The 108628-nt window shown below is 39.6% G+C and overlaps 2 protein-coding genes across 2 annotated transcripts; both read left to right on the top strand.

The window, feature by feature from the left end:
- Window positions 1–5909: 5909 nt before the first annotated feature.
- Window positions 5910–11782, top strand: LOC118617042 (translation initiation factor IF-2-like). The gene is made up of 2 exons (XM_036242532.1): window positions 5910–6032; window positions 11078–11782. The coding sequence occupies exons 1-2, from the start codon at window positions 5910–5912 to the stop codon at window positions 11780–11782; spliced, it is 828 nt and encodes a 275-aa protein (XP_036098425.1).
- An 11354-nt stretch (window positions 11783–23136) lies between these two features.
- LOC118617041 (phospholipid scramblase 2-like) lies at window positions 23137–81120 on the top strand. The gene is made up of 7 exons (XM_036242531.1): window positions 23137–23254; window positions 26054–26268; window positions 27400–27442; window positions 58142–58362; window positions 67681–67842; window positions 78343–78504; window positions 81049–81120. The coding sequence occupies exons 1-7, from the start codon at window positions 23137–23139 to the stop codon at window positions 81118–81120; spliced, it is 993 nt and encodes a 330-aa protein (XP_036098424.1).
- Window positions 81121–108628: the final 27508 nt, after the last annotated feature.

The following is a 108628-nucleotide window of genomic DNA, read 5'->3' as shown; positions in this document are numbered from 1 at the left end:
ACTCTCTCTCTAAAATCAATAAAAAAAAAACAATTTTTTAAATTAAAAATAAATAAATAAAAGGACCAAAGGAGGAACCTCTGTAATACTTGCAACAATACAGAGACATTTAAAAAGAAAGAAAGAAAAATAAAAGGACCAAAGAATGTGAAACAAAAAGGTAAATCCTACGAGGGTACTTACCGCCTTGCTCCATTTCCCACGCCTGCCTTCGAGGGGGGCCTCACCGCCCCTGAGATTCTTACCCTCGGGATGATGTGCTACATAGAGATGCGCTGTCGTGGGCTCACTCAGAACGGGCTCCCTTCACCTGTCTTTTTCACCAGGAAGAGAAAAAAGCACGTCTCGGCCATCGTTCTGCTCACCAAGTCCTGGATCTTGGCTCCTAAGTGCCCTCCTGGCCTGGAACGGGACTCCTGGAGAAATGGCTGTACTCAGCAATGAGCCAGGCACAAGTACAAGGCGCGTCTCAAATAGCGTATGGAAAAGCCAAGGAGGTGCTCCAGGAATAACCGTGGGACATCAACGGATGAAGAAACCAAACTGAAAGGGTTCCCACCAGCAAAATGCAGAAAATTTGAGACGTGAAATCTTTATAGGAAACAATCATTACCTCTGAAATAAATTAAGAGACCAGGTGTCCCCACAGATAGAGATGTGTAAGTTAAAAGTTTGATGAGTACAAACATACATAGCGTTTCAAATTCCATCCCACAATGTTCTTTTTTTTTTTTTTTTATCCTCACCCAAGGATACTTTTTTTGCATTTATCTTCAGATAGAGCAGAAGGGAGAGAGGGAGAAAGAGAGAGAGAGAAACACTGACATGAGAGAGAGACATCAACTGGCCGCCACCCACACAACCCCAATGGGGGCCGGGGACAAACTGCAACCCAGGTATGTGCCCTTAGCTAGAACCGAACCCAGGACTCTCTGGTCCATGGGTCGATGCTCCAACTACTGAGTCAAACTGGCCAGGGCCCCACAATGTCCTTTTAATTTTAAAGGGGGAAAGAGTAACTTTTACAGCAGAGCCTAGTGATCAAGTGATTGAAGTGATCATCAGTAAGGGACAAAGTGCAACTGAGTACCACCTGATAGGATGCAGTGAGACACAGCACCACAGGAGTCTTGACATGTCCCTTAGGCCAGTGCACCGTGAGGGGCTTTTGTTTTAGTGCTGACAAGCTGGCCCATCCTGGAGGCATGCCTTTGTCCAGAACTTGTGTTTATCTAGCCAGGACTTGGGCTCAGTTTGCAGTTTCTTGTTATAGTTACCCTCGCTGCACCCCAGGATTCAAACTCTTCAAACTCTTCTAGCCATTACTTGTGTGCAGTGTGGACTGAAACCCTCAGAGGGAATCTCTCTTGCAGCATCCCAGCTGTAAACCACTGTTTTTTTTTTTTTTTTTTTTTATCCTCACCCGAGGACACCTTTCCATTTTTTGTTCAGATAGAGCGGGAGGGAGAGAGAGGAAGAGAGAGAGAGAGAAACGTCGACATGAATGAAAGGGACACATCGAGTGGCTGCCACCCGCACGACCTGGAGGGCCAGGTCCAAACTGCAACCGAGGTGCATGCCCTTAGCGGGAACCAAACCCGGGTCTCTCTTGTCCGCAGGCGGACACTCTAACCACTGAGCCAAACCGGCCAGGGCTAATCCACTGTTCCTTTTACTCAGCACGCAGTAGCCTGGGGTGGAGAATGGGGTGGAGTTCTCCACGGTTCCGGGTGAGTATCATTCTTAAACACTGTAAATCTGCTGCGGCCACAGCCCAATTCAATGCAATCCTGAAGCCAGAGATTGGCGGGACTTTGCCAATTTCTCTCTTTAATCTGCTCATCACCAGACTGCTCTTCACAGACCGCCCAGCACCAGCTGGAAATCTGAGAGCATGTCTGCGGTGCTTCTATGAGGGGAGTCTATGGGTGATGGGGGGTGGGAGGAAGGTTGAGAGCATCCTTTCAGTCAAAAGGACCTCAACAGGTAGAGAAACCCAAACCTAATGATCCAGTTAGAAGCCTGCCAGAACGGAAAAGTTCAGAAAAGCAACGAGGCCATTTCTTCTAGGACCACTTGCCCTGAGTGGCTTGGCTGGGCCGAGACTGCACGGTTATGGAGCCTATTATCCTCGAACAGAAGTGCCTCCTCCTCCTACCCTTCCCACCCCACACCCCGAGGTCCCCTGGCCTGAGAGGGGTTTCAAGGGTGAGAAGCTTCATGCTGCTCTGGAAGGCCCTGAGGCCCGGGATACCAGGAGTGTAGGGGCATTCCTAGGGCCTCGGGGCCAGGTAGTGTAGGGGGTTGTGACCGTGAAAGTCGTGTCATTAGATGTCCCAGAATAAGGGGTGAGTATAGAGAGAAGATGCGGAGGTGGGGTGGGGGTTGTTTTGAATCTTCAGAAGAAAGTTCTGCATGGGTGGTTTGGCGCAGGTGTCCAGTGCTGGTCAGAGAGGCTCTGGGGTGGCTGGGGAGAGGGAGGACTAAGGTGGAGCAGCTGTCGGGAGAGAAAAGATACTCTAGGAAGAAGTGGTTAAAAGGACCAGAATGTCCTGTCGGTTCCTAGTAGTCCGCTGCTCTTTCCTGGGTAGGTTTATTAAGGTTGACTGGAGTTTGGACTCAAAAAGAGCTACTATAATTGCACAGTAAGTAAAAGGAAGTCAACAGGGAATTCCTGCCATTATTTAATGAAAAAAATAATTTTTAAGACGCTTCCAAGATGCAGTTACTCCTTTCAGAGTGTCCTGGTTGGGTGCTCAGAGACTGCCCTGCTCCCGTCCCGGCCCCTGCCCCTGCCCCTGCCCCTGCCCCTGCCCCACCGCCATGCCCGGGCCTCCTGGCTGCCTGAGGGCAGCACCCTGCACCTGACCCTGTCCCTTCGCAGGAAGAGTCCCGCCCTGTCCCTTAATGTCCTCAGTTCATACCTGGCCACGACAGCAGCATATACCTGGATATTCCATGTGGGAATTAAATGTTCTACGTAGGTCGAGGCACCTGAGAAGGTTCCCGCGGTAGAGCAAGGGCAGGACCTGGAAACAGCTGCAGGCTGGTAGTAATCACAGGCTTTCAAGCTGGAGAAGTGCTCGTGCGCCTACAGACAGTTGTGGATAAACTGAATTTCTGTATTGTGGCTTTAAATGGCATGCAGAGCCCTGGCAGGTTTGGCTCAGCAGTTATTGCGTCGGCCTGCGGTCCGGAGAGACCCGGGTTCGGTTCCCGCTAAGGGCACGTACCTCGGTTGCAGTTTGTCCCCGGCCCTGATTGGTCGTGCGGGTGGCAGCCACTCGATGTGTCCCTTTCACGGCGATGTTTCTCTCTCTCTCTCTCCCTCCCCAATCTATCTGAACAAAAAATGGAAAAAAAAAGTCCTCAGGTGAGGACAAAAAAAATAAATAAATAAATGGCATGTTGAGTTGCCCTGGCCAGTGCTCAGTGGTTAGAGTGTCAGCCGACAGACCAAAGAGTTGCAGGTTCGATTCTGGTCAAGGCCACCTACATGGTTGTGGTTTGTCCCCGGACCTGATCAGGCTCATGTAAGAGGCAACCAATCGATGTGTCTCTCTCACATCGATGTTTCTCTCCTTTTCTCTGTCTCCCTCCCTCCCACTTTATCTGATAAATGGAAAAATATCCTCAGGTGAAGATTAAAAATAATAGTAAAATAAATAAATGGCATATAAAAATTCATTCTGAACACACAGATGAAGGCTGCTTCTCCTCCTGGAAGAGAGGGGCTGTCCTCACACAAGATACCAAACTGGGGCCCATTCTCACCTCAGAGGACAAGGGAACCCCATCTGGGCACAGAGGCCCTGACTTCCTTTCTCAGTCTCCTGGTCCCTAACTGTGGAAAACCATGAAGAAAGGGGGCGAGAATCAGGGGCGCGAGACCAGGCGAAACAGTATCACCTGGACAACACCAGGTGGAAGTACAAGCTCTGGATTCACAAGCAGGATGGCCACAAGATGACACCAGCCGTCAACTGGCCACAGACCTCCGAACTTACCTCTCTCCACACAGTACACGCAAGTTAAACTGTAACTGATTTTAGTGATAAATGGTAGAAAAACATCCCATCTTTGCCAACAGACAGCTTATAAATTCACCGAAGTTGGAAACCCACTAGGTTTGGAAAACAGATGCATTCATTTCTGCAGTGGGTTCTGACTTTTCAACATACTGGGGTGGTTGCATCTGGCAATGACAGGAAACATTATCTTATTTCTTCCTGCAGAAAGTTGCTTTTGAGAATTGGTTGTGAGACACAGTTTACTTTTAATCAAACGTTGCCAACAGATGGCAGCCATCTGGAACTGTTCCAGAGAAAGGCCCTATTAGATGAAGTTCACAGTGCAGGTTGGATCCTGGTCTACTGTGAACCTCCTAAACACAGTTCTGTTAAGTCTTCCTGCCAGAATCCTCTCCCCGTCGCTGCTATTCATAGTAGCAGAGGATTTACTTGCACAATTCATTTAGTTTACAAATCTATTTTGGGGTGTGTGCGTGTGTGTGTGTGTGTGTAAAGAACATAGATTCACTCAAATAATTCAGATACATTTATTTGTGGCAGTTGTTCTCTGGAGAAACTGAATAGTCAAAGAAAAAAAAATAAACCTCCAGATTTGGGGGCACGTGGAAGAAAGAAAAATGCAGCTTCTCACCCGTGCACCACAGTGAGGTAAACCAGCCAATAAGGCCTGCTGTGGGGGGGCCTGTCATGAAGGAGCTGGGCTCACTCAGAACAGACACTTGAGGAAGGCCTCAGGCAAGAGAGTCAAACAAACCAAAAAAAACCCTAAACTTGGGGAAAAGGACATTACTGATAGCAGAAGAAAAAGAAAAAAAAAAGCAGAAGAAAAACAGCCCATAATGACAACCTCAGAGACATAAAAAACAGTCTACAAAATAAGACTAGGAAAAGATAATGACATTTGGGGAGGGTAAGAGTTGAACACAGGATAATATATTTTCAATTAAGTTAAGATAGCAAACATAAAATTAGCTATTCTTTTAGAATTTTAAGCAAACAAAAATGCAGGTATGAGAGGGGAGGGATGCATGGGGAAAGTGAAAATGAAAGAGAAAGATGAGTCAGAATGCCGTTCAGGGGAGGAACACAGGTTTACCTTGGCCACTAAAAAGGGACGTACCTGCTACCTGAACTGGACTCACTGAAACACAGGCACTGCGGTCTAGAGGAAAGTAACCTGGGTGGTGATGTTTATCCAAGAAGGGGGAGGGGGGAGGGTTACTGTAGCATGTCTCCTGAGTCTACGTATCTGCGTTCCATTTCACGCTTCATGAGTACTCTTTTTTTAAACAAATTGCTCCATCTCTGTATGAACTTCTATGTAGACAATCGGTGCAAGTCCTCAAAATATTATTTTGCAAAGCATGGATCAACTCTAACTATATTAGGGGTTAATGCTCTTATGTTGAGGTCTCTCTATATCCCAATTCACGGAGCCAGTTCTATGGTTATTCAAGGCCTCATTTCTTCTCTAAAGCATGGATTCTGAATGTCCACAAACGAATTCCAAATTGGTCTCTCCATATATGAAGCCACATATTAATATTAAAGATAGCAGCGCTTCCATTAGCCTGGTGTGATGATGTAAAGCAAAGCCCCACCCAACTAAAAGGGAAACTTTCATTTGGTTGTTATATCATGGAGTAACCCAACAAAAAGAGTTTGTGTTCTATTATACAAGTGTTATGGTTGTTAGTGCTGCCAGAAGGACCCCCAGATGTCTATGGCCTCATGTGGAAGACTGGAGCATTTGTGGCTGGTGATGTAACTAGAAAATGTAAATGCCCCACTAAGCCTTTTTTCTCAAAACAGAAAACTGCGCCCTATTCCACAGGAACCTGGGGCACCCGGCTGGCAGGGCGTTGGCCACTGCTCGCCATGAGGCCCCGCTACGCCCACTCTGCCTTCGGGCGACGGGGCTTTCGGGGTTCTGCCAACAGCAGTTGGCCTAAACCAGAAAACAGAGACGACAGCAATAAAAAGGATTTTAAAAAAGAAATGGTTATAATAAGATCCTCAGTGATAAAATGCTTTTGACTAAAAATGACCTTCAACGGCTTAAAAACCCAGAATCACAAGAGCTACAGTTATGGTATGAAATTAAAAATGCATGAACTCCCCCATGCAGAAGAGGACAGGACCTTGTTTGTTTTGAGTGTGTAATCAGGTGAAGAATGAAAAGTAGCATCCTTGGCGAGTCCACAGCCAGCAGCCAGCCTTTAAGAACAAGCCATCTGGACCTTGTGAGTATCCACGGTCAAGCCTCAGCTTATCGATGTCGCCGGGCTCTTTCCACAGTTCAGTTCTTCCGTTCCCAAGACCTGTCCTCACATGGTCTCCTGACGGCTGTCAAAGTCTGCACATCACTGCCATATACAAGGGAGGAGGCATGCATGCATACTTGAATGTATGTGTATGTGTGTGTGTACACACACATACATGTTACATGGGAGCTTGCCAGCAGAGCCAATTCTTAGGCCCCAACCAGACCTACTATTGAGTCACTAACCCTGGAGGTGGGCCCTGAACATTGGGTCTTAAAAGATTCAGATGCACATGAAAATTTGAAGATCACTAGTTTACTATGTAAAAGCAGATACTGAGTTTGCGATACACAGCGAATAGTTTATACCACACGTAGATGTCTTCTACTTAAAGGTGGTACTCTTCTTTATAGACCATAATAGGAAGTAAGAAGACTTCAACGAGTTTGAGAAAATGAAAAGCAGCAGCAGACGTGGTCAATGATTTTCAGACAGAGGAAATCACAGCCTACAGTGTGTAAAGATGTACGAATAAGGACATCCAGTTTACCTCCACAGATCCCCTCAGAGATGAGGACTTAGTGATGCCAAATAAAGAAAGGATAGAACATTTCTAGTTTTATTCAGAAAATTACAAGTAACTATAAAGAATGCATGAAGGTCTATATTCTGAGAGCTATTCACCTACCCTCATTCGCTGCCTGAATAGAGAAAATGTTGCAATGCTGTGTATTACACTACGCGAGGGATGGAAGATTTCTTCTGTGTAAAACTGAACAGAAACGTCTCAAGATTTAAAATCACAATATTCAATCCGACCGGTGTGGCTCAGTGGTTGAGCGTCGACCCTGCACCAAGAGGTCACTGGTTCAACTCCCGGTCAGCGCACATGCCCAGGTTGTGGGCCCGATCCCCAGTGGGGGGCGTGCAGGAGGCGGCCAATTAATGTTCTCTCTCATCGATGTTTCTCTCTCTCTCTCTCTCTCCCTTCCTCTCTCTCTAAAAATAAATAAAGTAAAAATAAATAAATAAATAAAAACACAACAGTCGTTGGGGGAGTAGAGGTGGAAAAGAATTTTACATGGAAGCTACTGGACCGCTGCGGTTCTCCTACCCTTTCTGCAGGAGAAGTTCGACAGCCAGGGAGCAGAACCCGGGCAGAAGCTTCTGTGAGCACTGGACACCTTGGGCATCTACTTTGACTACTGCACAAAATGTTGTGAACTGAACATCTGTGCCCCCCAAATTTTATATGTTAAAGCCCTCAGCCCCAATGTGATGGTATTTGGAGAGGGGCCTTTGGGAGGTATTTAGATTTCGAGGCGGTAGTGAGGGTGATGAGGAGCTTAGAATCCCCGTAAGAAGTGGAAGGGGGACAAACGTTAGTTCTCTCTGCCAAGTGAGGACACAGTGAGAAGAGGACCCTTTACCAGGAGATAGATCTGCCAACACCTTGATCCTAAACTTCCCGGTCACCAGAACAGTAGGAAAAAATGTGTTGTTTAATCCACCCAGTCTGGGAGATTTGTTATAGCAGCACAAGTTGAAGACAAAAGAAAAATAAATGTCAGGGTCCATCCAGAAGAAAAAGCTAATACCACATCCCCATTAAAATCGGGGATCCTAAAAAGTTATCACGTCATACAATGAAAAAGAAGTAAACTCCACCATGCAGAAGGTAAAAGCACGGGAAAAACTTGCTCCTATTGATGTGCTGCAGGATGAGAGAGACTCGCTATGTCTTTCTATACATGTGTGTATATATATACAAGTTCCCCCTGCTATCCGAGAGGAGAGTGTGCCTACGGAATTTTCTGGAAGACAAAAGAGCACAAAGGAAAGGATCAGGACACAGCTCAGTGAGGGTGCATAAACGAAATGGAGCTAAAACGCAGGCGCTCACAGAGTTCAGAGCCGCGGCGGCTGGCTGCTGGGGCGCTGAGTGCTGTTCCTGGGGAACAAACCTGATGTCACCCTTGCTGCTCCAGGGGCACTCTGCCTCTATGAGGACAAAACAGACGGCCCTGGCCGGCTTGGTCAGTGCTGAGGGCGTCGGCCCTCGGACCAGAGAGTCACAGGTTAGGTTCTGCGAAGGGCACGTACCTCGGTTGCAGTTTGTCCCCGGCCCTGGGTGGGGTTGTGTGGGTGGCAGCCAGTCGATGTGTCCATCTCACGTCGATGTTTCTCTCTCTCTCTCTCTCTCTCTCTCTCCCGCCCACCCTATCTGAAGATAAATGCAAAAATGTCCTTGGTGAGGATTAAAAAAAATTAAAATTAAAAAATAAAGGCAAAACAAATGCTAAATTCTAACTTTTTGCTTTTGTTATGTAAAAGCAAAAATCCTCTTTGGATTTCTTTTGATTAGCGAAACCAGGTACTAATGTAGGTCTTTTGTAAAACTGAAATGGTGAAAGAAAACTTTCAAAAAGCAAATCTTACCACTATACCTCAAAAAACATATATATGCAAATATACATTTATATAACTATATATAAAAATATGTATGTATATATATATATAAATGAATTAAGCATTAATTTCAGACAAAATGGACAATGTAGGAAAGGCATTACTAGAAGAAAAAAGAAACACTTTATAATAATAAAGGTTCAATACACCTGAAAGATAAAACTTTTAAGTTCCACATGATCATATAATCTCAAATATATGTAGGAAAAATCTAAGTAAGAAGAAATAAATAAATCCATAATTACAGTTGAGGTTTTAATATCCCTCTGAACAAGCAAACAAAATAAAATAATTGTGCAAGTAGCACACTGAGCCAGTAGAAAAAACACTGGCCCACAGCTGAAGATCACATCTGTTTTTCAAGTAACTGTAAAATATGTATGAAAATCGGCTGTTCACCAGAGGGCCCTGATGCAAGTCTCAAAATATTCCAAAGTGTTGGAACCACTCATAGCATGTGCTTGGACCACAATACAATTACAAATAATAAAAATATAAGTAGACAATTTTCATCTCCTTGGCAATTAAACAGGTGTCGAAGAATAAATCATAATGAACTCCCTGAGGTACGTGGCATTTTAAAATAACATGCGAAGCCCAAAAGTCAAAAGGGATAAACACAATAAAAGGTAATTAAAAATGAAAATGTGTGTATCATGGAAGCAACTTTAAATAAGTTACAATCCAGAGACACACTGGGCGAAAGAATTGTGCCTTATTTAAGAGAAGAGAAATTCAACTCCACAACATGGTCAGGTACACCAACAAATCAGCACGAGGAAAGAAATGAACATCCCACAAAAAAATGGGTATTGAATCTCAGATAAGTCATAGAATAAAATGGTAAATAATCATAATCACATTAAAAAGTACTCAACCCTATTAATAATTATTAATTATAAACAAAAATATAAATAAGATAATTGTTGCTAAAGAGTAGCAATTAATTTACAATTAATATGACATTGGAGAATGTGGAAAACAAGCATTCTCGTACTTTATCAGAAGAAGAATAGAATTTTTTTTATAGTTTGCACAAAAAGATATGTGCAAAGATGATAACTACAGTGTAATTTATAATAGCAAAAACCTAAAAATAAATAACACCTGGATTATTAGATAAGTGATACAGTTCTGTATTAAAGGTCTGGAGAGTTCCAAAATCCACCACCAGAAACAGTTTGTATAAAATATTCCTACCTACGTTAAAAAAAAAAAAAAAAGGCACTGTATAGATGTGTATATACATATTTGTATTGTTAAAATGTTTTTATAAATAGAAACCAGTCTTAAAATTCCCCGAGCAGCCAAAACAGGTTTAGTCATACAAATAAAACTTGATTTAGTTTACTCTGCAAGACTAACTTGACCTGGGTTATTTCTTGCTTATGTCTCTGGAAATCATAAGCAAACGAACTGTTCCCAATCTTGATATGAGCTAACCACTGGAAATTCTGGTATAACTTATCACTGCAAAGAATAAACGGTCACTGTGTTCTCACTGCATAAGCTGCTTGTTAACGTACTCTTGAACCTCATTTCCTATTTTGGTTTTAGTGTCTGCACAATACACTTTTACTGATTACAACTTCAATGAATCATGGATTTATTTCTGTTACTTCTAAACTTTTGACGGAGTCACATTTACTGACTGCTTGTTCTGTGGCAGGAACCATTCTGAAAACTTCGCATATGTAATCTTCCTCAGTCCTCATAAAAATCCTGTGAGGTGGTTGCCCTCACTACACCTGCAGAAATTGTTAGGTAGCTTTCACAAGGTCTCAGAGATGAGAGGGATGATGAGAAGGATGAAAGTGGATGAGAAATCTTCTGCTCTCTTTAACCACAGTTAACAGTGTAAAGGTGAGAATAATGGGGAGGAAGAGAATATATAGGCTTTATTATTTGGAGGATCCTGTGTTGCTTTTGAAAAAAAGGAGGGAGGGAGGGAGGGAAGGAAGGAAGGAAGGAAGGAAGGAAGGAAGGAAGGAAGGAATGAAGGAGGAAGGAAGGAAGGAAGGAAGGAAGGAAGGAAAGGAGGGAAGGGAGGGGGGGAAGGGAGGGGGGAAAGGGAGGGGGGAAAGGGGAGGAAGGGGGGAAGGGAGGAAGGGGGGGAAGGGGGGAAGGGGGGAAAGAGGGAATAGAGGAAGGGGAAAGGGGGAAGGGGAAGAGGTAGGGGGAGGGGGAGAGAAGAAGAGAAAAGGAAAAGAAAGATCAATGAACAATTCGATTTCACAAGTATGTATAGAAAGCTAAATATTCCACGCACGTGGTCGCTTTGTCTCTGAAACAAGCTAAGCCGTCCTCCGACAGAGAAAACGGAAGAGAACAGCAGCAAGAGAGGAAGGAGACCCGAAAGAACACAAGCTGGACCCGCCACCCTGGTGCTCGGAACCGCAGCTTCAGGCTTCGAAAGGGGCAGGGTCGGGAGGTCGGCCTCGGTGGAGGAAGCGCCCACAGCCCGGCGCCCTCGGAGGCAGCCCCGGGTTCTCCCGCGCAGTCCCGCGGGTGGGGACGCCGGGCCTGGCTGCCCTGAGCGCACCACCGGGGGTTCCTGCTCCCGGGCCCACAGCGCGAAGCGGGGGGCGACACCTCCGTGCGCCCGGGCGGTCCCCGCAGCGGTCCCGTCCTGCAGCCACGCGGGCCGGCCGAGGACCGCCGTCGGCACCCGGAGGCCCGACTCCCACCCCCCGCCCCGGACGCCCCGAAGCGCCGCAGACGGGGGCGCAGCGGCGGGAGCTGGGGCGGCTGCTGGGGGCGGGGCGAGGGCGGGGCATCGCGTTGCGTGGGGCGGTGGGCGGGGGCCCAACGGCCGCGGGGGGCCACCCGGAGGTGGGGCCGGGAGATCCCGCAGGCCAGGGCCCGGGTGAGCAGGGTCCCCGCCTCAGAGCGCCCAGCAGGGGACTAGCGGGTCTTCACAGCCCGGGAGCACCGGGCCTGGGCATCGGCCACTCCTGGGGGGATCTGGGAACGAGAACCGGAGCCTGCCAGCTGCCTGCAGCGGTGAACCCGCCCTAGGAGTACGGGTGGGACTCTGCCCGGCTCGCTGCAGCTTCGCCTTGGAAGGACAGGGCCTTAGTGTCAGTGTCAGGCCATTTGGGCTCCCCCTCTTCTCCCTGGAACTTGTGTAACAGCGGAGGTTCCTCTTGATACCATCCTGCAGGTGGGACAGCGAGAGGAGTTTCAACACTGAACTAGCACAGGGCTGTGGGTAAAATACGTGGACTTCTGCCCTTGGGTAGAAAGGTGGTATTTGAAATATCTAGATCGTAGGACATTGAACAGCCTTCAGATTTGGAAGGGAGCTGTGCTTTCTGACCGAAAGGAATGAAAGGATACTGAACACACCTTGTAGAATCCACAAGCACCAGCTCAGTGCCTCCTCTGGACTGGCCACACAGACCGCTCCTTTATTTTAATGAGACGCGCTCCCTGGGCCTTAGGACTTCCACCTATGCAGTTACCTCTGTCTACAATGCCTCGCCCCACCCACCCTTCAAACACACACACACACACTTCCTTCAGCTCTGGGATCTGTCTTCCTTAACACCCCCTCTCCACCATCTAACCCAGTGACCCCACAACTCTTTATTGTAGCACCATTATATTTATCTGTAACACTTCGGGTACTTGTAATATTACATTTAATTTTGTTCATTTTCCACCATCCCCATTTTGTTCTCCAGCTTGGTATAGGGTGTGGCAGGCTAATAATTTTGAAATGGAGAGAAGAGAAGGGATTTCTTCTGGGGAACAACAGAGTTGAGTTAAACATATGGAGAGAATAGTTTACTTTTATTTACCGCTTATGATGACACCGTAGGAAGAGTTAGTAAAGAGCAGTCAAGGCAGGAGAGGGCCTGAAAAGGGGTTAGGACTAGTGTCAGTGTATGAGTCCAAGATAAGTCACGCAGGGAACAGATCTTTGTCTTCTTTGTGTTAATTGTAATTAGCAGGCATATAGGGGTTGGTTTTAAAGTGGAGTGACAGGAAAACTAGTCTTTCCCAATACAGTAAAGGCGAGGACAAGATCAAGGTACTGGAAGGCAGAAGTACCGAGTACAATGCTTTGTTTAGTTATTTGTTTGTGTTCTGCAGAAATAAGCAACACAAAGTTCCCATTGGCTTGTCATGGTGCTACAGCTCCTACAACAACTGAGCAGGTTTTCTAGCTAAAAGCATGGAAGGATGCACAGAACAGGGGTCAGGTCCACCCTGTTTAGGCTGGGCAGAACACATCCACAGGACCCGGGACTTTCGGAGATTTTTGCAGTAAATCTGATAGCTAACCTTTCTCCTTCTCATGCCTGGATCCAGTCCTGAGGCTGGTGCTATATCACATCCTCTCCTTAGGTTGCGTAAGTTGTGAAGGTTCTAATTTTTAACTTGGTTGTGAGATGGGTCTTATGCTCACATTGTTTCTTCATGGCTTTTTGCCTCCTTGGGCCTTCTACACCCAGGATTTTATTTTATTTTATTTTATTTTATTTTATTTTATTTTATTTTATTTTATTTTATTATCCTCACCCGAGGACATTTTTCCATTTTTTGTTCAGGTAGAGTGGGAGGGAGAGAGAGGAACAGAGAGACAGAGAGAAACATCGATGTGAAAGGAACACATCGAGCGGCTGCCACCCGCACGACTGACCAGAGCCCGAGACAAACTGCAACCGAGGCACATGCCCTTAGCAGGAACCGAACCCGGGTCTCTCAGGACCGTAGGCCAATGCTCTAACCGCTGAGCCAAACCGGCCAGGGCTACGCCCAGGATTTTAGAAATGGTTCACCATCTGCGTTGAGAACCAGCTTCTAGAGACCTACTCAAAAACAGAGCAATGAGAATGGGCCAAGCCAAAAGGACTTAATTGGACAGATATGGATAGATAAGATGAACAAAGAGAAATATTCCATGAGTGTGACTATATAGTTTCAGAGTCTCTTGTTTCAGCCGTCATATTTGACCAAGACCGTTGTGGATAGTGTATTAACAGCAGATCTTCTTTTTCAGAAGTCTAAATCATGGATGGCCAAAGTAAGTAATTTGCTTTGTTTACTGTCTTCCCAGTTTGTTAATTCTGTTAAGAGGTTGTCGTAATATGTTATTTAGTCTCTGAAAGGATATAATTTGCTTTGTGTTGCTTGTGTTCCAGAACTGATGCCTAGTTCAGTATTGAGAACATGTGCACAAGTATACACTGCAGCTGCATTTCTTTTTTAAAAATAAACGATAAAAATTTCAGAGACACCTAAGAAGTGCCAGGCTTATTGGGAAATATATAATTTATACTATATTTCATCCAGATTGGTTTTTCCTTTACTAGTGCATTTTATATACAAAAAGATTACTCAAATCATAGTAATTAACAAATAAGAAATTTAATGTGTCAGGTAATGGTAGTACAATTCTCAGATCTCCTGATATGTATTTCATAACATAAGTAAGTGTATGGGTTTAAGTAAATACCAATCATTATTCTCTAGATTTTTTTCTATCAAGGAAATTCTAAATAAGTTGAATATTCATCAAGCATCTAATATTAGACCTCTTTTTTAAAATTTAACGTTCTAAAGAGAAAAACAATACATACTAGGAAAAAAATATCAGGGAAAAAATCCTGAGAAGAACAGTGTTAAAGAACTGACGTAACCTCACAATAAGATGTACTTACACAACTACAGCAATCAAGACAATGTGCTATTGGAGAAAGAAAGGATGGATAAGTTAAAGGAACAAAAGAGAGAGCCTATAACCAGATACTATAAATATTGTCAACTGACCTTTGACGAAGGAGCAAAGGTAATACGGAGCAGAGATAGTCTTTTCAAAAGTGGTGATGGAACAACTAGACATCCACATGCAAAAATAAATAAATAAATCTAGATGCAGACTTTACACCCTTCACAGTAATTAATTCAAAATTAATTACAGACCTAAATGTGAAATATGAAACTAAAACTCTTAGAGATGGCATAGAAGAAAGTCTAGATCAGAAATTTTCATCTCATGACACACATAAATGAATTACTAAAATTCTACAGCACACCAAAAAATATATTTTTTGCTGATCTGACCAAAAAATAGGTATAATTTTGATTCATTCTTGATTTATTCACACTAGATGGCTATTTTTGTGTTGCTTGCTGTCATAGTTTTTTGTTGCTAATCCTCACCCGAGGATATTTTTCTTAAAATCTTTATTGTTGAAACTATTACAGATGTTCCCTCTGTTTTCCTCCATTAATCCCCTCCTCCCCACACCTACCCGCTCCTGCCTTCCCTACACTATTGTTTGTGTCCCTTGCTTATACATATATTAATATAAGTTCTCTGGTTTATCTCTTCCCAACCCCCTATCCTCCTTCCCTCTGAAGTTTGTCAGTCTGTTTCCAACTTCCATGTTTATTTTGATTGTGAGCTTATTCTGTTCATTATATTACATAAACAAGTGAGATCATGTGGTACTCGTCTTTTTCTGACTGGCTTACTTCACTTAGCATAACACTATCCATGTCCCTCCATGTCATCTCAAAGGGTAAGAGATCTTTCTTTCTTACAGCTGCATAGTATTCCATTGTGTGAATGTAACATAACTTTTTTATCTGTTCATCTAATGATGGACATTTGGGCTATTTCCAGATCTTAGCTATTGTAAATAGCACTGCTATGAACACAGGGGTACATATATTCTTTATGATTGATGTTTCAGGCTTCTTAGGATATATTCCTAGAAGTGAGATCACTGGGTCAAATGGCAGATCAATTTTTTAATTTTTTGAGGAAACACTATATTGTTTTCCGTAGTGGCTGCACCAGTCTGCATTCCCACCAGCAGTGTACTAGAGTCCCCTTTTCTCCACACCCTCGCCAACACTTGTTTGATGACTTGTTGATGGTAGCCCTTCTGACAGGTGTGAGGTGATGCCTCATAGTTGTTTTAATTTGCATCTCTCTTATTTTTAGTGATGTTGAGCATTTTTTCATATGTCTCTTGGCCATTTGGATGTCCTGTTTGGAGAAGTATTTATTCAGGTCCCCTGCCAATTTTTCAATTGGATTGTCTTCCTTTTGTTGAGTTGTATGAGTACTCTAATATATTTTAAAAATTAACCCCTTATGATTGGCAGATACGTTCTCTCATACAGTCAGCTCCTTTTCCATTATGATGCTGATTTTGTTTATTCGTTTGTTTGTTTTTGCTGTGCAGAAGACTTTTAGTTTGATGAATCCCATGTATTAACATTTTTCCTTTGTTTCTTTTGCCCTAAGCAATATATTGGTGAAATTCTACTACAAATGATTTCAGAGATTTTGCTGCCTACATTTTCTTCTAGAATTTTTACGGTTTCATGAATTATATTTAATTCTTTAATCTATTTTTCTATTTTGAGTTTATTGGTGTGTATGGTGTAAGTTGGTAGTCTAGTTTCATTTTTTTTTTTTTTCATGTACCTGTTCAATTTTCCCCACATCATTATTTAAGAGACTGACTTTCCTCCATTGTATGCTTTTGCCTCCATTGTCAAATTGAGCATAATATCTTGGGTTGATTTCTGGGTTCTCTGTTCTGTTCCATTGATCTATGTGCCTGTTCTTGGGCCAATAGCAGGGCTGTTTTGATTACAGTGGCTTTGTAGTGTAACCTGATTTCTGGAATTGTGATCCCTCCAACTTTGTTGTTCTTTTTCAAGATTTCTGTGGCTATTCAGGGTCTTTTTTAATTCCATATAAACTTTCTAGATTTTGGAAATATGTCCTTGATATTTTAATAGGGTTTGCATTGAATTTATAGATTGCTTTGGGTAGTATGAACATTTTAATGATGTTGGTTCTTCCAATTCATGAATATGGTATATGCTTCCACTTTTTAATATCTCCCTCTATTTCTTTTTTCAATTGTCATGTAGTTTTCTGAGAACAGGTCTTTTTCCTCTTTGGTTAAGTTTATTCCTAGATATATTAATTTTTTGTTGCAATGGTAAATGAGTAGTTTTTTTTCTTTTTTTTCTTTTTGAGTGTTCATTATTGGTGTATAAGAAAGCCATCAATTTCTGGATGTTAATTTTGTATCCTGGTACTTTACCAAATTCATTTATTAAATCTAATAGTTTTTTTTTTTTTAATGGTGTCTTTAGTGTTTTCTATGTACAATATCATGTCATCTGCAAATAATGAGGTTCACTTCCTCCTTTCCAATTTGAATGCCTTTTACTTTTTCATCTTGTCTGTTTCCTGTGGTTAAGACTTCCAGTAGTATGTTGAATAAGAGTGATGAAAATGGACATCTCTATCTTGTTCCTGATCTTAAGGGAAATGCTTTTAGTTTTTGTCCATTGAGTATGATGTTGGTTATAGGTTTGTCATATATGGCCTTTATTGTGTTGAGATATGATCACTCCATTCCAGTTTAGCTGCGCATTGTTATTAGAAATTGGTGCTTGATTTTGTCAAATGCTTTTTCAGCAACTATTGATATGATTGTATGATTTTTATCCTTCATTTTTTTATGCGGTATATCACATTTATTGATTTTTGAATATTGTACCAGCAGTGCATCCCTGGGATAAATCACACTTGTTCATGGTGAATAATTTTTTTAATATATTGCTGAATCTGATTTGCTAATAATTTGTTGAGGATTTTGGCAACTGTGCTCATCAGAAATATTGGCCTGTAATTTTTCTTCTTTGTTATGTCTTTATCTGGTTTTGGAATTAGGATTATGCTGGCCTCATAAAAAGAACTTGGAAGTTTTGTGTGTTAGTTCCTCTTTGAATGTTCGGTAAAACTCCCCTGTGATCCCATCTGGACTAGGGCTTTTGTTGCTGAAAGTTTATCGATTACTGCTTTAATTGTCCTAGTTGTTTTTGGTCTGTTCATGTTTTCTGACTTTCATCATTGAGATTTGGAAAGCTGAATGATTTTAGAAATTTTCCAATTCACCCAGTTTGTCCAATTATGAATTATGAATATAATTATTCATAGTATTTTCTTACAATACTTTGTATTTCTGCAGTGTCTGTTGTTATTTCACTTCTTTCATTTCAGATTTTATTTATTTGTTTTCTCTCTGTTTCTTGGTGAGTCTGGCTAATGGTTTATCAATCTTATTTATCTTTTCAAAAAAACTGCTCTTAGTTTTATTGGTCTTTCATTTTGTTTTTTCACTCTCCATGTTATTTATTTCTATTCTGGTCTTTATTATTTTCTTCATTCTATTTACACTGGGTTTTTCTCTTTCTAATTCTTGAAGTTGTAGGGTTGGATAGTTTATTAAAAATTTTTCTTGTTTCTTGAGGTAGGCCTATAATGTTGTGAACGTCCCTCTTAGGACTGCTTTTGCTGTGTTCCATAGATTTTATGTTGTATGTTTATTTTCATTAGTTTCCACAAAGTTTTTTTTTTTTTTTAATTCTGCCTTGATCTCATTGGTAACCCATTAATTTTTTAATAACATACTGTTTAGCCACCATCTATTTGAATGCTTTTGAGTGTTTTTATTGTAATTGATTTCTAGTTTCTTGCCATTGTGATCTGAGAAGATGCTTGATATGATTTCTTGAACCTGTAGAGACTTAGTCTGTGTCCTAACATGTGGTCTACCTTCAAGAATGTCCCTTGTGAATTTGGGTTTCTTTGTTGTTGTTTTGTTTTTGTTTTTGTTGTTGTTGTTGTTGTTGGTGGTGGTGGTGGTGTTTATTTTAGAGGGAGGGGAAAGAGATAGAAACATCAATGAGAGAGAAAATCAGTTGGTTGCCTCCTGCATGCCTCTCCACTGGGGATTCGGCCCACAAGCTGGGCATGTACCTTGACTGGGAATCGAACCAGTGACCTCTTGGTGCATGGTTTGACATTCAACCAGTGAGCCACACCAGCCAGGCCCCTTGTGCATTTGAAAAGAATGTATATTCTGCAGTTTTGTTGTGAGATGCTTTGTAGATATCAATTAAATCCATCTGATCTAGTGCATTATTTAGTTTCTCTGTTTCTTTGTTAATTTTTTGTCTAGCAGGTCTATCCAGTGATTTCAGTAGGGTTTTAAAGTCTCCTATTATTAATGTATTGCTATTGATCTCCCTTGAAATCCTCCACAAATTTTTAATATATTTTGTTTCTCCTATATTGGGTGCATTTATATTTAACAGGGTTATATCCTTTTGTTGGATTAATACTTTTAATATTATGTGCTGCCATTTGTATCTTGTTATGGCTTTCATTTTGAAGCTGTTTTATCAGATATGAATATTGTTGCTCCAGATTTTTTGTTTTGCTTTGTTTCCATTTGCATGGAAAACTTTTTTTCATTCCTTCAGTTTTATCCTATATGAGTCTTTTGTTCTGAGATGGGTCTCTTGTAGACAGCATATATATGTGCCCTGTTTTTTAATCCATTCAACTACCCTGTGTCTTTTGATTGGAGCCTTTAATACATTTACATTTAAGGTTGTTATTGATAGGTACTATTTTTTTATCTTTGTTGTTGAATGTATTACAGATGTTCCTCATTTTTCCCCCATTGACCCCCCTCCTCCCCACTCCCTCCCCTCTCCCGCCTTTTCCCACACTGTTATCTGTGTCCATTGGTTATGTATATAAATTCTTTGGTTTATTTCTACACACCCTGCAACCTCTTTCCCTTTAAGGTTTCTCAGTCTAGCAACAAATTAGTATTTCTTAATCCCTTCACCTTTTTCACCTATCTTCCCACCCCCCACCCATCTGGCAACCAACAAAATGTTCTCTGTATCTATGAGAATGTTTCCGTTCTGCCTGTTCATTTTGTTTGTAGATTCAATTGTCGATAGATATGTATGTACTCACTGCTGTTTTGTTTATTCATATATTTTATCTTTTTCTTCAAAAAGACCCTTCATCATTTCATTTAAAAATGGTTTGGTGGTGCCCTGGCCGGTTTGGCTCAGCGGTTAGAGCGTCGGCCTGCGGTCCAGAGAGATCCGGGTTCGGTTCCCGCTAGGGGCACGTACTTCGGTTGCAGTTTGTCCCCGGCCCTGGTTGGTCGTGCGGGTGGCAGCCACTCGATGTGTCCCTTTCACATCAATGTTTCTCTCTCTCTCTTCCTCTCTCTCCCTCCCACTCTATCTGTACAAAAGAAAAAAATGGAAAAATGTCCTCAGGTGAGAATTAAAAAAAAAAAAAAAAAAAAATGGTTTGGTGGTGATGAACTCCTTTAGCTTTTCCTTGTCTGGGAAACTCTTTATATGGCCATTGATTCTAAATGATAGCTTTGCAGGATAGAGTAATCTTGGTTGTAGGTTCTTGCTTTTCATCACTTTGAATATTTCTAGCCACTCCCTTCTGGCCTGCAAAGTTTCTTTTGAGAAATCAGCTGACAGCCTAATGGGAACTCCCGTGTAGGTAACTAACTGCCTTTCTCTTGCTGCTTTTAAGATTCTCTCTTTGTCTTTAACCTTTGCAATGTTGATGATGATGTGTCTTGGTGTGGGCCTCTTGGGGTTCATCTTGTTTGGGACTCTCTGTGCTTCCTGGATTTGTATATCTGTTTCCTTCACAAAGTCAGGGAAGCTCTCTGCCATTATTGTTTCAAATAGGTTTTTGATTTCTTGTTCTCTCTCTTCTCCTTCTGGCACCCCCAAGATGCAAATGTTTGAAGTTGTCTCAGAGGCTCCTTACACTATTCTCATTTTTTGGATTCTTTTTTCTTTTGCTGTCCTGATTGGGTGTTTTTTTGCTCCCTTATATTCCAAATTGATGGTTTACTTCTTCGCTTTACCTACTCTACTATTGAATCTTTGTAAATTATTCTTTATTTCAGTTAGTTCCTCCTTCATTTCTGACTGGCCCTTTTTTATGCTCTTGAGGCCCTCACTAAGTTTGCTGAGGTTCTCACTAAGTTCATTTAGCATCCTTATAAGCAGTATTTTGAACTCAGCATCTGTTAGGTTGCTTATCTCCATTTCGCTTAGTTCTTTTCTTGGGGTTTTGTTCTGTTCTTTCATTTGGGACCTGTTTTTTTGTCTCCTCATTTTGGCCGCCTCCCTGTGTTTGTTTCTCTGTATTACTTAATGAGAGGTATGGGGCTTGCTGAGACCAGATGTTGCTTGTGTGAAAGAATTTAGGAAAACCTGAGGCAGGATCCAAGACAGGCCAATCCTATGGTTAAGCAACTGGCAACAGCTTAGGTGGGCCTGAAAGTTTGGTGTGGCAGGGCAACCAGTGTGAGCCAGGTTGCTGGAGTCCCAGATATGGTGGGTGTCTACCGCCCCAGGGAAGGGCTCACCAAAGGAACAAAGGCCTCTGAAAGCACATTTGTCCTGGAGAAAGCCCCTCTCCAGCCCTCACTCTAATGCCAAGCAGCTCAGTTCTTCCCTGTATGTCTCTGGTGTCCTTCGAGCTGCCTCCCCTCCAACCTTAGAGGGAGTGAGTCAGATAAGTCTGTGCACAGGCCCTTTAAGAGGAGCTTCCTGGGGCTCCAGCTGATTCAGCATCCCTGAACCTCAGTTCCCACTGTTTTTTCCAGCCAAAAATTATAGGGACTTCTCTTCCTGGCACTGGAACCATGATTGGGGCACCTGGTGTGGGATGGTTACCCCTCAGTCCTCAGGGAGGACCTTCATAGCTGAGCTATCCTCCTGACTTTTATCTGCTATAGGTGGGTGTGGGACCAGCCCCTCTACCTTCGCCCCTCCTACCAGTCTCAATATGGCTGCTTCTTTAATTCTGTAGTTGTAGGACTTCCATTCAGCTTGATTTCCCACGATTTTGAATAATGGTTGTTCTGTAGTTTAGTTGTAACTTTGATGTGGTTGTGGGAGGACGCGCTACGGTGTTTACCTACTAGCCATCTTGACCAGAAGTCAATAGGTATTTATTTATTGCCATTTTAATTCATTATGCCTGTGTTTCTCTCTATTTCTTTTTATTGTTATAGCAGTCCCTTTAACGTTTCTTGCAATTCTGGTTTGTGGTGATAAATTCATTTTCAGTCTGGGAAGCTCTCTGTTTCTCCTTCTATTTTGAATGATAGTCTTGCTGGAGAAAGTAGTCTTGGTTTCAGACCCTTGCTTTTCATTCCCTTCTGGCCTATAGTGTTTCTGTTGAGAAATCTTCTGAGCATTATGGGAGCTCCTTTGCAGATAACCTGTTTGTTTGCTGTTTTTGCTGCCTTTAATGTTCTCTCTCTGTCTTTAATTTTTGGCATTTTAATTATGATGTGTGTTGGTGTGGGCCTCTTTGGTTTTTTCTTGCTTGGGTCACTGCACTTCCTGAACTTGTATGCCTTTTTCCTTCACCAAGTTAGAGAAGTTTTTTGCCATTATTTCATCAAACAGGTTCTCTAAGTCTTCCTCACTGTTTTCTTCTGATACTCCTATGATGCAGATGTTGTTATGTTCATGTTGTCCCACAACTCTCTTAAACTGTTCTTTTTGGTTCTCTGATTGATTGATTTTTTTTTCTACCCTGTCTTCTAATTCACTGATTTGATCCTTGGTTTTCTCTAATCTGATGTTTATTCTTTCCAGTATATTCTTTATTTCTGCTGTGTCGTTCTTGGTTTCTGATTGGTTGTTTTTCATTGTTTCTATATCTTTTCTTATGCTGTTAAGCATCCTTATAATCATTACCATGAACTCTATATCTGATAGCTTGCTTATTTCCATTTCATTTAGCCCTTCTTTTGGAGAACTCTTGTTCTTTAATTTGGGGTTTATCTTTGTTTCACCATTTTGTCTGCCTGTTTGGGTTTGTTTCTATGTATGAGGTTGATCTTTTACAACTCCCAGTCTGGATGAGGTGATTTTACACTGTAGTTGACCTGTGAGACCCAATGGCACTGTCTTCCTGATCACCAGACCTGGATGATCTAATAAGCTACCTTGTGTGCTTTGTGTAGGCTCTCCTGTTGTGATGGAGTCTTGATTGCTATTGACCCATTTGTGTATGGGCTTGACCCTCTGGCTGGCTGACAGTGATGCTCAACCTCCAACAAAATAAGCAGGCTGCTGTTCAGTTGCTTATCACTTGAAGCACAATTCACCTCAGGATTTGGAGCCTTCCAAAATCTCTCTGTGGATATCAACAATCCACAGTATGTGGCTTCCTATGCTGGATGTGTATGAACCAGACCAAGGTGAACACCAGTGTCTGGCTTTACTCTCCTGAGGCAGAGTGTATTCGCAAGACAGACAAAAATTCAAAGCACCCAGAGATCTGAATTTGCCTGAAGGCTGGCAGTTAACCTCCGTCATTTAATGGGCTTAGGCTATAGTCCTTCACTAGATGTTAACTCCACCCAGAGAAATTCTAACGGATGGGACGATTGCTTTTCCCTGGGCTAAAGATGATTTGATGGGATTACTCTACCTGGGAACAATGGCTTCTGCAGCTCAGGAGAATGACTCAGCACAGGGTTTCTGGTGTCTGCCTTCCTAGCTTGCTCCCCAAGGCCCTGAATCCCATACTCTCCTCATACAGCTCTAGTCCAATCAGCCCTCCCTCTGCCAGATCCCAAGGTGAGTGGCTGTATAAAAATTAAGTACACTGGCCCTTCAAGAGGGTGTCCATGCTTGCAGCCATCTCTCCCTGCTGGTCAGAATCTCTGGTGCCTTACGCAACCAGGTGTTATATGGGCACCATTCCCAGTTCTGACACTCTGGGCTGTGGCCCCAGCTTAGGGTTCAGACACCAGATTTCTCAGGGGGAACCCACTGCAGCTGAGATATCCCTCAGGAACTCCAGAGGCTGCCTGTGGGAGCCCAGCCAGCCCTCTTTTGCCTCTGCAACTCCTACCAGACTCAATGTGGGCTCCTCTTTACATCCTTGGTTGTAGGGGTTTTCTTCATCTGGTCTTCAGCTGGTTATTCCAACTCTTTTTTCCTATATTTTAGTTGTAATTTGTTTGGTCCTGGGAGAAGGTCAGTGTAGCTTCCATTCAATCTGCCACCATTTTTTTCTCCACTCCTTTCTTTACTGACATTGATTTCTAGTTATCCTCTCCCTTAGGATGGTTCCCTCTTTCTCAAAAATACCAAATTCGTCTCTAAAACAGGGATTTTTTTATTTAGTTTTCCTTCCTCACCAGATTGTCACACAAAACTTTTTCCTTCTCATCTTTTGGTCCTCAACTTCAACTTTACCTATTTAAAAGTAACTAGTTGATACTTTTCCCTCTCCCCATGCATTTTCTCCATCATTTCAATCTGAAATCTTTTATACAAATTTTATTTTCTGTCTCCTGGAAGTTGCCTATAAGCCCTGTGAGAGGAGGTTGCTTTTTGATAGCTATTTAAAAGTAACCAGTTGATACTTTTCCCTCTCTCCATGCATATAAACTAGAATCTTCTGATTTTAGTTTATAGGTGATCTGTAAATATTTGCTCATTGTAGAAGGAGTGAATTATAAAAGCTGTGGTATTTAAAAGTCATCAGCATCAGTGCCCTGGCTCAGTGACGTTGTTGGTTGGAACATCAGTTCACACACGAAAAGGTTACGGGTTTGATTCCCAGTCAGGGTACATACCTAGGTTGCAGGACGATCTCTGGTCAGGGCACATAAGGGACTCAAGAACTCATATCAATATTTCTCTCTCTCTGCCCATTTTTCTCTAAAATCAATAAACATATCTTCAAGTGTGGAGAAAAAATGCAACCTTTCTTTAAAAAAAAACAACAAAAAACAAACATTAGTATGAAATTTAAACTCTCTTCTTTTTTGGTGGTTAATCCTCACCCAAGGACACTTTTCCTTTTTTTTTTTTTTAGATAGACTGGAAGGGAGAGGGAGAGAGAGAGAGGGAAGCATCAGTGTGTTTCGCAAGACCCGACTGGAAGTGAGAGAGGGAGAGAGAGACAGAGGGAAGCATCAGTGTGCCCTGCAAGACCCGACTGGAGCAGAGGATCGAGCTGGCAACCCAGATATGTGCCCTTGACCCGGAACCAAACCTGCGACCCTTTGGTCCTTGGGCCAAACCTCTAACCACTGTGCCAAACTGGCCAGGGCTTAAAACTCTCTTCTTATTCTTACTTTTTAATAGTGTATGCATTTGTCATCAGTGTTCTAATAAGAGTATTTACAAAGTGCATATTTTAAGTCAGATTTGGTATAGCCTTTACTTTCAAAATATTGTGGAGCATGGTACTTTAAAATTATATTCTATTGCTATGGAATTATTATATTGTGCACTATACATATAAGTTTATGAAGCTTCATGATAGTCAAAATTCACGTGGAATATATAGTATACACTTGTGAAATTCATGTGGAATATAGAGTATACACAGTATACACTATGCTTATTAAGTACTTGAGACAGTTTTGCTTGTTATAATTTACCTACCTTGGTTCTCAAACTGTATTTTCAGAGAGCTAAGGGTGCTAAATTGTGAAATTAAATTTTTAATCTTAATATCATAGTGGATTTTTTTTTCTTTTGGAGGGTCTCAGGAATGGACTACCTGCAAATGTTAACCTAGACAAGTATGTGGACAGTAGAAGATGGAGTGACATGCCTTCATCTCCATGCCAGGGTTTCTGAACGGTGGCACTATAATATAGGGTGCTCCCCCAAAATGTATACACAACATTGAATAATTATGAAACCAGTGTTTATTAAAATACATTTCATTTTCAAAATGTAATAGAATCTATATACACCCTGAATACATTTAGATGGGGACACGCTGTATTTTGGGATAGATGTTTCTTTCCTCCAGGATTATATTTTGGGCATTTTAGGATATTTAGCAGCATTTCTGATCAGTATTACCTTCCCCTTCCACTGTGACAACCAAACACATATCCATATTTTGCCAAATATCTCCTGAGGAGGCACAACAGGCCCCACTCCTGTACATATAAGAGATGCTATTTGTAAGGATTCCAAAATATTTTTTACAGGCTGTTTTGGCCCTGAAAACATTGGTTCTAAATTTCTTTTGTGGGCCCTCTTCCCAACGCCATCTCTCTTTTCCATGAAGAAATTCCAGAATATTTATGTCAGTGACTCTAGATCATATTTAATTTTTTTAATTTTCCTTAAGTTTCTAATATTTATATCTAAATTTTTAACAATATTGGTTAGGCTGTAGGTTGACTTGACTCACATTCCACCACCCTCAGAATAGAAGTGTGTGTGGACCACATATACTTAATAGAAACATTATTGAAAGACAAAAACACAAACCTTAAGCTTTGTCAAAACAGTATTCTTGAGCTGAAATTTTAATCTGTAGATAACTGGGGCAATTCTAAATGTATTGCTGCTTCTATTTTTCTGTCCAAATACAAACTGTATTACTTGTTCCTATTTCAGGACCTCTGGGAAATGGTGACCTACCTGGCTCCCCACGTGCCTATGAGGCTGACCCCTCGGTCTCACCACCTGGCTGTCCAGGTGCCGATCCAGTGGGCTTTCCGGTCCGGCTCCAGCCAGTGCGTCATCAGCCAGGTTTATCTGAAGCGGTACCAGAGATGCCAGAACCAGCACCTACATCAGACTGTCCACCAGGGCTGGAATGTTTAAACCAGGTGATTTCAAACACTTAAAGCAGTCATAAAAAATCAAAACGGTGCTTCCATTTTACTTATTAACAAATGACTAATTCACAAAAGTCTGAAATGGTAAAACAACATATTTTTGCTAACAAATGATTTCTTCTACGTCAGGTTTACTTTGAAAGCAAATTACAAATGGCTAGAAGTTGTGTTTTCTATGATCTTGAATATAATCTGTGATAATGGCGAATAGCAAACATTTATTAAGCACCATTTTCCAGGCTTTGTTTCTAAGTATAACACAAGTATTAGCTCATTTCATCCTTTTAGAAATTCTATGATATGTACGTGCTACAATTACTACCATTTTACAGAAGAAGAAACTGAGGTCCAGAGAAGTTACATAAAATGCTCAGCATCAAGATGCCAAGGAAGTAGGAACGGCTTTTTACTTTGGAACCTTGGTTCTGTCTCCTGGGCTTCTTAATTCCAACACTAAATAATTTCCCAGGAGTAGGAAATAAACAGCAAATAAAGCTTAGCTTCAATAAGTGGTACCAAAAAAAGAGTTAAAATTTTTGTATAATATGACTCTTTTTTTTTATTGTAATTAATAAAATGATATTTTTATGATGCTTTTGTTCTTTGTAAAACCCAATTTTATAAATACTATTGTCAACTGATAGTTGTTAGTACCAGTTCAGTGCCTACAGGGATCCCCTATTTAGGGTCAGTGAAGAGGGAAACTAATCAATGCAAACAACTCAGCTGAAAGGCAGCACGGCCTTGGAACAGCATGGGTGTGAGGCACCCCAAGGGTGAGGCCTCTCTGCAGCTGGACAGCTGTGCCCAGCCCCAGTCCACTCGGGTCCAGTGCACTCCACTTGTTTTCTCTGTTACACCTGCCCTGTCTGCTCCCTTCTGGTCTGGTGAAACATCTTTGGTGTTGCATCTCCGGCCAGGGAACCTGTTTTCAGTGTTGGGTGGCAACACAATAGAGAGCCCAGATGAATAGTGAACACATTCAAGATCCTTTTTAAATGTAAATAATACTGAGAATATTGACAAAATTTATATTCACGTGCATTTTAAAAAATATAAAAATGACTTAATTTGGTTAACTTAAATAATATATACTTATAGCTGAATTTTTTACTATAATAGATGGATGAGATAAGGATTCATCAGCAAATTGATCTTCTGGAAGGTATGTATTTATCCTGTTATCATATTTCTATAGAGAGAAGACTTTTATGCAGATAAAGGCACATCAACAACCACAAATATAACAACTTTTGCAGATGCATTGTTTAAGCCTCATTATTTATAAATGTCTCTCTTCCTGATAGTAAAATAAAGATTATCATCAGCTTTTTTCTAGAAATTAGGAGTCAAGTGGTAAAATACTATTTCTGTGGGCATCTTCCCTCATGATACTGAATCTAATTTAGAAGAATAGCCAAACCTTATCTTTGTTCCCCCTTCACTCTAGAAATCACCTTAGTTAAATCACTTTAGTGATTCTATTACTTTATCTGACTTGTATCACTGTAGCTATTTTATCCCCAGCTTGTGATAACCTTGATAGTGACACAGAACCACATGCGATAGTTCATATCACCTTAGTCCATTTCCAAAGCAAGTGAACTTTGTTAGTGGTGGGGTATGTTTTGGAAAATCATATTCCTTTCCACAGTTTCTCTTGGAAGTTTAGATGAGCCCTGTAAAACCTTGTTCCACAGACTGAGTTACCAGCTCAGATTACGCAACACTACAATGTTGGACTGTGCTGACCAGCAGGTCCAGTGGCCTAGCTTCCTAGAACAGCACTCCTCATCATTGTGCATGGCACTTTTGACTCTACAAGATGTTTCCGGTGCTCACCAAGTCTAAAAATAAACTTAGAAGCCACTGGATGTTTCAGGACCACCGGCAGAGAAAAAGGAACCGGGTAGTTTCATTGACTATACTGTCTTCCTTCTAAATATAAGAAGTTGCAAATAAAGTGCTAAGTTTTAGAATATACCTACCTGTTGAATCCATCTTCATCTCTCTGCACAGTTATTTTCTATTTATAGATTTAGAATATGAATTGTACTAGCAGAGTAATGGATTTGATTAAAATATACAATTACCACCTATTGCACTTAAACTACTTATAATGGTCCAGTTCAAGATGGTGATGGCAGCAGGCTTCTAAACACATCTCCTCCCATGGACAATGAATCTACAGCTACATACAGAACAATTTGCTCTGCGAGAAATCCGGAAACTAGCTGTGTGACTCCTACACACTGGACCAATGAGAGAAAACTTATATTGAAAGAGATCGGAATGGCTGTATCGCTATATCATCATAAGCTCCACCTCTGGCAAAATGACTCACAAGGAGGGAACTCAGAACTCCCAGCTTCTCCCTGAGGAGCAAAGGTTTGAATGTCATGTATGGTGCCCCAACTTTTAAGATTTCTGCCTGCAGGATGGGCTGCCAAAACATCCAGCTTTGAAAGCCAAGAGGGCATGTGTTCATGACTCACAATGCTATCAAAAACTCAAAGACAGTTAGTAAAGGCCTCATGTGACTTACATGGCTAAACCCCCAGAGTCCAGCACAGAAGCTACAGATTTACACAGGCCAGTCTGTTATCAGCAATATGGGGAGACCTCAGTGCTTGTCTTCTTGAAGAAAAGATTTTGATCAAGGACAAAATGTAGAAAACAAGCAAAAATTTATTGACTGCAGCAAAAACATACTCAGGACAATGAAACAAGGAAGGGCATAGCCAAGAAGAAGCGATGGGAGAGCCTAGACTGAGCTGCTTTGGTCCGTGGAGAAGTCAGAGAAAAGGAGGCCTTAGAGATAGGCTCAGGGGGTTAGCCTGGGATGAGCTGCTGCTGCCCATTGCTCTCCTGGTTGCAGCCTTGTGGGGTCCCTCGGAGTTTAAGAGATATGTGCTTGTGGGGGAAGGGGAGGTGGAAGAGAATGGCATGGGTGTGCTCCCTGAAGGGAGTGTGCCCAGGAGAGCCTAGGCTGAGTTGCTTTGGCTCACTGGGAAGTCAGAGGAAAGGGGGGCTTGAGGACAGTTTCAGGGGTGATAGCCTGGGATAAGCTGCTGCTGCCCATTTCTCCCCTGGTTGTAAGTCTCGCGAGGTCCCTTAGAATTTAGGAGATGCATGCCTGTGGGGGGAGAAAGTGGGGAGCTCAGGTGTACTCCTGGGAAGGAGAGTGTGCTGGGTCTTTATTTTGAGGGGTTTTAAAGGCTGGGTATTTAGGAGAGGTCTTAGGGGAGGATCAATAGAATATTCATCAGCTTTATGCTGATGTACCCAAGTGAGATTTATTCCCTTAATTTGTCTACCCTTGGGAGTGGTTGGCCAATGGCACTAATTGGATTTCTGTTATCTGTCTCCCTGAATGGGGTGATTTAAGCTATTTATTTACCGTCTGGTTGGAGAGGAGAAGTAGAAACCATTTGCTCTTAAGTGTCCTTGGTTTGGGGAAGGTAGGGTTTACTAGGTGGCTGCACACTGCTGTTTAACTATCTGTCTCAGTTTCCATATTCTCCTTGTCCTGGAATTTTTCTAGCTTCTTACTATTCTATAACAAGTCTTTCTCTGAAGGCAGCATATTTGCCTTAAAAAAGCATTTTTTTTATTGTTGAAAGTATTACAGATGTCCCCCTTTTTTCCCCATTGAAAGCATATATTTTTAAATTTGGGGGCACAGGCTTCTAATTTAACACATATCTAGGGGCCAACTACAATACTCTCCAGAGATCAGAGAGGCCAACAGAAGCCAACTTTATGCTCTCCCTCTGTCTCACCACAGGTCACTGGTGTCCCCCAAAAGGAGCTTGTGGCTGCCATTCAGGAGACACATTCATTGATAGCCTGGCTCTGATAGCCAGCAGGCTTGTGTTCATGGATTCAAAGAGAAGGTGGCATGCAAAGAAATAGTTCTTAACTGCCCATCCCTCCCTACAGTTCAAATAGAAGAGAAATGCTCATTGCCCAGTCTTCCCCTAAAAGAAGTATGTTTGCAGACTTTAAAAGTTGTTACTTGAGCCCTGGCTGGTCTGTTTTAGTGGTTAGAGCATCGGCCTGTGGACCAAAGTGTTGTAGGTTCGATCCCCTGCCCCAGTCAGGGTCATGCAGGAGGCAACCAGTTAATGTGTCTCTCTCACACAGATGTTTATCTCTCTCTCTCTCTCTCTCTCTCTCTCTCTCTCTCTCTCTCCCCCTCCTTCCCTTACATTCTATCTAAAAATTCAATGAAAAAATATTCTTGAGTGAGAATTAACCAAAATATAAATAAATGAATAACAGTTGTAACCTTAAAGTCTGTCTTCCAATCAGCCTGCATCTAGGCATTGACTGAGATCCTACTCTTTGGGAGACTCAAAGGTTTTGGCACTCTCTGAACTACTAGGAGCCACTAATAATAAGAAGACTGCTTGGACAATCACAAAGATCTGAGAGACAATTAAGAGCTAGGGCAGAGTTGAATGGGAGGTTTTGTCTACTACAAAACATACTTCTTTAACACTGGGAGAGGTGGCTGTTTTATCTAATTCATAGAAACCAACACAGAGAGGCAAGGAAAATGAAAACAAAAGGATTCTATTTTTTCAAAAAAGATAAAAACTCAGAAAAGACCTTAATGGAACAGAGATGAGTGACTTACCTGATAAAGAGTTCAAAAGAAGGGTCGTAAAGATACTCATTGAGACCAGGAGAACTATGCATGAACAAAGTGAACATTTAAACAAGGGATAGAAAGTAAAAGACAGTGTCAAACACAAATAACTGAAGAATATAGGAACTTACTGAACATTTCAATAGAGGGATTCAACGTCAGAAAAAATGAAGCAGAAAAACAAAAAAGAATTTTAAGACAGGGTGGTGGAATTTATCCAATCATAAGAGCATAAAAAAAATGAAGTTAACATAAGGTCTTATGGGATAACATCAAGTGGATCATGTTGGTTAGCAAACTGGCCCCTTACTCAGAGGGCAAGGAGAGGCTGAAGAAGCAGGAGACAACAGGTTGGGAGGTGGCAGGTTTAATAAACAAGAGATCTTGCTTAGGAGATTTGTCTTTGTTCCCAAAAGATGAGTAGATCTCCTCATTTTTTGCCACACTCTTAAAAATTTATATAGAGATCTTAACTCAGTTCAGTCATGTATACCATCCAAATGGTCTCAACCATTTGCTCATAAGTACCTTATGCTCTCAAGGTTATGTCCTTGAAATAGCTCCCACCATGGGAACAGTAGGTAGAGCTTACATTTCAAGGACAGAGTAGGGGCAAGGAACTCTTACAATCTGGGTCTATCTTGTTAGACAACCAGCAGTCTGACTTTTAATTACCTCCACCAACAGATCAACATTTGCATTATAGGGATCTGAGAAAGAGAAGAGGAAGATAAAGAGTCAGAAATTGTATCTGAAGAATAATGGCTAAAAGCTTCCATAACATGGAGAAAGACACAATACATCTAGATCTAAGACGCAGAGAATTTCAGGAAGATCAATTCAAAGAGACCCACACCAAGGCACATTATAATTAAATTGCCAAAAATTAAAGACAAGGAGAGGATCTAAAAAGCAGCAAAAGAAAAACAATTGTTGCCTACAAGGGACCTCCCATATAATCATGAGCATATTTTTCAGCAGAAACTTTGCAGCCCGAAAGGGGGTGAGATGATATATTTAGAGTTCTGAAAGAAAAAGAAACAGCCAACCAAAAATATTCCACAGGGCAAAGGTATCTTTCATAAATGAGAGATAAGTGGTTTTCCATACAAGCAAAAGCTGAAAAAGTTTATCACCACTACACCAGTCTCACAAGAAATGAAAGGACTCTAATTAGCAACAGGAAAACACACAACAGTATCAATCTAACTGACAAAGGTAAATATATAGTTAAATTAGGAACAATCTAAAGTTGCAATGGTGGTAAGTTAATCCCTTCTAAATGTAGTATGAAGGTTAAAACAACAGAAAAAGTAATAAAAAAAATAACTACACCACAATGATTTGTCAATGGATATAGAAGGTTAAAAGATGTAAATTTTGATATTGAAAGCACAAAACATGTTTGAGGAGAAAGAAAAATATAGATCTCTAGAATGTATTCAAACTTATTTTCAACTTAAAACAGACTGTTGTGAGTATAAGATGTTTTATGTAAGCCTTATGGTGACAAAAAAGCTGAAACATATAGTAGATGTACAAAACAAAAAGAAAGGAATGTAGGTATGCCATTAAGGACAATTAGCAAAGCACAAAAAAAGAGACAAAGAGAAATTACAAAACAGCCATGAAAAAAAAATAACAGGAGTAAAACCCTACGCATCAAGAGTTACTTAAATTTAAATACTAAATACCTCCCCCAAAATAAACCTAGAGTGGCTAAACGGATAAAAAACAAGGTGCAAATGTATGCTGCCCAGAAGAGACTCACTGCAGCTTTAACAACTGAAAGTTAGAGGTATGAAAAAATATGTATTCTAAGCAAACAGAAACCAAAGAAAGCTGGGATAGCTATACTTATATCAGGCAAAATAGAATTTAAGGCAAAGACCATACTAAGAGACAAGGTAATGATATAATGATGAAGGAATCAATCAATAAAGAGGATATAATATTTGCAAATATTTGTGCACCCAACATAGGAGCTCCTAAATAAATAAAAGAAACATTGACAGACAAAAAGAAAGAAAGATACATATTCAATAATTGTAGGAGACTTTAATTTTCATCAATAGATAGAAACTCCCGAGAAAATCAAGAAGGAAATGGACTTAAATTACACTTTAGATAAGATGAACTTAAAAGGCAGTTAAAGAACATTTCATTCAAAACAAACACAATACACATTCTTCTCAAACATATGGAACATTCTCGAGGAAACATCATATGTTATGAAAAAAAAATAGGTCATAATAAATTTCAAATAAGGACAACGAATTGGTAATCAAAAACCTCTCAACAAACAAAAGTCCAGAACCAGATCACTTCACTTGTATATTATGCCAAACATGTAAAGATGAATGAATGGGATTTGTGAAAAAGTTGGTGGCGGGCAGGACCGGAGGGAGGGTGAGTTCATGAGAGAGTGAGCTAGTGTGTGAGAGAGTGTGAGCAGACATAAAGGTGGACGACCAAACTCGTGCAGTGCAGAGAGGTGGAGCAGAAGGTGCTTGTTCTGTGGGCTGGAGCAGCCTGCTACCATGGCAAGCAGCTCTTAAGGGCTCTTCTCCTTGTGCCAGGGGAAGGCCCACCATTTTGGAAGATCCCAGGTCTTCCCTGGGAGAAGGAAGTGGGAGTGGCTAGGGCCCAGCAACCTGAGCCCACGAGTGCACCTGGCACCATCAGACCAGTGGACACCCTGTGTCAACACAGACCAGTGCATAGTAGTGGAGCTGTCAAGGTGCTGGATGCAGAAACCACAAATGGCCGGGAGCCCAGCACCACCCACCACACTAGCAGCCCAATCAGAGTCGAGATATACCCCCAGCAACAGAGGCTGGGGAGCAGACATCCATCCCCAGGCAACAGAAGCACAGACCAGCAGCAAAGAACCATCCCCAAAAACTATAGCAAAGGCTGAGCAGGAGCTGAGCCCCACGGGGCAGCAGCACTCTCCAGCCACCAGCAGCAGAACCTGGGGCTCCACTGGGGCCTGTGCAACATAATGACCCACAAGAGCAGTGGGAAGCCGGGGATCTAGAGAGAACTGTGTGACCCAGTGGACCACAAGAGCAGTGCAGAGCCAGGGCCCCAGATGGGCCTGTGTGACCCAGCCACCCAAGGTGAAGGCAGGGGGTGCAGCTCCAGCAGGGCCTGACATATACAGCTACAGGTGGCATCAGCTACCAGTGTGAAACACAGCGTTAGAGGGGCCCACACAATTCAGCAGCAGCACCTACCAGGACACGCCATACCAGACCCCAGTAGTCAATCCTTTAGGATCCACAGCAGGCAAGAGGCGACACGCAACAGAATAGGGAGGCACAATAGCCTTATTTGATATACAGTGAGCTGCCTACACATCCAAACATCCCTCACTGGGACTTGAGTTATTAGATGGCTAAAATGAGGAGACAAAGAAACAACACACAAAGAAAAGAAAAAGAGGAATCACTAGGAAAAGAACTACAAAAAATAAAAGAAAGCAACCTGTCAGATAAAGAATTCAAAGAAATGATTTTAAGGGTGCTCAAACAATTTTGTGAGAACTACAAGCAACTTAATAAGAATTATGAAGAGCTCACTGGGACCTACTTCAGCTTAAAAAAAGAGGTAGAAGCTATCCATAAAAATCAAGAGGAAATATAGAATAATATAGCTGTTATGAAAAATATCTTAGAAGGGTTCATTAGTAGATGAGAAGAAGCTAAAGACCAAATTAGCGACTTAGAAGACAAGGTAGAGAAAAACACCCAAATACAGCAGCAAATTAAAAAAAGTTTAAAAAGCAGGAGGAGAGTTTAAGGGAGCTGTGGGACAAAACAAAATGTAACAACATTTGCATTATAGGGATACCAGAAGGAGAAGAATCAGAGAAAGGAACAGAGAACCTGTTTGAAGAAATAATGACAGAAAACGCTCCTAAACTGGTGAAGGAAAAAGTCACACAAGTCCAGGAAACACAGAGAGTTCCAAGCAAGATGAACCCCAGAAAACCCACAGCTAGAGACATCATAATATAAATGGCAAACATTAAAGACAAAGAAAAAATCTTAAAGGAAGCAAGAGAGAGACAGAAAGTTACCTACACGGGAGCTCCCATTAGACTGTAAGCTGATTTATCAATAAAAATGCTGCAGGCCAGAAGGGAGTGGCAGGAAGTGTACAAAGTAATGATAGGCAAGGGTCTGAATCCAAGACTACTCTATCCAGCAAGGCTATCATTCAAAACTGAAGGAGAAGTAAAGAGGTTCATGGATAATAAAAAGCTAAAGGAATTTACCACCACCAAACCAGCACTGCAAGAAATGCTGAAGGGACTGTTGTAAGAAGAAGAATAAACAGGGGGGGAGAGAAAGAGAGAGGGGAACACAGGCAAAAATTAAAATGGCAACCAATAACTATCTATCAATAATAACCTTAAATGTAAATGCTTAAATGCTGCAATCAAAAGACATAGGGCTGATTGAATAAAAAAACACAACCCATATATATGCTGTCTACAAAATACCCACTTCACAACAAAAGACTCACACAGGATGAAAATAAAAGGATTGAAAAAAATTTTCCAAGCAAATGGAAATGGAAAAAAAGCTGGTGTAGCAATACTCATATCTGAAAAGATAGACTTCAAAACAAGGGCCATAATAAGAGACAGAGAAAGTCACTATATAATATTAAAAGGATAAGTCCAACAAGAGGATATAACACTGCTAAACATATACACACCAAATATGGGAGCACCAAAATATATTAAAAAACTTCTAGAGAACTTCAAGGGAGAGATCAATAGCAATACGATCATAGTGGGAGACTTTAACATGCCACTGACACCACTGGATAGATCTTTTAAATTAACAAGACAGAGAGTCCTTACCAGACAAACTAGATCAGTTGGACTTCATTTTTTTTCCCAGAGCATTTCACCACAACACTGCAAAATATACATTCTTCTCAAGTGCACGTGGGACATTCTCAAAGATAGACCACATGTTAGGACACAAAGCAAGTCTCTACAAATTCAAGAAGATTGAAATCATATCAAGCATCTTCTCAGATCACAGTGGCATGAAACTAGAACTCAATTACAATAAAAACACACAAAAACATTAAAACTCTTGGAGGCTAAATAGCATGTTATTAAACAAAGAATGGGTTACTAACAAGATCAAGGAAAAAATTAAAAACTTCATGAAAACGAACACACAACCAAATAAAATCTGTGGAATGCTTTCTCTAAAGCAATTCTGAGAGGGAAGTTCATAGCACTACAGGCCTACCTCAAGAAACAAGAAAAATTTCTAATTGAATTTCTAACCCTACAATTTAAAGAATTAGAAGGTAAACAAAAAGAAACACCCAGAGCTAGTAGGAGGAAGGAAATAGTAAAGGTCAGAACAGAAATAAATGACATAGAGACCAAAAAAAAAAAAAAAAAATTAATTCAAAAGATCAATGAAACAAAAAGCTGGTTTTTTTAAAAGATAAACAAGGTTGATGGACCTTTAGACAGACTCACCAAAAATCAAAAAGAGAGAAACCAAATAAACAAAATCAGAAACAAAAGAGAAGTAACAACTGACACCACAGAAATACAAAGGATCATCAAAACATACTATGCCAATTTTATGCCAAGAAGTTGAACATCTAGGAGATATGGACAAATTTCTAGAAACACACACCCTCCTAAAACTGAACCAGGAAGAGATAGAAAACTTGAACAGATCAATAACAACTAAGGAAATTGAAGATGTAATTAAGAAACTCCCAGCAAACAAAAGCCCAGGCCCAGATGGCTTCATGGGGGAGTTTTACTGAACATTCAAAGATCTAATACCCATTCTCCTCAAACTATTCCAAAAAATCCAAGAAGATGGAACACTTCCCAACTCATTGTATGGGGCCAGCATAATCCTAATTCCAAAACTGGATAAAGACCCTACAAAGAAAGAAAACTACAGTCCAATATTCCTGATGAACACAGATGCCAAAATCCTTAACAAAATATTAGCAAGTTGGATTTGTAATACATCAAAAAAATTATTCATCATGACCAAGTGGATTCATCCCAGGGATTCAGGTATGGTACAGTATTCACAAATCAATAAATGTGTTATACCACATAAACAAAATAAAAGATAAAAACCATATGATCATATCAATAGATGCTGAAAAAGCATTCAACAAAATCCAGCACCCATTTCTGATAAAAATGATCAGCAATGTGGCAATAGAGGGATCATATCTCAACATAATAAAAGCCATATATGAAAAACCTACAGCCAACATTATACTCAATGGGTAAAAACTAAAAGCATTCCCCTTAAGAATGGGAACAAAACCAAATGCCCACTTTCACCACTCTTATTCAACATAGTACTGGAAGTCTTAGCCACAGCAATCAAACATGAAGAAAAAATAAAAGGGATCCAAAATGAAAAGAAGGAAGTGAAATTGTCATTATTTGCAGATGACATGATATTGTGCATAGAAAACCCTAAAGACTCCATCAAAAATCTACTAGAGTTAATGAATGAATTTGCAAAGTAGCAGGATACAAAATTAATGTCAAGAAAGCAATGGCATTCTTATACACCAATGATGAACTCACAGAAAGAGAAAATAAAAATACAATACCATTTGGCATCACAGCAAAAAAAAAAATTAAGATACCTGGTATTAACTTAACCTGTTGCATTCAAAATGATCACAGACGCGAAGAAAGCATCAACAGGCAAGATGTATTTAAAATGAAAGGAGGGCTACAGCTCTCTCTCTGGCATATGACATTGATCTCATGCTCACAATGGCTTTTATTACAATGTTTAATAATTACATTTGCAATTAAGTATGTGAGTAACTACATGAGCACAAACAATACTTAGCAAATGGAGATTATCTTTATGTTAATATCTAACCTTTATCTACATGCCCACAAGCAGTGCTTGGCAACAATGGCTAACTCTATGTTAATATCTAACTCTAACTATATGCACACAAATAATGCTAATCAAGCATTGACTAGTTCAAATGCTGTTATCTAATCTTTAAGTTTTATGGTTTGTTTACTCTATAGTGGAACCACAATGGGCCTCATAAACCTTTGAGACAGTTTCAAGAATTTGTTTCAGAACTGCTTGCAGTTCTTTAATCTGCATGTCTAGCTTGTAAGATCACACATAAAACTCCTCCTTGGCTCTCCTCTAGTTCTTAAGAATTCATCATAACCAAAGAAGTAAAGGGCCTATTCACAGAAAACTACAGGTCATTGAAAAAAGAAATAGAGGAAGATATAAAAAAGTGGAAGCATATGCCTTGTTCATGGGTTGGAAAAATTAACATCATTAAAATGTCCATATTACCCAAAGCAATTATAGATTCAATGCAATCCCCATCAAAATACCAATGACATATTTCACAGAACTAGGTCAAACATTTCAAAAGTTTATGTGGAACCAAAAAAGACCCCAAATAGCCACAGAAATCTTGAAAATGAACTACAGCCCTGGCCGGTTTGGCTCAGTGGTTAGAGCATTGGCCTGCGGTCTGGAGAGACCCAGGTTTGATTCCCGCTAAGGACATGTACCTCGGTTGCAGTTTGTCCCCAGCCCTGGTTGGTCATGTGGGTGGAAGCCACTCGATGTGTCCCTTTCACGTCGATGTTTCTCTCTCTCTCTCTCTTCCTCTCTCTCCCTCCCACTCTATCTGTACAAAAAATGGAAAAATGTCCTCCGGTGAGGATAAAAAAAAAAAGAGAGAACTACAAAGTAGGAGGGATCACATTACCAAATTTCAGGTTATACTACAAAGCTACTGTAATCAAAACAGTCTGGTACTGGTACAAGAACAAACAGATAGATCAATGGAACAGAACAGAGAACCCAGAAATTGACCCAAGACACAATGCTCAATTAATATTTGACAAAGGTGGCAAGGGCATACAGTGGAGTCAAGACAGTCTCTTCAACAAATGGTGTTGGGAAAATTGGACAGCTACTTGTGAAAAAAGAAAGCTAGACCACCAACTTACACCATACACAGGAATAAACTCAAAATGGATAAAAGACTTAAATGTAACTTGTGAATCCATAAAAATTCTAGAAGAAAATGTGGGCAACAAAATTTCAGACATCATATGCAGCACAATTTTCACTGATACCACACCTAAGGCGAAAGAAACAAAGAAAAAAAAGAATACATGGATTACATCAAACTAAAAAGCTGCTGCACAGCAAAAGAAAAAATCATCAAAATGAAAGGGGATCCCATCACATGGAGACCATAATTGCCAATGATGCATTAGATAAGGGATTAATTTCCAAAATATATAGAATACTCATACAACTCAACAAAAGGAAGACAAAAAACCCAATTTAAAAAATGGGCAGAGGACCTAAATAGACACCTCACCAAAGAGAACATACAAATGGCTAAGAGACATATGAAAAAATGCTCAACATCACTAATCATCAGAGATGCAAATTAAAACAACTATGAGGTATCATTTCAAACCTGTCAGAATGGCCAGCATCAACAAATCATCAAACAAGTGCTGGCGAGGGTGTGGAGAAAAAGGGACTCTAGTACACTGCTGGTGGGAATGCAGACTGGTGCAGCCACTATGGAAAACACTATGGTGATACCTCAAAAAGTTAAAAATTGAACTTCCATTTGAACCAGTGATTCCACTTCTAGGAATATACCCCAAGAAGCCTGAAATACCAATTAGAAAGTATATATGTACCCCTATGTTCATAGTACTATTGCAGCACTATTTACAATAGCTAAGATCTGGAAACAACCCAAGTGTCCGTCAGTAGATGAGTGGATTAAAAAGCATGGTACATATACACAATGGAATACTATGCAGCTGTAAGAAAGAAAGATCTCTTATCTTTTGAGATGACACGGAGGGACCTGGAGAGTATTATGCTAAGCAAAACAAGCCAAGCAGAGAAAGACAAATATCACATGATCTCACTTATTTATAGAATGCAATGAACTAAACAAAGTGTTGTTCAAAATTGACCCAGAGGCATAGAGGTAGAATACAGACTGACAAACTTCAGAAGAGGGGATGTTGAGGGGGAAGAGATAAAGCACAGAACTTATATGCATGTAGGCATAACCAATGGACATAGACAGAAAAACTGAGGATGGGGCAGGGGGGATGGGGAGGAGGGTTTCAATAGGGGAAACAGGAGAAACATCTATAACAAAAACAAATTAATAAAAATAATTTTTAAAAAGATGAATGAATGCCCATCTTTCTCAAAGTATTCTAAAAATAAAAGAGAACACTTTGAATCTCATTTAATGAGGCCAGCATTCCTTTAATACTGAAATCAGAAAAAGATTCTCCAAGAAAATAAACAGTATAATATCCCTGAAAAGTATAGGTATAAAAATCCTCAATATGCCCTTGCCTGTTTTTCTCAGTGGTTAGAGCATTGGCCCATGGACCAGAGAGACCCCAGTTCAATTCCTGATAAGGGCACATACCTTGGTTGCAGTTTGTCTCCAGCCCCAGTTGGGGTTGTGTGGGTGGCAGCCAGTCGATGTATCTCTCTCACATTGATGTTCTTCTCTCTCTCTTCCTCCCTCTCTCTTCCACTCTTTCTGAAGATGAATGCCAAAATGTCCTTGGGTGAGGATTTAAAAAAAAAAAATCCTCAATATAAGCAAATGAATTTTGACAATACATTAAAAGAATCATACACTGTGATTTAGTGGGATTTATTCCAGGGATGCAGGGATGTTTCAACATCTGCAAATTAATTCATGACCAATAACATGAAGGATAACAATCATTTTATCACAATAGGTGCAAAGAAATATTTTACAAAATTTAACATCCGTTCATAATAAACAACTTCAACAAACTGGGTATAGAGGGAATGTACCTCAACATAATAAAAACTTGTCATTATTGACAAGCCCACAGTTAACATCATACTCAATGATGAAAAACTGAAAGCTTTTTGTATTTTTATGATTAGGAATAAGACAAGTATGCACATTAGTCACTTTTATTTAACATTTTACTGAAGTCCAAGCTAGAGCAATTAGGCAAGAAAAATAAAAGGTATTTAAATAAAAAAGATAGAAGTAAAAATCTATTGGTAGATGACATGGTATTATATAGAAAGCCTTAAAGACTCCTCCAATAAACTATTAGAACTAATAAACAAATTCAGTATAGTTGCAAGTTACAAAATAAATATATAAAAAATCAGTTGTGTTCTTATACATTAATGATGAACTATCAGAAAGAGAAGTTAAGAAAACAATCCCCCTCACACTGCCCCTCCTCCCCACCAGGTGGCTTAGTTCATTGGAGCATCATTCTTTACACGAAACGTTTGTGGGCTGGATTCCAGGACAGGGCACATACCTCGGTTGTGCGTTTGATATCCTGTCAGGGCATGTGTGGGAGGCATCCGATCGATGTTTTTCTCTCACATCAATGTTTCTCTCTCTTCCTTCCTCTCTCTCTAAATAAATAAATAAATAAATAAAAACATATCATTGGATGAGGATTTAAAAAAAAGAAAGAAAGAAAGAAAACAACCCCATTTATAATTGCCTCAACAAGAATAAAATACCTAGCAATTAATTTAACCAAGAAGGAGGAAGACCTATACAATGAAAACTGTAAGACATTGATAAAATAAATTGAAGAAAACACACAGACACACACACACACAAGGAAAAATTTTCTCATGGTTGGACAAATTAATATTGTTCAATATCGTTGAATGTCTAAACAAAGCAATTTACAGATTTAATGCAATCCTTATCAAAATTATAATGGTAGTTTTCACTGAAAGAGAAGTTCTAAAATTGTGTGGAACCACAAAGGTAGCAGTAGCCAAAACAATTTTGAGAAAGAAGAACAAAGCTGGCAGCCTCACACGTTCTGATATTAAACTATATTACAAAGCTAGAGTAACCTAAGCAGTATGGTATTGACATAACAACGGACACATATATTAATGAAACAGAATAGAGAGCCCAGAAATAAACACATACAGATATAATTCATTTTATTTATGATAAAGAGCAAGAATATACAATTGAAAAGGATAAGTTTCTTCAATAAAAGGTATTAGGAAAACTGGATTATCACATACAAAAGAATAAAACCGGACCACTGTCTTACACCACACACAAAAATTTATTTAAAATACATTAAATAGCCATGGCCAGTTTGGCTCAGCAGTTAGAGCGTCAGCCTGCAGTCTGGAGAGACCCGGGTTTGGTTACTGCTAAGGGTACGTACTTCGGTTGCAGTTTGTCCCCGGCCCTGTTTGGGTTGTGCGGGTGGCAACCACTCGACGTGTCCCTTTCACATCGATGTTTCTCTCTCTCTCTCTCTCTGCCCCTCCCACTCTATCTGAACAAAATATCAAAAAATGTCCTCGGGTGAGAATAAATAAATAAATAAATATAAAATACATTAAATAGCCCAGTCGGTGTGGCTTAGTGGTTGAGCATCAACCCATGCACCAAGAGGTCACTGGATGATTACTGGTCAGGGCACAAGCCCAGATTGTGGACCTGATTCCCAGTGGGGGGTATGCAGGAGGCAGCCAGTCGATATTCTTTCTTAACCATGTTTCTATCTCTCCTTCTCGCTTCCTCTCTCTCTAAAATCAATAAAGGAAAAAAATACATTAAATATTTGAATATATGACCTGAAACCATAAAACTCTCAGAAGAAAACATAGGGAGTAAATTCCTAGCCTTTAAAACCCCTCAGAACAAAGTTCCCAGTGTGCTCCTTCCCCGAGGAGCAAGGCTGCATCATCCCACCCCCATTTTTCCCCCACAGGCATACATCTCCAAACTCTAAGGAACCCCAGGGTGCTTGAAACCAGGGCAGCTGCAGTTCATCCCAGGCCACCCTCTTGGCCCTGTCTTCAAGGCCCTCTTTTCTCTGACTTCTTAGTGAGCCAAAGCAGACCAGCCAAGGCTCATTTCCCAGCCCTTTCTTGTATCGCTGTCCCCAGCTCTAATAAACATCTTATGAAAATTTTTAAAAAGGGCAAGAAAAATAAGCGTTGGCAAAGATATGGAAAAAGAGAACCCTTGTACACTGTTGGTAGGAATGTAAACGAGAACACTCACTATGGAAAACAGTATGAAGATTTCTCAAAAAATTAATAGACTACCTATGATCCAGCAATGCAGCTCTTGGTATTTAAACAAAGGAAACAAAATCACTATCTTAATTGGGTATCTGCACCCCCATGATCATTGCAGCTTGTTTCCAGTGACCAAGACACAGAAAGCCAATGTAAGTGTCCATGAACAGATTTAGAAATGAAGGAAATCCTACCATTTGTAACAACATGGATGGACCTTGACAGCATTATACTAAGTAAAATAAGACAGACATATAATGGAAATAATGTATGCTATCACATATATGCGTGGAATTTAATAATACCAAACTCATAGATACAAAGAACAGATTGATAGTTGCCAGCGATGGGAGTAGGGATGGGGTAGTAGGTTAGCAAAGTAAATGAAGGTGCTTAATAGATACAAACTTCCAGTAATAAGATAAATAAGTTCTGTGAATGTGATTACAATACTGTATTATATATTTGAAATTTGTGAAGTGAGTACATCGTAAGTGTTCTCATCAAAGAAAATGTTTATCTATGGATGGTGATGAATGTTAACTAAACTTATTGTGGTGATCACTTCACAATACATACATGTATTGAATCATTGTGTTCTACACCAAAAAAATAATGCAATGTTATATGCCAATCATATCTCAATAAAATACAGTAAAAAAGTATCAACTTCAAAAAATTACTTATTATTGAATGTCAACTGTAACTTAAAAATGTTTTAAATGAATACATTTTAAAAATTACTTATAGTGTACATTATTAGATATTTGTAATATCCTTGCTTTTGTTTAGTTTTCAAAACTAAATTTTATCTGGAAAGGGTCTCTTTGATGTTTGATCATTTGTATTGTGAATTTTTAAGAGTCATATTCTAAGGCATTATAAAACCCAAAAGACCAGGTATAATATATTTATACAGTATTCCAATTATAATTTTTAGAATTAAAAACTTTATATTTGTAAAATATATACATCTTTATCATGAAATATAATTTAAGTATCAAATTTATTACTTAATTCTTCAGTTTTTAAAAAAGGGTGTCTTTAGCACTTTTACTTTAATCTCTACATGAAAGTCTATATTATATTTTAGCATTATGACTAGTAGAAAGTGAAGTTAAAATTTAATAGACCATAAAGACTCTAGAGGTAATGTCACAGGAATGGTGGCATGAGAGGTCCCCTTGGTATCTCCTGTTAAAGTCGCAACCATTTGAACAGCTATAATTCAACTCGTGTGCAAGATGGGCGCATTGAAACATCTGCAGACAGGAAAGCAGGAGCAAACAGGGTAGGTGGGGAGGAAGACGAACCGCGACGGGCCACAGACATAGCCCTGCAGTCCAGTGTTCACAGCTGGAGCTCACCGCAGGGCTCACCAGTGAGGGGAGAGGTTCAGGGTGCCACTGGCGCTCCCTTCAGCTGGGAGGATCAAAAAGATTCAGTGAGCATTCCAGCAGGAGTGAGCATTCCAGCAGGAGTGAGCAGCAGGAGCTGCAGCTGAGCTCAGTGACCAGGACACAGATGAAGCACAGGGGTGCAGCCACAGCTGTTGGGCCAGCATCAAACAAATCCACGGAGCCTGGTCACCTCACTTCACCCTCCCAGTTTGCCTCCACGTACTCCCAGAGCTAGCCACAGGCCCCAGAAGAAGCTGGAGCAGTGAGGTTTGGGTTGCAGAGCACACTATCTGCAAAACTGAGAACTAGGATTACAGAAACAATTTTTCTCTGAGTGACAGGTACACTCTGCAGCTAATCCAGGGGTCAGGTGGAGACACAGAAAGGATACTGCAGAGGTCTGCCAATCAGTACTACTGGGAGAGCAAAGTGACAAAGATAGCAGCCAAATTTCCCCTCTCCCCACCCCCAAACATCCCAAACATTGTAGCTGCACTGCCAGCTGTGGCAGTACCTGGATGCAGGCTACAGCACCGGGGTTTTACAAATTTGGAACCCATGACCCACCACATTCTCCAGAGCGGTTGGCCACCTGAGACCAAGATCACTAGAACACAAGGGAGATGCCACGTCTCTCCCCACTCCCAGGGATCTGAGAAGCCTGAGCCAAGCTAAAGAGCTAAAAACCTTGTGCTTCTGCTCCACCTACTGGGAAACAATAGAAAGGCTTTTTAGCAGTCTACTGGAGAAACACCACTCCTACATAGATGCCTGCACAGAGAAGGAACCCATCAAATACCGTGAATAACCAAGGTAGTCACACAGCTCAAAAAGGAAATGAAAAATCTCCAGAAAGCAAACCTGAACACATGGAAATATATGAGGTAAATGATAAGAATTCAAGATTGCAGATCTGAAAAAACTCAAATACAAGAAAAATCTGGCAGTTTAACAAACTCAGAAGTAAACTTGAAGAATAAAACAAGTACTTTACCAAAGAGATTGAAACTTATAGAACACTTAATTTCCTCAATGCAGAAAGGCCTTCTCCAAGGCACATTGTATTAAATTTGTCAAAAAAATAGTAACAAAGAAAGAATTCTCAAGATAGCCAGGGAAAAAGAAGTAGCCTACAGAGGAAAGCCCATTTGATAATCATAGGACTTCTCAGCAGAAACCCTACAACCTAGAAGGAAGTGGAACCAAATATTTAAACTATTGAAAGAGAAAAATTACTGGACAAAAATAATATATTCAGCCAAGTTATCCTTTAGATATGAAAAAGAGAAATAATGACTTTCTTGACATACTGAAGCTGAGAGAATTTACCACCGGAAAACCTCCGTTGTTCTAACTGAAACAAACAAAAGGTCACAAAACTACAAGTACGGTCACCAACAAACTCACAGTATAAACAGGGATAATTTGTGACAGCAAAAATGGAGAAGTGGAGGAGGTAAATGTCCTTCACATTGATGATTCTCTCTCTCTCTCTCTCTCTCTCTAAAAATCATTAAAATCATATCCTTGGGTGAGTTTATTCTTGTGTATGGTGTAAGTTGGTGGTTTAGCTTCATTGCTCGTCAGCTTTTAAAGACAGAAGCCACATCCCCTTTTGGTTCCCGCTCAGGGAACCAGTAAAATAGAGGTTGCAAAAGCAGTTATTACAGAAACCAAGATAAGCACTAGTCACTGGGCTTATGGTTTTTAGTTCCTGTTACTCAGAAACCATCAGGATGAGTTTATGCAAAATACATCCTGTTACAAAGGTCAACCATAACCTTAGGCAAAGTTCCTTTACTTCTAGGGGTGGTCAACCTATTCTAGTACAATATGAGGAAGGTCCATTGCCGATAAAACTGGAGTCGCCTAGTCGCCTTAGTTAAGGGGCCTAGCTCAAAATGAATAAGATATTTTATAATGAAAAAGAGGACACAACATCAAGAAGACATAACACCTCTATACATGTACCCCATCAGGGAGCACCAAAATATGCAAAGCACCTACTAACAGAACTAAAGGGAGAAACTGCCAAAAGCACAGTCACAGTATGGGACCTAAATACTCCATGGACAGCTCTAGACAGATCATACAAACAGAAAATCAGTAAAGAAATATTGGCCTTAAGTGACACATTAAACCAAACAGACATAATTAATATTTGCAGAGCCTTTCATCCCAGAACATCAGATTATACATTATTCTCCAATGTACATGGAACATTCTCAAAGATGGACCATATGTTAGGACACAAAACTACCTTCAACAAATTCGAGAAGATTAAAATCATACTAAGCATATTCTCTGACCACAATGCTTTGAAATTAGAAATCAACTATAAAAAGTAAAGAAACACACACATATGTGAAGACCAAACAACATACTACTAAAATGATAGGATTAAAGAAGAAATAGAAGGTGAGATGAAAAGACATGTAGAGACAAATGAGGATGACAATATGACATATCAAAATTTGGGGGATGCAGTGAAAGCAGTAATAACAGGGAAGTTTATATTATTATAGACCTATCACAAGAAATAAGAAAAAAAACTCAAGTAAACATACTAACATTACATATTTTTAATTGTTTTTTTCCATCACCATTTATCCCCTCTATGCCCTCTTCCACATCCACCCCTAATGTTACATCCTAAGGAATTATAAAAAGAAGAATAAAAACAGCCCAAAATCAGCAGAAGAAAGTAACTAATAAAAATTAAAGCAGATTAGCCCTGGCTGGTTTGGCTCAGTGGTTAGAGCATCGGCCTGCGGTCCTGAGAGACCCGGGTTCGGTTCCCGCTGAGGGCATGTACCTCTGTTGCAGTTTGTCCCCGGCCCTGGTCGGTCGTGCGGGTGGCAGCCACTCGATGTGTTCCTTTCACATCGATGTTTCTCTCTCTCTCTGTTCCTCTCTCTCCCTCCCACTCTACCTGAACAAAAAATGGAAAAATGTCCTCGGGTGAGGATAAAAAATAAATAAATAAATAAATAAATAAATAAAAACTAGAGCAGATTAGATTGAAATAAAGAACAAAATACTACAAAAATTAGTACAACAAAAATTTGGTTCTTTGAAAAGACATAAAATTGACAAACGCTTGGCTAGACTCACTTAGGAAAAAAGAAGACATATAAACAAAATCAGAAATGAAAAAGAAGTTACCACAGACATTACAGAAATAAAAATAGTCATACTAGAAAACTATTAAAGAATATATACCACCAAATTCAATAACCTAGAAGAAATGGATAAGTTCCTAGAAATAAATAACCTTCCTACACTAAATCATGAAAAATTAGAAAAGCTAAATAGACTAATCAACAGTGAGGAAACTGAAACAATCATTAAAAACCACCCAAAACATTAAAGTCCAAGACCAGATGTCTTCAGTATTGAATTCTACAAAAGATTCAAAAAAGGTTTTATGCTTATCCTTCTCACACTCTTTCAAAAAATTGAGGAAGAAACAATACTTCCTAACACATTTTATGAAGACAATATAATCTTGATACCAAAACCTGGCACCGATAACACAAAAATAAGAAAACTACAAGCCAATATTTTTGATGAATACAAATGCAAAAATCCTAAACAAAATTCTAGCAAATCAAATACAATATTATGTTAAAAAAATAATACACCAAGATGAAGTGGGGATCAATCCAGGGCACAACGATAGTTCAACATATGCAAATCAAACAATGTAATAGACAACATCAACAAAACGAATAATAAAAAAACATATGATCTTATCAAGAAGCAGAAAAAGCACTTGATAAGATACAATGTCCATTTATGATTAAAACACTCCAAAAATGGGTATTGAAGGAAAGTACCTCAGCATAATAAAGGCCATATATGACAAATGCTCAACTAATATTATACTCAATGGTGGAAAATGCTTTTTCTCTAAGATCAGGAACAGACAAGGATGACCACTCTCACCACTGTTGTTCAACATAGTACTGGAAGTCTCAGCCAGAGCAATCAGGCAAGAGAAACAAAATAAAAGGGATGTAAATAGGGAAAAAAAGAAGTAAAGTGTCACTTTTTGCAGATGACATGATTCTTTATATAGAAAACCCTAAAGACTCCACCAAAATCTATGAAAAACAATAAACAAATACTACAGTAAATCTACGGGATACAAAATTCATTTATGAAAATCAATTATACTACATTCCTATATACTAACAATGAAATTTCAGAAAAACAAACCAATTCCTGACTTCCAGTCAAGATGGCGGGGTAGGTAAACGCCATCTCACCTCCTCCCTCAACTCCATCAAAATTACAACTAAACTACAGAACGACCATCATTCAAAACCGCTTGACATCAAGCTGAGTGGAAGTCCTACAACTATGACATTAAAGAAGCAGCCATCTGGAGACTGGTAGGAGGGGTGGAGGCAGACGGGCTGGTCTCACACCCATGTGTGGTGGATAAAAATCAGGAGGGACACCTCAGCTTTGAAGGTCCACTCTGAAAAGTGAGGGGTCCCCATCCCACACCAGGTCCCCAGCTCAGGGTCCCAGTGCCAGGAAGAGAATCCCCATCACTTCTGGCTGTAAAACCAGCAGGAACTGAGGCAGAGGGAGGCTGCAGCTGCAGGAGCCCCAGGCAGCTCCTCTTAAAGGGCCCACACACAGACTTACTTGGACCCACTCTTTCTGAACTCCAGCATTATGGAGGCAGCTTGAAAATCACCAGAGATACAGAAAAGAATTGAATTGTTTAGCACTGGGGTGAGAACTGGAGGGGCAGCTTTCTCCTGGACACACTTGCTATGAAAGGCCATTGTTCCTTTGGTGAGCCCTTCCCTGGGGTAGCTGATGACTGCCATATCTGGGACTCTAGCAACCTGGTTCACACAATTTGTCCCACCCTGGTGATTCCTTGAGGCCCTGCCCCACTCAACCTTCAGGCCCACCCAAACTGATTCAAGTGGCTTTACCATGGAATTGGCCTGTCTTGGATCCTGCTTCAGATTTTCCTAACATCCCTCAAACAGGCAGCATCTGGTCTCAGAGAGCCCCATACCTCTCATTAAGTGGCCCCAGGCCTGGCACTGGAAGCATCCAGCCTTCGTTCACAACTTGGCTTTTCTTGGGCATGTCCAAGCCCAGCACAAAAAGCAGAAATCTGTAGATAACTCTGTAGCTTATGCCAGGTGGCCCCAGGTAAAACACAGGCAGAGGTTGACCTTGTCCCAGAGCCAGCACACCCAGTGGACAGCTTTAGACCACATCAAAGCACCGTCACCTAACCACCTTCACAAGTGAAACACTCAAGGAATGGGCTCAGTGGGTACCAGAGCCCTAATGAAGTAAGTCTTGCTCTGTGTGTTGGGCCTCTACACTGCTGATCCTCCAAGGGTGTCAGAAGCCAGTGGTCAGTGGGCACAGCCAGTTCTTGCAGATGATAAGCCTGAGTAAATCACTCCCATTGATGTGCCAATAGCAATCAAGACTCAATTACAACAGAAGGGTGTACAGTCCGCACTAGGGCTGTACCTCAAGGGCCCAGCTGGGGTGATCAGGGAGGCTGTGCCACTGGACCCTACAGGACACCCAAAGCAATAGACCACCCTATGAAGCCTAGGAGACATAGTAACTCTACCTAACATATAGAAACAATCACAGGGAAGCAGCCAAAATGAGGAGACAAAGAAACATGTTCCAAATGAAAGAACAGAACAAAAGAACTAAACAATGGAGATAAGCAATCAATCAAATGCCGAGTTCAAAACACTGCTTATAAGGTTACTCAAGGAACTTAGTGAGACATTCCAGGAACTTAGTGAGACGTTCCAGGAACTTAAGGAGACCTCCAAGGAACTTAGTGAGAACATCAACATCAAAAAGGACCAATCAGAAATAAAGGCTACACTAACTGAAATAAAGAATAATTTATAGGGAATCAATAGTAGAATAGGTAAAGCCAAGAAGCAAACCATTGATTTGGACTATAAAGAAGCAAAAAACACCCAATCAAAACAGCAAAAAGAAAAAAAAAAAAAGAATCCAAACAAATAAGGACAGTGTAAGGAGCCTCTGGGACAACTTTAAGTGTGCCAACATTTACATCATAGGGGTGCCAGAAGGAGAAGAGAGAGGGAACAAGAAATTGAAAACTATTTGAAACAATAATGACAGAAAACTTCTCTAACTTGGTGAAGGAAACAGACATACAAATCCAGGAAGCACAGAGAGTTCCAAACAAGATGAACCCAAAGAGGTCCACACCAAGACACATCATCATCAAAATGCCAAAGGTTAAAGACAAAGAGAGAATCTTAAAAGCAGCAAGAGAAAAGCAGTCCATTACCTACAAAGGAGCTCCCATAAGACTGTCAGCTGATTTCTCAAAGGAAATTTTGCAGGCCAGAAAGAAATGGCAAGAGATATTCAAGGTGATGAAAAGTAATGACCTACAATCAAGATTACCCTATTCTGCAAAGCTATCATTTGGAATCAGTGGCCTTATGAAGAGTTTCCCAGACAAGAAAAAGCTAAAGGAGTTTATCACCACCAAACCAGTATTATATAAAATGATGAAGGAGAAAAAGAACAAAAATATGAACAATAAAATGGCACTTAATACATACACTTCTGTCAACAATTAAATCTACCAAAAAAAAAAAATTAGCAAGCAGAACAGAAACAGACTCGAGGATACAGAGAACTTTTTGTTGCTTTCCAGATGAGAGGCAGCTGGAGGGATGGGTGACAAAGATGAAGGAATTAAGAAGTACAAATTGGCTGTTAGATTGATGGACCTCAAAAGGAAGAGGAGAGGAAGGCAGGGAAGAGATAAAACAAAGAACTTCTATGCGTATATGCATAACCAATGGACACAAACAATAGTGTGGGGAAGGCAGGAGTGGAGTGGGATTGGGGAGGAGGGGGTCAATTGGAGGATTAAAGTGGGGGGAGACATCTGTAATATATTCAACAATAAAGATGAGTAAAAAAATATTTCTAGAACCAAGTAGGATTTATCTCAGGGATACAAGAATGGTACAATATTCACAAATCAATAAATGTGATACACCACATAAACAAAATGAAGGATAAAAACCATATGATCATATCAATAGATACTGAAAAAGCATCTATTACCAGCACCCATTTTTTATAAAAATTCTCAGCAAAGTGGGAATAGAGGGACCATATCTCAAAATAATAAAAGCCATATATGACAGAGCTACAGCCAACATCATACTCAATGGGCGAAAACTAAAAACATTTCCCTTAAAAACAAGAACAAGATAGGAATGTCTGCTTTTGCCACTCTTATTCAACAAAGTACTGGAAGACTTAGCCACAGTAATCAGACAAAAAGAAATAATAAAAGGCATCCAAATTAGAAAGGAAGAAGTGAAACTAATGCAAACTGGTGCAGCCACTATGGAAAACACTATGGTGTTACCTTAAAAAATTAAAAATTGAACTGCCATTTGACCCAGTGATCCCACTTCTAGGAATATACCTGAAGAAGCCTGAAACACCAACCAGAAAGAATATATGTACCCCCATGTTGACAGCAGCACTATTTACAATAGCTAAGATCTAAAAACAGCCCAAGTGTCCATCAGTAGACAAATGGATAAAAAAGCTGTGGTACATATACACAATGGAGTACTATGCAGCTGTAAGAAAGAAAGATCTCTTATCCTTTGAGACGACATGGAGGGACCTGGAAAGTATAATCCTAAGCAAAACAAGCCAAGCAGAGAAAGACAAATATCACATGATCTCACTTATTTGTGGAATATAATGAACATAACAGTCTGAGGAATAGGGTAGACCCAGAGACGTGGAAGTAGGGTACAGACTGACAACCCTCAGAAGAAGGGATGATGGGGGTGGAAAGAGATAAACCACAGAACTTATATGCATGTATGCATAAAAAATGGACACAGACAACCAAGTTGGGGATGGGATGGGGGGCATGGGGAGAAGGGTGTCAATGGGGGAAAAAAGGAGAAACATCTGTAACAAAAATAAATTAATAAAAAAGAGAGAAAGATGATATGATATTGTACATAGAAATCCCTAGAAACTTCACCAAAAATCTGTGCGATTTAATAAATGAATTTGGCAAAATTAGCATCCAGAAATTGATGTCATTTTTATATACCAATAATGAACACTCAGAAAGAGAAACTAAAAAGCAATTCCATTTACCATTGCAACAAAAAACTTAAGATACCTAGGAATAAACTTAACCAAGGAAGTAAAAGACCTGTTCTCAGAAAACTACAGGACATTGAAGAAAGAAATAGAAGACATTAAAAATTGGAATCTTATACCCTGTTCATAGATTAAAAGAATCAACATCATTAAAATGTCCATACCACCCAAAGCAATATATAGATTCAATGAAATCCCTATTAAAATAGCAATGGCATTCTTCACAGAGCTAGAATAAAAACTCCAAAAGTTTATATGCAACCAAAAAGACCTCAAATAGCCACAGCAAACTTGAAAGAAGAACCATGTTGGAGAAATCACAATACTGGAAATCAGGTTATACTACAAGACCACTGTAACCAAAACAGCCAGGTACTGGCACAAGATCAGGCATATATATCAAGGGAACAGAACAGAGAATCCAGAAATCAACCCAAGATGGTGTGCTCTATTAATATTTGACAAAGGTGGCAAGAGCATAAAATGCGCCCTTGCTGGTTTGGCTCAGAGGTTAGAGCATCAGCCTGTGATCCAGAGAGACCCAGGTTCGGGTCCTGCTAAGGGCACGTACTTTGGCTGCAGTTTGTCCCTGGCCCTGGTTGGTCGTGCGGGTGGCAGCTACTCGATGTGTCCCTTTCACATTGATGTTTCTCTCTCTCTCTCCCTCCCATTCTATCTGAACAAAAAATGGAAAAATGTCCTCGGGTGAGGATAAAAAAAAAAAAGAAAAGAGCATACAATGCAGTAAACAGTCTTTTCAATAAATAGTGTTGGGAAAATTGGACTGATACATGCAAAGAAATGAATCTAGACCACCAACGTATACCATATACAATAATAAACTCAAAATGAATAAAATACTTAAATATAAGTCATGAAACCATAAAAATCCTAGAAGAAAATGTGGGCAGCAAAATTGCAGGCATAACACGAAGTAGAAATTGCACCAATACATTACCTAACACAAGAGAAACATAGGGGGGAATTAATAAATGTGACTAAATCAACTTAAAAAGCTTCTGCAAGGCAAAATAAAACAACATCAAAATAAAAAGAGAACTCACTTTCTAGGAGAACATATTTGCCAATGGTACATTGGATAAGGGGTTAATATCCAAAATATATGGAGTACTCATACAATTCAACAAAAGGAAGACAAACAATTCCGTTACAAACAGGACATATAAATGGCCAGGAGACATATGAAAAATGATCAGCATCTCTAATTATCAGATGCAAAATAAAATGACTGTGAGATATCACCTCACACCTGCCAGAAAGGCTACCATTAAAAAAATCATCAAACAACAGGTGTTGGCGAGGGTGTGGAGAAAAGGGGACCCTAGTACACTGCTGGTGGGAATGTAGACTGGTGCAGCCACTGTGGAAAACAATATAGTGTTTTCTCAAAAAATCAAAAATGGAACTATCATTTGACCCTGTGATCCCACTTCTAGGAATATATCCTAAGAAGCCTGAGACACCAATCAGGAAGAATATATGTACCCCCATGTTCATAGCAGCACTATTTACAATAGTTATGATCTGGAGACAGCTCAAGTGTCCATTAGTAGATGAGTGAATAAAAAAGCTGTGGTACATTTATACAATGGAATACTATGCAGCTATAAAAAGAAAGATCTCTTACCCGTTGAGACAGCATGGAGGGACCTGGAGAGTATTATGCTAAGCAAAAAAAGTCAGTCAGAGATAGGCAAGTCTCACATGAGCTCACTTATTTGTAAAGTATAATTAATAAAATAAGCTGATGAATAAAATAGATTCAGAGACATGGAAGTGGGAAATAGGCTGACAAACCTCAGAGGGAAAAGGCTGTGGGGGAGGCAAGAGATAAACCAAAAAACTGACATGCATATATGCATAACACGTGGACACAGACAACAGTGTGGTGAAGAGAGGATGCAGGAGTGAGGAAGAGGGCGTCAATGGAGGGGAAAACGGAGGGAAATCTGTAACACTTTGAACAATAAAAATAAATTTTAAAAAGGATATGAAAACTATAAAGTATTATTAAAAGACATTGAAAAAGACAAAATTAAATGGAGAGATACTCCGTGTTCATGGATTGGAAGAATGAACATAGTTACAATGGCCATATTGCTCAAAGCAATATACAAATTGAATGCAATCCCCATCAAAATGCCAATGACATTTTTTTTTAAGTTTTTTTTTTTCACTCGAGGACATTTTCCCATTTTTTTATTCTGATAGAGTGGGAGGGAGAGAGAGGAAGAGAGAGAGAAACATCGATGGGAAAAGGACACATTGAGTGGCTGCCACCCGCACAACCCAACCAGGGCCAGGGACAAACTGCAACCAAAATACATGCCCTCAGCGGGGACCAAACCCGGGTCTCTCTGGACCCCAGGCTGACACTCTAACCTCAAACCAACCAGGGGGCCAAACCAACCAGGGTGCCAATGACATTTTTTAAAGAAATAGAATAAAAAAACAATCATCAGATTTGTGTGGAATCACAAAAGAACCCAAAGAGTCAAAGCGATCTGAGAAAAGAGAATGAAGCCAGAGGAATCACACTTCCTGGCTTCAAATTCTACAACAAAATGATAATTAAAACAGCATGGTATTGGCAGAAAAACAGACACACAGACCAATAGAACAGAATTCAGAGTCCCATCCCAAACCCAACATGTACATAGGCAAATAATTTTTGACAAAGGAGCCAAAAATACACAATGGAGAAAAGAAAGCCTCTTCAGAAAATGGTGCAGGTAGAATTGGAAAGCCACCTGCCAAAGAATGAAACTTGACTACAATCTGTCCATATATACAAAAATTTGCTCAATATAAAGACCTAAATATAAGATGTAAAACAATAAATTACATAGAAGAACACATCGGTGCAAAACTTATGGATCTTCTTAGAGAAGATTTTATGAATTTGACACCAAAGGCAAGGGGAGTAAAAGCAAAAAAAAAAAAAAAAAAAATGGGACTGCATCATATTATAAAGCTTCTGTACAGTAATCTTCCAACACAAGAAAAAGACAACCAACCAAATGAAAGATAATTCTGCAAACAATAGCTCCAACAAGGAGTTAATCTCCAAAATATATAGAGAGCTTATACTACTCAATATCAAAAAACAATACAATTTAAAAATGGGCAGAGGACCTTCACAGACACTTGTCCCAAGAAGACATATAAACAGCCAACAGATATATGAAAAGATGTTCAACTTCACTAACTACTAGGGAAATGTAAATCAAAATGACAATGAGATACTACCTCTCACCTCTTGGAAATGCTGTTATCAACAAGAAAAGTAATAACAACTGTTGGAGAGGTTGGAGAGAAAAATGAACCCTCATCCTCTCCTGGGTGGGAATGCAAAGTGGTACCGCACTATGGAAAAACAGTATGGAGGTTCCTCAAAAAACTAAGAACAGAGTTATCACATGACCCAGCAATGCTCTTCTGTGTATCTACCAAAAAATTTTGCAAACATTTATTCTCAAAGTCATATGTATCCCTGTGTTCATTGCAGGATTATTCACAGTGGCCAAGACATGGCAACAACCAAAGTGTCCTGTGATAGAGGATTAAATAAAGAAGATGTGGTACTCAGTGGAATACTGCTCAGTCACAAGACAAGATGAAATACTATTAGTGACAACATGGATGGACCTTGAAAATATCATGCAAAGTGAAAGAAGTCAGGCAGAAAAAATTGAAGAACCATATGACTTTGCTCATGTGGGATATAAAACAAATGAGCAAACAAGAAAAGCAAACAAACAAAAGCTCATAGGTGGGTGGTAGAGGGTAAAGTGGGTCAAATACATGGCGACGGAAGATGATTTGACTTTGGGTGGTGGGCACACAGTGCAATATGAAGATGATGTATCATAGAAATGTACCCTTGAAACCTGTATAGTCTTATTAACCAAGGTAACCCCAATAAATTTAATAAAAATAAACAGCATGTAAAAAATCCCCTAAAGAGGGGGTGGTGGTAGGGGAGAGATAAACCACAGAACTTATATGCATGTATGCATGAACAGTGGACATGGACAACAAACTGGGGAAAGGGCAGGGTGGGGGGGAATCAGTCGGGGGAAAAGGAGAAACATCTGTAACAAAAATTAATTAATAAAAAAAAATTAATAGACCTTAAAGATATAACCACAAACTTCTTTGTTGTTTTTATTTATCTTTTTAAGTAACTACAAAGAAATGTAGAGATTGGGTAAGCTCACTGATCTCATTTTACAGATAAGAAGGGAATTTTTGAGATTTAGCTAACTTAGTAAAACAGGTAGTAGATCGATCCCATTTCATAAACCAGTGTTTTGTGTGTGTTTTCATTATACATCTGACTGGCAGGTGTTGAGATCAAGGATGGTTCTTATAAAGGCATAGTCCAGGGCCTGTGTGAGTCAGAGCAAAGTCACTTAAGGGTGGTCATGGTGCTAGACATTGTGCAGGACATCTCTATCTGAATGAAAGTCCATCTACAGATATTAGAGATATTAGATTTGTCTCCAGATGTTTCTTTAAATCACTAGCTAGCTATTTGGATGGCTTGCGACATTTTTTGGCCCAAGGTAAAGTGAGCTCTTCACAAGTGGACCTAGGGTTGCTCCTTCCCGGCTCTAAGCAAGGACTAGTTTCCAATGTGTGGTTCAGCCTGGGAACAGTTTGGTAAGACACCCAGTGGGTGTCAGTATTCAGCATCCCTCTTTTTCCCCAGTGAAGACTTAGCCCCCTCTAAAGTGCACAGTTCCCTTAGGGTGCCAGTGGTCTAGATGTTCTGAGATGAGGCCTTGGTCCCCAAGCACCTTTCCCCCTTGTCTAATACCACCTCGCCCTCAGAACAGCTGCTGCTGAATAAAACAGGGGCGCCCTGGGCCCATGTGACGCTCTGATCCCTGTCACTCTCTCCCTGTTCACATGTGTGCATTGAGAGTAAACGCCTTCATTGCCTTCTCTTCCACGGTGCAAAAAAGTAAGCCATGAATATGGTGGAAAACAAAACCCCAGGCCAATTTGTTTGCTGTCCTGTTTCAGAGCATAAATATAGCGCTCATCCTCTGTTCCCTCCCTAACTGAACATGTGCAAACTGTACCGAGCAGTGGACACGTTCTGCACACTAGCACGGCTGTGACCATCGGCGCCCTGCCCAGCCCTCTGCAGCTGTGTCCCTTCCTGACACACGTCTGCAGAGCTCGGGACCTGGGAGGATGGGGGTTTCCTTTCCCCGACGCACATCGGACACGTCATTGTGTGCACCTTCATACCCCTCCTGCTTCTCTTTCTTTGCCTTTTTTCTCTGCCTAGATAATTTCTAAACCTTTCCTTTTTGTTTTCCCTATGTGACAGGAAGTGTCATCTAAAGTAATATCTGAAAATATATTTTCTAAAGATTTAGATTCTTTTTTAAATATGATGGTGATTAAGATTTCCTCTTCTTTGTTTTCAGTCTTCCTAAATATCGAAATGAACAACAAATATGAAATTAAGAACAGCCTTGGACAGAAGATTTACCTTGTCATGGAGGATAATAATTTCTGTACCCGAAATTGCTGTGGGTCTAAAAGGCCATTCACCATGAGGATTCTTGATCTTATGGACCAAGAGGTCATAACTCTGGAGAGACCACTGAGGTGTAACTGCTTTTGCTTGTCCTGCTGCCTTCAGGAGGTCAGTGAGCAATTACCCAGGTAATTTGTGAAGTAGTTCAACAAGAATTTTCATCCTTTCTTTGAATCTATATAATTAAATGTGATTATTTTTTAAATGGGTGCATGATCTATTTTTTTATGCTTGACAGTCATTTGGACAGGAAGGATGTCAGGTGAAAAACCCACTTAGCCCCTGGCCCTGAGGAGTTTGTCTCATGGGATGAGCATCCGCTCACAGTCCGACTTCAGGGAGAGCTGAGAAGATAAGGCACCTGGGTCAAGTCCCTCACTTGAAATGACCATGAGAGGCCTGGATAAGACCAGAGGAAGGCACCACAGAGAATATTCTAGAAACAATTCTAGGAGCAAGTAGAGAGAAGAATGCAGAGAAGAACAGTATGTTCATCTCAAAGTTTGGGACAAGCTACTATGAAAGAAACCTAAGAAAGACCTCTTTTAAGAAATCTCAACTCCTGTGTTTAAGTTTCCCATTTTTAAAAAGTAATATATTTGAGTCTCCTGTAATAGGGATATACTAGTTGTGGGTACATTCACCTGTATGAAAACCAGGTACCTATCGTGTATTACTTGTCAGCTCACTGAGATGGAACGTGGATCTCAGGGGAACACCAGGGCCCAGACAGTTTACAGGAAAATCGGCCCTTGCTTGTCTCCCACTGGCCTGAGACCAGCCCTGCCTGGCCAATCATTCAGCAAGGGGCTGTGAGACCAGGAAGCAGACAGGGAGGCACAGGCACATGGTACCTGAGGTCAAAGTCTGCGTTCATTTTCAGAAGATGAGTGAAGCTATTCCTACTGAATTACTTTGTGTTTTGTGTAATTTAGATTAAGTATAACAGTGTCTATCCAGAGGAGTATCTGAGGAAACATTGAGAGTTTGATGGATGTGCTCTAAATGGAAAGAGCACATTAACAAACATGATCCTACTGGTCTTAGAAAACGGGCTAGGAAGATGTCACTTACAATGAGCACCACGGGGTACTCTCTAGGTCTCCCAGCTAATAGCAGAGCCAAGATTCCAGGCCCCACCCAGTTCCTTTCCGCTATAGAACCATCACCACTCATACTTGAAAATCACACCAGTGATCAGGATCCTGTGCACACATCTCAACCACTATTTAAAAGGAGTCTGAGAAAAGAGTTCCTTCATAATTCAGACATGTTTCATAAGGATGGAAATTTAAAAATGTGCAAGGTCAGCGGAGCGTTGCTGAGAGGGGAGTCCGCGCATGCAGAGGGCCAGAGCTTGTGACTCGTCCCTTCCACTTTGCAGCGAGTGAATCTGATACCAGTCAGTTAACTCTCTGTTCTTCAGCTACTTTTTTTATAAATAGAGATAATAGGACCAACCTTGTATGTTTTTATTGTCAGTTAATATTGCACAGAACAGTATCTGTACTTAGAAGTGGGCAATGTGCTAGATAAACATTTTTTCAAAAGATGTTTTACAAATGGCCCATAGATATATGAAAAGGTGTTCAACATAATTAATCATTAGGAAAATTATAATCAAAACCAAAATGAGATATCACATTATACCTGTTTAAATGGCTGTTATCCAAAACCATACAACATAATTTGTCAAGGGTGTGGAGAAAGGGGAACAATCATACACTGTTGGTGGGAATATAAATTGTTACAGCCATTATGGAAAACAGCATATGATCCAGGAATCCCACTTGTAGGTATGTATGCAAAGGAAATGAGATCAGATTTTCAAAAGATATCTACATTCCTATGTTAATTGCAGATTTATTTACAATAACCAAAATATGGAAACAATCTAAGTATTGGTTGATGGATAAATGGATAGAAAAATATCATATAAATATAGATAAAGATATATAGACATATATATATAGACATATATACACAATGGGGTATTATGCACTCAAGTAAAAGAAGAAAACCCTGCCATTGAGACAATGTGGATGCACCTAGAGAGCACTCTGGTGAGTGAAATAGGTCAGACAAGAACAGACAAATGCAATAAGGTATTACTTACATTTGGAATTTTTTTTAAAAATCTTACTAATAGAAACAGAGATCTGAATAATGGTTGCCAGGGACTGGGGAGGAGAGGATAGGGAAACGTTGGTCAAACTGCAGCAACTTTTAATTATAAGATGAATAAGTTCTGAAGATCAAATGTACAGCATGGTGACTATAGTCAGTACTACAATGCGGGCTGCTTGAAATTTGCTGAGAGTAGATCTCAAGCATCACTGCACGAGGTGACAGACGTGTGAACTCACTTGATTGTGGTGATCCTTTCACAGTGGATGTGCACATCAAATCATCACACTGGGAAAGGTAACTGAGGAAAGAGGGCGGTGGGCAGGACCAGAGGGAGGGTGTGAGTGTGTGAGAGAGTGAATTAGTGTGTGAGAGAGTGTGAGTGGACGTGAAGGTGGATGACCAAACCCGAGCAGTGCAGAGACGCAGAGCAGACGGTCCCTGTGCTGTGGATGGAGCAGCCGGCTACCGTGGTAAGCGGCTCTCCAGGGCGCTTCTCCCTACACCGCAGGGAGGTCCCACCATTTTGAAAGATCCAGGTCTTCCCTGGGAGGAGGCAGTGGGAGTGGCTAGGGCCCAGCAACCTGAGCCCACTAGTGACCTGGCACCATCGGACAAGTGGACACTCTGTGTCAACACAGACCAGTGCACAGTAATGGAGCTTCCAAGGTGCTGGTTGCAGAAGCCACAGACAGCCAGGGGCCCAGCACCATCCCCTACAGTAGCAGCCCGATCAAAGTCAAGATATACCCCCAGCAATAGAGGCTGGGGAGCAGACATCCATCTCCAGGCAACAGAAGCACAGACCAGCAGCTGAGACCCATTTTCAAAAACTACAGCAAAGGCTGAGCAGGAGATGAACCCCACAAGGCAGCAGCACTCCTCAGCCACCAGCTGCGGGGCCTGGGGCTCCACAGAGTCCTGTGCGACCCAGCATCCCACAAGACTGGTGGGAAGCCTGGGCCTGAGAGGGACCAGTGCAATCCAGCTGCCTGTGGAACCTGCAGGGTGCTGGGGCACCAGAAAGTCCTGTGTGACCCAGCAGCCCACAAGATCAGTGGGAAGACAAGGCCTGAAAGGGACTAGTGCAATCCAGCTGCAAACCCACAGGACCTGCAGGGTGCAAGGGCACCAGAGAGGCCTGTGCAACCCAGCAGCCCACAAGATAAGCATACAGCCAGGTCTCCAAAGAGACTGTAATCCAGTTACCTGCAGGACCTGCGGGGTGCTGAGGCAGCAGAGAGGCCTGTGCGACCGAGATACCCACAAGATGGGAATAGAGCCTGACTTCCAAAGGGACTGTGCAATCCAGCTGCCCATGGTATGGGCAGAAAGTGTGGCTCCAACAGGGCCTGAGCTATACAGCTACAGGTGACACCAGCTACCAGCTGGGAACACAGCTCCAGAGGGGCCCACGTGATCCAGCAGCAGCACCTACCAGGACACACCAATACCAGCCCACAGTACTTAACCCTCCAGGATCCACAGCAGGCAAGAGGTGACATGCAACAGAACAGTCTGGGAGGCACAGCAGCATTATTTGATATACATTGAGTTGCATACATATCCACACATCCCTCAACAGGTCTAGAGCCACCAGACGGCTAAAATGGGAAGACAAAGAAACAACACTCAAAGGAAAGAAAAAGAGGAATCACCAGAAAAGGAACTACGGGAAATGGAAGACAGCAACTTGTTAGATAAAGAATTCAAAGCAATGATTTTAAGGGTACTCAAACAATTTGATGAGAACTACAAGTAATTTAATAAGAATTATAAAGAGCTCACTGAGAACTACTTCAGCTTAAAAAAAGAGGAAGAAGCTATGCATAAATCAAGAGGAAATAAAGAATGACATAGCTGTTATGAAAAATACCTTGGAAGGGTTCAATAGTAGATTAGAAGAAGCTGAAGACCGAATCAGCAATTTAGAAGACAAGGTAGAGAAAAACACTCAAATAAAGCAGCAAATAGAAAAAAAAAATTAAAAAGCAGGAGGAAAGTTTAAGGGAGCTTTTGGACAATACAAAACATAACAACATTTGCATTATAGGGGTACCAGAAGGAGAAGAATCAGAAAAAGGAATAGAGAACCAGTTTGAAGAAATAATAACAGAAAACTTTTCTAAACTGGTGAAGGAAAAAGTCACACAAGTCCAGGAAACACAGAGAGTTCCAAGCAAGATGAACCCCAGAAGACCCACAGCTCGACACATCATAATAAAAACGGCAAACATTAAAGACAAAGAAAGAATCTTAAAGGAAGAAAGAGAGAGACAGAAATTTACCTACAACGGAGCTCCCATTAGACTGTAAGCTGATTTCTCAAAAACGCTGCAGCCCAGAAGGGAGTGGCAGGAAGTATACAAAATAATGAAAGGCAAGCGTCTGAATCCACGAACTACTCTGTCCAGCAAGGCTATCATTCAAAAGTGAAGAAGAAATAAAGACCTTCACAAATTTAAAAAAAAAAAGCTAAAGGAATTTACCACCACCAAACGAGCACTGCAAGAAATGCTGAAGGGACTGTTGTAAGAAGAAGAAAGAGAGAGAGAGAGAGAGAGAGAGAGAGAAACACAGGCAAAAAAAAAAAAAAAAAAATGTCAACTAATAATTATCTATCAATAATAACCTTAAATGTAAATGGCTCAAATGCACCAATAAAAAGACATAGGGTAGTTGATTGGATAAGAAAACACCACCCATATATATGCTGTCTACAAGAGACACGCCTCACAACAAATGACTCACACAGGTTGAAAGTGAAGCAATGGAAAAAATTTTCCAAGCAAATGGAAATGAAAAAAAGTTGGTGTAGCAATTCTTATATCTGACAAGATAGACTTCAAAACAAGGGCCATAATAAGAGACAAAGAAGGTCACTACATAATATTAAATAGAGCAATCCAACAAGAGAATATAACTCTGGTAAACATATATGCACCAAATACTGTAACACCAAAATATATTTAAAAAATTCTGGAGGATTTTAAGGGAGAGAACAATAGCAAAACAATCATAGTGGGTGACTTTAACATGCCACTGACACCACTGGATAGATCTTTTAGACAAAAAATTAACAAGGACATAAAGTCCTTACAAGACAAACTAGATCACTTGGACTTAATTGATATTTACAGAATATTTTACCCCAAGTCTGCAGAATATACATTCTTCTCAAGTGCACATGGGTCATTCTCAAAGATAGACCACATGTTAGGACACAAGGCAAGTCTCTACAAATTCAAGAAAATTGAAATCATATCAAGCATCTTCTCAGATCACAGTGGCATAAAAATTGAACTCAATTACAATAAAAACACACAAAAACATTAAAACACTTGGAGGCTAAATAGCATGTTATTAAACAATGAATGGGTTACTAATGAGATCAAGGAAAAAATTAAAAACTTCCTGGAAACCAATGAAAACCAACACAACAACACAATATGTATGAGACACAACGAAAGCAGTCCTGAGAGGAAAGTTCATAGCACTACAGGCCTACCTCAAGACACAAGAAAAATTCCTAATTGAATTTCTAACCCTACAACCTAAAGAACTAGAAAGAAAAATAAAAGAAAATCGCAGGGCTAGTAGGAGGAAGGAAATAGTAAAGGTCAGAGCAGAAATAAATGTCATAGAGACTAAAGAAAACAATTCAAAAGATCAATGAAACAAAAAGCTGGTTCTTTGAAAAGATAAACAAGATTGATGGCCCTTTAGCCAGACTCACCAAGAAACAAAAAGAGAGAAACCAAATAAACAAAATCAGAAATGAAAGAGGAGAAGTAACAACTGACACCACAGAAATGCAAAGGATCATCAAAACATGCTATGAACACTTATATTCCAACAAATTGGATAACATAGTAAAAATGGGAAAATTTCCAGAAGCACACAGCCTCCCAAAACTGAACCAGGAAGAGATAGAAAACTTGAACAGACCAATAATAACGAAGGAAATTGAAGATGTAATCAAGAAACTCCCAGCAAACAAAAGCTCAGGCTAAGATGGCTTCACGGGGGAGTTTTACCTAACATTCAAATCTAAAACCCATTCTCCTCAAACTATTGCAAAAAATCCAAGAAGATGGAACACTTCCAAACTCATTTTATGAAGCCAACATAATCTTAATTCTAAAACCGGATAAAGACACTACAAAGAAAGAAAACTACAGGCCAATATTCCTGATGAACACAGATGCCAAAATACTTAACAAAATATTAGCAAATCAGATCCAACAATACATCAAATAAATTATTCATCATGACCAAGTGGGTTTCTTCCCAGGCATGCAAGGATGGTACAATATTCGCAAATCAATAAATGTGATGCACCACATAAACAAAAGGAAAGATAAAAACCATATAATTATATCAATAGATGCTGAAAAAGCATCAGACAAAATCCAGCATCCATTTCTGATAAAAAACACTCAGCAATGTGGCAATGGAGGGATCATATCTCAACATAATAAAGGCCATATATGAAAAACCTACAGCCAACATCATACTCAATGGGTAAAAACCAAAAGCATTCCCCTAAAGAATGGAAACAAGACAAGGATGCCTACTTTCACCACTCTTATTTAACATAGTACTGGAAGTCTAAGCCACAGCCATTAGACATGAAGAAAAAATAAAGGGGATCCAAATTGGAAAGGAGGAAGTGAAACTCATTATTTGCAGATGACATGATATTGTACATAGAAAACCCTAAAGATTCCATCAAAAATCTCCTAGACTTAATAAATGAATTTGGCAATGTAGCAGAATACAAAATTAATGTCAAGAAATCGACAGCATTCTTATACACCAATGATGAAATCACAGAAAGAAAAACTAAAAAGTCAATCCCATTTACCATCACAGCAAAAAATAAATTAAGATACCTAGGAATAAACTTAACCAAAGAAATAAAGATTCACAGAAAACTGCAGATCATTGAAAAAATAAATAGAGGAAGATATAAAAAAGTGGAAGCACATAACTTGTTCATGAATTGGAATAATTAACATCATTTAAATGTCAATACTACCCAAAGCAATCTATAGATTCAATGCAATTCCCATCAAAATTCCAATGACATACTTCACAGAATTAGAACAAATACTTCAAAGGCTCATATGGAACCAAAAAAGACCCCGAATATACACAGCAACCTAAGAGGAAGGACAAAGCTGGAAGGATCACATTACCAGATTTCAGATTATACTACAAAGCCACTTTAATCAAAACAGCATGGTACAGGCACAAGAACAGGCATATACATCAATGGAACAGAATAGAGAACCCAGAAATAGACCCAAGACAATATTCTCAGTTAATATTTGACAAAGGTGGCAAGAACATACAGTGGAGTCAAGACAGTTTCTTCATTAAATGGTGTTGGAAAAATTGGACAGGTACCTGCAAAAAAATGAAGCTAAAACACCAACTTACACCATACTGATAGTAAACTCAAAATGGATAAAAGACTTAAATGTAACTTGTGAATCCATAAAAATTCTAGAAGAAACTGTAGGCAACAAAATCTCAGACATTATACACAGCAGAATTTTCACTGATACAACACCTAAGGCAAGAGAAACAAAGGAAAAAATGAGCACATAGGACTACATCAAACTAAAAAGCTTCTGCACAACAAAAGTAACAGCCATCAAAATGGAAAGGGATTCCACTATACGGGAGACCATAGTCACCAATGATGCATCGAATAAGGGGTTAATTTCCAATTTATATAGAACGCTCATACAACTCAACAAAAGGAAGACAAAGAACCCAATTAAAAACAGGCAGAGGACCTAAATTGACACCTCTCCAAAAAGGGCATACAAATGGCCAAGGGACATATGAAGAAATGCTCAACATCACTAATCATCAGAGAGATGCAAATTAAAACAACTATAAGGTACCACCTCACACCTGTCAGAATGGCCGCCATCAACATATCATCAAAAACAAGTGTTGGCAAGGGTGTGGAGAAAAGGAGACTCTAGTACACTGCTGGTAGGAATGCAGACCGGTGCAGCCACTGTGGAAAACAATATGGTGTTACCTCAAAAAGTTAGAAATTGAACTTCCATTTGACCCAGTGATCCCATTTCTAGGAATATATGCTAAGAAACCTGAAACAACAATCAGAACGAATATATGTATCCTTATGTTCATACCAACACTATTTACAATAGCTAAGATCTGGAAACAACCCAAGTGTCCATCGGTAGATGAGTGGATTAAAAAGCTGTGGTACATGTACACAATGGAGTACTATGCAGCTGTAAGAAAGAAAGATCTCTTATCCGTTGAGATGGCATGGAAGGACCTGGAGAGTATTATGCTAAGCAAAACAAGTCAAGCAGAGAAAGACAAATATCACATGATCTTATTTATTTGTGGAATATAATGAATTAAACAAACTGCTGCCATGGCTGGTTTGGCTCATCAGTTAGATCGTTGGCCTGTGGTCCAGAGAGACCTGGGTTTGGTTTCCGCTAAGGGCATGTACATTAGTTGCAGTTTGTCCCTGGCCCTGGATGGGTCGTGCAGGTGGCAGCCACTCAATGTGTCCCTTTCACATCAATGTTTTTCTCTCTCTCTTCCTCTCTCTCCCTCCTGCTCTATCTGAATAAAAAATGGAAAAATGTCCTCAGGTGAGGATTAAAAAAAAAAAATTGAAGAAAAAAAACAAAAATCTGCTGAACAAAATTAACCCAGAGACGTGAAGGTAGGGTACAGACTGACAAGCCTCAGAGGAAGGGACGATTGTTTGTAGGGGAAGAGATAAACCACAGAACTTACATGCTTGTATGCATGACCAATGAACATAGACAACAAAGCTGGGCATGAGGTCTGGGGGAAGGGGAGGAGGGTGTTAATGGGGGGACAATGAGAAACATCTGTAATAAAAACAAATTAATAAATAAAAAAACCCAGAAGGGTAATTGCTTTCAGGTAGGTATGCTTCCCAAGAAAACACAAAATAAATTAACTAGTATTTGTATTATATGTTTTCTTCCAAAAGTACTGTGGGCTTTAGGATTTCTTTCTGTTTCCGTTATCAAAGTAATTTTATGGAAAAATAAAAAATGCTTGACATAAAAAAATCATCACATTGTACACTTCAAATATATTACAATTACACTTGTAAATTATATCTCAAAAAAGCTGGAATATTTCCCATTAATTAAAAAGCACTCAGTAAATGAGGACTCTCATTAGACATTAAAGTAACAATGACTATGACGATGAGGCTGACAATGGTTATGTATTACATATGTACTTTTGCTTTTGCAGATAAAAGTTTGCGCTCCTCCTGGTACACCAATAGGTTATGTTACTCAAACCAAGCACCTATATCTGCCTACATTTACAATTCAAAACGAGAACAAAAAGGATATACTAAAAATTATTGGTCCATTTCTTTCATGCAAATGTTGTGGAGATATTAATTTTGAGGTAAGAGATGTGACAATTTTTATAGAATTTGTTTTCCAAATATAAGAAAAATGTGATTTTGTAAGATGCTACAAATATATTAAATAAATATGTGTATCCTAATATCTCAAGAGGGAGACAATGTGCTTATATATGTAACTTTGGTCAGAAAGGAAGTTACTAATCTCATTGGGCTACCGTGTATATTATACTAAATAGAAAAAAGAAAAGCAGAGCTTGCAGTCAAATAAATATAAGCAAAACAATTAATATGTAAACTTGATGCTGGTGTGGCTCAGTGGTTGAGCGTTGTCTCATGCACCAAGAGGTTGCTGGTTCAATTCCTGGTCAGGGCACATGCCCAGGTTGTGGGCCCGATCCCCAGTGGGGGGCCTGCAGGAGGCGGCCAATCGATGTTCACTCTCATCGATGTTTCTCTCTCTCTCTCTCCCTCTCCCTTCCTCTCTCTCTAAAGTCAATAAAGGAAAACAAAATTTTAACGTGGTAGTTTTTTACGACATGAAACAGTTTCATTACAGCAGTTTTCCAACAGATGGTCTAACCTTAAACTCAAATAATTTAGTGGCAAATGTTTAAAAACAATAACATTTTATAAGGTACTCTTGATATAATAATATTATGATTCTCTTAGAAATGATAAAATCTGTTAAACTGGTTCCACACTTCCATAGAAGGAGCAAACTCTCCTACAACTGAGCGGGGCTGTCCCCTTATAATAGGACATGGAACTCCGCCCCTTTCCAGTTTCCTCAGGTCTCCCACCGCCCCCTTCATTTCTTTATATTACCTGACTTCCTTAGCTATAGGATTTTCCTTTCCTTCTTCAGACCCTGGTTATATAAAGATGAAGTATTTTCTTCATGAACTTAATAGACTCATGACAGAGACAGACAATTCTAAGAAAACACATAAATGCAGAGTATTTATAAAGGCTATTTTATTTTATCCTCACCTGAGGACTTTTTTGCATTTATCTTCAGATAGAGCGGGAGGGAGAAAGAGAGGAAGAGAGAGAGAGAAACATTGACATGAGAGAGACACATCGACTGGTTGCCACCGACACAACCCCAACCAGGGCCGGGATAAACTGCAACCGAGGTACGTGCCCTTAGCGGACACCGAACCCGGGACTCTCCGGTCTGTGGGCCGATGCTCTAACCACTGAGCAAAACTGGCCAGGGCTAAAAGGGCTCTTTTAGAGGAATATGTATAATGTGTATGTTTGTGTATGGGTGTATAGAATATGTATGTATAAGAACTTTATATATAGGTATATATAATCATAGTTCCTCACGCAGGGTATGGCATATTTATCAAGGATTCAGAAGAGTGGAGGGATAATTATTCATTCAGGGAATAATATTAACAGTTTAGCTGGCATGTATTTATTTGGAAGAAAAAGGCAAAAACTAACAAATTAAAAAAATATATTATATTTAATGTTAAGGGATTTAGATTTTATCCAGCAAACCTCTCAATATAATCTTTATATGCAATAAATTAACTATTCTTCTATACATCTATAAAGATGCTAATTAGGTACCATATTTCAGAGTATTGAGAAATGGTGATTTCAATCAATGTTTTTATATCAGACAAAATTGATATTTTGTTTCTTTTTAACTTCATTTTCATTGTTGACACTATTATGGATGTCTTCATTTCCCCTTCTTTGCCTACCTCTACCCAGCCCCTACACAGGTGATTTTTTTAGGGAGTCAGAGGCCAGTGGTCAGTGAGCACAGCCAGTCCTTGCAAATATCAGCCTGAGTAAGTCCCTCCCATTGACGTGCCAACAACAATCAAGACACAATTACAACAGAAGGGTGTACAGTCCACACTAGGGGTGCACCTTGAAAGCCCAGCTGGAGTAATCAGGGAGGCTGTGCCACTAGATCCCACAGGACACCGACAAAAATAGGCCACCCTACAAAGCCTAGGAGACATAGCAGCTCTACCTAATACATAGAAACAATCACAGGAAAGCAGCCAAAATGAAGAGACAAAGAAACATGTCCCAAATGAAAAAAAGAACAAAACTCCAGGAAAAGAATTAAACAAAATGGAGATAAGCAATCAATCAGATGCAGAGTTCAAAACACAGGTTATACGGTTGCTCAAGGAACTTGGTGAGACATTCAAGGAACTTAGTAAGACCTACAAGAAACTTAGTGAAAACATCAACAACATAAAAAAGGACCAGTCAGAAATGAAGGATGCACTAATTGAAATAAAGAATAATTTACAGGGAATCAATAGAAGAGTAGGTAAAGCCAAGAAGCAAACCATCGATTTGGAATACAAGGAAGCAAAAAACACCCAATCAGAACAGCAAAAAGAAAAAAGAATCCAAACAAATGAGGATAGTGTAAGGAGCCTCTGGGACTGTTCAAGCATGCCTATATTCATATCATAGAGGTGCCAGAAGGAGAAGAAAGAGAACAAGAAATAAAAAACCTATTTGAAACAATAATGACAGAAAACTTGCCTAACTTGGTGAAGGAAACAGACATACAAGTCTAGGAAGCACAGAGAGTTCCAAACAAGATGAACCCCAAGAAGCCCACACCAAGATGCATCATCATCAAAACGCCAAAGGTTAAATACAGAGAGAGAATCTTAAAAGCTGCAAGAGAAAAGCAGTTTGTTTTCTACAAAGGAGCTTCCATAAGACTGTCAGTTGATATCTCAAAAGAAAATTTGCAGGCCACAAAGGAGTGGCAAGAGATATTCAAGGTGATGAAAAGCAACGACCTACAACCAAGATTACTCTACCTGCAAAGCTATTATTTAGAATCAATGGACACATCAAGAGTTTCCCAGATAAGAAAAAACTAAAATAGTTTCACCACCAAACCAGTATTATGTGAAATGTTGAAGGATCTTCTTGAAGAAGAAGAACAAAAATATGAACAATAAAATGGCAATTAATACATATCTATCAACAATTGAATCTGCAAACAAAATGAGCAAGCAGAACAGAAACAGATGCATAGATACTGAGAACTTTTTATTGCTTGCCAGATGAGTGTGGCTGGGGGGATGGGTGAAAAAGATGAAGGAATTAAGAAGTACAAAGTGGTTGTTAGACTAATGGACCTCAAAGGGAAGGGTGGAGGGAGGGCAGGATGAGATAAACTAAAGAACTTCTATGCACATATGCATAAACAATGGACACCAACCATAGTGTGGGGAAGGCTGGAGGGGTCGGGATTGGGGAGGAGGGGTCAATGGGAAGAAAAAGGGGGGCATCTGCAATACCTTCAACAATAAAGATGAGTTTTAAAAAGAGATAAATGACATAATGTTGCTGACTTGATGCCATGGACTCTCAGATTCAGAAAGTACAAGGGGTTCTGGGTGAGAAAAAAAATCAACACCTAAATATAGCTTAGGTAAATTAGAAACTTCAAATTAAAAAGAAAATCTGAAATATACAAGTGGGGGGGTTCTGATTATGATAGTGGCATAAGTAATCATGGGACCTGAATCCTCCCACAACCATATCAAAATTACAACTAAACTAGAGAAAAGCCATTATTCTGAACCACCTGAAATCTAGCTGAACAGATGTCCTACAACTAAAGATATAAAGAAGAAGCCACATTGAGACTGCAGAGAATTAGAACAGACTGGTGTCACACCCATGTGTGGTGAATAAAAATCTGGAGGAATACCTCGAAAGTAGAGGTCCCCCTGAGGACCTGAGCCCAGGGTTCCAGTGCCAGGAAGAGAAGTCCCCATAACTTCTGGCTGTGAAAACCTTTGGGGATTGTGACTAAGTGAGATGGAGGTCCTTTGGAGTCCCAGATGTTTCTCTTAAAGAGCCCACATACAGACTTAATCAGAGTGAGCTCCAGTGCTGGGGAACCAGGGACATATGGTGAGGAACTGAGTTTTCTTGCATAAGGATGAGAACTGCAGGGGCAGCTTTCTCCCAGACACAGTGTTAACAGAGGCCATTGTTCCTTTTCTGAACTCTACCCACACGAAGCCAGCAGGCAGGTACCATATCTGACTCCATCAACCTGGATAACATTGTTTACCCTACTCTGATGATTTTCTGAGACCCCATCTAACTCAATTTGTGGGCCTAACCCAAGTCATTTCCAGTAGGTTTTCCATACAAATAGCCTGTCTTGGCTAATGCTTTGGACTTTACTAAAATCTCTCAAACAAGGAGCACCTGCCCTCAGCATGCCCTGTACCTCTCACTAAGTGGCCCTAGGCCTGATATTAGCAGCAGCCAGGCTTGGTTCACATAATGGCCTTTCCTGGACACCTCCAGGCCCAACACAAGTGGCAGCCATCTGCAGATCACTTTGTAGCTCATTTCCGGTGGTCCTGGGCAAGGCAAAGATAGTGACTGAACTTGGCCTGCGCCTCCTGGGAAGCTTCAGAATGGATACACCCAGTGGACAACTTCAGACCACTTTGAAACACCGCAGAAACAATTCCATAAGTGACACACTCAAGGGACAGACTCAGCAGGCACTGGAGCCCCGCAAATTAAGTTCAGCTCTGTGAGGTGGGTCTTTGCACAACTGATCCTCCATTTTGATCACAGCCAGTCCTTGAAGCTGATTGGCCTGGGGATAAATTCTTCCCACTGATGTGCAAACAGCAATCAAGGCTCAAACACAACAAAAGGCTATACACAACCACATGGGGGCACACATGGAGTGCCCAACTTAAGTTATCAGGGAGGCTCTGCTACTAGACCTTACAGAACACCTGCTCCATAAGACCACTCAGCGAAGCCCAGGAGACATAGCAGCTCTACCTAATACATAGAAACAAACACAAGAAGGCAGGGAAAATGAAGATACAAAGAAATATGCCTCAACTGAAAGAACATAACAAAATTCCAGAAAAAGAACCAAAATTGGAAATAGCAATCTATGAAATGCAGAGTTCAAAAACATAGGTTATAAGGATGCTCAATGAACTTAGGAGAAGAGTAGATGAACTTAGTGAGAATGTCAACAAAGATAAGAAAATAGAGACAGAAAACATAAAAAAGAACCAGTCAGAAATGAAGAATGCACTGGCTGAGAGGAAGAACACATTACAGAGAATCAACAGAGGAGTAGATGAAGCAGAGGATAAAATTAAAAATTTGGAAGATAAGGAAGCAGAAAACCACCAATCAGAAGAGCAAAAATAAAAAAAGAATCCATAAAATGAGGATAGTATAAGGATCCTCTGGGGCAGGTTCAAGTATACCAACATTCATATCATAGGGGTGCCAGAAGGAGAAGGGAGAGAGCAAGGAATTGAAAACCTATGTGAAAAACAATTATAGAAAAGTTCCCTAACCTGATGGAGAAAACAGACATACAAGCCCAGGAAACACAGAAAGTCCAAACAACATGCACCCAAAGAGACCTACACCAAGACACGTCACAATTAAAATGCCAAAGGTTAAAGACAAACAGAAGATCTTAAAAGTATCGAGAAAAGCCCTGGCTGGTTTGTCTCAGCAGTCAGAGCACCAGCCTGTGGACTAAAGCATGTTGGGTTCAATTCCTGGTCAAGGACATGTACTTTGGTTGCAGGTTTGACCCCTGAGCCTCGTCAGAGTCATGCAGGAAGAACCAAGCAATGTGTCTCCTCACATCTTTCTCTCTATTTTTCCTATCCTCTCTCCCTTCCACTCTATCTAAAAATCAATGAAAAAATATCCTCAGGTGAGGATTAACAAACAAAAACAATATCAAGCGAAAAGCAGTTAGTTACCTACAAGGAAACTCCCATAAGACTGTCAGTTGATTTCTTAACAGAAACTTTGCAGTCTAGAAGGGAATGGCAAGAAACATTCAAAGTGATGAAAAACAAGAACTAAAATTACTCTAACCAGCAAAGCTGTCATTTAGAATTGATGGACAGATAAAGAGCTTTGCAGAGAAGAAAAAGTTAAAGTTGATCACCATAAAACTGTGCTGAAATGTCAATAACCCCACAATTGGTAAATTATTGTGCTGCTCCATAATAGATTGAGAAAGTCATTGTGACCCCTCTAGTTGAACCTGTTTAGTCAAAATAACCTCAGTAAATTGGAATGCTCCCTGAAGCAAGAAATTGTTGAGAGCCAGCTTCGTGTCTGACAGAGTCCACAGAGCCTGGAGGTCTTGAGTCAGAGACTTGACCTTCCCCACAATCTCAAGGAATTAGGCTCACATTGTGTCTGTGCAGCTCGTAGCTAATAGTGACCCAATGTACCTTGAAATACCTGAAATACCTGGGTGCGCCCGGGTGTTCCTGGTTGTGCCTGGGTATTCTTGGGTGTGCCTGGGTGTTCTTGGGTGCGCCTGGGTGTTCCTGGGTGTGCCTGGGTGTTCCTGGGTGCGTCTGGGTGTCCTGGGTGTGCCTGTGTGTCCTGGGTGTTCCTGGGTGCTCCTGTTATCCGTAAGGCAAACTAATTCTATACAGCATTGCTGTAGCCCTGGGCATTATATCAAGAAGATCCTCTTTTCTGTAAGGTATAAAAGGCATGTAATAAAGCATATCAGGGCTGATTCCAAAGACTCTGTCACAGGGGTGTTCAGAATTAGATGCCGGCAGGCTAATAAACGCCTCTTATTTGGCTTCAATTCTCTAGTGGTCTTTCTTTGACTCTGTCGCAACACAACATTTGAAAGCCCCAGGGCTGGTCTCCAAGAACTCGGGATCAGTCGCCAGCCAGCTTTGCTCTCTATTTGGTTTTAGTTTGGCTCTGGTGGTTTCTCGGTTCTCTCGTGCCACAACAAAACCAGCACTACAAGAAATGTTAAAGGGTCTTCTTGAAGAAGAAAAAGAAGAAGAAAGAGGAGGAGGAAGTGGAGGAGGAGGGGAGGAAGTATTAAAATATGAATAATGAAATGGCAATTAATACATATCTATTAACAATTACTTTAAATGCAAATAGATTAAATGCTCCAATCAAAAGACATACAGTGGCTGAATGGATAACAAAACAAGACTTTGACATATGCTGTCTACAAGAGACTTGCTTCAGATTGAAAGATAAACACAGACTGGAAGTAAAGGGATGGAGAAAGATATTTTATGAAAATGGAAATAAACAAACAAAAGCTCTTGTAGCAGTAGTTGCACCAGATAAAACAGATCTATAAAACAAAATAAATGAACAAATAGAACATAAACAAACTCATAGATACAGAGAACAATTTCATGGTTGCCAAATGGGAGAGGATTGGGGGTATGGGTGAAAAAGATGAAGGGATTAAGAGGTACAAATTGATAATTACAGAATGTCTCAGGAATATAAAGTACAGCATAGGGAATATAGTCAATAATATTGTAATATTTATGTATGGTGTCAGATGGGTACTAGATTTATTAGGGTGATCACAGTAAATTATTTAATGTCTAATCACTGGCTTGTACCCCTGAAATTAATATAATATTGTATGTCAACTGTTATTAAAAGAAATTATAAAAAGAGGAATAAGACTTGCCAATGTGGACAGCAGTTCTAGTTACAATAGCCAAAAATAGAAACAATTCAATTGTCCATCGAGGAATGAATAAACAAAATGTAGAGTCTTAATAAAATAAAATATGCAAGTGGGAAGGGAAAATTAATGTGTAATTTTCTTACCATTAAGGATTTTGAGCATTTCACTCTCGGTCAGCGGTTTCTCAACCTGTGGGTCACAACTCCTTTGGGGGTCGAATGACCCTTTCACAGGGGGTCGCCTAAGACCATCGGAAAACACATATTTCCAGATGGCGGTTCATAACAGTAGCAAAATCACAGTTATGAAGTAGCAGCGAAAATAATTTGATGGTTAGGAGTCACCACAACATGAGGAACCGTATTAAAGGGTCGCGGTATTAGGGAGGTTGAGAACCTGTGGGTGTATGGGCTACTTGTTTTTCCTCTTTTTGCATTGTCTATTAATATCCATTTATCTACTGGGTTATTTATATTTTTCTTGTCAATTTATAAAAATAATTTGTGTATTATAGACAATCCTGCATCTATCTTCTGATTTACATTTTTCACAAATCTAATCTAATATTTTTTAAAATCTTATATGGTAAAGTATATTTATTTTCATTGCTTCTGCTTGTCTTAATTATGAAGGTCCTCTCAAAACCTTTTATTTTATCTATTCTTTTTATTTTTATAATTAAAATTTTAACTCACCAGGAAATTTATTAGTATAGGGTAGGAACAAACTTTATTTCCTTTCAATAGCTGGATAGTTTGTCATCAGAATTTATTAAGTAAACTATTCTCCCCTTGCTAAGTTGAAATACTAGGCTTGCCATACATTCAGTTCCACAAGTAATGGGATGTAGTCCTAAATTCTCTCCTCTGTTGCACTTACTGACCTAACTATCTGTTTTTACAGCAGTGCCTTCTGACATGATTATGGTGACTTAACGATGTGTCCTCTGTCACAGCAAAATGATCACACATTCTTCTTTATCATATTTTCTTAGTATTATCTTGTTTCCTTTCATATGAGCATCAGGATGACTTCATTCATTTTTTCAGAAGTCAGAATTGAATGGGAATTGTGTTAAATATATTATTTTTAAAATTAACATATTTATGATACTAAATCTGTGCCATCCCAGAGTGTATGTATTCTAATTCCTTTTTATCTGATTGTATTCTTCATAAGACCATATAGGTTCATCATACAGAACTTCTGCCTTTTTTGTTAAATTTAATCCTAAGTAGTGTGTAGCCATTATTACCAATAAGGAGGAATACTTAGATTTTTAGGGGTTTATTACTATATTAATAAAAGCTATTTATTTCTCTTTACCTTTTATCTAGTCATATAACAGTATTCTAGTACTAAATTTAGGTATTTGTGCTTCATTTTCTTGGTTTTTCTAGGTATAAAGACACAGAGCAAATGAAATTACAGGCACTCTTGCAATGTTTGAAATTTATTTTTGTTACAAATGTTTCTCCTTTTACCCTATTGACACCCTCCTCCCTGCTCCCACCCCCCCCCTTCACAGAATTGTTCTCTATGTCCATTGTTTATGCATGTCTGCATATAAGTTCTTGATACTTAACTATTTAATAGGAAGAATAGCACAGTGGTCAGGAGTTCAGATTTTGGAGATAGAATGCCTGAGTCTGAAACCCATCTTCACAATGTCTCATCTGTGTGATATTGGACAAAATACTTCACCTTTCTTTGTTTCAATTTCTTCTTGTGCAAATTTTTTTGCATATAATAGTAAATATTTTGCAAGATTATTATGAGCATTAAATTACCTATCAATCATAAAGTCTTTGTACGTTATGCATAGGCTAAAGGTCATATAAATGCTTAATTAATAAATAAAATAACATTTATTTTCAGCAACCATTGATACAAGCATTGTTTTGAATTGCATCAATTTTCTAGTGTTTCGTACTTTATTACAGTATATTGCTCTGATACTTACCTAAGTGCATATGTTATTGTCCCATTTGGGTGTGTGTTTTTTGTTTTTTTTTAATCCTCACTCAAGTATACTTTTTTCCATTTTTATCTTCAGATAGAGTGGGAGAGAGATAGAGAGAGAGATTGACATGAGAGGGACACACTGACCGGTTGCCTCTCGCACCACCCCGACCAGGGCCGGGGACCCAACCGCAACCGAGGTACGTGCCCTTAACAGGAATTGAACCTGTGACTCTTTGGTCCGAGGGCTGATGTTCTAACTGCTGAGCCAAACCAGCCAGGGTCTATTTGGGTATTTTTGCATTATATTTGCATTATAGGTGAGTCTGCCGTTTTTAAAATATCTTTAACAATTATTGGTGTTAGGTGTATGTATTTATAAATTTAACTCAAATATAATACACTATACTGGTATCCACACTTCTGATACAAAATGTGTGGGGAGGGGGCTGGTTCCCATACCAAGCAATTTTCCAACTTCCTGGACACCAACTGGGTGTCCCATAGCTCAATTTAATTTTGACATTAACTTCTGCTCTGAGCTGGTGCAGACCCCACAGGCTAGGGGCTCAGTCCCCCTGACTGCCCCCACTTCAGATGCTAATCACAAGTCCTAGACATCCTGCACTTCTGAATGACTGCTACAAATCTGGGGTTCCTACACCCCCTCCTCTGTGCTTGTCTTATAGCAGATGTGGCGCATGGGGGTTAGTTTGCTACCTTACTGATGGCTTCTAGAAATTTCATCAAAGAAACATTTCATGTTTGTATTTTTTTCTGCTTAAATTGTGTTTTAGATCAGTTAAAATGATTAAGTACTGTCTGTCTTACTATGAAACACAAAATCTTAAATATTTCAAAAAAAACTGTTTTCGTGTAAGTTGGATACAGCAAAGAAATTTTTTCATGCATCTATAAATAGATACAGGAATTTATATGTATCCAATGAGTGATAAAATGTTCATAGTTACATATTGCATGTAAGTTTAATAACATACTTGTTTCACTTTATTCCAAATTTGAAAGGTGATTTATTATTTTCTGGAGTTCTTTAAGACTTTTTTTTTTTCCAACTTAGATCCAATCTCTTGATAAAGAAAATGTAGTTGGCAAGATTTCCAAGCTGTGGACCAGTCTGGTGAGAGAGCTCCTCACAGATTACTCGGACTTCACCGTCCAGTTCCCTGCCGACCTGGACGCGAAGATGAAGGCGGTGACCCTGGGCGCGTGCTTCCTCATCGTGAGTCTGAGGCTCCTGGCCTTAGTGCCCTGAAAAGATTCCGTAAACTGTACCTTTTTTTTTTAAATGCTCACCTTAGGATATTTTTCTATTTATCTTCAGATAGAGTGGGAGAGAGAGAGAAACATCTACTGGCTGCCTCCCCCACGACCCTGACCAGGTCTGGGACCAAACTCCAACCGAACCCGCCGGGCAGTAAATTGACCTATTTAAATGACCCGCTTACACTTACAGGTTTTATTCAAGCAGGGTCCCATTTAATCCTAGCTCTGAAATCCCATTTGCTCCTGATAGTCTGGATTCACAGATGACTAGTTTCCCTGGAAATTCTGCTCAGTTTCACGTGGCAACAGAAAGACTTTGTGCATTACCGAGAGGCCCTCTCTTTGGGGCTTCTATTTAAAACTTAAAATGGGTGCATTCAGATATCGCTCACATGGAGCAGAACCCAGTGAAACCGGGAGGTCCGTCTTGATTCATTATTCAGTGAAACTCTCTACTACAGGGGTGTGTCTGCAGTAAGAGCGCATCCAGTCCAGCCCCCCATGGCACTGCCCGTTGACACACATGGGGTTGCGCAGTGATTCTGAACTTGTCCTCCACTGAACCACACAGAAGATTTCAGAAACCCAAGTGCCAAGTCACCCCGCAGTTCAGTTCAATCAGAAGCTCACAATCAGAAGTGTGTGTAGCTCCCCAGCTGATTCAATAAGCAGCCAGTCGAGGACTCCTGGTGGGGAGCAGTGGTTCTCAGCCTCAGCTGCGGTGGAAACGCCGGGGTAGCTTTTCACACCCCTGGGTCCCGATGCACCAGACAGCGAATCACGGCCTCTGGAGATGGACCAAGCCGGCAGGTCCCTCCCCGGTGACTCCAGTCTGCAAGCAGGTTTGGAACCACTGGATGAATATCTTGAGCATTCATTCGGGGATGCACGCAGGAAACAATTAATAAAACATGAGAGAGTATACAGCAAAAGGATCCAGTTCCTTCAACAAATAAATGCCAGGAAAATAAAAATGTAAAAATAAAATGAAAAAGGGAGAGACATAAACTTAGTACAATTTGTAGACCATGTTTGAATATTGGTTTGAATAAATCAATTTTAAAATATTTATAACACATTTAGGGAAATTTGAATGTTGGCTTTTGATTATATCAATAAATTAAGGTTGAATTTTTTTTAGATTTGATTTTTAACTTTAAATTTTTTTTTAATTTTTCAGTTATAGTTGACATAATATTATATTAGTTTTAGGTGTACAACATACTGAGTAGACATTTGTATACCTTATGATGTGACTCACAGGATAAGTATGGGAACCATCCGCCACCATACAGACTTATTACAATATTACTGACTATATTACCTATGCTGTACTATACATTCCCATGACTATTTTTATTACTAGCAATTTGTTCTTCTTAATCCCTTTCATGTTTATCACTCGTCCTTCCAACCCCACTAAAAACTAAGGTGTCATTTGCCCTGGCCAGTTTGGCTTGGTTAGAGCTTTGGCCTGCAGACCAATGGGTCGTGGGTTTGATTCCCAGTCAAGAGCACATACCTGGGTTGCAGGTTCAGTCCCTGGCTCCAGTCAAGGTTGTTTAGGAGGCAACCAATTGATGTGTCTCTCTCACATCCATTTTTCTCTCTTTCTCTTTCCCTTTCTCTCCCTTCCTCTCTTCCACTCTATCTAAAAATCAGTGGAAAAAATATGCTTAGGTGAAGATTAACAAAATTTTTTTTTTTAATTATGGAGTTTTTTAAGCTGTGATGACGATATTGAGGCTATGTAAAAGGAAAACACCATCCATACTTTTTAGGGACACATACTGAAGTATATCAGTATAAACTTATATATCAGGGTTTTCCTTTAAATAATGGGTTGAGGGCAGGGGGGAGTAGGGGATAGAGTAATTGTTGGACCAGAATTGGTCATGTTAATCATTCAAGCTGGGTGAGGGGTTGTTGGGACTTTATTATGCTATTTCATCTCATTTGGGATATTCTTAATAGTTTCTGTAATAAGATTTTATATAACCAAGGTTCTTCGTAAAAATTTTCCCAGTAAGTGTGTATTTCACACAAAAAAATAAAAATCTAACCTTAACCTTGTGGGAACAGTTCAACAGTTCAACTAATGGCAGGGTAACATGAAATATATGGTGTGTTTTACACAGAACTCTAGTTGTAGAAAAAGTCATATGACTAGAGAAGGCCTAAAAACATTGAGTAACAAAAATTGAAAGAGGAAAATTTCTAGGGGACTAGAAATCGGCAAATATTTAAATTAACAAAAGGTATGTAAATTCATACAGATACCAACAAATGAATAGAATTAAAGGATTTTATTTTAATAAAATAGAAAGCTGGAGGTAGGGCTTATATAGCTCTTGACGTTTCTCAGATTTACTAATTACAGTTAAATTTTCTTGTGTAAGAAATACAGTAGTGTCTTCCTCAGAACACTTAGCATTTCTACATCAGAGAAGTATCTGTTTTGCTGCTGAAAACTCATTTTTGTGTTTTTGTTTTTATCTAGGATTTTATGTTGTTTGAAAATAGTTACATTACTCGAACATTGAATTTTTGCCTGAAAGCAAAATTGTGTTAGTGTATTAATGAATGTCTCAGAATTTGAAGTGTCTATACCATTTGGGAATGTCTAACAGAAAAATCAGTGATTTAAAAAAAATAATAATTATAATGTGTGAATTACTCTGTGATTCCTGTAGTCCAGGTATGTGATTTCACTTTTAAATTATATTGTTTATTTTCTGTATCATGGCTTATAAATGTTATTATACATTTTTTTTTTGAGTGTCCATTGTGTATTTGGGAGAAATGACATAGGACATTTTACCTTTAGACATGAAACTTCTTATGCAAAATTCCTTTGAATTATAGTCTAATTTATTTTCCAGTTTTATAACAAAAATAGACTATTAATATAATTATAATATAAAATTATACTTTATTAAATCTAGTTGTAGTTTACTTCATTTGTAACAATTAATATTATCTTGCGAATGATGTATATTCAAGAATTAAATATTAACATAATTTCAGTCTCCTTTACAATTATGTTCAGATAGTACTTAATATGCATATTATCAAGGAAAAGTAAGATTCAGGAATTTTCACCATATTTAACCTCCTATAATCTAATCTGGTATTATAAATAAGATTTTCATACTGATAAGACAATAAGTTACCAGTTTCTGAAGGTTTTTAGTGGACAAAGAAAGACATGATTCTATTCCAAAGAAGAAGGACACATTTTAAAGACTCCCTCTAAAACTGTGGTATTGTTATACTTTTTGAAGTCTTTTTTTTTTTTTTAATTTTTTTTCCTTTATTGATTTTACAGAGAGAGGAAGTGAGAGGGAGAGAGATAGAAACATCGATGAGAGAGAACATCGATGAGAGAGAACATGGATGAGAGAGAACATGGATGAGAGAGAACATCGATTGGCCACCTCCTGCATGCCCCCCACTGGAGATCAAGCCTACCACCTGGGAACATGTCCTGGTGACCTCTTGGTGCTGGGTCGACACTCAACCACTGAGCCACACTGGCCGGACTGAAGTTGTTTTTAATATGAAATGATTAGGTCCTATCATCCTTGAACATAATAAAATCACTCTAGGCACTAATGGATATACATAATCCTTCACAGACTAAAAACTTCAATATTAATCTATTATTATTTATACCAGTAACCAAATAACTGAAATAAAAAAATATATTGACCATTTCTTAATATATTTTATTTATTTTTTCTTTTTTATTTAATTTATTGGGGTGATATTGGTTAACAATAGTACACAGGTTTCAGATGTACAACTCTGTAACACATCATCTGTACGCTGTATGGTGTGTTCACCCCAAGTCAAATCTCCGTCCATCACCATGTATTCCCCCCTTTCCCTTCCGCCACCTTCCCCTGATCCTCCAGCAATCACCACGCTTGTCCATGTCCATGAGTTTCTTCTTTTCCTTTTTGCTCAGTTCCATACCCCATACAGCCACCCCCCAACCCCTGCTCCTCAGCTGCCAGCCTGTCCTCTGTCTACGACTCTGTCTCTCTTTTGCTTGTTAGTGCATTTTCTTTGTTAGACTCCACATATGAGTGAAGCCGTACGGTACTTGTCTTTCTCAGACTGGCTTATTTCACTTAGCATTATGCTGCACTATGTCTCAATTTCCTCAATTGTCAAGTGGGCATAACAGTATCTACCTCAAAAGGTCAATATGAGGTTTAAATGTTGTGATATAAGTCAAGCCACTTGAGCAGGTTCCCACAGTAAACCAAAGGAGAAAACGAAAAGTGCTTTCGTGTCAGCAAGGATCCTAGTTTTAAATGAGAGATGTGGCTCCGGCCAATGTAGAAAACTGGCTAAAGTGTAATTCTGTGTTGTGGCTTTAAATGACATACAAAATTCATTCTGAACCCACAGATAAAGGCTGATTCTCTTCTTGGAAGAGAGGGGACATCTACACACAAGACGCCAAACTGGGGACCATTCTTGTCTCAGAGCGGTATGGAATAGCATCTGGGCACAGAGGCCTTGATTTCTCTTCTTAGCTTCCTGGCATCGAAATGGAGCAAAGAAGGGAGCGAGAATCAGGGGCACCAGACCAGATGAAACACTATCACCTGGACAACACCCGGTGGAAGTACAAGCTCCGGATATACAAGCAGGATGGCCACAAGATGACACCAGCCGTCAACTGGCCACAGACCTCCGAACTTCTCTCTATACTAAGCATTCATGTTAAACTTCAATCAACCTTTACGTCTATGTGGAAGAAAGTTTCTTAATTGGACCAAGGGAGAGCTTATAAATTTACCCATGTTGGAAACCAACCTAGATTTGCAAACCAGATGCTTAAAGCCAGCTTGTCTATGAAAGCCAATGTATTTCTCCATAGAAGATATTTATTAATTCATAAATAATAAAGTGGTAACTCCACAGTTATGCAACACAAAATTCAGCTAAGCTTCCTGGCATTATAGTGTTAAAAGATGCCCTCTCTTCTATTTTCCAACATGTTCTCCAGTGTCCTCTGAGCTCTCCCCTTCAGTGCCTGACATCCATATTTCCACCATCGATCTGTGCCTGACGATACAGATAATACCTAAGAGAGTACATATTTTCTCTACCATGCTCTTCATGTCCTCTGTGAACAGTCTATTTAAGGCAACCTTAATTTTTTTTTATCAAGCTCCTCAAAATTCTTCCAGCCTCTGTCCACTTCCAAATCCCAAAACTACTTCTCCATTTTTAGGTGTTTGTTATAGTAGCACCCCACTTCCAGATACCAAAATGTATATTAGTTTTGTATCGCTGATGTAACAAACCACCTCATACTTAGTGGCTTTAAACAATACAAATTTATTGTCCTATATTTCTGGGAGTCAAAAGTCTGAAAGGGGTCTTAATAGGTGTTGTGGACTGAATAGGTGTTGTGGACTGAATGCCCCCCCAAATTCATATGTTGAATTCTTATCCTCACCCGAGGACATTTTTTCATTTTTTGTTCAGGTAGAGTGGGAGGGAGAGAGAGGAACAGAGAGAGAGAGAAACATCGATGTGAAAGGAACACATCGAGTGGCTGCCACCCGCACGACCGACCAGGGCCGGGGACAAACTGCAACCGAGGTACGTGCCCTTAGCGGGAACTGAACCCGGGTCTCTCAGGACCGCAGGCCGACGCTCTAACCGCTGAGCCAAACCGGCCAGGGCCATATGTTGAATTCTTAATGCCGGTATGACTATATGTGGAGATGAGGTCTCTAGGGAAGTAATTAAGGTTCGATGAAGATAAAAGGATGGGGCCCTAATCCGATGAAATTGGTGTCCTCATAAAAAGAGCACAGGGTCTTCTCTGTGCACACGCGCCGAGGAAAGGCCTTGTGAGGACATGGTGGTGAGGCAGTGGCCATCGACACGTCGGGAAGAGAGCTGTCACCAGAAGCCAACCACGCTGGCCCCTTGAGCTAAGACTTCCAGATCTCGAGAACTGTGAGAAAATAAAGTGTGTGTCAGTCTGCTGGTCTGGAGTGTGTGGTTATGGCACCCCAGCAGACTGACACCCCAGATTAAATCAAGGTATTGGGAGGCTCTTTTTCCTCTCTGGAGGCGCTAGGATACAAGCCTTTTCCTTGACTTCTCCACGTTTAGGAGGAGACTCCGTTATTCCCTGACAAATGGCCTCTTCTCACGTTCAAAACCAGCCAATGCTTTGGTTGTGCATTTGCACCTCTGGCCCCAGGTCTTCTGCTTCCCTCTCCCTCCTTCAAAGGACCCTTGGGCTTGCAAGGTGCTCACCCGATAATCAGGGATAATGTTCCCATTTTATGATTACTTGACCAGCCATCTCATTCCCATCTACCACTTAGCTCACCCTGGTATGTAACACAACTGGGTAATGCGTAATCTTTTCAGGGCCATTGTTCTTCCTGTAACAGGAACTCAATCACCCGCTCACCTACGAGCGCGTTCAGGGATAACTGAGTTGTGTTCAGCTCATTTGAAAATGAATTGAGAAGGTTATTTATAGACTTAAAAATAACCACCTTCCATGCCATGCCTCAGATGGTCCGGTGACTGAAAACATCCATAAACTAGGTGATTACATATGGGAATGTGAATAAAATCAAATGCTTTTATTTAAGAAAAAAAATACACGCCCTGGCCAGTTTGGCTCAGCGGTTAGAGCATCGGCCTGCAGACTAGAGAGTCTCCGCTAAGGGCACGTGCCTCAGTTGCAGTTTGTCCCCAGCCTCTGTTGGGGTCGTGTGGGTGGCAACCAGTCGATGTGCCTCTCTCACATCAATGTTTCTCTCTCTCTTCCTCCCTCTCTCCCTCCCGATGTATGTGAAGATAAATGCAAAAATGTCTTCGGGTAAGAATTAAAAAAAAAAATTCTAAAAAAATACATAACTGGTACATGTTATTTTTCAATTATTTTTTATAGAGTAAGTAATACTGTTCACATTTTTATGAATGAAATATTTTAAATTATCTCTATCTTTGTCTTTCCCTCTGTCTCTCTTTCTCTTGCTACATATATGTATATAATATGTAGTATTACTTTTTATATGTTTTAGTAGGATATAAATGGCATTATACTACATACATCTGCAATTAGAATTTTTTATTCAAAATTTTGTTTTGGACCTTGTCCATTTTGAGTTCTGGCATACACATTTGTATGGTTAGTGAGTACTCTGTTGTATCAGTATAATAAAATGTCACCGTTTGATTTTTGCTGGACATTTTCTTGCTGCCAAATGTAATCGTTAATTTTATGGGAACTTAGCTAGGCCAGACATATTTGGTCAGTCGTTACTCTGAAGGATTCTTTAAAAGTATTTTTAGATGAGATTAACATTTAAATTAGTAGACTTTGAGTAAAGCAGATCATTTTCCATAATGTTGGCGGGCCTCATCCTATTAGTTGAGGCCTTAATGAAAATTATGGACCTTCCTCAAAGAAGAGGGAGTTCTTCAATGCCCTGCCTTCAGACTCAGACTGCAGCGCCATCTCTTCCCTGGGCTTACAATCTGTCAGCATGCAGATTTCGGACTCGCCAGCTTCCACACCCATAAGGCAATTCCTTAAAATGTCTCCCTCTCTCCCTTCCTCTCCCCTTGTCCTCCTCCTCATTCCATGTCCCCGGACAGCTTTTACTAACACACTAACTTTTCTCTATAATCAATCTTGCAGTGACTATCTCTGTACATGTTTCCTTGTATACACAGGAAGAGGTTCTCTGGGTCTTATTAGAATTGAAAGTTCTGAGGGTATGGACATCTTCGTTATCAGGAGACACTGTAACGTTGCTCCCTAAGTCGGTCACACTAATTTACTGTTGTGACAGTAGTGTGCGCGCTTTGTTTTGCTGCCTCCACGTCTTGGTATTGTCAGCTTCTGTCCACTGACGTCGTTAATAAGGAATCTCGTCGTTTTCATTTGCATTTCTAAGAGTTCTAGTGAGACTGACCATATTTTCATTTATTTGTTGAATGTTCACCTTATGTCAACATAAGAAATGTTCAAAACTGTAAAAATTTTTATCAATTTATTTGAGCCAAACTAATGACAACTGCTGGGTAGAAAAATCCCAGTGGTTTGAGAAAATGCGCCAGAGACTGGCAGTTTTGTACCTTATTTTATATATCAGAGTCAAAGAAGAAGACGTAAGAGGTTTACATGAACTCCACTGGCGGTAGATTGGGGAGGTGGTGGGGGGCAGAGTGGGGAAACCTCTGGGGCTGGATGAAGAGCAGACAGAGAGACACAAACTTCTTTCACATCGGTGGGCCCAGGAGAGGTAACAGCATCTGTGGCACATAGAGGTGGTGTGTGCAGGAGAACAAGATGACCAGGAGGGGTTCTGTGGCCTCCTGCTCTGCTGAGAGATTGTTTCCTGAGGGGTCTGGAAACAGGTCACTCTGTCATCCCAGAGGTATGTTACCTTAGATGCACAAGAACAAGCTCAGGTGAGGTAACGATTGACTATTGTCAAGGAAGACACTGGCCTAGGACATGACTATCCATGACTTGCTTTTAGTTAGGAAGCTTTAATTTCAGACCATCCTGGTTGGTTGCTTTAGGTCCCAGAGTTTGTAAGGGCACAGCAGGCCTCTGCTGAGCTTCTCGGGGTCAGTATGTGGCCCCTTTTTGCTCACACTTCTAATATTAAGCACTTTTTACATATTTAAAATTTTTTTCTGTTGGTTTGCTTATCTTTTTTTTCTTATTGATTTACACAAATTCATTTTAAGGTCTTCCAATCGTTTTACGCTGTATTATAGATATCTATGTATTATAGATATCTTCTCCCAGAGTGTGCCTTTTATTTTCCATTATTCCTGTGTCTATTTTGTACAGAAATTTTAAATAGTCATGTTTATCAATTTGTTAAGATTTGTGTGTTTTTTTTTGTTTGTTTGTTTGCTTTTGTTTTGCAGGTCTGATTTTCATAGTGAGGTCATGAATTCATTTGGAACTGATTTTTTTTTTTCATATAGTGTGAGTAGATATTTACTTTTATTTTACAGACATAACTAATCATCCCAACATCAATGAATTTTTCAGCTTTTCACTGACTTGTAATGCATACCTGTGCCAGCATCAATTATAGATATGCTTCCTCACTTATTCTACTAATCCATGTATCTCTGAGAAATTCATCAATATCTTTATATCAGTACTTCCCTTCCAGTTTGCTATTTCTGCCTGAGTATCATTCTGATTTGGTCCCTTTAAATGTCAACATTTTAACTTTGGTCCATAAAGCAGGCAATGGGGAAGAACACACACAGTATCTCATTTAATGTCCTATTAAAATGGATTAATCTTTAGTAGTTTTCCAGGTATCTATTATTCATTTTAGGTTTTTTTTTTTTTTCCTTGATTTTGTTTTGTAAAGAGTAAATTAAATCATGGCAAAGAAAAAATAGAAGTCAAAACTTTAGAGGGTCATTCAATCTTGTCACTAAAACAGGATACCTACTCCAATGTTTCTAATTTTATGGAAAGTATTCACAACGTATATTTTTAAATCATAAGATACTGAAGCTTTGAATAAGAAAAATTATAAAAAGTAGAAGTGTTGAGGGTGAAGTATATGTTTATGTGCCCAATCAGTGATTGCTTTATATGACTTGCACCATAGTTTGCATTTTATAGTCAGCCAGCCCTGTGTAAGTTGGACCTATGTAACAATGCTTTAGAGAGAGTATTTATGGAAATGGGAGAATTGCTACTGTGTAAAAGCAGGGAGGTCAAGTTTACTTACAAGTTAAAGTATTAAGCTAATCTAAGTTAATATTCAGTTTATTATCCATGAGACTGTATCCAGACAGAGGAAGAAAAGGAGAGAAAGGAGGTAGAAGCAAGAATGTATTGTTGGGCCAACCACGTGACAAGAGATCAGGATGGAAAGGGAGTTTGGGCAAACTGGGGTAAGGTCTCAGCTACAGCTAGACCTGCACACGCCCCCCCTCCCACTCACCCTGGCAATGAATGAGGCACCCACCCCATTTTATAACACTTCTGATGCTATCATGAGAAAACTCTGTGTGCACTGAGGTCACGGGTATTTAGAGGTGTAGACATGTGTGAATTTATTGGTGCCCTACTGGGGGAAAGTCTTAGGAGTAATTTGTCCCACAAATTATGGAGAGACAGGAAAGAAAATATTTGAGATATGTAATTATCTTGACCAGCCTTGATCTCCAGTGTCTTTTTTTTTTTTATCCTCACCCAAGGACATTTTTTCATTTTTTGTTCAGATAGAGTGGGAGGGAGAGAGAGAGAGAGAGTAACATCGACATGAGAGAGACACATCGAGTGGTTGCCACCCACACAACCCAACCAGGGCCAGGAACAAACTGCAACCGAGGTACATGCCCTTAGCGGGAACCGAACCTGGGTCTCTCTGGACCTCAGACCGAAGCTCTAACCGCTGAGCCAAACCGGCCAGGGCTGATCTCAGGTGTCTTATTTCCCCTGCTGACTCAGGTCAGAATCTGTGTAGTTAATGAATCCTGCAGCCTAATTATTTCAGCCTGTTCCACGAAACAATGACGTTGTGTTTAGTCTGTTCCACCAAATGGGAGCCTCGAAGCCTGGGAAAGGTGCAAGTTTATTTCCTGGTGACTGATAAGGGCAAGCTCAGCTTTGAGTTCCACGGCTGTCCCTGACCTTCACACTGATCACCAGGTCCAGACACCTCTGGGTTTGGCTCACCAAGAACAGGGAGTCTCAGTTAAAGTAAATACATTTCAATACAGATGGAGGGAGGGGCCAATGTACATCATAGCGACCTTAGTCAAAAGGCTCTGTGTATAATTGAAATTTGCTTAGAGTTCATTGTAAATGTTCTCATCACACACACAAAAGGTAACTATGTGAGGGGATGGTTGTTAACTAACCATATTGTGCTAATTATTTCACAATATACACATATATCAAATGATTACATTGTTCACCTTAAACTTATACAATGTTTTTTTCAATTATATCTCAATAAAGGTGGGAAAAAGAAGGAAAACAAATATTTATAAATGCTGCCTTTATCCATCAGTGAAAAAATAAACAAAAAACCATGAGATTTGCATCAGCTTGCCCATTGGCTCATTTTTCAATCTGTGACTCAAAATATAAAATACACAGCTTGGGGACTTGAATTGTCAAGCAGCTTCTGCTGATCCGTGTTCATTTTCTGGTTCACTGTCACTCACATGAGAGCCCACTCGGATGTCTAGGAAATATAACATGACGTTCCCACAGAGCACCTCCTCATGTGAGTAGTGACCACACCCAAAGTAACCTTAATGCCAGGAGATGACTAAAGGACACTACTCCATCATCTGAGCTCATGTCCTCGAGAGCTTAGCTTTAGGGCTCACACTGACGTATGAGCTGAGCCTGTTGGCCACCACTCCTTGCTCGCTGCGTCCTGGCACTGGGCACGTGAGATGAATTTGAGGGCTGCAGATACACACCCTCAGGGAGTGGGGGATGTCAGTGGATTGGCAATGCAGTCCAGCCTAATGTCTCTCAAAACAAAAACCAAGAAACAAGCAAACTACTTTGCTGGCCAAACCCTGTCTGTAGAGTGGCCTAGTTAGATCAAAGGGGCTCTGTCTACACCCGCCCACCAATAGTGCCGGCACTCCTATGCACTGCTTTTCAGAAGCAAATTGTCCCTGAATACGATGTAAACACTTAAAACAATTGATTATAAGCATTAGCATTTCCTTGTTATTAAATGTGGGGATTATGGAAATTTCCAATTAGAGTTAGTAACCCATCTCTGCTACTTATGAGCTCTGTGCCTCAGTTTCCTTTTACCAGCTCTGGCTTTGGGTAAGTCATATACCTGTGCTTTATTTTGCCTCGGTATTCCGATGTATAAAATGGGCATATTAGTAGAAAGAACCAATTCATTTACCTGTGGCTATACCTCTAAGTACTCTCCATACACCTCAGTGGGTGGTTGTCAGGATGAACATTTCTAGAACCACGCCTGGCACATTGTAGTTTGCACTACAGTGGTGTTACTGACTTATCCCTCTTCAAGTCAAATTCTGTTTTTAACTTGATATCTGAGGTTGTCTATCATACCTAAATAGTTTGTTCTTTTCAGAAATTATTCAATTGTTTTGCTTTTTAAGAAAGCCTGAATATGTCATTTCTGGTTCACCAGAACAGCATATTCATGACATCTAACCCATAAGCTAAGGGACCTTTGGCACAGGGGTTGGGGTCAAACGTCAGTATGCACAAGAATGTCTCAGAAAGCTGGAGAAAACACAGGTGTCTGGGCCCATTCTCAGAGGTGATGACTCAGCAGATCCCAGGTGTGGCCTGAGAATGTGCGTCCTAACACGTTCTAATGTGATACTGGTGTTGCTCCTCTGGCCTCCACACTTGAGAACCACTGTCTTACCAAATGAAATGTGATATTCTGGGGGGGAAAGAAGTTTGAAAATGTAAATGTATTTCTGTATGTATACATTCCTGTATATATTTAACAGATATATAAATTTGTTAACATCATTTACCATGTAGTTAAAAGGTAAGGCATTAAATAATTATGTAAAGTGTAAATATGTAGAGTGCTTACCATTCATGTAACATTTCTACAGAAGTTCATAATGTTGAAATGGTTAAATATTTTGGTTAAATATATTATTTTATAAACATGGGGTTTTTATTTTTGAAAACCACTAATGCATCAATTTGTCCTTATCTGACAGGTCTCTCTCTATGTGATCACTGCTCACTCAGGGCAAGAAGGTGTCCTGGGTAGCCTCTGTGGTGCTCATTTCCCCCTTTCTCTTTGGTCAAGTTCTAGTTTTAAAAAATCAACAAATAAAAACACCTTGTCTTGGTTTCAGATATAATTTGGGTAGGTGTGTATATGATATTTTTTTCAATTTTCTTTTTAAAAGTGATATAGTGCCCAGCCAGTGTGACTCAGTGGTTGAGCATTGACCCATGCACCAAGAGGTCACCAGTTTGATTCCCTGTCAGGGCACATGCCCAGGTTGTGGGCCTGATCCCCAGTGGAGGGCATGCAGGAGGCAGCCAATTGATGTTCTCTTTCATCGATGTTTTTCTCTCTCTACCTCTCCCTTCTTCTCTTTCTAAAATCAATAAAGGAAAAATATTAAAAGTGGTATTCATTTTGAAATAGCATGTATTTTATAAATGAGTTTTTCTTACCCAAAAGTATGCCTAAGTTAAAGCACAAGACATTTTAAGATCAGCTCCACCAGCTGTTGTAAAGCCGGCAATAGGTGCTCATAAGCAAGGATTGACTCCAGTTCTACTAGACACGGTGCATTTGTGACCAGTATTTATCATGCTCCTTATGAATGCAGAAGAGAAATAAAATTTAAAATATGAGAAAGTGGGTGCTTCAAGCAATAAAAAAATATTTAAGCTGATACTAGTTGTATTGTGTTCGCTTATCGTGCTGAGAATGTAGATGTGCAATGTGTGGCCATCCTTAGGAGTAAGAGTGGATTCTTAACATTCTTTGTTAATGAGTGTGCTGTCCAAAGACATGAAATGATCTAGGACTCCTCTGGTGGTCAAATTATGGAATAACACCTGGAATTCTAACAAAAGATCAGATGGTGTTCCCAGGTCAGGTGACATCACTCAAGACTCAGGTCTCAGGCTTAAAGGAACAAAGATCTGTAAAGCCCAATTTATCTAAAGAGTGGGCTCTATTCTCTTCCTGCTAGGTTTTGGCCCTGTCCTGTTTTATTGCACCAGTCACAAACCTCCATACATGAGGCATTTATAATTATGTCTGTTCAGATTTTCTGTTTGTTATTAATTCAGTCTTTGAAGAGTGTGTGCTTCTATGAATTTATTCATTTCTCCTTGGTTGCCCAATATGTTGGTACATAATTGTTCATAGCATTTTCTCATAATGCTTTGTACTCCTGTGGTGTCAGTGGCACTTCGTTACTTTTCTAATTATCTTTATTTGGGTCTCCTCTCTCTTTTTTTTTCAATGAGGCTAGTTAAATGCTTATTTTTTTTTTTTTTCTTTTCCAAAGAACCAGCTCTTGATTTTATTTTTCACTTGTTTTATTTATTTATTTATTTATTTATTTATTTATTTATTTATTTTTATTTATTATTAACTTATTTTTGATACAGATGTTTCTCCTTTTTGCTCCATTGACACCCTCCTCCCCATGCCCCCCACTCCATCCCTAGCTTTGTTGTCCATGTCCATCGGTTATGTGTACATGCATATAAGTTCTGTGGTATATCTCTTCCCTCCCCCTAACCCCCTCTTCTGAGGGTTGTCAGTCTGTACCCTACTTCCATGTCTCTGGGTCTAGCCTGTTCCTTAGACTGTTATGTTCATTATATTCCACAAATAAGTAAAATCATGTGATATTTGTCTTTCTCTGCTTGGCTTGTTTTGCTTAGGATAATACTTTCCAGGTCCCTCCATGTCGTCTCAAAGGATAAGAGATGTTTTATTTATTTTTGCTCTAAACTGTATTATTTATTTTAGTTACTTTGGACTTCATTTGTTGTTCTTTTTCTACATTCTTATTTGTAAGGTTTGATTGTTTATTAGAGATTTTTTTTTATATTTTATGAGGTAGGCCTGTATTACTATGAATATCCCTCTTACAACTGCTTTGACTGTGTTCCATAAATATAAGGTCATTGTGCTTTCATTATCATTTGTCAAAAGGTATCTTTTTATTTCTTTCTTGATCTCATTGTTAACCCATTGATTGTTTAATAGCATGTATACCCCTGGCTGGTTTGGTTCAGCAGTTAGAGCATCGGCCCGTGGACCAAGGAGTCACAGATTTTATTCCAGTCAAGGGCACGTACCTCGGTTGCAGCTCATCCTTGGCCCTGGTCAGGGTCATAAGGGAGGCAAGCAATCGATGTGTCTCTCTCCCATCAATGTTTCTCTCTCTCTCTCTTTCTCCCCTCCCCTTCTTCCTTTCCACTCTATCTAAAGATAAATGGAAAAAATATCCTCGGGTGAGGATTAAAAATAAATAATAGCATATGTACCATGTTCTTTAACCTAGATATGTTTGCATGCTTTTACTTTTTTTCTTGTAATTGATTTCTAGTTTCTTACATTGTGATTGGAGAACATGCTTTATATTATTTTAACTTTAAACTTATTGACTTGTTTGAGGCCAAATTGTGTTGTATCCTGGAAAATTCCTCATGTGCACTTAAAAGAATGTATATTTTACTGTTTGGGGGTCAAATACTCTAAAAATAAAATTTAAATCCATGTGGTCTAATGTGTTATTTAAGGCCATTGTTTTCTTTCTTTTTTTTTTATTCTCACCCGAGGACATTTTTCCATTTTTTGTTTAGGTAGAGTGGGAGGGAGAGAGAGGAACAGAGAGAGAGAGAGAGAGAAAGGCCATCGTTTTCTTATTGCCTTTTCTGTCCAGGTGATCTATTCACTGATGTCAGATGGCTGTTAAAAATCCTCTTCTAGGGGAACCGAAAAATGGCGGCGGAGTGAACGGAGCTACACAGACCATCTCCCAGAACCAAACTGGAATTACAACTATAACACAGACAAATCGACGGGAAAAACCAACAGAAAAGCAGCTTGCGAGGACCATACAACGAGGGACACTGACTCCATCCCGGTAGGCTTGCGAAGGCCCAAGACGGGGCTGGGAGCCCACGGTCGGCAGCTCGGCAGCGGCCTCAGCTGGGAGCAGCGCCCTCGGGTCACACTCCCAGGCGGCCACACAGCGCAGCCGGGACAGAGGCTGAAACAGCCACAGCCACTCACCTTGGGCTCCGGTGGAGGGAGGGCAGACTGGACTGGAACTGTGTCGGGACACTCGGGGTTTGGAGGGCTCTCAGAGCTTTGGCTGAGTGCAGCCACTCAGGACGGTGGCCACATTGCTCCTTCCCAGGGCTCTGAGGAGAGCCCCTCCCTTGGAGATCCAACCCCACCCTGTGGGCCATTGAAGTGTTAATTGAGGCTCACTAACAACCAGCATCTGCCCCACCCTCGTGAAAGCCCTTTGGCTGAGCACCAGAGGGAGTTTTTCAATCACCTGACAACCCAAAACTCATCAATTAACCTAGACTGCTAGCCTCCAGGCAAAAAGCTAGAGGATAACAGTACGTTTCCTGGGCTGGCAACTTTAACCAGGAAAATAAGACTTGACAGTGGTGTTCAACTCGGGTCCTCCCTCGCTCATCTAAACACAGGAGAGGGAGCCACAAACAGCAGAACACCAACACCCACAGGGAGAACTTGACAGGCTCCAAAGCCCACAGTGATAGCTAAAATGGTGAAACATAGAAACAGAAGCCAAATGAAAGAGCAAGAGACCTCCACCGAAGATGAGATCAATGTGGAGCAATTAGGCATGTTAACAGAGCTAGAATTCAGAGCCATGATCTTGAGGAAGCTGAACAGCATGAGTAAGGACATAGAGACACTGAAAATAAGCCAAATGGAAATTAAAAACCAACAAGAAGAGATAAAAATGACATATCTGAAATGAAAAACACATTGGAAGGTTTAAAAAGCAGAGTAGGGGAAGCTGAGGACCAGATCAGTGAATTAGAAGACAGGGTAGAAAAAATCAACCAATCAGAAAAACAAAAGGAAAAAACTATTAAAAAACAGGAAGACAGCTTAAGAGAACTGTGGGACAACTGGAAACGTAATAATATTCGTATCATAGGAGTCCCCGAAGAAGAAGAAAATGAGCAAGGGATAGAGAATATATTCAAAAAAATAGTGAGAGAAAACTTCCCTAATTTGGTGAAGGAAGAAGGCATTCAAGTTCAAGAAGCACAGAGAGTCCCAAGTAAGAAGAACCCAAACAGGCCCACACCAAGACACATAGTAATTAAAATGCCACAAATTAAAGACAAAGACAGAATCCTAAAAGCAGCAAGAGATAAGCAACAGGTTACCTACAAAGGGAACCCCATAAGGCTCTCAGCTGACTTCTCACAAGAAACACTACAGGCCAGAAGGGAATGGCATGAAGTAATCAAAGTCATGAAAAACAAGAATCTGAATCCAAGACTACTCTACCCAGCAAGGCTATCATTCAAAATAGAAGATCAAATAAAGAGCTTCCCAGACAAAAAAAAGCTAAGGGAATACATTAGCAACAAACCAGCACTGCAAGAAATGTTAAAAGGACTGCTGTAATTAGCAGTAGAAATGGGAAGAAAAATAGAACCACACTAAACAAAAATGGCAATAAATAAGTACATATCAATAATCACCTTAAACGTAAATGGATTGAATGCTCCCATAAAGAGACACAGAGTAGCTGATTGGATAAGAAAGCATGACTCATCTATATGTTGTTTACAAGAGACCCACCTCTCAACAAAAGACTCACATCGGTTGAAAGTGAAGGGATGGAAAAAATATTCCAAGCAAATGGAAAGCAAAAAAAAGCTGGGGTAGCAATTCTCATATCTGATAAAATAGATTTCAAAATGAAGACCATAACTAGAGACAAAGATGGCCACTACATAATATTGAAAGGATCTATCCAACAGGAAGATATAACCTTGATAAACATATATGCACCCAATATAGAAGCACCAAAATATATTAAAAATCTTCTGGAGGACTTCCAAGGAGAAATCGACAACAATACAATCATAGCAGGGGACTTCAACACCCCGTTGACAGCACTGGATAGATCCTCTAGGCAAAAAATTAGCAAGGAAACAGAGACTCTAAATGAAGCACTAGACCAAATGGATTTAATAGATATCTACAGAGAATTACACCCCAAAACTACAGAATACACATTCTTCTCAAGCGCACATGGGACATTCTCAAAGATAGACCACATGATAGGACACAAACTAAATCTCTACAAGTGCAAGAAGATTGAAATCATATCAAGCATCTTCTCAGATCACAATGGCATGAAACTAGAAATCAATTGCAACAAGAACATGCAAAGACATTTCAACACATGGAGGCTAAATAGCATGTTATTAAACAATAAATGGGTCACCGAGGAGATCAAGGAAGAAATCAAAAACTTCCTGGAAACCAATGAAAATGAACACACAACAACACAAAATCTATGGGATGCAGCGAAAGCAGTTCTGAAAGGGAAGTTCATAGCACTACAGGCCTACCTCAAAAAACAAGAAAAATTTCTAATTGACTGTCTAACCTCACAACTTAAAGAATTAGAAAGCAAACAAAAAGAAAACCCCAGAGCAAGTAGAAGGAAGGAAATAGTAAAGATCAGAGCAGAAATAAATGACATAGAGACCAAAAAAACAATTCAAAGGATCAATGAAACAAAGAGCTGGTTTTTCGAAAAGATAAACAAGATTGATGGACCCTTAGCTAGACTCACCAAGAAACAAACAGAGAGAACCCAAATACACAAAATCAGAAATGAAAGAGGAGAAGTAACAACCAACACCACGGAAATACAAAAGATCGTTAACAACTACTATGAACAACTATATGGCAACAAATTCGACAATCTCAGCGAAATGGACAAATTTCTAGAAACACACAGTCTCCCAAAACTATTCCCGGAAGAGATAGAAAACTTGAACAGACCAATAACAACTAAGGAAATTAAAGAGGTAATCAAGACTCTCCCAGCAAACAAAAGCCCAGGCCCAGATGGTTTCACGGGGGAGTTTTACCGAACACTCAAAAAAGAACTAACACCCATTCTCCTCAAACTATTTCAAAAAATTCAAGAAGAAGGAAGACTTCCAAACACGTTCTATGAGGCCAGCATAATTCTAATACCAAAACCAGAAAAAGACACTACGAAGAAATAAAACTACAGGCCAATATCCCTGATGAACATAGACGCCAAAATCCTGAACAAAATACTAGCAAATCGGATCCAGAAATACATCAAAAAAATTATTCACCATGACCAAGTGGGATTCATTCCAGGGATGCAAGGCTGGTACAATATTCGCAAATCAATAAACATGATACACCACATAAACAAAATGAAGAATAAAAACCACATGATCATATCAATAGATGCTGAAAAAGCATTCGACAAAATCCAGCATCCATTTCTGATAAAAACGCTCAGCAATGTAGGAATAGAGGGATCATATCTTGACATAATAAAGGCCATATATGAAAGACCTACAGCCAACATCATACTCAATGGACAGAAACTAAAAACATTTCCATTAAGAACAGGAACAAGACAGGGATGTCCACTTTCGCCACTCTTATTTAACATTGTACTGGAAGTCTTAGCCACAGCAATCAGACATGAAGAAAAAATAAAAGGGATCCAAATTGGAAAGGAGGAAGTGAAACTGTCATTATTTGCAGATGACATGATATTGTACATAGAAAACCCTAAAGACTCCATCAAAAATCTATTAGACTTAATAAATGAATTTGGCAAAGTAGCAGGATACAAAATTAACGTCAAGAAATCGACGGCATCCTTGTACATCAATGATGAACTCACAGAAAGAGAAACTGAAAAAACAATCCCATTTACCATCGCTCCAAAAAAATTATGATACCTAGGAATAAACTTAACCAAAGAAGTAAAGGACCTATTTGCAGAAAACTACAGGTCATTGAAAAAAGAAATAGAGGAAGATATAAAAAAGTGGAAGCACATACCCTGTTCATGGATTGGAAGAATTAACATAATTAAAATGTCCATACTACCCAAAGCAATCTACAGATTCAATGCAATCCCCATCAAAATACCAACGACATATTTCATAGAACTAGAACAAATACTTCAAAAGTTCATATGGAACCAAAAAAGACCCCGAATAGCCACAGCAATCTTGAAAAAGAAGAACAAAGTTGGAGGGATCACAATACCAGATATCAGGTTATACTACAAAGCGACTGTAACCAAAACAGCCTGGTACTGGCACAAGAACAGGCATATAGACCAGTGGAACAGAACTGAAAACCCAGAAATGGACCCAAGGCAATACGCTCAATTAATATTTGACAAAGGTGGCAAGAGCATACAGTGGAGTAAAGACAGCCTCTTTAATAAATGGTGTTGGGAAAATTGGACAGCTACATGCAAAAAAATGAAACTCGACCATCAACTTACACCATACACAAAAATAAACTCAAAATGGATAAAAGACTTAAATGTGACCCGTGAATCCATAAAAATTCTAGAAGAAAATGTAGGCAACAAAATTTCGGACATCATACGCAGCAGAATTTTCACTGATACATCACCTAATGCAACAGAAATAAAGGAGAAAATGAACACATGGGACTACATCAAACTAAAAAGCTTCTGCACAGCAAAAGAAACAATCATCAAAATGGAAAGGCAACCCACTGTATGGGAGAACATCATTGCCAATGATGTATCAGATAAGGGGTTAATTTCCAATATATATAGAGTGCTCATACAACTCCACAAAAGGAAGACAAAGAACCCAATTAAAAAATGGGCAGAGGAGCTGAATAGACACCTCTCCAAACAGGACATACAAATGGCCAAGAGACATATGAAGAAATGCTCAACATCACTAATTATCAGAGAGATGCAAATTAAAACAACAATGAGGTATCACCTCACACCTGTCAGAATGGCCGCCATCAACAAATCATCAAACAACAAGTGTTGGCGAGGGTGTGGAGAAAAGAGGACTCTAATACACTGCTGGTGGGAATGCAGACTGGTGCAGCCGCTATGGAAAACAATATGGTGCTACCTCAAAAAATTAAAAATTGAACTTCCATTTGACCCAGTGATCCCACTGCTGGGAATATACCCTAAGAAGCCTGAAACACCAATCAGGAAGAATATATGTACCCCCATGTTCATAGCAGCACTATTTACAATAGCTAAGATCTGGAAACAGCCCAAGTGTCCACCAGTAGACGAATGGATCAAAAAGCTGTGGTACATATACACAATGGAATACTATGCAGCGGTAAGAAAGAAAGATCTCTTATCCTTTGAGACGACATGGAGGGACCTGGAAAGTATTATCCTAAGTGAAAGAAGCCAAGCAGAAAAAGACAAATACCACATGATCTCACTTATATACGGAATATAATGAACATAACAGTCTGAGGAATACAGTAGACCCAGACACATGGAAGTAGGGCACAGACTGACATCCCTCAGAAGAGGGGATGGGGTGTGGGAGGGTGGGAAGAGATAAACCACAGAACTTATATGCATGTATGCATGACCAATGGACATGGAAAACTAAGCCGGGAACAGGGTGGAGGGGGGGGTGGGGTGGGGGGTGCCAATGGGGTAAAAAGGTAAAATATCTGTAACAAAAAAATAAATAAATAAATAAATTCATAAAAAAAAAAAAAAAAATCCTCTTCTATGACTCTGTTACTATTGATATCTGACTTTATCTTTATGAATATGTGTTTCATATGTTTAGGTGCCCCTATGTTGGGTATGTAGATGTTTACAAGCTCTTGTTGGATTCCTTTGTTATTATGAAACGTCCTTCTCTGTTTTCTGTTATAGCCTTTGTTTTTAAGTCTATTTTGTCTGATATATTGCTACCCCAGCTTTTCTTTGTTTTCATTTGCATAAAATATATTTTCCATTCCTTTACTTTCAGTCTGTGTGTGACTTTTGATCCACCCTATGTCTTTTTATTGGAGCATTTCTTCCATTTACATTTTAAGTGATTATTGAAATGTATGTAGTTACTGCCAAATTCTTTTTTTTTCTTCTTCTTCTTCTTCTTAAAGAGTTCTCTTTAACAATTTTGTAATACTGGTTTGGTGGTGATGAATTCCATTTGCTTCATCTTGTCTGAGACAAAAAACATCTTTTCTTCTCAGGATTAATGTTCATCTCTTGCATTTATGTTTTAATATTTTATTTATTTATTTATTTATTAGTTTGTTTCTTTAATGTACCTGAGTGAGAGTAGATATTACAATATTTGCCCCAAAACAATGTAAATAAATTCTGTAATACCTTCAATGTGTTTATAGATAATATTAAAATCATCCTAACAGTTTGAGCTGGAAGCATGAGTTTTTAAATCTATTTTATAAGTTTAATTGCTATGCAAACTGAGTAAAATACATAGAATGATGAGGATTTTATTAGGCCATTAAGAAAATTTTTACTTTAAATACATATATGTATTTCTAAGTTTGTTGTAATCACAAACTAGAGATAGAAAACTTCTCAAACCTTATACTAAATTTTTTTATCTGGTTTTTGCATAGAAAAAAAATGTCATCAAGTCTTTCCACATAGAAGGGAAGAAGTTCATAAAAATAAAAATAAAATAAAATAAAAAGTTCATCCAGCTATTATCAAATGATTCTAAACCTAAATAATTCTGAAACTTTAAATGTTGTATTGAAATATATGAAAGTCATATGAAAATGTGTATACCGATTTACATTTGGGGAAACTAAAATATGGGGTAGTAATACTTCTATCAGATAAAATAGATTTAAAAAACAATGGTAATACGTCAAGAAATTGATGGCATTCTTATACACCAATGATGAACTCACAGAAAGAAAAACTAAAAAAAAAAATCCCGTTTACCATCACAGCAAAAATATTATGATTCCTAAAAATAAACCAAAGAAATAAAGGACCTATTTGCAGAAAACTACAGGACATTGAAAAAAGTGGAAGCACATACCTTGTTCATGGATTGGAAGAATTAACACCATTAAAATGTCCATATTACCCAAAGCAATCTATAGATTCAATGCAATCCCCATCAAAATACCAATGACATTTTTCTCATAACTAGAACAAATACTTCAAAAGTTCATATGGAACTAAAAAAGACTCTGAATAGCCACAGCAATCTTGAAAAAGAAGGACAAAGTAGGTGGAATCAGGTTACATTACAAAGCTACTGTAATCAAAACAGCCTGGTACTGGCACAAGAACAGGAATATGGACTAGTGGAACAAAACAGAGAACCCAGAAATGGACCCAAGGCAATATGCTCAATTAATATTTAACAAAGGTAGCAAGAGCATACAATGGCATAAAGAGAGCCTCTTTAATAAATGGTGTTGGGAAAATTGGACAGCTACATGCAAAAAAATGAAACTAGACCATCAACTTACACCATACACAAAAATAAACTCAAAATGGATAAAAGACTTAAATGTGACCCATGAATCCATATAAATCCTAGAAGAAAATATAAGCAACAAAATTTCAGACATCATACGAAGCAGAATTTTCACTGATACATCACCTAAGGCAACAGAAACAAAGGAGAACATGAACACATGGGACTACATCAAACTAAAAAGCTTCTGCACAGCAAAAGATACAATAATCAAAATAGAAAGGCAACCCACTGTATGGGAGAGCATAATTGCCAATGATATGTCAAATAAGGGGTTAATTTCCAAAATATATAGAGTACTTATACAACTCAACAAAAGAAAGACAATGAACCCAATTAAAAAATGGACAGAGGAGCTAAATAGACACCTTTCCAGATAGGACATACAAATGGCCAAGAGACATATGAATAAATGCTCAACATCACTAATCATCAGGGAGATACAAATTAAAACAACAATCAGGTATCACCTCACACCTGTCCAAATGGCCGTCATCAACAAATCATCAAACAATAAGTGTTGGCGAGAGTGTGGGAAAAAGTGGACTCTAGTACACTGCTGGTGGGAATGCAGACTGGTGCAGCGACTATGAAAAACACTATGGTGTTACCTCAAAAAATAAAATATTGAATTGCCATTTGATCCAGTGATCCTACTTCTAGAAATATACCCAAGAAGCCTGAAACACCAATCAGAAAGAATATCTGTACCCCCTTGTTCATAGCAGCCCTATTTACAATAGCTAAGATCTGGAAATAGCCCAATTGTCCATCAGTAGACAAATGGATAAGAAAGCTGTGGTACATATACACAGTGGAGTACTATGCAGCTGTAAAAAAGAAAGATCTCTTAACCTTTGAGAACATGGAGAGACTTGGAAAGTATTATTGTCAGTGAAACAAGCCAAGCAGAGAAAGACAAATATCACATGATTTCACTTATTTGTGCAATATAACGAACATAACAGTCTGAGGAATTGGGTAGACCCAGAGACGTGGAAGCAGGGTATAGACTGACAACCCTCAGAAGAGGGGGCAGGGGAGGGAAGAGAGAAACCAATAAACTTATATACATGTATGCATAACCAATGGACATGGTCAACAAAGCCCGGTATGGGTGGGGGGGTGGGGAGGAGGGTGTCTGGGGAAAAAAGGAGAAACATCTGTAACAAAAATAAATTAATAAAAAATTTTTTAAAAACAATCATAATAAGAAACAAAGAAGGATGTTACATTATGAGAAATAAATCAACTCACAAATGATAATATAACCCTGCAACATTTATGTGCCTAACATAAGGGCATCTAAATATATAGAGCAAAACTTGATGAACATAAAGTGAGAGATTGATAGCAATACAGTCATAGTAGAGGATTTTAACACTCATTGACATCAATGAATAGATCTTACAGACAGCCAACAAGATGGAGACTTTAAGTGAAACACCAAATCAGATGGAGTTAATTGATATCTTCCCAGCATTTACACGAAGGCAGCAGAATATACATTCTTTCCAAGTGCACATGGAACGTTTTCTAAGATAAGCCACATGTTAGAACACAAAACAAGTCTCATAACATTTAAGAAGATTGAAGTCATATGAAGCATCTTCTCTGACTATAATGGTATGATAAAAAATCAATCATAAGAAAAAAAATGAAAAGCAGACAAAGACATGGAGGCTAAATTCCATATTACTAAACAATAAATGGGCTAACAATGAAATCAAGAAAGAAATAAAACATCTTGAACCAAATGAATATGAGAACACAACAACCCACAATCTATGGGGCACAGTGAAAGCATGTCAAAGAGAGATTCTAGTATCATAACGGGCATATCTCAAGAAACACAAAAATCTGAAATAAACAACCTAATTTTACACTTAAAGGTACTAGAGAAAAAGAACAACAAACAAATCTCAAAGTGAGTAGAAAAAATAAAATAAAAAAACAGAGCCAAAATAACAGAGTCTAAAAAATAAAAAACAGTGGGTCTAAAAAATAAAAATCAGCACTGAAAATCAATGAAACTAAGAGTTGGTTCTTTGAATAGACAAACAAAACTACGAAACCTTTAACAAGGTTGCTGATGAACATAGATGCTAAAATCCTCAACAAAATATTAGCAAACTGGATTCAGAAATACATTAAAAAGATCATACCTCATGATCAAGTGGGATTATTTCTGGGATACAAGGTTGATACTATATCTGCAAATCAAAAATCATGATACACCACATAAACAACATTTCTCATTTCTGACATTTCTCATAGCAATATTTTTTTCTGATATATTTCCTCGGGCAAGGGAAACAAAAGAAAAAAGTAAACTACATCAAACTAATAATTCTATGCACACCAAAGGAAACCATCAACAAATGAAAAGACAACCCTCTGAATGGTAGAACATATTTGCCAGTGATACATCTGATAAGGGGTTAATATCCAAAATTTGTTTTAAAAGCTTATACAACTCAACACCAAAAACAACCCAAAAGCAATCTAATTAAAAATGGGCAAGGATGCCCTGGCCAGTTTGGCTCAGCGGTTAGAGCGTCGGCCTGGGGTCCGGAGAGACCCGGGTTCGGTTCCCGCTAAGGGCACGTACTTCGGTTGCAGTTTGTCCCCGGCCCTGGTTGGTCGTGCAGGTGGCAGCCACTCGATGTGTCCCTTCACGTCGATGTTTCTCTCTCTCTCTCCCTTCCTCTCTCTCCCTCCCACTCTATCTGTACAAAAAATGGAGAAATATCCTCGGGTGAGGATAAAAAAAAAATAAAAATAAAAAATAAGAAAATAAATAAAAATAAAAATGGGCAAGGAGCCTTGGCCGGGTTGGTCTGTGATTAGAGCATCAGCACACTGACCAAAGATTCGTGGGTTCAATTCTAGAGGCATGTACCTCGGTTGCAGTTTGGTCCCCAGCCCTGGTCGGGGTCATGCGGGGGGCAGCCAGTCGATGTGTCTCTCTCACATGGATGCTTCTCTCTCTCTCTCTCCCCTCCCTCCCTTCCACTCTATCTAAAAAAAAAATCAATGGAAAAATATACTTGGGTGAGGATTTTTTTTAAAAAGCTGAGGTTTGTTTACACAATGAAATACTACTCAACCATTAAAAAAAAGAGAAAATCTTACCTTTTATGGATACAGAGAAAGACAAATACCACATGACTTTACTTATATGTGGAATCTAATGAACAAAATAAAATAACAAACAAAATAGAAATAGATTCATAGATACAGAGAACAGACTGACAGCTGTCAGGTGGGGGTTTGGGGAACTTGGTAAAAAGGGTGAAGGGATTAAACCAAAAGAAAGCAATAAACAAAAAACTCATAGACACAGGCAACAGTGTGGTGATTACCAGAGATGAAGGGAGGCGGGGGAAGACAGAAGATGCTACACTGGATGAATAGTGACGGAAGGAAACTTGATTTGAGATGGTGAACACACAATACAACCTACAGATCATGTTTTATAGAACTGTACACCTGAAGCTTATATAATACCATTAACCTTTGTCAATGCAATAAGTTCAATAAATTTAAAAAATTTTTAATCTTTATATTCTTTCATGTATTAGTTTCTTCAAAAAAATTAACAGAGATGCAGAAAAATAATTGTGTACACTCTAGTAACTAGCAATGTATAGTCTATATAGAAAACTTCACTCTAATAAATAGAAAAAAGTTAAAACAACCTAAAATTTACAGTATGAAATATATTAAACACATTATGAGGTATAGCTAAAAAAGAATGTTAAAGACTCAAATGTTCAATAAGTTGAAGTTAATGAAATGGAACCTCAAGAAAACAACAGGACATAAGCATGTTATAATGCCAATTGTGTATGGATGGAAGGAATTAGAACAAAAATATCAATGGTAGATTTTTGCGGGATTTAAAATATATTATCCTTCTCTATTCCTACATTTTTTCTTTATCGAGTATATGAACAAAAATATATAGAAAATAACAATATGAGGTAGAATTAGTTTCTGTTCTCTAAGGGACGTTATATTCAAAATTAATATTTAGGTGCATATAAGTGTAGAAAAACAATCATTCTTATGCCCTTAGAAGCTGGGTGCTCCTAGATCTGATCCTTAGAATTCAGTTTTAATGTTTTATAATCAAGACGCCAAAAACACCCTCACTTCTAAGGTTTGTACCTGCTTCTACTATCAGGCCGACCTAATTACATTTATTTTTCATTTCCTCTCTAGGGCTACATGTGTTTTGTACTCTGGTAATAAGAACCAGCCTGAAAGACTATGTCAGAGAATACCGGAATTACATTTCGCCAGCTCTGAGCAAAATTAAACAATTTGCACCGAGAACATCGAAATAAAGTTTTCTTCCACTAAAATTATCGGTGAGTTTTTTTCGACATAATAAAGCACATCGAACTTTAAGAACTTAAAATGATCATTTTGTTTAGATAAGGATTCTGTGTATCGTTCTCCTGATCAAGCCCTGGCTCCCTCCCGCAAGTGCAGTGAGTTAACAGACTCCTGGGGACTGTCTCACCCCAGGTGGCCTCATTCATCCAGGCTGTCCTCTGAGGTCATGGGGGCAACAGCCCACGTGTCTTTCATCACCTAGGAGACTAACCACAGCTTCTACACACAGTGACTGTAACAAACCTACAAGAAGGCAAGCTCAAATTCTCAAGCTCATTTCAAGCCTCTGCTTCTATTGTACATATTAATGCCCCCTTGGCCAAAGCACGTCACAAAGTCCAGATTCAAGGAGTAGAACAATAGACTCAATTTCTTTGGGGAATTGCTGCAAAATATTATGACTATTTTTGTGTTGTTTTTTTTGTTTTGTTTTTCTTTTTTGCCTTCCCACCCCAATTGACCATTTTCCAGTCTCCTGTCACAATTATGTTATTCTCACCATGTGCAAAACACCCTCAACCCTCTCAGGACTTGCACAAAAATCTATTTTTCAATTATGGCATCAGGTGTGAGTCCAGTGTTAGGTGATCTTCATCTTTGGTAAATGCAAACTAGTATACTTGGATGCAGCTCCTCTTGTTTCACAGATTCAGAAAGAAATAAAAAGACACACCCAACATGCAGTAGTGAGCCAAGCTCAAAATAACCACCATACACAAAGGGAATCCTGGCTGTCACTGGTCAACAGCAATTTCAGAGCCGAAATGAGCACATGTTGCCTGTTACACTTTCCCTGGGGACAGGGCATGTTCTGTCCTCTGCAGTGGCTGTCTCGTCTTCCTGGCTGTGCCTTCCGGGATTTGCCTTCGGAGACATATTACATCTTCTAAATGAAAGGGCCTTATTTTTTGCTGAGAAGCTTAAAGTTGGAGACAGAAGTCCCTTTTCATCTTAAACTGTCTTGGTCTCTTTTAGTCTATGCTGGTACAATTCTCATAAACGCTCTGTGGTTTTCCACATATCTGATTTAGTCCACTCCATTTTCAGAAAGTCACACCAGTCTTCTCTTCAAGACTGGCTTCTGTCTCTCGACTTACTCGGACAGAGACTAGCTCGTTTACTCGGTGGCTGGGTTCACAAAGCAGCCAGGAGACACATCCTCACGCGCAAACACTTTTCAATCCTGCGCTTGCATCAAGTTTTTTAATGTCCCATTGTGCAGTTCAAGTCCCCTGGCTAAATCCACGCACATGGGACATTGGAAGAGATCCCACTCCTTGATGGGAGGTACGGTCAAATATTGTGGACATTCTTTTTACCATCTACCAGATTGTTTAAAGGTGATTTTCTTTCTTTGTATTCTAGTTTGAGTGTTAGTGTACCCCAAAAGTCATGTGTTTCGACCTAATCCTTAATATGATAATATTGGAAGTGGGGGCCTTTGGGAGGTGATTAAGTCATGAGAGTGGGCCCTCATGAATGGGATGGGTGCCCTAATAAAAGAGTCCCCTGATTCCTGGCCAATTTGGCTCAGTGGTTAGAGCTTCAGCCTGTGGACTGAAGGGTCACGGGTTTGATTCTGGTCAAGGGCACATACCTGGATTGCAGGTTTGATCCTTGGTGCTGGTTGGGGTCATGCAGGAGGCAAACAATCGATGAAACACATAGATGTTTCTCTCTCTCTACCTCCCTCCCTTCTACTCTCTAAAAAAAAAAAAAAAATCAATGAAAAAACATCTTCAGGTGAGGATCAATAAAAAAGAAAAAGAAAAAAGTGGACCCAGAGAGCTCTCTTCCCTTTTCAACACGTGAAGTTACAGCAAGACGACGACCAACTATGATCAGGAGGCGGATCCTCACAGATGCTGGATCTGCCAGCATGTCCACCTTGGGCTCCTGCCTTCAGGACCATGAGAGGAATTTCTGTCCTTGATAAGTCACTCAGTCTGTGGCATTCTTTTACAGCAGTCAAATGAACAAGACCGTGTTACTTATGAAACAGTTTTGAATATGCGATTTCATTTTTCAATTCTATCTCATTGTGTAAGCAACTGAACGGTACTCATGATGAGTCTTAGATGTTTGGTTTCAACAGGAGACACGTTCCTAAGAACAGGTCATCCTGTGTCAGAACTGCAAAGACACAGTCCTAAGAGAACCAGAAGAGAAAACGACTGTTTTATTGGTGTGCAATAAAACAGGGCCTGAGCCCTGGCCGGTTTGGCTCAGCGGTTAGAGCGTCGTCCTGCGGTCCTGAGAGACCCGGGTTCGGTTCCCGCTAAGGGCATGTACCTCGGTTGCAGTTTGTCCCCGGCCCTGGTCGGTTGTGCGGGTGGCAGCCACTCGATGTGTCCCTTTCACGTGGATGTTTCTCTCTCTCTCTCTGTTCCTCTCTCTCCCTCCCACTCTACCTGAACAAAAAATGGAAAAATGTCCTCGGGTGAGGATTAAAAAAAAAAAAAATGGTGACTTTTCTCCCATTTAAAAAAAAAAAAAAAACCAGGGCCTGAGTATTTCACACAAGGCTACACTCTCGTCTGCCAGAAGTGTGTGTGGTAGACAAGGGCTGTCATTCCATGTTTTGGAT

Source organism: Molossus molossus, unplaced genomic scaffold (genome assembly GCF_014108415.1).
Source record: "Molossus molossus isolate mMolMol1 unplaced genomic scaffold, mMolMol1.p scaffold_m16_p_5, whole genome shotgun sequence".
NCBI lineage: Eukaryota > Metazoa > Chordata > Mammalia > Chiroptera > Molossidae > Molossus > Molossus molossus.
Note: the sequence above shows the minus strand (reverse complement) of the source record. Positions and strands in the feature narration are given on the sequence as shown.

Excerpts from the sequence above, each read along its gene's own strand:
- LOC118617041 (XM_036242531.1), top strand. The coding sequence starts at position 23,137 with ATGACTCAGCACAGGGTTTCTGGTGTCTGCCTTCCTAGCTTGCTCCCC. Across the intron at positions 27,443-58,141 it reads GCAAATTGATCTTCTGGAAG|TCTTCCTAAATATCGAAATG; the intron begins GTATGTATTTAT and ends CTTTGTTTTCAG. Across the intron at positions 58,363-67,680 it reads TGTCCTGCTGCCTTCAGGAG|ATAAAAGTTTGCGCTCCTCC; the intron begins GTCAGTGAGCAA and ends TTGCTTTTGCAG.
- LOC118617042 (XM_036242532.1), top strand. The coding sequence starts at position 5,910 with ATGAGGCCCCGCTACGCCCACTCTGCCTTCGGGCGACGGGGCTTTCGG. Across the intron at positions 6,033-11,077 it reads AGGATTTTAAAAAAGAAATG|AGAAAACGGAAGAGAACAGC; the intron begins GTTATAATAAGA and ends GTCCTCCGACAG.